This window comes from Dendrobates tinctorius, unplaced genomic scaffold (assembly GCF_039654945.1).
Source record: "Dendrobates tinctorius isolate UK_male_01 unplaced genomic scaffold, ASM3965494v1 ptg000065l, whole genome shotgun sequence".
Lineage (NCBI taxonomy): Eukaryota > Metazoa > Chordata > Amphibia > Anura > Dendrobatidae > Dendrobates > Dendrobates tinctorius.
This window is the reverse complement of record NW_027361733.1, coordinates 27,829,289-27,973,467: the sequence shown is the minus strand read 5'-3', so window position 1 is coordinate 27,973,467 and position 144,179 is coordinate 27,829,289. Positions and strand designations below refer to the sequence as shown.

The window sequence follows — 144,179 nt, the reverse complement described above, 5'->3', positions numbered from 1 at the left end:
AAGGCATCAACATAGAGTTTACAGGAGAAAACAAGAGGCATTCAAAGGAAAGAACACGGTCCCTACAGTCAAACATGGCGGAGGTTCCCTGATGTTTTGGGGTTCCTTTGCTGCCTCTGGCACTGGACTGCTTGACCGTGTGCATGGCATAATGAAGTCTGAAGGCTACCAACAAATTTTGCAGCATAATGTAGGGCCCAGTGTGTGAAAGCTGGGTCTCCCTCAGAGGTCATGGGTCTTCCAGCAGGACAATGACCCAAAATACATTTCAAAAAGCACTAGAAAATGGTTTGAGAGAAAGCACTGGAGACTCCTAAGGTGGCCAGCAATGAGTCCAGACCTGAATCTCATAGAACACCTGTGGAGAGATCTAAAAATGGCAGTTTGGAGAAGGCATCCTTCAAATATCAGGGACCTGGAGCAGTTTGCCAAAGAAGAATGGTCTAAAATTCCAGCAGAGCATTGTAAGAAACTCATTGATGGTTACCGGAAGCGGTTGGTCGCAGTTATTTTGGTTAAAGGTTGTGCAACCAAGTATTAGGCTGAGGGTGCCAATACTTTTGTCTGGCCCATTTTTGGAGTTTTGTGTGAAATGATCAATGTTTTGCTTTTTGCTTCATTCTCTTTTGTGTTTTTTCATTTAAGACAAATTAAATGAAGATAATAATACCAAAGAATTTGTGATTACAATCATTTTCAGGAAGAAACTGAGTATTATCTGACAGAATTGCAGGGGTGTCAATACTTTTGGCCACAACTGTATTAGACAGAGCAATGGATTTGGGGGTCATCAATAAGCAGGAGAAACAATATTTTTGGGTAGAAAACATATTTTCATATTACATCATGCCCAAAAACAATAAGCCATTGATCACCCGGCTCAAATTGCACTATCCCCAAGTATAAAATCAACAAAATTGACAAATATGTAAGAACTTAGCTCATGGCCAATGAAAAATCGCCTCGACGCGTTTCCCTCCCGTAAAAGGAGTTTATCAGGAGGCCCATGATGTATTTTGAATGCTCCCTCCGATCATCAGATGTCATGCCTGCAACCAGGCATGACATCTGATGATCGGAGGGAGCATTCATAATACATTGGCCATGAGCTAAGTTCTTACATATTTGTCAATTTTGTTGATTTAATACTTGGGGATAGTGCAATTTGAGCCGGGTGATCAATGGCTCATTGTTTTTGGGCATGAAGCAATATGAAAATATGCTGTTATGGGGGATTAGAGGTAATAGCAGCGGTTGGTGATTTGAGAAATGTTTATTATTGCTGTTTAAGAATACTCAGATGGTTGTATATCTGTTTTGATTGATACCTTACCCCCTTTATTTGAAACTGCCTTTGTCAAAGTACTATCACCCCGCCTACTATATATATTGAGGTGATTTTTCAGTGGCCATGAGCTAAGTTCTTACATATTTGTTAATTTGCTGTTTTTTTTTTTTTCCATTTTTTTTTTTGGGGACAGTGCAATTTTGAGCCTGAGCGATCAATGGCTCATTGTTTTGGGCATGATGCAATATGAAAAATGTGTTGTTGGGGATTAGAGGTAATAGCAGCGTTCTGTGATGTGAGAAATGTACATTAATGCTTCTTAAGAACATTTAAATGAGTCTGTATGTGCTCTGATTGATATCTTACCCCCTTTACTTGCAACTGCCTTTGCTAATGCACTATTATCCCATACACTGTATACATCGGTTTGCAGATACATTTTTCTATTATTATTAAAACATTTTTTGTCTTTGGGGGGGAATTTTTCAGGGATAATTCTAAGTTATTACCCCTGTCTCCCTTGGCCATATGTTCTGACACCCTCTTTCCTCTTTCTGGGTGAGAAGTGTAGGGGTCAGTAAGGGTCAGCCCACGTGGAGCGGGGGCACCAGAGTAACGTAGGGTGTAAAAGCTCCGCTGTCAGGCAGGGAGACACCTAAATAGGGTTATTTAGACCCCTTTTCCTCCCAAAGCAAATGTTTACAAATCTGCCAAAAATTAGAGTTTTTTCCAGTTACTATTCCTTTTTTCTTGGTGGTTTGTGGTATGGGGTTATTATCTATTATATTTTTGTCCCCGGCCATCTGTTGTACTCCAAGCTGATATTATTTACATAGGAGTCAACAGGGTGATTAGGGAGAGCCGCCGAGGAGCGGGGGCGCCATTTGCGTATTAAGAGGGTGCCAACCTCCGCTGTCAGGTAGGAGAGAGATATAGGGCTCTATAGGGACAAATAGGTTTGTGACCCTCTACCTGACATTGGAACGACTCTCTAGTGTTTGTGGCTGGATCTTGAAAATCAGCAATAAGCCTATTTTTGTTTGCCTGTTTTTTGAAGTTTTGAAAACTTTTTAATGATTGGTCAATAAAGTATCTTTTAAGGATTGATTTTTTTGTATATGATATGTTCTTGTAATTTTATATTTAAGTGATTCTATCCGATAGTTGGATTCAGGATCAGTAGTTTGATATATGTGACTTCTATACCACCGCCCTTCGGTGCGGTCAGCTTATTTTCAATATATAGATTCACACGGGTGATCTCTATATGGTTTTCATGTTGTTTAACCCCTTCACCCCCAAGGGTGGTTTGCACGTTCATGACCGGGCCAATTTTTACAATTCTGACCACTGTACCTTTATGAGGTCATAACTCTCGAACGCTTCCATGGATCCCGGTGATTCTGACATTGTTTTCTCGTGACATATTGTACTTCATGTTAGTGGTAAAATTTCATTCAAATAACTTGCGTTTATTTGTGAGAAAAACGGAAATTTGGCGAAAATTTTGAAAATTTCGCAATTTTCCAACTTTGAATTTTTATGCCCTTAAATCACAGAGATAAGGCACACAAAAAACTTGATAACTAACATTTCCCACATGTTTACTTTACATCAGCACAATTTTGGAACCAAAATTTTTTTTTGTTAGGAAGTTATAAGGGTTAAAAGTTGACCAGCGATTTCTCATTTTTACAACACCATTTTATTTTTAGGACCACATCACATTTGAAGCCACTTTGAGGGGTCTATATGATAGAAAATACACAAAAGTGACACCATTCTAAAAACTGCACCCCTTAAGGTGCTCAAAACCACATTCAAGAAGTTTATTAACCCTTTAGGTGCGTCACAGGAATTTTTTTGAATATTTAAAAAAAAATGAACATCTAACTTTTTTTCATAAAAAAAATACTTCAGGTTCAATTTTTTTTATTTTACCAAGGGTAACAGGAGAAATTGAACTGCAAAAGTTATTGTGCAATTTGTCCTGAGTACGCAGATACCTGATATGTGGGGGGGAACGACTGTTTCGGCGCATGGCAGAGCTCAGAATGGAAGGAGCGCCGTTTGACTTTTTCAATGCAAAATTGGCTGGAATTCAGATTGGATGCCATGTCACGTTTGGAGAGTCCCTGATGTACCTAAACAGTGGAAACCCCCTACAAGTGACCCCATTTTGGAAACTAGACCCCCCAAGGAACTTATCTAGATATGTGGTGAGAACTTTGAACCCACAAGGGCTTTACAGAAGTTTATAACGTACAGCGGTACAATTAAAAAATCATATTTTTTCCACAAAAATGATCTTTTCACCCCAATTTTTATTTTCCCAAGGGTAACAGGACCCTAAAAGTTATTGTGCAATTTGTCCTGAGTACGCTGATACCCCACATGTGGGGGTAAACCACTATTTGGGCGCATGGCAGAGCTCGGAAGGGAAGCAGCGCCATTTGACGTTTTTGGCTGGAATTGAGATCGGACACCATGTCGCGTTTGGAAAACCCCTGATGTACCAAAACAGTGGAAACCCCCCACAAATGACACCATTTTGGAAACTAGACCCCCTAAGGAACTTATCTAGATGTGTGGTGAGAACTTTGAACCCCCATGGGCTTCACAGAAGTTTATAACATAAAGCCATACAATTAAAAAATCATATTTTTTAAACAAAAATGATCTTTTCACCCTCAATTCTTATTTTTCCAAGGGTAACAGGACCCTAAAAGTTATTGTGCAATTTGTCCTGAGTACGCTGATACCCCACATGTGGGGGTAAACCACTATTTGGGCGCATGGCAGAGCTCGGAAGGGAAGCAGCGCCATTTGACGTTTTTGGCTGGAATTGAGATCGGACACCATGTCGCGTTTGGAAAACCCCTGATGTACCAAAACAGTGGAAACCCCCCACAAATGACACCATTTTGGAAACTAGACACCCTAAGGAACTTATCTAGATGTGTGGTGAGAACTTTGAACCCCCATGGGCTTCACAGAAGTTTATAACATAAAGCCATACAATTAAAAAATCATATTTTTTCCACAAAAATGATCTTTTCACCCTCAATTCTTATTTTTCCAAGGGTAACAGGACCCTAAAAGTTATTGTGCAATTTGTCCTGAGTACGCTGATACCCCACATGTGGGGGTAAACCACTATTTGGGGGCATGGCAGAGCTCGGAAGGGAAGCAGTGCCATTTGACGTTTTTGGCTGGAATTGAGATCGGACACCATGTCGCGTTTGGAAAACTCCTGATGTACCAAAACAGTGGAACCCCCCACAAATGACACCATTTTGGAAACTAGACCCCCCAAGGAACTTATCTAGATGTGTGGTGAGCACTTTGACCCCCCCAGTGCTTCACAGAAGTTTACAACGCCCGGGCGTGAAAATAAAAAATTCGTATTTTTTCCACAAACATGATCTTTTAGTCACCATTTTTTTATTTTCCCAAGGGTACCAGGAGAAATTGGACCCCAAAAGTTGTTGTCCAATTTGTCCTGAGTATGCTGATACCCCATATGTGGGAGAAAACTACTGTATGGGCACACGTCGGGGCTCGGAAGGGAAGTAGTGACGTTTTGGAATGCAGACTTTGATGGAATGGTCTGCGGGTGTGATATTGCCTTTGGAGAGCCCCTAATGTACCTAAACAGTGGAAACCCCCCACAAATGACACCATTTTGTAAACTAGACCCCCCAAGGAACTTATCTAGATGTGTGGTGAGCACTTTGACCCCCCCAGTGCTTCACAGAAGTTTACAACGCCCGGGCGTGAAAATAAAAAATTCGTATTTTTTCCACAAACATGATCTTTTAGTCACCATTTTTTTATTTTCCCAAGGGTACCAGGAGAAATTGGACCCCAAAAGTTGTTTTCCAATTTGTCCTGAGTACGCTGCTACCCCATATGTGGGAGAAAACTACTGTATGGGCACACGTCAGGGCTCGGAAGGGAAGTAGTGACGTTTTGGAATGCAGACTTTGATGGAATGGTCTGCGGGTGTCATGTTGCCTTTGGAGAGCCCCTAATGTACCTAAACAGTGGAAACCCCCCACAAATGACACCATTTTGTAAACTAGACCCACCAAGGAACTTATCTAGATGTGTGGTGAGCACTTTGACCCCCCCAGTGCTTCACAGAAGTTTACAACGCCCGGGCGTGAAAATAAAAAATTCGTATTTTTTCCACAAACATGATCTTTTAGTCACCATTTTTTTATTTTCCCAAGGGTACCAGGAGAAATTGGACCCCAAAAGTTGTTTTCCAATTTGTCCTGAGTACGCTGCTACCCCATATGTGGGAGAAAACTACTGTATGGGCACACGTCAGGGCTCGGAAGGGAAGTAGTGACGTTTTGGAATGCAGACTTTGATGGAATGGTCTGCGGGTGTCATGTTGCCTTTGGAGAGCCCCTAATGTACCTAAACAGTGGAAACCCCCCACAAATGACACCATTTTGTAAACTAGACCCCCCAAGGAACTTATCTAGATGTGTGGTGAGCACTTTGACCCCCCCAGTGCTTCACAGAAGTTTACAACGCCCGGGCGTGAAAATAAAAAATTCGTATTTTTTCCACAAACATGATCTTTTAGTCACCATTTTTTTTATTTTCCCAAGGGTACCAGGAGAAATTGGACCCCAAAAGTTGTTGTCCAATTTGTCCTGAGTACGCTGACACCCCATATGTGGGAGAAAACTACTGTATGGACACACGTCGGGGCTCGGAAGGGAAGCAGTGACGTTTTGGAACGCAGACTTTGATGGAATGGTCTGCGGTTGTCATGTGCGTTTGGAGAGCCCCTGATGTACCTAAACTATTGAAACTCCCCACAAGTGACCCCATTTTGGACACTAGACCCCCCACGGAACTTATCTAGATGTGTGGTGAGCACTTTGAACCCCCAAGTGCTTCACAGAAGTTTATAACACTCGGACGTGAAAATAAAAAAATCATTTTTTTTCCACAAAAATGATATTTTTGCCCCCAATTTTTTATTTTCCTAAGGGTAACAGGAGAAATTGGACCCCAAAAATTGTTTTGCAATTTGTCCTGAGTAGGCTGATACCCTACATGAGGGGGTAAAACACTGTTTGGGCGCATAGCAGAGCTTGGAAGGGAAGGAGCACCATTTGACTTTTTCAACTCAGAATTGGCTGGAATTGAGATCAGACGCCATGTTGCATTTGGAGAGCCCCTGATGTGCCCAAACAGTGGAAACCCCCAATTCTAACTCCAACCCGAACCCCAACACGCCCCTAACCCTAGCCCTAACCCTAGCCCTAACCCTAGCCCTAACCCTAGCCCTAACCCTAGCCCTAGCCCTAGCCCTAACCCTAACCCTAGCCCTAACCCTAGCCCTAACCCTACCCTAACCCTACCCCAACACACCCCTAGCCCTAACCCTAGCCCTAACCCTAATGGAAAAATGGAAATAAATACATTTTTTTTATTTTATTATTTTTCCCTAACTAAAGGGGTGATAACGGGGGGTTTGATTTACTATTTATGGCGGTTTTTATGTTTGGCGGCTGTCGCACGCTAAAAGACGCTTTTTATTGTAAAAATAGTTTTTGCATCACCACATATTGAGAGCTATAATTTTTCCGTATTTTGACCCATCGAGTCATGTGAGGTCTTATTTTTTGCGGGACGAGTTGACGTTTTTATTGGTACCATTTTCGGGCACGTGAAATTTTTTGATCGCTTTTTATTCCGATTTTTGGGACGCAGAATGAACAAAAACCAGCGTTTCATGAATTTCTTTTGGGGGGGGTTCGTTTACACCGTTCCGCATGCGGTAAAATTGATAAAGCGCTTTTATTCTTCGGGTCAGTACGGTTACAGCGATACCTCATTTAGGTCGTTTTTTTATGTTTTTGTCGGTTTTATGCAATGAAAACTATTTTATATAAAAAATAATTATTTTTGCATCGCTTTATTCTGCGAGTTATAACTTTTTTATTTTTTTGCTGATGATGCTGTGTGGCGGCTTGTTTTTTGCGGGACAAGATGACGTTTTCAGCGGTACCATGGATATTTATATGCGTCTTTTTGATCTCGCGTTATTGCACTTTTTGTTTGGCGGTATGATAATAAATCATTATTTTTTGCTTCGTTTTTTATTTTTATTTTTTAAGGGGTTCGCTAAAGGGGTTAACTAATGGGACAGTTTTATAGGGCAGGTCGTTACGGACGCGGCGATACCTAATATGTGTACATTTATTGTTTTTTTTTTTATTATTTTAAAAAAATGAATTTATTGGGGAATATTTTTTTTTTTTTTTACTAATTTATTTGGCGATTTTTTTTAATTTATTTTTACACTTTTTTTTAAATTTTTTTTTACTTTATTACATAGTCCCAGGTGGGACATCACTGTCCTGTGACAGATCGCTGATCTGTCACATCACAGATCACTGTGACAGATCAGCAATCTGTCACAGGCAGTGCACAAGGCTTCCTCATGCCTGCGCTTTGCAGGCACTGAGGAAGCCAGCTTCCCCAGGCCCCCGTCGCCATCTTGGATTCGGGGGCCTGGAGGATAGGAGTCCCCCGCAGCAGCGCTGCACATTGTGCTGCCGTGGGGGGCTCAGGGAAGCACGGAGGGAGCCCCCTCCCTGCCGATGCTTCCCTTTAACTCCCGGTACACCGCGATCGCGTTTGATCGCGGTGTGCAAGGGGTTAATGTGTCGGGGGCGGTCCGTGACCGCCCCTGACACATTGTGCCGGGTGTCAGCTGTGATAATCAGCTGACACCCGGCCGCGATCAGCGGCGCTCACCACGTGGGCGCCGCTGATCGCGGTAGACGTACTATCCCGTCCCCGGTCATACGGGCCCGGGTACCGTGGACGGGATAGTACGTCTCATGTCAGGAAGGGGTTAATCCATTTGGTCTGCTGCTTTTCCATATGGTCATGTTCTCATGTGGTGCCATTTTCAGGCCCTTGGTTCAAGCTGGGTTATCCTGGATTGGAGCCTAGGGTAGATAGGCTTCTGTTATCTATGTGAGCTTTAATCAAGCTCCTTTAGCTCAACTGTTTTAAATCTTGTTGGATTTTTCTTATTACATGAACCAATTACTTTAAAAAGTCTTTTTCTTATAACTGCTGGGCTGCATCAGGTTTTTTGTGGTTTGTATTTGGATCTACACACGTTATTCCACGTTTTTACCTTTCCCCCCTCCCCCTTTTCTTTCTCTATTTTATCATTCCATTTGGGTGGTATTGATGAGGTTTATACTTTACTTCATCGATACATACCCTTTTCCAACCACTACATCTCAGGGGTATATTTGCAATGTATTTTCAAAAAAATTAAATATATGATCATTTTTTCATGATCTTATTCCCAAATACCACCTTTTTCATCTCTTGATACATCTAATGCTATCGGGTGTGAACTGGTCCCTGTTCACATTAGGATTAAATGCGAACATTTGAACTGGGGTGAACTGTTCCCTGTTCACATTAGGATAAAATGCTGATAATTTTTAAATTGTATTCATTATAATAAAAATAATATATTTTATAACTATTATAATAATAAATGAATTCCTTATATTAAATGATTCATGATTGCATCTCGTACTTTTTTTTTCTTTTGTTGCTAATTGGCTGGGGTGTGTTTGTTCCCTCATGTTCCTTAAGTATACAAGTGTGATATGTGCCAGTGTTTGTGCTTATTTTCATACTGTGTTTCATGTATACACCGTGTCCCACTGTTTTTTGTTTTGTGTTTTTTTTACATATGTGGATGACAGGTATCCTTTTATTGTGTCTTCCCTTGTTCTGTTATATGTGTTTGCATAACTTCTTGTCTCTGGTGCAGCCCTCTGCATGATACAGGCTTTTTTCACTGTGCCAATGGCAACATACTTCCATGAGGGATCCCTCTTCTACTTTTTTGCGTTCCAGAGCACGCTACATGCATCCCACTGGACGCATGCACCCTGTATATGGTGATGCAGAGACGTCTGCTCACCGCATCTTGGGCTTCATGCCTACTTCCGCCTCCCCCCGCTGACTTCTTGTTCTAGCCCCGCCCACATCTCAGCCGCTGCCTTCTCACACCTGTGCCTCCTGTAGCTGATTTTTTTAAGGTATTTATCAGCGGTTTGGTCCCACCACCAATACTTCCCCTGACGAAGCCGTACCTGCTACGGCGATACGCGTAGGGCCACCGTTCGGGTCCCCAGGATGGGTCCTGCCGTTCCTTGTGCATGTATCATTTTGGTCTGGTAATCCTTTTGCCTTTAATGCTCTCACCATGAATCATTTATTGTGGCTACTGCTCCCAGGTCTATTGTGACCGCTGCTCTGTGGCTATACTTAGCCCACATGCTATGGTCTGGAATGCATTCATCTCTATATGCTCATTTGTGGGATTGATCATATCTACACTATTATTGTGAACCTTTTTATATAGCTGTCTTTATTATTATATATATGACTTGCAATCTTCTGGATCCTACTCCTGAAGCAGCCTGGCAGTTCAGCAGCTAGTACCATTATATATTATGTTACTCTGATGGATTTTTCGCATTAGCCTTAAACTAAGCAAGCATTGTTTTTTTGTATTGCATATTTGCTCATTGGGTCTCCAGCATGATTTTTTGTATTGTATTATATTATGCGACATGTCTGCATATTGGCAGGTACCCGGTTCTGGGTCCTTGTTTTTAATTGTGTTTTATTATGCACTTTTCCATTGTGTGTACCAATAAAGCCTTGTTTTCACTACTTTGTTTATTAATTGGTGTAGTGTGCATGTTATGGTAGTGTTTTCTTTTCGTTTTTTTAGCATATATTTTTACTACCAATTTGCACCTCCCTCCATTTGCTACATCAATAGTGTGCCCTTTTTCTTATATATATATATATATACACATTGTAAAATACTTTTCCTCTGATTGTTCCACTCCTGGTTTTGACTTAGAAATATTGATGTAAAATACTGAACGTGGACAAAGGATAAATTGGTGAGGGTCCGACTGCTGGGACCTGCACTGATCCGCAGAATGTGAACTCTTATCCCCATTAATATGGAGCGGCATGTACGACTCGACTACTGATCTATTCGTTTTCTAAGGGGGTGCACTTTGCTTTTTCTGGAAGCCCCCAAAGAGGATGAATGGAGCTGCCGTCAGACATCCCATCTGCTGCTCCATTTTAAAATGGGGATAAAAGTGTCCTGTCATGGATAAAAGTTCCCCATTCTTCAATTGCTACAGTTTACAAAGGTCGGATTCCACCGATCAATAAGTTATCACCTACCTAACCTGTGGATCGGTGAGAACTTGTTTTCAAAGCACCCTTTTAATGCAAACTACCGTAATTGTACATTCCAGTTATGGTGGCGCACAGTATATGTGCAGCAGCCGCCTGTGTTTTAGGGTTGCGGATTGCTGTGTGGATTTTTCTGCACAAAAACCGCAGCTTTTGGCAGAAAACGCAGGTGCGTTTTTGCCGTGGATTTGATGTGGTTTTTCAGTGCAGTTTTGCCTGCGTTTTTGTAAGCTAAATAAAGATACGTTATTTAATTTAAAAAAAGATTTGTGATGTCATTTCTGTCCAACCTCCTCTTTTACATTTATCCAAACCACACTCCATTACACTCACAGATAGATAGTTAGATAGCGATAGATTGATTGATATGGGATAGATAGATGATGGATAGTTAGATAGACAGTGTGGTGTAGTAGCCACTGTGTCCACTAGGGGGCACCTGTGTGGATATCCCAAGAGAGAGGATGAGTGGCAGAATCCTGAAGGACGGTTGTGTATCTCAAGGTGGGTGGCCTTGAGATCGAGACTTAGGTATGTGTGTTGATCAGCAGTGACACTGCTGAGGTGCTGCTTACCACAGGGTAAAAGTGTTCCATACGCAGGCTCTTCAGCCTCACAGTTATCTCACCCATCAGGGTTCACTCATAGCTCATTCTCCATGCTGCAGACGTCCATTCCCTCCAGGGAATTACCAGGCACATGCAGTCATTCAACACAGCGTTCCTTGCTGTCAGAAGGCAGCCCCATCTCTCTCAGACGGGACCTTCCAATAACGGACCAACCAGGTCCCTGCATTCACTACATGTGACTCACCCTGGCCACATTATATGGTTCATAGCCACGCCCACCGGGTCACATGACTGACCTCATCACAGGTCCTTCAAGCATTTACACACTCTTTACATCAGTGTTCTTTAAACACACCCCCTGGGTGGGTTTGTAGGTAAGTAGGTCCTCCCATCTCCCTAGTTACCTGGAGACTTCTCCCTGACATATTAAAGCAGCACTCAGCAGTATCACTGCTGATCAACACACATACCTAAGTCTCCATCTCAAGGCCACCCACCTTGAGATACACAACCGTCCTTCAGGATTCTGCCACTCTTCCTCTCTCTTGGGACATCCACACAGCGCCCCCTAGAGGACACAGTGGTTACTACACCACAACAGATAGATATATCTATCCATCTATCTATCTATAGACATATCCATAGATATATAGCTATATATGTTTAAGGAAAAAAATGACGTGGGCTCCCATGCAAATTTCTGCACCAGAGGGGGAAAGCCGACGGCCAGAGGCCAGTACTTGTAGCCTGGGAAGGGGGTAATACCCATGGCCCCTTCCCAGGCTATGAACATCAGCCTGCAGCTGTCTGCATAGCCTTTACTGGCTATTAAAATAGGGGGACCCCCCCAAAAAAATGACGTGGGATCCCCCTTTATTTTATAGCCTGAAAGGCTACGCAGACAGCTGCTGGCTGATATCCATAGCCTAGGCCATATATAGTGCCCCCCCTCCTTGGCTACAAATACCAGCCCGTAGCCGCCCCAGAAATGGCGCATCTATAAGATGCTCCAATTCTGGCACTTAGCCACTCTCTTCCCCTCCTCCTTGCTATTGGAAGGTGACATTAAGCCCAGTTAATAATGGAGAGGCGTCAATAAGACGACTATCCGTTGTTAATCTTATATTAATAAAGGGTTAAAAAAACCACACACATAAGAATACATATTTTAATAAAATAAAACACAACACGGTTTTCATATTTTTATTGAACTCTCGGATCCAAGCGATGCCCTCGGTCTTCTAGAAAAAAATAAGTAAACCAACCGTATGTGACGACCGTCTGCGAATCTGGGCTGCAGTAGGACAACGCCCTGAGTAACCCCGAGACCCTTAACCCCTATACAGGGATCTGGAATTGTAGCAAGGCCCAGGGGGTAGCTGTCTAGGGGTGCAGTGGACCAGAGCAGAACGGTCATCAAGGGGTTAAAACTAAAACCCGTAATCGTGGTCCGGAGTCAGAGGCCGGCGGACAGCAGAGGTACAAAATCAGCAGGCAGAAGAAGGGTCTGAAGTCCGGGCCAAGGTCAGTAAAAAACCAGGAGGGCAGCAAAGGTACAAAATCAGCAGGCAGATGAAAGGTCAGGAATCCAAGCCAAGGTCAGCGTCAAAAATCGGGAGAGAGGCAGAGGTACAAAAACGGCAGGCTATAGAATAATGGTCAGAAATCCAGGTTGAGGTCAGAGTTAACTATAGGAAATCACACAGTAGCACGCAGGGGAACCAAGAATATATCCGGCGGCTTGCAAGACCAGTCCCAAGGTAATTGAGGGATCAGGTCATCCCTCACAGGTTCCCGGACTGATGATGTCATTAGGACCGCCCCCAGGACTAGGCCAGATGGTGATGCAGTAACCTCCTGATGACTGACAGAGGGGCGGAGCCTGCACCCATCAAATGCCTGCACAGGAGCCACTTCTCTGTCACCACCATCACCCACGGGTGAACCACGGTGCCTCCCAGTGGCCGAGGCAGGAACAGCCGTCCCTGAGTCTGATGGCGAAGTGACTGTCCGGGTCCTCCTAGTGGCTGCGACCGGAACAGCAGGCCCCGAGTCTGACAGCTCCTGCAGTCCATCACTGAGGTTACCTGAGTTCAAAGTCTCACTTTACAGCAATGCTGTGTGAGAATTAGGGTTAGGGGACCTGTTTCAGTGGAATGTCACGTGCCCCGTCCTGTGTGACACGGCCAGATGGCCAGTAACTGATACAACAGGACACGGCACGTGTAATTGTCCAGTGTGACGCGGCCCGCAGGCCGGTAACTAATACAAGACAAAGGGGGTAGGGAAAACCTGGGTAACAATGGTGGTCCTGTGTTAGGGAACGGGGACGTGGAGACCTCCTGCACTCCCCTGAGTCAGTGTCTCTACACTCCTAACGTTCCCTAGGCCGGTTCCGCACCGGGCGACGATCAGGAACCTAAAAACCCTGACTCGCCCTGCACCTAAACCCTCACTAGGGAAATGGTCGGTGCGGAAACTAATCCCACCACTGCACTAAACACACATAAGGAAAAGTGACAAAACAGGGGAAACACCACTTAGCTTTGCTCTGCTGCTTTCGCTCCCAGCAACAGAGCCCACCACCTGCGTGCATCTTTTCCTCCCTTCGGATCCAACACCATAGTAAAGCCTTGGAGCAAACAGAGTCCACCACCTGCGTGCAGCTGTCCAGAAACAGTCCAGCAAATGAGTCCAGCTTTTCTGCCAAAGAGTCCAACATTTTGAGTCCAGCTTTCCAGCAACCGAGTCCAGCTCTACACCATAGCTGCCACTCCACCAAGCAATGCCAGCCCTCCTTGCAGACACCATAGCTGACACTCCACCAAGCCATGCCAGCACTCCTTGCAGACACCATAGCTGCTACTCCAGGACTCTCACTGAGCTGCCCGTAACTCTCCTTCAGCTCCATTCTTCACCCAGGCTCGCTTGCGAATGAGGAACTATCACCAACAGTGATTGACACACCTGACCCTCTTTTATAGAGCAATCACACCTGTTACATAATCACGTGAACAAACTAAGGTAACCAGAGTGCAATGACCCTAATGGCCACCGGGGGAAAACTACAACTGAAATCACCACAGTGCAATGACCCTAATGGCCACCGGGGGCAAAACCACCTTTGGCACACAGCCAAAGGTAAAAAAAAGGTTACTTTGTGCATTTAATCTGTCAGATTCAACCTGGATCATGACACGGAGGGATACACAGCGGAGGTACCGCCGCCTGTCATTTCATTGCTGGAGCCCCTGGAGAGCGGTCGCATCAGCTGATGTGGCAGCTCTCCACAGGAGATCATCGTGGAACACTCGTTATTAATTAGACTACGGCGGAAAGGTGAGTATAGGTTGGTTTATTATTTTATTTTTATTACAGTTGATCAAGGGCTTCAGGGAATTAGGTGATTTGTGAATATGTACTCTATGTTATGTGTTGTATGTTATATGTTTATTGTTCTGTATGTTATATGTTCCGTATGTTTTTTTTTACATGCAACACATTAGCCGGATGATGGGACTACTACTGTCCCATCATTGGCTAATGTGTCACTCACTGTCAGTGTAGAAAGCATAGCCCGATGGGACTTGTAGTCCCATCGGATGATGCCTGCATACACACACACCACCGCAGACCCCCCACACACACACAGGCCTGCAGAGCCCAATGACCCCCGCACAGGCCCAGAGACCACCCCCCGCACACCCGCGTACAGTCCCGGCAACCCCCGCAGACCTCCGTACAGTCCCGGCAACCCCTGCACAGGCCCGCAGACACCCCGCACAGCCCCGGCAGAGCCCCTGCACAGGCCCGCAAACCCCACACACAGGCCTATACACGCGCACAGTCACCGAACACACACCATACACGCACAGTCACCACCCACACTCTGTCCACAATCTTCCCCCCTCTCGATCTGCAGCTTTTAATCCGCAGCAAAACCGCAAATCTTTCTTAAGACCTGTGGTTTTGCTGCGGATCAATGCAAGTCAATGGGTGCAAAAACACTGTACATCTGCACAAAAGAAGTGACATGCTGCAGTTTTGAATCTGCAGCAAATCTGCGTGGAAAAATATGCAGCATGTGCACTGCGTTTTTTGTTTTACATAGCTTTAAATGGTACTATACATCACTTGCAGTTCTGCTGCAGATCCGCAGGGCCAAATTCACTGCAGATCCACAGCAGAATTCGCACTGTGTGCATATAGCCTTAGGCTACTTTCACACATCAGGTTTTTTCCGTCAGGCAGGATCTGGCTATTTTTTCAAAAACCGGATCCGGCATCGTTGCCGCCATCGTCGCTCAAAGAACTGGAGGGTGTTTTAGCTGAACAATGGGCTACAATTCCTTTGGAAACAATTCATACCTTGCATGAATCCATACCTTGGATAGTTGAGGCTGTAATCGCCGCAAAAGGTGGACCTACACCATATTAAACTAACTTTTGTTGATGTTTCCAGGTGTTTCCGGTTGTGATGGTGTGATATGTTATGTGGATGTCATTTTTTGTATATTCCTATTTTTAACAATTCCAGTTATTTTCATAGTGTTTTTCTTATTACATTGTAAGTCTACAGCCTCACTGTATCTGTCTCTTGATGACCCCCTGTAGTGCATTAATCCCTAAGGGTACCGTTACACCTAGCGACTCACCAGCGATCCCGACCAGCGATATGACGCGGTCAGGATCACTGGTGCATCGCTAGGTGGTCGCTAGTGATCTGTCACACAGGCAGATCTCACCAGCGACATCGCTGGGGACGGGGGTCGCTACTTACCTATCAGACGCGGCGATCCTGCGTCCTCCCGCCCGGCTCCACGCGTCACTCGTCGTCACAGCAGGAAGCGCCGCAGGAAGTGAACGACGAGGAATGGTCCTGCAGCTTCTCGCGCGATCAGCGATAACAGCGGGGGAGCCGGTTGGAGGTAAGTATCACATGCAGCGATATCGCTAGTAATATCGCTGTAACGTCACAAAATCGGTGACTTTACAGCGATATTGCTAGCGATATCGCAATGTGTAATGGGGGCTTAAGGCCTTTTGTTCTCCTCTGGGAGGTAACTTGTTTGACTACCCCTGGACAAGGAAGGGGGTGGGGGGGAAGAACGGCAGCTGGACAAGTCAGTTCCGGTAGAGACAAGATGGTGAAAAGGCTGCATTTCAGAGAGAGAAGGATCCATTTTTTATCCTCTGGTGCTAGAGTGTTTTGGAATCTCGTTTCCCTGGACATTTTATCCTGATACTGGACTGCATTCTTAGTCTGGACTATCTTATCCTTTGTGTGGTGGACTGAATATGGACCTTTTCGTATTTTTGCCTGAATAAAGGTCTTGGAATTGTTCACTCTTCGCTCGCTCTGTTGATTGTGTGATACCAGAGAAGGACCCCGTGACAACTGGTGGCAGCAGTGGGATCAACAAAGCGTTACCCAATGGAGAACCACCCACAGAGTGAGTACAGAAATTGGACTGTATGCAGTTTACAGGAGAGAGCCAGAGACCTGGGCCTGAACTACCAGGGACTGACTAAAGAGGCCTTAATCGATCTACTGGTGGGCGCTAGCCCGGCCACCTCCTCCCAGATGTCTGATGGACGAGCACTGGAGACAGGGATCCCCATCCAGAAAAGCCAGTGGTTGGTGTGGTATGAAGAAGAGATGGCGGTTTTGGGCCCCGGCGTCTCTCAGGAGTACAAGGAGGAGGCTGCCCGCCAGGCACAGCGGAGACAGGAAGCAATGGAGCTTGAAAAAGGGAGTAACGCAATGTGGAGAGTAACCTCAACAATCCGGGAGCCTGTACAGATCACCCGGACAGAGTTTAAGCCGTTTGATGAGGCTTCTGGAGATGTGGAGGGGTTCTTCAAAGACTTTGAGCAGCAGTGTGCTGTAATGGAGGTGCCCCACTCTAGCTGGATGCATTTGTTAGTGGGGCTCCTGAACGGAAGCATGGCGGAGGCTTACCGAACCATTGATGCACTGCGGAATCGGGATTATAACATTGTAAAGCGGACTATCCTGGATTACCATGCTATCACACCAGACTCACATAGGGCCAAGTTCCGAGACCTCCCATGCACCACGGGGGGATCGTTTAGGATGTATGCACATAAGATGTCCGAGGCATGTCGGAGATGGCTGGAAGCAGAAAACGCCTTTACTGTGGAAGATGTTATACAGGCGATCCTTATAGAACAATTTCTTGCCAAGTGCCCTGCAGAGGTTCGGGAATGGGTCCGGGAGCGCACGCCGTGTACCGTGGATAGAGCTGCAGCCCTGGCCGATGAAGCCCTTACTATCCGGCCGCAATGGAGGAGGCTTCTGGACAATGAACCACGGCCTGCTCCCACGCCCCGTCCCCCTCCAATTATATCTGCCCTTCCACCTAGTCGCAAGCCGATGACAATCACACCTCACAATCCTAGGCCCCAACAGTTCCGACCACGACCTGGGGGTATCACAGAGAGGAGGTGTTATGGGTGTGGGCAACCTGGACATTTGCAGTCTGGCTGTCCCTCCAGGATTCGGAGGGAGCCCCAGGCAGCCCCACCTCGTCCAGTGCATCTTGTACATTCCACCACACCTGAGGAAGAGCTACCACCACCCCCACCAGAGTGGACCACCGACCACGGCACCATAGATACCCCTCCTGGAGTGTACGGACCCCGGGCTCTGTCCTTTAGCTACTCAGAGCAACGGCAACGCCACCTGCAGGATGTCTTTATTGATGGGTACAAAGTGTCAGGATTTAGAGACACGGGGGCATTCTTGACTATCGCTGACCCCCGTGTGGTTCGACCCGAGGCAATTTACCAGGGTCCGGGAATTCCAATTGTCCTGGCGGGCGGTGCCTGCAAATATATACAGCGAGCTTCTGTGCGTTTGGATTATGGTTGTGGAGAAAAACTGTGTTGGATTGGAGTTATGGGAGGACTTCCTGCAGATATCCTCCTTGGGAACGACATTGGGGAGTTACAGTGCTAATTTGTGGGAGCAGTCACCCGACTACAGGCCCTTCAAGCACTACGTCATCCGGACCCCACCGGGGAGCAACCACCACGAACCGCATCAGAGTCGGTAAGCAATACTTTCGCTGCTACTACATTGGGAGAGTCTTGGGACAGAGAGGAGTTTAGGAGAGAAATAGAGGGTGACACTACCTTAGCAGCCCTCAGGCGAAAGGCAGAAACTGGGCACATGGGAGATAATGGGGATGGCTTCATTCGAGAAAACGGACTGTATTATCGTGTAACAAAGGGCAGTGACCAGGGCAACCCTGACGCAACGACCAGGCAACTCATTGTCCCTCAGAAGTACAGGGCACAGCTACTTCAACTGGCCCATGAAATCCCCTTGGCTGGGCATCAAGGGAGAAAAACGACTGAAAAGAGACTCACCCAAAGTTTTCACTGGCCGGGCGTCTCGCAGTCGGTAGCCCATTATTGCCGCACCTGCAATGTGTGCCAGCGAATGCGGCATCCAGGAGCTCGACATAAGATACCCCTGCAATCCCTGCCCATAATTGAGGAACCATTTCAACGTGTAACCGTCGACATCATAGGTCCTCTGGCCCACCCCAGCAGGTCAGGGAAAAAATATATCCTGACCATGGTGGATTATGCCACTAGGTATCCTGAAGCTGTGGCCCTGTCCAGTATTACAGCAAAGGTAGCCGAGGCCCTTGTTACCATCTTTACCCGGGTAGGGTTTCCTAGTGAAATATTGTCGGATCAAGGCACTCAGTTCATGTCAGATCTGGTCCAGTCCCTATGGCATACCTGTGGTGTTCGAGCCATTCGCACCACCCCATACCACCCGCAGACCAACGGACTATGTGAACGCTTTAATGGAACCCTAAAAAATATGCTGAGGGCTTTTGTTGACGTTGAAAAAGACTGGGAAAAGTACCTGCCACATCTCCTCTTCGCCTATCGGGAGGTTCCCCAAGAGTCCACAGGGTTCTCTCCCTTCGAACTACTGTTTAGCCGGAAGGTCCGTGGGCCTCTCACGCTTCTGAAAGAACATTTGGAGGGAGACATCTCAGATACCGGAATGCCCATCGTTCCCTATGTTCTAGAGCTCAGAGACCGTCTCGCCCAGCTAGCTAACTTCGCTAAAGAACATCAGCGAATGGCCCAGTCCAGACAAAAAACCTGGTATGACCGTAATGCCAGGAATCGGGAATTTATGGAAGGACAGCAAGTGCTCATGATTACTGCTTCCCCTGCCAACAAGCTCCAAGCAGTGTGGGAAGGCCCTTATCAGGTTGTCAAGAAAATTAATGACACTATGTTATTGACCTGGACACTAGCGGTCGACGACAGAAAACCATCCACATTAACATGCTGAAAGACTACCACGACTGATCTCTGCCTGTTCTAGCTGTCTGACACCCCCCTAGTGATACCGCCGACGACGAGTATCTCCCAGATCTCCTCCAGGTTGCCCAAGCGGGAGGATCACTGGAACAAGTGCCCCTGGGCTCCCATTTATCAGATATACAAAAGGACGATATTGTCGCCGTACTAAGGCCGAGGGCTGCTGCTTTCTCCTCAAAGCCGGGGAAGACTACTCTCACCAGTCACCATGTGGAAACCCCCAGACAACGCCCCATCCAGCAGGCTGCCTACCGGGTTCCAGAGGCTGTTCAAGGCATGATAAAGAATGAACTGGAGGAGATGAAACAACTGGGAGTTATTCAGCCATCTCACAGTTCTTGGGCCTCTCCTGTCGTCCTAGTCCCCAAGAAGGATGGTACAACACGCGTTGATTACAGACGACTAAATGATGCCACCAAGAGTGATGCTTATCCCATGCCCAGGATTGATGATCTATTGGATCATCTGGCCAGTGCCCAATTTGTGACTACGTTAGACTTGAGCAAGGGGTACTGGCAGATACCCCTAACGGAGGACGCTCGGGAGCGCTCAGCCTTCATTACTCCATTTGGGCTTTATGAGTTCCTGGGAATGCCCTTTGGGATGAAAACTGCCCCCGCTACTTTCCAGAGACTGGTGGATCGACTGTTACAACAATGTCAGGACTTTGCCTGTGCTTACTTAGACGACATCGCCATTTTTAGCACAACCTGGGAGGAACATCTTAAACACTTGGGCATAGTGCTGGACTGTATCCTTACTGCAGGACTGACCATTCGCCCTGATAAGTGCCAAATAGGGATGGCTGAGGTGCAGTACCTCGGGCATAGAGTAGGGGGTGGGACACTAGGGCCTGAGCCTGCCAAGGTGGAAGCCATTAGCAACTGGTGTAGACCCCAGACTAAAAAGCAGGTACTTGCGTTTTTAGGAACTGCTGGTTACTATCGCAAATTTGTTTCTAACTTCAGCACCTTGGCCAAGCACCTAACCGACCTGACCCGCAAGAACATGCCTAGGAATGTGACATGGACGCCTGCATGCGAGGATGCCTTTTCAGCATTAAAGACTGCACTCGTCACTGCTCCTGTCTTGGCTGCCCCGGATTATAAACGCAGGTTCCTCGTGCAGACAGATGCATCCACCTTTGGGATTGGGGCAGTACTTAGCCAAGTGAACGCCGCCGGAGAACAACATCCTGTTGCTTTTGCCAGTTGGAAACTACTGGATCGGGAAGTTGCCTATGCCACTATTGAAAAGGAGTGCCTTGCCATCGTATGGGCGCTAAAAAAATTGCAGCCCTACTTGTATGGCAGAGACTTTACGATTGTTACAGACCACAACCCCCTCACATGGCTGAATTGCGTATCAGGGGACAATGGAAGATTGCTGTGGAGGAGCTTGTCCTTACAACCCTACAGCTTCTCCATCCAATACAAGTGGGGAAACCAACACCAGAACGCCGATGGACTGTCTCGACAAGAAGAACCATAGGCTCCCCAGGCCGACCTACCCCTGCCACTGTACAAGGAACTATAAATAACTGAGCAATATGGACTAAAGTGAGCAGGCCAGAGGTCTGTGTAGACCTCATGGCGTGCTCACTTATTATGGGGGGGGAGAGGTTGTGATGGTGTGATATGTTATGTGGATGTCATTTTTTGTATATTCCTATTTTTAACAATTCCAGTTATTTTCATAGTGTTTTTCTTATTACATTGTAAGTCTACAGCCTCACTGTATCTGTCTCTTGATGACCCCCTGTAGTGCATTAATCCCTAAGGCCTTTTGTTCTCCTCTGGGAGGTAACTTGTTTGACTACCCCTGGACAAGGAAGGGGGTGGGGGGGAAGAACGGCAGCTGGACAAGTCAGTTCCGGTAGAGACAAGATGGTGAAAAGGCTGCATTTCAGAGAGAGAAGGATCCATTTTTTATCCTCTGGTGCTAGAGTGTTTTGGAATCTCGTTTCCCTGGACATTTTATCCTGATACTGGACTGCATTCTTAGTCTGGACTATCTTATCCTTTGTGTGGTGGACTGAATATGGACCTTTTCGTATTTTTGCCTGAATAAAGGTCTTGGAATTGTTCACTCTTCGCTCGCTCTGTTGATTGTGTGATACCAGAGAAGGACCCCGTGACACCATTATTTTGTCTAACCCCTGTATGTCTCATCAGGACGGAGTTCTGTGCACATTCAAGTGTTGATGAGCTGTCTTTTCCTTTTTTTTTCATTATTTATGTTGTCTCCATTGGCTGTGTTCCAACTACTTGTGTTCAGTTCATCTCAGCCCTTATCTACATGCATGTCACTTGACAAACCGTAAGGTTTTTGATATTAGAGTTAGGACTGTCCCATGTCATGGGGTTACTGCAACAGAGAGGAGCCAGAAGACCGCAGCGTCTGATTGCTCCTACTCCTGCAATGAAAAGAAGCATTTTTCAAATGGTGTTTATTGCTTTTGGCAGAACGGGTTAATCGGCCATGTTGGATACTCTGGGAGTTAGAGCTCTCAGCTGAGCTCAGTGAGCCACTCTCATCCCCTTTATAATCTGGGTCCTGATTCAAACCCATGTCAGAACTAGCTTTTGCTGCATGACTTGAAGGAGAGGTGTTTATATGAGAAGGCATTTTGGAAGTTATCTGTGACTGTTGTGTGGTTTGTAAGTGTGATATTTCCCTTTCCTCCTCTTACTTTGGGTATTCCCCCATCCTCCACTCCCCGGTGCATTTCTCTGTTTTTTGTGAGTGAATATTTGTATGTTTGGTGTTTTCAGTTTACCCTTGTTTGTGTTGCCTTGTTCGTCGGGTTGGTGTAGTGCGGTGCACAGTAGCATCCCTCTTCCCTAGGTGGGGGAAGAGAACAGACGGAGGGCTGATTCAGGTGATAAGGCAAGGGTGGTGGCCCCGACATCTTCACCTTTAGAAGTATGCCGGGGAATAGGATGAGCTAGGGCGTCCACTAGTGGTAAGGATAAGGAAGGAGCCCCTGGTCTCGGGTCATCTGACAGCTGGGTCATGATATCTCAATTACGGTTGCCTTAAGGAGGCTTGATGGCTTTTGAATTTTTTTATCAAAAAACATGTTAACTAAATACTGTATTTTTTTCATTATGATTAAATACTGCAGGGTATTTAATTTGTGTTGCAAATCTGTAGTGTTGAATATATGATGTGAAATGTTTTTATGTGCAATATAATCATTATAATTTTTTATAGCTAACCACTCCGGGCTCTTCAGCTAGTATACTTATAGTCGGGCCGCACGGTGTCTCAGTGGATAGCACTGCAGCCTTGCAGCGCTGGGGTCCTGAGTTCAAGGACAACATCTGCAAGGAGATTGTATGTTCCCCGTGTTTGCGTTGGTTTCCTCCTGGTTCTCTGGTTATCTCCCACACTCCAAAAAACATACTGATAAGAAATCTAGATTGAGAGCCCCATCGGGGACCGTGATGATAATGTGTGTAAACTGTAAAGCGCTGCGGACTACATAAAAATATATATAATAATATATGTCGCTATATAAAAATAAATATTATTATTAGTCAATCAAATTGCACAATTTAAACTTTTCTTTTCTTGGAAGAGAGGGATTATTGTGGAGGAGCGTGCAAGGTGAAGTGGAGTAGTTTCCTCCATTCTGTCCATTCTGGCAGCGGCATTTAACTCACGCTTCTGGTAAGCGCATCGGAAATCCCGCCCATCAGTGACCCCATCACGTGATCGCAGGTCACCGATAGGTTGGCATGACAACCAGAGGTCTCCAGCAACCCTTTTGAAAAATAATTATTTTATGTTTCGTATAAATTTTATTTACAGATTCAAGGTTGTGCAATGGGGGCCAAATTTAGCCCCTCCCTGGCTATTATTTTTATGAATTGGTTTGAACAACAGTATATATATATAGTGATTTAAATCCTTTTTTGGAGAGCATCTATATTTATACATGTTATATTGATGATGTCCTGGTGACCTGGAGGGGTGACAAAATTGAAATTAGTGCATTTATTGCATATCTCAATAACAATCCCTGCAATATGACTTTCAGCTTTGAACAGAATCCACACACTATTTCCTTTTTGGATCTTCAACTCACGGGTAATTCCCCATGAGAAAAATATCAGCTGTGGTCTATATAGGAAACCAGTGTGTGGAAATTCCCTCTTACATGCAGCAAGTAATCATCCGAAGCATATCATTAATAATATCCCTACTGGAGAATATATTAGAGCTAAACGCTGCTGCACAACAGAGGCTTTATATTCTGCTGAATGCCAAATTATTGCTAAACGTTTTCTATGCAGAGGATATAAAAAAAACAATAATGGAGAATGCCAAGAGAAAAACTAATATGAGGAGTAGGGAGGATTATTTAAGGGATAGTGTACACACATCCACATGCAGCCTGTGAAGAAATTAGGCACTGCAGTCACCGTCCACCACAGCACACGGAAACCTCTCCCTGCCCCATGGGGAACAGGAAAGACACTGGCAAATGGGAGGTGGGAGGGCCTTTTAGCCTCTCTGTTACCTGTCCCCCATCAGGGCTAAGAGGCAACCTCCATATGCTGTTGTGGAAGGTGACTAGAGAAAAAACACCTTCTTCTTATCTGGTTGGGGTCCAGCATTTCGTCGACTCGCCGACGAATGACAATGATGTCATACGCCGGCGAGATGCGCACTGACATCAGCTGCCAGCCTCCGATTGGCGGCTTTTATCTATTGCCGTGTGGGTCCGCACGGCAATAGAGAGTTTAACTGAAACTGCGTTTCGGACGCAGGTTCAGTTTCTGCACCGGAAGAAGCCTGCCACTATGGCCCGGAGAGCAGATGAGATGGGGCCCGATGCGGGCCCCCCTCTCAAGCATTCAATGGCAACTTACGTTACATTCACAAGCCAAAAACTGAGTTAATAATGGTTACAGACTGTTCTTTGAAGGCAGGCACAAAAATGAGTGAATTTATATTGTACATTAAACTATTCTCAAAAGATTTGAACACAGTTTGATTTTTCAACAATACAAATTAAATACAAAATACAGTGTTATTACTTGGTAACTTACGTTACACAAAAAGGAAAGGCAATTGTCCATATCATGAGACTGCCAAATTTTCTGTTCTGGTAAACAGGGGAGAAGCACTATTTTTATTGTATTAAAACACCATAGTTCAAACAACTTTAAACAAACTTATTTTAATCTCTCAAGTTAAATGCAACAGTTTTTCTTACAAGAAATGTAGGTAACTTACGTTACAACACAATATAGTAACTTACGTTACAAAACAAAGAATGTGTTCAACTTTGTCAGTGTTCATATTTGAGAAGACAAACGGATTTTATTTAGACAAAACACAGGCTGCATGTGAATTCATTGGTGTGAACTATATATGTAGACTAAAATTTAGTATAAAAATGTAATCAATCAATATTCATACTTGCAGTTGTCAACATTTTTTGCAGAGTGGAAATTTTGATTACAAAATATGACAGTTGATCAATTAAATAATGTAGACTAAATTTTAATCTAGGCCTACATATGTAGTCCAGTCCAATGAATTCAGACATAGCTAATAAAGAACTTCAACAAGGATGTAAATTTGTGCTCACTGCTCATTTAACTTCCTGGCTAATCAAAAAATTCCCAAATGACCTTGGAACCCATTTTCAGGGGAGAATCAACCTTTCTTAAAATTTGACAGACATCTTAATAAATTTCATCATCTTTAGATGGGCATTCCCAGGTATTATTATTCTTGCCATAGTGTTCAACAAAAACGGTTTCCAACAGGGATAGGTACAGATGCAGAGTCTGCACTTTTTTCTTGGAACCATCAGAGGAGCGCACTGTCGCAACATCTTTTACACCTGAGGAAGCTCTACTTAAATCATCTCTTTCGTAAAATAAAGTGATTGAAGCCCAGTACTGCAGATACAATGTTGTTGGTCCTACTCTCTTGGATGAAGAACTTGTACTTTCAATAGGTCCACAAAATGATTCAAATAGTATTTTTACTACACCTTTCTTTCTTGGTGTGCTGGTAGGAAGTAACCTCCTCACTTTCGCAGTTGCTTTGATGAGCTGATTTGTGTGGCACTGGTGACTTATCACTTTGAATATGTTTCACACTTTTCTTTAGTTCTCTGCATTTCCTAACTCTTGCACGAACCTTCATCCTTTCTTCTTTAATTTCTTCCTGCTTTTTTTTTCGACATAGCACTAAGGCTAGTTTCACACTTGCTTTTTTTTGCAGCGCGTTTTTCCCGCAAAAAAACGCATTAAAAAAACGCATACAAATGCATACAAACGCTGCGTTTTTTTCAAGCATTTTTATGCGCATGCAGGAAAAAAACGCAGCGTTTTTGCGCGTTTGTATGCGTTTTTTGTGCGTTTGCGTTTTTTTACAGATTTTGGAAAAACCCCACAAAAATGAAAAAACAACCATTCAACAACACACAAGACCAATGGGACTTCATTGTGGGTGTGGTATGTTAATATATAGACCCTGTCTACAGTATTCTTCACATTTGCTTGATTCTTCTCGTGACCATGGATCTGCGCTGGAAGAGTTTTCACTTCAACTTGGATTTGGACATCGCGATGGCTCAGGCGTATGCAGTTGCTTGCCATGAACAAAGGAAGAGAGAGAGGCAGCGAAGACGGCGGCGTATGTGGATACATCCGATTGTTGAACTCCGGGAGAGCCGTGGGGCATACCACACCCTCTACAGCGAGCTACAGGCAAACCCGGAGAAATTTACAGATTATATCAGGATGTCCCACGAAAGTTTCATGGATTTGCTTGCTCGTGTCCAACAATCCATCCGGAGACAGGACACACAGCTCCGTCGTGCGATTCCTCCTGAGGAACGGCTACTGGTGACATTACGGTATGTTTTAAAAACCAAGGGGTGCGGTCTGATGGGTTTTTTTTAAATTTAGTATTCAAAACCGTGGGTAATTAGTTTTCGTGAATGTACTAATATTTTATTTTATAGTTTTTTAAAATAATATACATAAATATTAATTTTACTTCTTTGTCTGTTCACAGATTCCTGGCGACTGGAGAAACCCTATCTTCACTACACTTCCAGTACCGTATTGGAATCTCTACCTTGTCTGGAATTGTTGCTGACACCTGCCGGGCTCTCTGGAATGTTCTTTGCCCAGAATTTATGCCCCTGCCCACCGCTGAAAAGTGGATGGAAATTGCTGACAAATTCTGGACAGTATGCAATTTTCCCAACTGTTTGGGAGCTGTTGATGGTAAACACATACGGATCATCAAACCCCAAAGAACGGGATCTGAGTACTATAATTACAAAAAGTACTTTTCAATAGTACTCATTGCGATTGCGGATGCCGGATGTATGTTTGTAGCAGTGGACATTGGAGCATTTGGCCGTGGTAATGACTCACAGGCTTTTAAAAACTCAGACATGGGCCGGAGGTTGTATGGCAACCAATTTAATTTCCCTATGCCACGGCCTCTTCCTCACACCGAAGCTCCGCCACTGCCCTTTGTAATGGTTGGCGATGAGGCTTTTCAAATGTGCGGAAACTTACTGAAACCCTACTCCAGCCGGGACTTGGACCACACCAAAAAAATATTTAATTACAGGCTGACCAGGGCCAGAAGAACTGTCGAGTGTGCTTTTGGGATTCTTGTTTCCAGATGGCGAATTCTGGGCACGGCCATTAATCTTAAACTTGAAACAGTCGATGAGGTGGTGAAGGCCTGTGTGGTTCTACATAACTTTGTGATGGCTAAAGAGCACCCGACCTTTGAACTGGACGATGATGCTCCTAACCCATTGCCTGAATTCACTCAGCACACTCTCAGGTCATCCGTTGAAGTTGGCCAAATGAGGGACCAATTTGCGGCCTACTTTATTTCTGATGTAGGACTGGTGCACTGGCAAGATGAAATGGTGTAATGTTTTTGTTTGTTTATGGTAATAAAAAACCTTATTTGATACCATTACTGAGTGCACTATATTTTTGAAACTCCAATTTAATAAAAAACTTCCCATGTATAACTGAATTTTTTGATGTTCACACACCTGGGCAGGTAAATACACATATGAGTTAAAATGCAGCATTGCTAGTCTGCGTGAAATATATTGGAACGAGCAAAGCTGCAGGCCATGAATCAGGAAACCATTTTTTTTCAAGAGAAAATTGTGCAACTAGTTGAAAACAAAGTATGTGATTTTCTCAAAACACAACCCTCAAAACCCAACCCCAATGAAAGTCCATGGGGAATACAAGTCAGCATTGAGTGGATGAATGTAATCTGCTCCATTCCAACTTACAAGTTATTACACTTGGCCTTTGAATGACTATACTAGGCCGTGGTATTTCAAATATGAGTATAGTAGGCCTTGGGCCTACTAGTATAGTCATATGTGAAATACCACGGCCTAGTATAGTCATACCAAGGCCTACTGTAATAACTCGATTTTTAACAACTAGCATCTTGTTTCACAAAAAACAAACTGGTGAAACTAGAAAGAAACCTATTTTTAAGACAAGTTTCAACAGTTTGTTTTTCATGAAACCAGATCCAAGTTGGTAAAACTCGAGTTATTACACTAGGCCTTGGTATGACTATACTAGTCCGTGTTATTTCACATATGACTATACTAGGCCTTGGGTTGGTTTTTAACATGTATTTACCCATCAGTGTGTGTGAGCGGCGCAAACAACATTAATGAAACTTAGTAATGGTGAACCACAAATGTAAATTTATTTTTTATCACAAAAATAAACCAAAAAATTATTTTTTCCGGCGTTTGGGGGCAGATGGTTTCAATTTGGGGGTGTGCAGGGAATATGCAACACTTGCTGTTGAAGACGGTGTTTGAGGGGAAGGGGCAACAAAACTTGTGGGGGAAGGTAGTCCAGTTAAGGGAATCAAACTAGGAACACTTGGAGGAGAGGAAATCTGTTCAGGTACATTAGTTGTAATGGCATGTCGCCGTAGGCTTGTGTGCCTGGACCGACTTTGGCCCAATGCCCGCCTTGATGGATTTCGCCTTGAAGTAGGGGCAAATATTGAGTGTAGGTCCCCCGTCTGCAGGTGTGGCTGCTGCTGCTGCTGAGGTGGCGGCTGCTGCTGAGGTGGCGGCTGCTGCTGAGGTGGCGGCTGCTGCTGCTGAGGTGGTTGCAGCTGCTGCTGAGGTGGTTGCAGCTGCTGCTGAGGTGGTTGCAGCTGCTGCTGAGGTGGCTGCTGCTGCTGCTGAGGTGGCTGCTGATGAGGTGGCTGGAGCTGCTGCTGAGGTGGCTGCTGCTGCTGCTCTTCGTTGTCAGTGCTCGTCCTTGCAGGAGGACTGGTGGCGGCAGTGATGGTCCAGGTTTGCAGAGTGGTGGTGGCAGGGCTACTACACGTTGTTGTAGCGGCAGGGCTGTTCCATGTTTGCCTAGTGGTGGCTGAGCTCCACGCATGCATGGGAGTGGCGGTGGTGCTCCAGACAGGAGCAGCGCTTGCCATGGTGGTGTCGGTGAAGTGACCAGCTGCACTCAGACTTGTGGTGGTGTAACGGTGGGTGTCCTGGCTTTGAATAGAGGTGTCCGTGCAGTGGTATGCAGCACAAGTCGGTAGTGAGGTGAAGCGAGTCAATGGTGGCACAGGTGGAAAGGACACCACTGACTGCTGACCGTACCGATTATGCTGCATAGCCTGCAAGAAAGCATTGTTGCAGGCCTGCAGCACATTCAGCTGTTGATCAGGACTAAGGTGTTCCGCCATGCCCTTTTCAATCTTACTAAAAAAATGGTGTGCTGGTCTGTTGAGGTCGGCCTCCAGACGGTCAAGGCGCTGTTCTACAGAATTGAAGCGGTGTTCAAAGTGGTTAAAACCACGTTCCATGAGTGCAAAACCGCTTTCAACTCTGTCGGACAGTGACTTGAGGCTGGAATTAAATGTCTCGCTCAAATGCATAAACTCGGGCAAGACATTCCTGTCCAAGGCCCTCTGCCGCTGGCGGGTAGTGCACGCATAACCAGTGGCAGAGACCTGGGACAGGGGAACACCTGATGGCCCAGCTTCCTGGTCACCAGCTGTGTGTGTGGTTGACCTGCAAGGTGCTTCCTGGCTGTCGGATGGCTGGGACGGGTCAGAGGACGTCCGAGGAAGGACCGCTCCAGGGCCAGGTTGCAGGGTGCTGCTCCAGGTGCTGTTGAAGAAAGGAAAATCATTACTACCATGCCTTTACAAGAAGCATCAGCTGTGGATTAGAAAAACACAGATTAATAAAAATAAAAACCCAAAATTTATAATACTTACGATCTCGTGGCAAGGACCGGTCTTAGGAACTGCAACGCGTTATAGTGACGGTATCTAGTTCTGGTCCTTGACGCAGATCCACTGCGAACCTGGCCCTCAGCACGAACATCACTGTTGAAGCGGTCCTTGATCGAACGCCAACGTGTTCGGACTTTGTCCACTGTTGATAAAAAAAAAACAGTGCCGTCAAGGACAACAGTCACTGCGGCACAATGTAGCAATACAATACTCAAAGCAGTCACTGTAGACCCCGATGACACTGTTGGGTTTCCTGCTAGAATACACCTAGCACGAAACCCAACAGTGCCGTCAAGGACAACAGTCACTGCGGCACAATGTAGCAATACAATACTCAAAGCAGTCACTGTAGACCCCGATGACACTGTTGGGTTTCCTGCTAGAATACACCTAGCACGAAACCCAACAGTGCCGTCAAGGACAACAGTCACTGCGGCACAATGTAGCAATACAATACTCAAAGCAGTCACTGTAGACCCCGATGACACTGTTGGGTTTCCTGCTAGAATACACCTAGCACGAAACCCAACAGTGCCGTCAAGGACAACAGTCACTGCGGCACAATGTAGCAATACAATACTCAAAGCAGTCACTGTAGACCCCGATGACACTGTTGGGTTTCCTGCTAGAATACACCTAGCACGAAACCCAACAGTGCCGTCAAGGACAACAGTCACTGCGGCACAATGTAGCAATACAATACTCAAAGCAGTCACTGTAGACCACGATGACACTGTTGGGTTTCCTGCTAGAATACACCTAGCACGAAACCCAACAGTGCCGTCAAGGACAACAGTCACTGCGGCACAATGTAGCAATACAATACTCAAAGCAGTCACTGTAGACCCCGATGACACTGTTGGGTTTCCTGCTAGAATACACCTAGCACGAAACCCAACAGTGCCGTCAAGGACAACAGTCACTGCGGCACAATGTAGCAATACAATACTCAAAGCAGTCACTGTAGACCCCGATGACACTGTTGGGTTTCCTGCTAGAATACACCTAGCACGAAACCCAACAGTGCCGTCAAGGACAACAGTCACTGCGGCACAATGTAGCAATACAATACTCAAAGCAGTCACTGTAGACCCCGATGACACTGTTGGGTTTCCTGCTAGAATACACCTAGCACGAAACCCAACAGTGCCGTCAAGGACAACAGTCACTGCGGCACAATACAGAGCAGGGAAATACTCACTAAACGCCTTTTTGGAGGATGCTGTGGCGCTGTCCCAGCCATCCATCAACGCTGCGGCCACCTCATTCCATAGCCGCCGGGTCACCACAATGTCCTTGTGCAGCCGGTCACGGCTGTCCCACAACGGCGAACGCTCCTGGACCAGGCTGATGAGCTGCTCATTATCCAGGTACACGTCTTCATCTCGTTGTGGAACCTAGACAAAACACATTCATTAGAATAATCCAATTTAAATTGAATAAAAAGTTACAAAAAAAGAAACATAAAAAAGAGTAAAAATAGAAGATAAAAAATAAAGAACATTACAAATCATTTGATACTTACATTCCGTATCACCACCGGGACTTGGCTTCGCTGCTCCTGCTCTTCGCCCTCACTAGTCCCGTCCACAGAAGAGGATGATGACGATGTCTTAAAAAAGTTGAAAAAAACGTAAGAGATTTGGAGAAGCAGCAGATATACTTACCAGATGCACAAAAATAATCACCTCACGGTCTGCTTGCGCCAATTCCTGCCGCGATGGGGAATACTCTGATTCTGAAGACATACTGCATGTAAAAATAATAAAAATCATTAGTACATACATAATTTAAAAGGACAGGCATATAATGTAATATACTCACATTCTTCGCTGATATAATGGGTTCTTGGTTGACTGTCTGCTCTTCAATCTGTCAGTGTAGTAGTGGCAGAGTTTTGGCAGGCACCTCCTTTATATAGACTTTTTTTTTTTTGACTTTAGAAGATTATAACTAGGACAACAAGTGGACACCACCAAAAAAACGCAGCGCTAAAAAAAGCATACCTGCGCATGCCAGTGCGCACGTATGCGCATCCATAGGCTATAATGGCCATTTTTAGCGCAAAACGTGCGCATACGTGCGCATGCGCTTTTTTCAAGGGCCAAAAAATGCAACATGCTGCGTCTGGAAAATACCAACGCACACCCCAAAAAAACGCAGCGCATGAAAATCGCATACATGCGCTTACCAGCGCGCAGGTATGCGCACCCATGTTAAATATAGGGGAAAAAACGCATGCGCAGGTATGAGTTTTTTTCCAGCGCTAAAAAACGCAAATGTGAAACCAGCCTTACATCAATCTTTTTCTGCTCTCTGGATTTTTTAACTGCTTGTCTGACTATTATCTTGTACTGTTCATATCCTCCTGTTTCATTCAACTTCTCACGTCATCTCTTCATTTTTTCAGCTGGCGTTAATGGCATTGTGACTCTAAAAATACAAAGAATGACCTTATAATATAAAGTAAAATGAACATCAAAATTCTGATAGCATTTAGTTATTTCAAAAAGCTGACTGTAAGTGTTGTCCAAAAATTGAAAGGCAGGTAACTTACAGTGAAAAGCTGAAGTAACTTGCGTTACAAAGCTGATGGTAACTTACGTTACAATAAGTTTACTTCATAAAGAAACTGTGAAACTTTTAGCAGCAACATGAAACTTAGTGAATAGTTAATACATTATGCAGTATAAGAACTCTGCAAGTTACAACTTAATTTAGTTCTCAATCCTACAAAAACTTTTATCTTTTTGGTAGCTTACGTTACTGAGAAAATGTCAATGAATATGTGCAAAATTTCTGGTAAACAATAATCTTACAGAACCAAAGATATTATAGTATTTCGGTTTCCTAACAGTACTATTATATTTACTGAACTTAAGTTATGCATGTTGCTAGTTAATAGTAATCCACTTACCAATATAGCCTGTTACTGTATGATTCCAGTAAGAACAGTAGGTGTTCACATGCAACCCTCTGCCATCTTGGAAATATATGGAATTTGAAAGACACAGTGTTGCCACCTTATGCCATGTGTGATGAAGTACCAACTTACAAAAAATTAACTACCATAGACACTAGTGTATAAGCCGACCCGAGTATAAGCCGAGGCACCTAATTTTGCCACACAAAGCTGGGTAAGCTTATTGACTCGAGTACAAGCCGGGTATGCATTGTCCCCTCATCCCTGTCCTGATATCACAGTCATCACATAATATCATGTAATAATGGTATAATCACCGGTGACACTGAGAAAGCTCCAAGTGTCAGAGCGCCCCCATAAACAGTCAGGGAGTACACATAACAATACCAGAGCGCCTCCATAAACAGTCAGGGAGTACACATATCATAGCTCCCCCATAAGCAGTCAGGGAGTACACATATCATAGCTCCCCCACAAACAGTCAGGGAGTACACATATCATAGCTCCCCCACAAACAGTCAGGGAGTACACATATCATAGCTCCCCCATAAGCAGTCAGGGAGTACACATATCATAGCTCCCCCACAAACAGTCAGGGAGTACACATATCATAGCTCCCCCACAAACAGTCAGGGAGTACACATATCATAGCGCCCCCATAAGCAGTCAGGGAGTAACATATCATAGCTCCCCCACAAACAGTCAGGGAGTACATATAACAATACCAGAGTGCCCCATAAGCAGTCAGGGAGTACACATATCATAGCTCCCTCACAAACAGTCAGGGAGTACACATATCATAGCTCCCCCACAAACAGTCAGGGAGTACACATATCATAGCTCCCCCATAAGCAGTCAGGGAGTACACATATCATAGCTCCCCCACAAACAGTCAGGGAGTACACATATCATAGCTCCCCCACAAACAGTCAGGGAGTACACATATCATAGCGCCCCCATAAGCAGTCAGGGAGTAACATATCATAGCTCCCCCACAAACAGTCAGGGAGTACATATAACAATACCAGAGTGCCCCATAAGCAGTCAGGGAGTACACATATCATAGCTCCCCCACAAACAGTCAGGGAGTACATATAACAATACCAGAGTGCCCCATAAGCAGTCAGGGAGTACACATATCATAGCTCCCCCACAAACAGTCAGGGAGTACATATAACAATACCAGAGTGCCCCATAAGCAGTCAGGGAGTACACATATCATAGCTCCCCCATAAGCAGTCAGGGAGTACATATAACAATACCAGAGTGCCCCATAAGCAGTCAGGGAGTACACATATCATAGCTCCCCCACAAACAGTCAGGGAGTACATATAACAATACCAGAGTGCCCCATAAGCAGTCAGGGAGTACACATATCATAGCTCCCCCATAAGCAGTCAGGGAGTACACATATCATAGCTCCCCCACAAACAGTCAGGGAGTACATATAACAATACCAGAGTGCCCCATAAGCAGTCAGGGAGTACACATATCATAGCTCCCCCACAAACAGTCAGGGAGTACATATAACAATACCAGAGTGCCCCATAAGCAGTCAGGGAGTAACATATCATAGCTCCCCCACAAACAGTCAGGGAGTACATATAACAATACCAGAGTGCCCCATAAGCAGTCAGGGAGTAACATATCATAGCTCCCCCACAAACAGTCAGGGAGTACATATAACAATACCAGAGTGCCCCATAAGCAGTCAGGGAGTACACATATCATAGCTCCCCCATAAGCAGTCAGGGAGTACACATATCATAGCTCCCCCACAAACAGTCAGGGAGTACACATATCATAGCTCCCCCACAAACAGTCAGGGAGTACATATAACAATACCAGAGTGCCCCATAAGCAGTCAGGGAGTACACATATCATAGCTCCCCCACAAACAGTCAGGGAGTACATATAACAATACCAGAGTGCCCCATAAGCAGTCAGGGAGTACACATATCATAGCTCCCCCACAAACAGTCAGGGAGTACATATAACAATACCAGAGTGCCCCATAAGCAGTCAGGGAGTACACATATCATAGCTCCCCCATAAGCAGTCAGGGAGTACATATAACAATACCAGAGTGCCCCATAAGCAGTCAGGGAGTACACATATCATAGCTCCCCCACAAACAGTCAGGGAGTACATATAACAATACCAGAGTGCCCCATAAGCAGTCAGGGAGTACACATATCATAGCTCCCCCATAAGCAGTCAGGGAGTACACATATCATAGCTCCCCCACAAACAGTCAGGGAGTACATATAACAATACCAGAGTGCCCCATAAGCAGTCAGGGAGTAACATATCATAGCTCCCCCACAAACAGTCAGGGAGTACATATAACAATACCAGAGTGCCCCATAAGCAGTCAGGGAGTACACATATCATAGCTCCCCCATAAGCAGTCAGGGAGTACACATATCATAGCTCCCCCACAAACAGTCAGGGAGTACACATATCATAGCTCCCCCACAAACAGTCAGGGAGTACATATAACAATACCAGAGTGCCCCATAAGCAGTCAGGGAGTACACATATCATAGCTCCCCCACAAACAGTCAGGGAGTACATATAACAATACCAGAGTGCCCCATAAGCAGTCAGGGAGTACACATATCATAGCTCCCCCACAAACAGTCAGGGAGTACATATAACAATACCAGAGTGCCCCATAAGCAGTCAGGGAGTACACATATCATAGCTCCCCCATAAGCAGTCAGGGAGTACATATAACAATACCAGAGTGCCCCATAAGCAGTCAGGGAGTACACATATCATAGCTCCCCCACAAACAGTCAGGGAGTACATATAACAATACCAGAGTGCCCCATAAGCAGTCAGGGAGTACACATATCATAGCTCCCCCATAAGCAGTCAGGGAGTACACATATCATAGCTCCCCCACAAACAGTCAGGGAGTACATATAACAATACCAGAGTGCCCCATAAGCAGTCAGGGAGTAACATATCATAGCTCCCCCACAAACAGTCAGGGAGTACATATAACAATACCAGAGTGCCCCATAAGCAGTCAGGGAGTAACATATCATAGCTCCCCCACAAACAGTCAGGGAGTACATATAACAATACCAGAGTGCCCCATAAGCAGTCAGGGAGTACACATATCATAGCTCCCCCATAAGCAGTCAGGGAGTACACATATCATAGCTCCCCCACAAACAGTCAGGGAGTACACATATCATAGCTCCCCCACAAACAGTCAGGGAGTACATATAACAATACCAGAGTGCCCCATAAGCAGTCAGGGAGTACACATATCATAGCTCCCCCACAAACAGTCAGGGAGTACATATAACAATACCAGAGTGCCCCATAAGCAGTCAGGGAGTACACATATCATAGCTCCCCCACAAACAGTCAGGGAGTACATATAACAATACCAGAGTGCCCCATAAGCAGTCAGGGAGTACACATATCATAGCTCCCCCATAAGCAGTCAGGGAGTACATATAACAATACCAGAGTGCCCCATAAGCAGTCAGGGAGTACACATATCATAGCTCCCCCACAAACAGTCAGGGAGTACATATAACAATACCAGAGTGCCCCATAAGCAGTCAGGGAGTACACATATCATAGCTCCCCCATAAGCAGTCAGGGAGTACACATATCATAGCTCCCCCACAAACAGTCAGGGAGTACATATAACAATACCAGAGTGCCCCATAAGCAGTCAGGGAGTAACATATCATAGCTCCCCCACAAACAGTCAGGGAGTACATATAACAATACCAGAGTGCCCCATAAGCAGTCAGGGAGTAACATATCATAGCTCCCCCACAAACAGTCAGGGAGTACATATAACAATACCAGAGTGCCCCATAAGCAGTCAGGGAGTACACATATCATAGCTCCCCCACAAACAGTCAGGGAGTACACATATCATAGCTCCCCCACAAACAGTCAGGGAGTACATATAACAATACCAGAGTGCCCCATAAGCAGTCAGGGAGTACACACAATGCCAAAGAGTATATAGTAGTACCAGAGTGCCCCCATAAACAGTGTCATATTGTCCCCATAGACAATGTCACACAGTACACAAACTGTACCAGAGTGCCTCATAAGCAGTGCCAGACAGTACACATAAGCAGTGCCAGACAGTACACATAAGCAGTGCCAGACAGTACACATAAGCAGTGCCAGACAGTACACATAAGCAGTGCCAGACAGTACACATAAGCAGTGCCAGACAGTACACATAAGCAGTGCCAGAATAGTTGTCCCCATAAACAAAGCCAGAGAGCACACAGTGCCCCATAAGCAGTGCCAGACAGTACACATAAGCAGTCCCAGAATTCCCTCATAAACAATACCAGAGAGCACACAAACAATGCTAGAGTACCCCCATAAACAGTGGCAGACAGTACACATAAACCCCCCCCCCCCACTCACCCTCCTGGCTTTCCGGGATCTCCATCCTCCCTGCATCACTGTTATCCAGGGGCTGGCAGTTCTTCCTGTTCCTTTGCAGAGCGGTCATGTGATAATGAATGGGAGTGGAGATGCGTCCATATTCATTACCTTAATGAGCGGGGTCACATGACCGCTCTGCAAAGGAACAGGAAGAACTGCCAGCCCCTGGATAACAGAGATGCAGGGAGGATGGAAATCCAGCGACAGAGGGTAAGTATTGATGTATGACTCGCGTATAAGCCGAGGGGGGAGTTTTCAGCACAAAAAAAGTGCTGAAAATCTCAGCATATACAAGAGTATATATGGTATTTCCAAAATATTTGAAAATTTTTAAAAATATTCCTTCTCAGCATGGACCATCGGGGCCCATATGCTAGTCAGGGCAGTAATGCCCTGATAGGGGCCCTGTACATGCCAGGTCATCTACGAAATTGAATGCATTGCATGCAACAAAGCTTAGGTTGGATGCAAGTCCAGAAAATTAAAAACTCGCATTGCTGAACATTTAAATGACATAACTAATGTTACAAGCACTAATACCACTCGCAATAGTTCTTCAGTGGCTAAGCATTTCATACTTCAACACTCACGTAGAATTGTCTTTCTTTCAGGTATATGGGTTAGAACGGGTTAATAAACCTTTGTGGGGTGGTGATATTAGACACCGCTTAATTACTCGTGAAGCCTATTGGATCTACAATTTGTGCACCAGGTCTCCAAATGGTTTAAACAGATGCAATGAAATTATGTTTCATTATTAATAGCAGTTTATAATATCTTGTTTTTTATTTTTAAATTATATATTTCTGCAATATGTTAATTGTTTTTTCATATGATGTTTGTTTCAGGTCTGTTTTTTTGTGAACAACCCTATCAGGACCTTACATACCATGTGATATGTTTCAGATGATTGATTGATTCTGGTTTCCTTAAAGCATGTATGGGTCTTGGGTGTAGCAGCTTTGATAAAGATCACGACTGTGATCGAAAAATAGAAATACACTTACCGGTAGTTGGGTTTCTAAGACCCTCCACGACAGCACACAGGAGGTTGCCTCCCCATCCTAATTAGGGACAGGAAACAAGATGTTAAATAGCCCTCCCCTTCCTCTAATCCCCAGTGTTTTCCAAGGACCACAGAGTGAATGCTTGAAATATTATTTATTCATATAAGTCAAATGAACAAAATTTGTTAGGGCGGGAAATTACCCATGCTGTCATGGAGGGTCTTAGAAACCCAACTACCAGTAAGTGTAGTTCTATTTTCTCTAATCCCCTCCACGACAGCACACAGGAGGTATACCAAAGAATAATGGTTTAGGGAGGGACCAAAGGCTAGATCTCGTACTGACATAAGATCTAATCTATAGTGCCTAGTGAAGGTATGGGCTGAAGACCAGGACACAGCCTTGCAGATCTGCTTGATGGATGCATCAGCCTTTTCTGCCCAGGAGACGGAGACAGCTCTAGTAGAGTTGGCTTTCAAGGATACCGGAGGAGGTAGATCCTGATTTTTATAAGCAGCTGTGCTTGCTTTCTTGATCCAGTTAGCTAGGGAGCTTTTGGACGCTTTTTTCCCTTTGTTCGGTCCGCCATACTGAACAAAAAGATTCTGATCTTTCCTCCAGAGCTTTGTTTCTTCCAAATAGACCAGGATTGCTCGACAGACGTCAAGAGAATGGAATCCCACTTCCCTCTCATCCTTCGGGTTATCACAGAAGAAGGGCAGTGGAAATCTGAAAGACACTTTTGGTACAAAGGAAGGTGTCACGGGATCCTTCTCCGATACCACACAATCAACAGAGCAAGGGAAGTGTGAACAATCCAAAGACCTTTATTACAGGCAAAATTAGAAGGTCCATAAACAATCCACCACACTTAGGATACAATAGTCCAGAACAAGAATGTAGTCCAGTAACAGGATAAAATGTCCAGGGATATGAGATTCCAAAACTCTAGCATCCAGAGGATAAAATGGGTCCAAACGCTTCCTTCTCTCTGTGTTAGTCTTTACACGATGCTCTCCACACAGGAACTGACTTGTCCAGCTCCTGTCCTCCCCACCCCCTTCCTTGTGTCCAGAGGTAGTCAAACAGGTTGGGGCAGTTTGCAGGCCTCCCAGAGGAGAACAAAGGAGCCTTGGGGATTGAGGAACTACAGGGGGTCATCAAGAGACAGATACAGTCAGGCTGTAGACTTACAAGGCAACAAGAAAAACACTATGAAAATAAGTGAAATAGAAATATACACGAAATGATATCCACATAGCATATCCCACCATCACAGAAGGGTCTAGCCGGAAAATTTGTCTATCGTCCAGAATTCTTAGATAAGGCTCTCTGATGGACAGAGCCCGAATTTCGCCCACCCTTCTAGCCGTTGTAAGTGCTACGAGTAGTGCCGTTTTCCAGGATAGTTTATCTATCTGGTCTGGTCGATAGGTTCAAATGGAGGGCTCGTTAGACCCTTTAGTACTATATTGAAGTCCCAAGCTGGGACCATGCTGGACTTATTTGGATGGATTCTGGAAGCTGCTGACAAATCTCCTGATCCATCGATGCTTTGCTAGGTTTTGGTCAAAAGAACTTAGGGCTGATACTTGGACCCTCAAGGTACTTTGTTTTAGTCCCTTGGATAATCCATCTTGTAGGAAATCTAGGATCTTTGCTAAGTCTGGGTGGAAGGGATCCATGGGAGTGGATCCATACCATGCTGAGAAAGTCTTGCATATTTTGGAGTATATGGCATTTGTGATTGGTTTCCTACTCTTTTGCAAGGTGGATATCACCGCATCTGAGAGGCCTCTGGCTTTAAGGATTGTGGTTTCAGAAGCCAGGCTGTCAAGCTTAAGCTGTGGGGAGCCAGGTGAAGGATGGGACCTTGATGCAGAAGGTCACGGTCCAAAGGCAGGATCAGAGGACCCTCTGAGTTCATTAGTTTTAGGGCTCCGAACCCGCTCCTTTTTGGCCAGAGAGGGGCGATCAGGATAGTTTTGACCCCGTCTGTCCTGACCTTTTGCAGAGTTCTTGGTATTAGGGGAATTGGTGGAAAGGCGTATGCCAGTTCGAAGTTCCACGGGTGAGCGAAGGCATCCACCCTTGAATGTTTTTCGTTTGGACCTATGGAGAAGTACTGCTTTGTTCTGACATTCTCCCAGTTCGCGAATAGCTCTACCACTGGGAGACCCCATTTTTTGGTTATGGTATGGAATACTCTTTTATTGAGGGTCCATCCTCCCGGATCTATGTCTGTCCTGCTTAGGAAGTCTGCCTCGATGTTGTCAGATCCTTTCAGGTGGAGAGCTGATAGGGACTGGAGATGGCGTTCTGCCCAGCCAAATATCCGTGCTGAAACGTTTTGCAGGCTTTCGCATTTTGTGCTGCCCTGATGACGTAGATTGTTATGAATGAGTCACTGTAGGAGGCAAAAACAGAAATGCTAGCTAAGTCCAGAAAACCAGAGAAGTTGGCAGCTATCGGATTGCAGACCCCTGAACCTATCAACAAGAAATAGCAGTAGCCGTGGGGAGTTCCTACGATGCCCTAGACCCCTGGATCACAGCCGGAGAACTGCCTAGCCTAAAGACAGAAAGGGAAATCTAAACTGCCCCAGAGCAGACCCCAAAGCAATAGGCAGCCCCCAACATATAATGACGGTGAAGCAAGAAGAAAAAACACTAACACAGATAGAAAGATAGACTGAGCAAATGATGGGGCCCAAGCTAACTAGAAGGACAGGATAGGAAAGCTGCTGTCTGCAATCCGCGAAAAACCCTATGAAAATAAGAGCCAACAGACTGACAGGGAAAAAAGGCCCTGAAGACGCTACGCTTCAAAAAGACTATGTCAGTACCCAGGTATTTTCTGAAGACAGAGCAACCGACAAAAATGGAATTCAGCTCACCCCAGCAGGGAATGGCAGAATCCAGAAAAGCAAGGCAAACTAAAACCAAAACACAAATGCAAAAAGGCAAAGCAGAAAACTTAGCTTTTGAGGAGCAGGAATCAGACTGGTCTCCTAGAATTCCACAGAGAAATCACCAGCGAGGAGGAAGGGCGTCGGCTGCCTTATATCCAGTCAGAGATCCCCGTCGCCCAGTCATCCTCTCCCAGCTCAGGTGCTTGGTAATCAGCCTCACTACCTTCCTTCACCAGAAGAGGGAGTTCATCAGACCTCAATGGTGAAGGGGAAAAAGAACTCATAACAGTAGATGGGCCACGGCGGTCATTTTGTCGGAGTAAAGCCGGACATGGGTTCCCTGGATTGATGTTTCTGCTGCCTTTAGGGCTTCTTCTACCGTTCTCAGTTCTCTGTAATTGGAAGATTGTTTTTCCATGTCTTTGGGCCAGAGTCCCTGGAAGACTCCCTGAGGCGATATTGCTCCCCAACCGCAATTGCTGACGTCTGTTGTGATTGACGTCATGGGGTATTGTATCCAGGGTGTACCTTTTGCTAGGTTTCTCTGGTTGAGCCACCAGTTGAGACAGCTTTACGTGTTGGGGAAGGGAGATTCTCGTATTGAGGGTCTCCTGGTCTTTGATCCAGCGGGATAGGATATATCTCTGGGTTATAGGAAGTTTCACCCCCAGCAGTTCGCCCCAGGGACTGTTGACTGACTACAGGGTTAATCACACCAACCATCTCTGCAGAACTGAGATATTGGCTTTGCTGAACTAAAGTGGTGGTTAACCAGATTCTACAGAACCTCTTTATCAAATGTGCGGGGGTGAAATGTACCCGGGGGTGAACTGGTGGGGGCAAACTGCTGGGGGCAAACTGGAGGGGGCAAACTGTGGGGCCAAACATCCAAATCCCATATCTCTGAAGTATCCTTGAGTGGGCCTGGGCCCAGGGGACCGCTTGGATGCAAGAAGTCATTGACCCTAATGTTGACATGGAAAACCTTATAGTCACTGTTTTTTTACTTTTTAGAGTCCGAGCCTTTGATCTTACATCTACCTGCTTGGTGGACGGAAGAAAGGATATTTGGTTCTGGGAATCTAGGAGGATCCCTAAAAAGACATTCCTGGTTGAGGGATTCAGGTCTGATTTTTCCCAACTTACCATCCAGCCTAGGGACGCCAGGGTCTGCCGAACTGATTGCAGGTGTTGTCTTAGAGTGGTGTTGGAGAGAGCCATGGCCAGGAGGTCGTCCAGGTGAGGGACGACACATATGTCAATTCCTCTGAAGAAGGCTACCTGTTATGAATGGGTCACCGAGGAGGATATCAGGCCCAGGCTAAGCCACAGAAAAACCAGATAGGTTGGAAACTAAGCAGATTGCAGACCCCTGATCATGTCCACACAAATAGCAGTAGCCGTGGAACATACCTACGATGATCCTAGACACCTCGGCACAGCCAGAGAACTAACTAAGCATAAAGCAAGAAAGGGGAAATCTAAACTGCCCCGGAGCAGACCCCAAAGGAATAGATAGCCCCCAAACATATATTGTCGGTGAGACAAGATGAAAACACAAACGCAGGCAAAGAGATAGACTGAGCAAACGATGGGGCCCACACTGACTAGACAGGACAGGAAAGGAAAGACACTGTCTGCAATCACGCAAAAACCCTGCAAAAAGTCCAACACGTCTGATGCACAAAAACACTGAAGTCGCACAACTTCGCCCCCCACTATATCAGCACTCTGGTATATTCTGAAAGCAAAGCAAAAAGAGACCAATATAAAAGGGGACAAAACAAACTGGCACAAGCAGTAACATATGGGCAGTGATTCAGCACAGTCCCAGCCGGAGCTGGCTGACCCACACAAAGCCGAGATAGACAAAACCAAATCAAATGCAAACAGAATAGCAAATTAACCACTTCGCTGAACATGCAGGGAAAGAGCAGGAGACATCAGATCTCAGAAGGCACAGGAAGAAAATCACCAGCAGGGAGAGAGGGAGTCAGCTGTCTTAAATCCCAATCAGAAACCCCAGATCTCCAATCGTCTTCCTCATTATCAGGTTGCAAGCCTCTGTCAAGCAGATCATCTCCACTACCTCCAGTAACCACCAGAGGGAGCCCAGAAAGAGAACTCGCAACCCCTCTGTCAATCTCACCAGCTCCACTACCTTCAGTAATCACCAGAGGGAAGCCAGAGAGAGAATTCACAACAGTACCCGCCCTTGAGGAGGGGTCACCGAACCCTCATCCTTGCCACCAGGCCGGTCAGGATGGGCCCGGTGAAAAGCACGAACCAATATTTCGGCATGAATGTCAGAAGCAGAGACCCAAGAATTATCCTCATGGCCATAACCCTTCCATTTGACCAAATACTGGAGTCTCCGTCTAGCCAAACGAGAATCCAATATTTTCTCTACCTCATACTCCAAATTACCTTTAACCAATACAGGGTCAGGAGGCGCCGCCATGGGAACTACTGGCTCTACAAACCTCTTTAACAAGGATTTATGGAACACATTATGAATCTTAAACGTAACTGGAAGAGCCAAAAGGAAAGAAACAGGATTAAGGATTTCCAAAATCTTATAAGGTCCAATGAATGTTGGCTTGAATTTTGGAGATGCAACCTTCATAGGAATATTCTTTGATGACAACCAAAGCATATCACCCACTTTAAACCGGGGACCAATGGTCCTATGCCGGTTGGAAAACCGTTGGGCTTTTTCCTGAGAGTGGGACAACTTATCCACCACTTAGTCCCAAATCTGCTCCATTCTCTCTACCACAGAATTCACACTTGGGCAGGCCGAAGATTACACCTGCCCTGAAGAAAATCGAGGATGAAACCCAAAGTTACAGAAAAAAGGGCGACATCAAAGTGGCAGAACTAGCCCTATTGTTTAGCGCAATTTTGGCCAAGGGCAAAAATGAGACCCAGTCATCCTGATCAGCAGATATAAAACATCTCAAATAGGACTACAAAGTCTGGTTTGCTCTCTCAGTCTGCCCATTGGTCTGAGGATGAAATGCAGAGGAGAAAGATAACTGAATTCCCAGTTTGGAACAAAAACCTCTCCAAAATCGGGAAACAAACTGGACTCCTCTGTCCGACACAATGTTCTCAGGAATCCCGTGCAACCAAACCACCTGTTGTAAAAACAAGGGCACCAACTCAGAAGAAGATGGCAACTTTGGGAGTGGTACAAGATGGACCATCTTAGAAAATTTATCACAGATCACTCAGATAACAGTCATTCTCGGAGAGACAGGAAGATCAGAAATAAAATCCATTGAGATAAGAGTCCATGGCCTCCTGGGCACCGGCAGGGGCATCAACAACCCACTAGAAAGAGAACAGGGCTTGGACCGAGAACAAGTCCCACAGGACTGCACAAAATTCCTGACATCACGAGATAAGGCAGGCCACCAAAAAAGACCGACTCACCAAATCTCTGGTACCAAAAATACCTGGATGACCAGCCAAAGCGGAGCAATGAATTTCAGACATTACTCTTTTCCTCCACTGGCCAGGGACATACAATTTTCCCATAGGGCAACGTTCAGGTTTGTCCTCGTGAAATTCCACCAGGACACGTCTCAAATCGGGTGAGATGCCGGAAAGAACTACACCCTCATTTAGAATGGTAGTAGGCTCGGTCACATCAAGAGAATCCGCAAAGAAACTCCTAGAAAGGGCATCCACCTTAACATTCTTAGTGCCTGGAAGAAAAGAGACCACAAAATTAAAACGCGTGAAAAACATGGCCCACCTAGCCTGTCTAGGATTCAAGCGTTTGGCTGATTCAAGATAAATCAAATTCTTGTGCTCGGTGAGGACCACAACTTGATGTCTAGCTCCCTCCAACCAATGTCTCCACTCTTCAAATGCCATTTCATAGCCAACAATTCCCGATAGTCATAGTTACGTTCACAGATGGGGAGAATTTTCGAGAAAAGAAGGCACATGGATTCATCTTAGAAGTCACCGGATCTCTTTGGGACAAAACGGCTCCTGCACCAATCTCAGAAGCATCTACCTCCACCTGAAATGGGAGTGAGGCATCAGGTTGCCGCAGAACCGGAGCAGAAGTGAATCTCCGCTTAAGCTCCTGAAATGCCGAAACTGCCTCTGGAGACCAATTCCCCACATCAGCGCCCTTTTTGGTCAAATCAGTCAATCGTTTAACAATACTAGAAAAATTACTTATAAATTTATGGTAGAAATTAGCAAAACCCAAAAACTTCTGGAGAGCATTCAAAGAAGTGGGCTGAACCCAATCATAAATGGCCTGTATCTTGGCCGGGTCTATTTCAATAGCAGACAGGGACAAAATGAATCCCAAAAATGAAATCCTCTGTACACCAAAGAGGCACTTCGATCCCTTAACATACTGAGAATTTTCCCTCAAAATCCAGAACACAGTCTGGACATGTTCCACATGAGAATCCCAATCACTGGAAAAGATCAAAATATCATCCAGATAAATGATCATAAACTTATCCACAAAGTCCCGGAAAATATCGTTCATAAAAGACTGGAAGACAGAAGGGGCATTAGTGAGCCCAAAAGGCATCACTAGGTACTCAAAATGTCCCTCCGGAGTATTAAACGCCATCTTCCATTCATCCCCATGCTTGATGTGAATAAGATTATACGCCCTCCTGAGGTCAAGCTTGGTAAAGCAACAGGCACTTTTAACTCTGGAAAATAAATCAGAGGTAACGGGTAATGATATTTAATAGTGATTTTGTTAAGGGAACAATAGTCAATACAAGGCCTTAATGAACCATCTTTCTTGGCCACAAAAAAAACAGCACCTAAAGGTGAAGAGGATGGTCTAATATGACCCTTCTCCACCGACTCCTTGATATAAGATCACATAGCATCATGTTCGGGTACCGATAAGTTGAAAAGCCGACCCTTGGGAAATTTACACCCGGGCATTAACTCAATTGCACAGTCATAACTCCTATGAGGAGGCAAAGATGCAGACTTACTCTCACTGAATACATCAGAAAAATCAGCCAAATAGTCAGGAATATCATGAGACTGGGGAGAGGTGGAGAAAACAGGAGTGTCACTAAGAACACATTGACAACCCCAACTCACCACAGACACAGATTTCCAATCTAAAACAGGATTATGAGTTTGCAACCAAGGGAAACCCAGAACAATAGTATCATGTAAATTGTGCAACACCAAAAATTTACAATTTTCTTGGTGGTCCGGGGCGACCCGCATTATCACCTGAGTCAAAAAATGGGGTTTATTCTCCGCCAAAGGAGTAGCATCAATACCCCTCAAAGGGATAGGATTCCGCAGGGGTATCATGGGAAAACCATAACGTTTAGCGAAGTCCAAACCCATCAGATTCAAAACTGCTCCTAAATCAACAAAAGCCTTAGCGGAAAATGTAGACAAGGGGCAAATCAGGGTAATCACCAAAAGGAACTTAGGCTGTACACTGCCCACCGCAAATGTGTGAGCAAAACGCTTTTCTTGCTTAGGGCAGACAGCAATAGTATGAGAGGCGTCCCCACAGAAAAAACACAACTTATTACGCCTTCTAAACTCCTGACGTTACGACCTAGACAAAACCCTATTGCATTGCATGGGGTCAGAAGTTCGTTCGAAAGGTGGCAACGCCTCTCGTGTAGTTTTATGTTCCCGTAAACGCCGATCAATTTGAATGGCCAATGACAGAGTGGTCAAGACCAGAGGGAACAGGAAATCCCACCATAACATCTTTTACGGTCTCTGTCAAACCCTTCCGAAAGAGAGCTGCTAGGGCATCATCATCCCATTTAGTAAGGACCGCACACTTTCGGAATTTTTGACAAAATTACTCTGCAGAATCCTGACCCTGGTTCAATGCCAATAAGGTTTTCTCAGCTTGATCAATAGCATTAGGTTCATCATACAACAACCCCAAGGCTTGAAAAAACACATCCACTTTAGCCAGAATAGGATCTCTGCATGTCAAAGAAAAGGCCCAATCCTGGGGATAGCCGCGTAGCAGGCAGATGACAATTTTAACCTGCTGCAGAGCTCCCCAATAAGTTAGCTTTCAAAGCAAAAAATAGTTTACAATTATTCTTAAAATTCAAAAATTTAGACCGATCCCCAGAAAACACATCAGGAGTAGGAATTTTTGGTTCAACAGCAGATGATTGAGCGAGATAGGCAGAAATTCCCCGCACTTCAGCAGCGAGCTGCTCAACACGATCAGACAATTGCTTAGTCTCCATTTAGACAAAAAAAAAATATATCCTCCTACAGCCCCAGAGAAAAAAAACAAAAAGAGGAAAAAATATATACTGTATTTTTCAGACCATAAGACGCACTTTTTTCCCAAAAAATTTTGGGGGAAATTGGGGGGTGCGTCTTATGGTCGCAATATACTCACACTGGTGCGGGTGCGGCGTGGCTCTGTGGTGTGGTGGTGGCGGCGGCAGGCTGTGCTCCGGTGCAGGGGCAGCAGTTATCTGTGGGGCGGAGGCTCCGCCAGCTTTTTCTCACAGCCCGGAGGCCCCCGCACCCCGCACATCCGTAGCTGCCATGTTGCGGTGGCCTCTGGGAACATGGACGCCAGGAAGATGGCCGCCGGTCCGGGTACTGCGCATGCTCAGGTACAGATCTCGTCCCGAGATCTCGGGAGATGAGATTCAAATCTCGGCATCTTTCCTCTTGCTTGGGAAAAGGTAGCCAGGGACGACTGGATCTCCTGTCGCACCATCCCTCTTCCTCTATCAGGGACGGTTGTTCCTCCCAGACGATTTTCCCCGTGCATTGCTGGCACAAGGTCTTTTTATAATCGGAGGGGAGTTTTTTCCTACAGATGCGGCATTTGCAGCTTGTAGGCTTTTCTTCCATTTTTGGTGCAGGATCCTTGTCTCCCTGAAAGAGAGAAAAGGAGGGGGGCCCCCAAGAATGGGTCCTGAACCAAAAAGGGGTATACCCTTTTCCAAGTGTACTCACTGGGCCTGGTTTTGTGATGGGCTCTGCAGAAGCAGCTTTCAAGGAAGACATCCATCATGCAGACGTTAGTCCTACATTATGGAGTCTTCCATCAGGGTCATTAAATAGAAACCGAGATCCAGAGTTTCCTTACCTCATCCAAACGGATGAGATCACTCCCACTCAATTCCTGGCGCCACCTGCTCCTCTTTTTTTATTTCAAATTTCCAGCCAAGATGGCGGTGCGTTCCACTGTGGAACGCAAGGCGGAAGTGATGTCGCACCTTCAGACCCAGCGGGGAACGTCACTTCCGGTGCATGCCGCTCGGCTAGAAGCGAGCATGCGGCGCGCAGGGGGAGCGGATCCTGGGCTGGGGAGCTACGGGAGGCCCCCAGCCCGGTTACAACCATCCAGCATTGCCATGGACCGGAGGATGGTGCGGGTCCCGCCAGCGGCAGGAGCAGCGTCCGGGGAGGAAGGTCCAGGACGATCGACCCCGGCTGCCCGGCTTCCAGGTAAAACTCCGGGATCTGCTGGTCCCATCCACGGAGCACACAGAACCTCTTCATCCCGATTAGGGACAGGAAAACACTGGGGATTAGAGGGGAGGGCTATTTAACCTTGTTTCCTGTCCCCAATTAGGATGGGGAGGCAACCTCCTGCGTGCTGTCGTGGAGGGGATTAGAGAAAACATTGCTTTCTGTCCTAGTGTGCACTATAGTGCGGTCTAGGAGCATTTAATCTTTTAATTACCTTAATAAATTGAATAAATTTATTCCGAGGAGCTGGAACATTACGTTTTTTCTTTACATATAAATGATGCAACCAGACAGAAAAAAGCTGCTACTAAGCAGGTACATATAAAAAATGCCCAGTTCAAGAGAAAGGCAGGCCACATCCTTATATGCACATGATGCAACCAAACAGAAAAAAGCTGCTACTGAGCAGGTGCCGGCAGCATCATCTTAGTGGAGGAAATATTTTTTTTCTCTAGCAAGATTACGCCAACGGCGCCTGTGCAATTGCAGCTATCAGCAATTTGCTCTCACCGATAGCTGCTACTGCGCAGGTGCCATTTTCAAGTGTTTTTTTTTTATGAATTTCATGATAACCTCAAACAAATGAATTATATACACATTACACATGCGATTAGACAGCAGCGCAGGCGCCACTGCCCTGCCTGCAGAAAGGGATTTTTTTTCTCCAAGATATACTGTATATAATATTCATTTTGTAAACTAGGGGGCAGGTCACTGAGGGATCAGTGACCTGTCAGAAGACATACCGGTGAATACTTAATCAGAGCACCACATGGAGACCCTCCAACAGGCCACCCCAGATCATGAACATATCATTAACTCATAACTGAAAATACAGATTAAACCAAAAATGGATTTCATCAACCCAGGTATCATTTTAATCAGTATAACGGCTCCAACCTGACACTGTAGGTGCATAATCCTGCTGACAGGTTCCCTTTAATCATTATGTTTCTGCTCTTGGATTTTTTTTTTTTTAATATGGGGACCTGGATGGGGACATAACTACACTGCGCGCAGAATTATTAGGCAAGTTGTATTTGAGAGGATTCTTTTTATTATTGAACAACAACTACGTTCTCAATCAACCCAAAAGACTCATAAATATCAAAGCTTAATATTTTTGGAAGTTGGAGTGTTTTTTTTTTTTTTAGATTTGGCTATCTTAGGAGGAGATCTGTTTGTGCAGGTAACTATTACTGTGCAGATTTATTAGGCAACTTAATAAAACCAAATATATACCCATCTCACTTGTTTATTTTCACCAGGTAAACCGATATAACACAAAATTTAGAAATAAACATTTCTGACATTCAAAAACAAAACAAAAAAAATCAGTGACTAATATAGCCACCTTTCTTTACGATGACACTCAAAAGCCTTCCATCCATAGATTCTGTCAGTTGCTTGATCTGTTTACGATCAATATTGCATGCAGCAGCCACCACAGCCTCCCAGACACTGTTCCGAGAGGTGTACTGTTTTCCCTCCCTGTAGATCTCACATTTTATGAGGGACCACAGGTTCCCTATGGGGTTCAGATCAGGTGAACAAGGGGGCCATGTCATTATTTTTTCTTCTTTTAGACCTTTACTGGCCAGCCAGGCTGGGGAGTATTTGGATGCATGTGATGGAGCATTGTCCTGCATGAAAATCATGTTTTTCTTGAACGATACCAACATCTTCCTGTACGACTGCTTGAAGGTGTCTTCCAGAAACTGGCAGTAGGTCTGGGAGTTGAGCTTCACTCCATCCTCAACCCGAAAAGGTCCCACAAGTTCATCTTTGATGATACCAGCCCATAACAGTACCCCACCTCCACCTTGCTGGCATCTGAGTCGGAGTGGAGCTCTCTGTCCTTTACTGATCCAGCCTCGGGCCCATCCATCTGGCCCATCAAGAGTCACTCTCATTTCATCAGTCCATAAAACCTTAGAAAAATCAGTCTTAAGATATTTCTTGGCCCAGTCTTGACGTTTTATCTTATGCTTCTTGTTCAAAGGTGGTCGTTTTCCAGCCTTCCTTACCTTGGCCATGTCCCTGAGTATGGCACACCTTGTGCTTTTTGATACTCCAGTAACGTTGCAGCTCTGAAATATGGCAAAACTGGTGCAAATGGCATCTTGGCAGCTTCACGCTTGATTTTCCTCAATTCATGGGCAGTTATTTTGCGCCTTTTTTTTATCAACACGCTTCTTTCGACCCTGTTGGATATTTGCCATGAAACGCTTGATTGTTCGGTGATCACGTTTCAAAAGTTTGGCAATTTCAAGACTGCTGCATCCCTCTGCAAGACATCTCACAATTTTTGACTTTTCAGAGTCCGTCAAATATCTCTCCTGACCCATTTTGCCAAAGGAAAGGAAGTTGCCTAATAATTAAGCACACCTTATATAGGGTGTTGATGTCATTAGACCACACCTCTCCTCATTAGAGATGCAAATCATCTGATTTACATAATTGGCAGTTGGCTTTCAAGCCTATACAGCTTGGAGTAGGCCATGTATGAAAAGGATGATGTGATCAAAATACTCATTTGCCTAATAATTCTGCACACAGTGTATAATATGGGAACATGACTACAATATGGGGACCTGGATGGGGACATATCTAAAATATGGGGACCTGTATGGGGCTATAACTAAAATATGGTGATATATCTACAATATGGGGACCTGGATGAGGGCATATCTACAATTTGGGGACATTACTTCATTATGGGGACATAGCTACAATATGAGGACCTGGAAATGGAGACATAACTACATTATGGGGGCATAACTACAATATGAGGACATGGATATGGGGACATGACTACAACATGAGAACTTGGATTGGGACATAACTACAATATGGGGACATGACTACAATATGAGAAACTGGATGGGGACATGTCTACAATATGGCGACAAAACTACAATATGAGTGCACATTAGATATCACCACATCCATAATGACCCAAGCTCTAAAAAAATAAATAAAAACGGCAAAAATGTTCAAAAGCTGTATAGAAAAAAATGGTATCGCTAAAAATATAACTTTGTCCTTCAAAGAATGCGTCCCCCCAATTCAATTTTTTTCTATGTGCGGCCCATATACCCTCAAGCAAAAAAGGAAGCACACTGTAGCGCCATAACATGCAAATATGAAAAATGAATTGCATTACTGCATTAGAAATATGAAAAATTGAGAAAGTTTAGCGCATAAAATTGCCACATTATGTGTACCTGGAAGCCACGTTAAGGCATTTCTCGTTTTCCAGGTCCCTGTCTATGCCAATCCTCACTAAGACTGAAGTCTCCATCTGAATGGGAACCTATGAAAAATCCTCTGTTTAGACTGAAGTTTATATCTCTGTGGAGGGGAAGTGGCCCTGCTTTGAATAAAAACACCTGCGGCTAACAGGTGGAGTGCTCAGTCAGAAAGTAAATGAATACAAATTTCAAAAACTGACCGTCACATCCAAGCATAAACACTGTGTGAACAGGTGCTTAACCTAGAGTCACCAACTCATATACATTCAAGCAAAAAAGGAAACAAGAAATGCCTTAACGTGGCTTCCAGGTGCACATAACTTGGCCATTTTATGCGCTAAACTTTCTCAATTTTTCATATTTCTAATGCAGTTATGCAATTCCTTTTTCATATTTGCATGTTATGGCGCTACAGTGTGCTTCCTTTTTTGCTTGAATGTATATGATTTGGTGACTCTAGGTTAAGCACCTGTTCACACAATGTTTATGCTTGGAAGTGACGGTCAGTTTTTGAAATTCGGCCCATATACCCAGCCGAGTTTGAGATCCCTGTTCTAGAGGATTCAGTGTTAATGTTCAACTGAACCTCTCTTCTCCACCTCCCCCCTTATTCGGATTTGACATTGACTGATTATGAAGGATTAGATCCCATCTTGCAGAATGATTTAACAGAAAGGCCCATGCCATCAAAGCAACATGGAGCCTTCTCTCATTCATTAATAGATAATATCTCACCTTGGAAAAGCACATTATTAGTTTCCAAGAGAAGGCTACACCAATGTGTCCTTTGCTTTGCAGAACAGCTCTATTAAAATGCCTGGCGCCTGTCATATGAACAATATCCTCATATCAGGAATATTGTCCCATATCTCCTGCTATTCAGCTGGATGTAATAGAAGAGCCAGAACTTTAATTGGATGGCTGTGAATCGCATCCACTAATAGTGCATATGAATAGATGGTAATTCAGATTTATTAAATTATGTATCAGTAGAAATGTAATTAATTTAATGGAACAATGGCTACACAAAATAAGGACAAAATATCAGAAATCTTTTTAATTAAACTTATAGACCAATATTCTGTTTTTCTTTTAAGTGTTACATTTCAATTTTTAACACACTCTTTTATAGACAGAATATCATTCGATTATGAAAAACACCCTGAAAACATCAGTTTGAATAGAGTAAAGAGGCCATATATTAAGACTCCTCTCCTAAGCAGACATAAAAGTATACAGTGAAAAAAAAAAGAAATGTTTTGCCTCACAAAAAAGAATCAGCTGTGATCTTTTGCTGTGATGTCAGTATATTCTTTTGTTTCCCCTCCTGCCCAGGAGCTGTGGTGTGATCAAACCATGTCCAGGTACAGTCAGACACAGTCATTAAACTCATAGTAAAGAAGACAGCAGGATGGCACTCACCGTTCTCTTGAAATGATTCACTTTATTTCATATTGACAAAGCATAGGCACCGGCATGGGAGGAATGTAAAAAGACGGACAACAGCCGTTTCGTGCACAATGCACTTCAACAGTCATTAACTGTATACAGCAGGGACACATTTATAAGATTATCTCAGCACAGGAACAATTTATTTAAACACATCCAATTGTGGAACTTATTATTCCAAAATCTATTGATTAAAATGAACTTTTGTTTGTAAGAACACCCCTTTAAGGGTGAAATCACACATGGAGTTTTGTAGCTTTTTTTCGTGGCCTTTTCAATAGCGGATGTTACTTTCAAGTCTATAGTAAAATATGAAAGCATTACATGTAAAGTTTTTTGTCAGCAGCATTTTTTATCAAAACCAACATGCTCTGGGTGTCTTCTGGCATTTTTTCAAATTGACTTCCTAGTAGAACTTGAAAAATAAATACAATTTTTGTTTAACCCCTTTCCGCACCTGTGTTCTACGCCTTAGTATAAAAATCTGTTAAAGGAATAGTAAAGTTGCTAAATTACAACATGAAGTATTTTGTTTGTGTAACAATTTTTACTTAAAGTTTTACTTAATTTATTTGTAATTGTTCTAATTAGACAAGACTTCTCCCATTCTTCCCCCATACTCTGGAACTCTCTACCCCAACACAGACTCTCGCCTACCATGGAAACCTTCAAAAAGAACCTGAAGACCCACCTCTTCCGACAAGCCTACAACCTGCAGTGATCATCAGTCTACTGAACCGCCGCACGACCAGCTCTACCTTCTCCTAGTGTATCCTCACGCATCCCCTGTAGACTGTGAGCCCTTGCGGGCAGGGTCCTCTATCCTTCTGTACTTGTGTGTGTCTTGTATTGTTCATGTTCATTCTACTTGTCTATGTTTACGCCTTTTCACATGTAAAGCGCCATGGAATAAATGGTGCTATAAAAATGTATAATAATAATAATTACATGAGTACCACATATGGTGTTGTATATTAAATTTTGAGACCAGTGTATGAACTAAAATATATTGACCAAAGCACCAATGTAAAAGTAACCTTTCCGAAGCATTATTTGCATTACTCCATAGCAAAATGTACACACATAAGGGTATAATTAGTCCTTTTTTTATATTGGAACTTGACATAAATACATGCCATTTTATCAGTGTAACCAATATTAGGGTACATATAACTTATTAACTTTGTGTGATAGCAAAGACAAAAAAAAGCAAATCTAGCAGGTTTTTTACATTTCAAATTTAAATTTGCTTATGTGTGGGCATATTCTGAAAACCATACATGGTACATTTTTTCCCCCATCAATGGAGTTATGCGAGACCTTATTTTTTCAAGGCAAGATTTAGTATTCATTTGGACCATTGTGTGCCATGTATGACTTAATTATTAATACATTTTTTTGGTACCAAAATTGAAAAAAACACATCAATTTTGTAATCTACATTATATAACCCCATCAGTTTGGAAAATACATATATCTACAATGAATAAAAATATGCAGTGGTATGTAAAAGTTTGGGAACCCCCTGGGTCAAAACTATTGTTATTGGGGCCAACTGGAAATTTAAGCAAGTTGAAGATGAAATGATATCTAAAAGGGAAAAGTTAAAGATGACACATTTACTTTTTATTTGTAGGAAAATGGGCCGATGCAAATGTTTGGATGGCGTCACAGATGTGTCAGATGCTACAGATAGTCACTCTGCATCTGGCTGGAGAAGGTCTCTGCGTTTGGCATTGCAGACACATTCTTAATCCTTCTGACTTTGGACCCAATGGCAACCTCCCGGCTCTAATTGACACACCAGAACCTGGGTGTTTTGATTGATCCACCCCCATGCTTAATGGTTGGCGAGATGTTCTTTGCTGAACTTCTGTGCCCTTTTTTCTCCACACGTACCTTTAATCTTTGGGGCCAAAGAGTTCTATTTCAACCTCATTGGTGCACAGAACTTGTTTCCAAACTGCATTAGGCTTGTTTAGAAGTTCTTTTGCATACTTCTGATGTTGAATTTTATAGTGCGGATGCAGGATAGGTTTTCTTTTGATCTGATAACTCTAACATGAAGACCATATTTGTGCAGGTGTCTCTGAACAAAACAATGTACCACAACTTCAGAGCCTTGCTAAAGCTTTCTGAAGGTCTTTTGCATTCAATCGGGGGTTCACTGAAAGTTTGCTTGGTCTTCTAGACTTTATATTGTCCTCCACTATTCCTGTTACCTGCTATTTCATAACTACATTTCGGATTCAAACTGGACAGATTTGTGGTGAAAAACCCACGGTGCTATGCAAATCACGATCCAAAAGTAAAGATGAAAGTGATGGTTTATTTTCTCTACGCGTTTCAAAGTCACAAGGTGCAATCTGATTTTATATCTTGCCTTCACCACCGGATAACACCTTATTTGCGCTTTTATCTCTCTAGCATCATATAATAATTACATTTCGAATGGAGGAAGAAGCAACTTGAAAATGCTTCGCTACCTCCTTATAGCCTTCTCCTGCTTTATGGGACTCCACCATTTTCAGAGTGCTAGGCTGCTATTTAGAAAAACCCATGGCTGATAAATTTGGCACAAGGTTAGGAGGAGTATAAGTTTTTATAAAGCTGTGAAATTTGTATCACCTGGCCTTTCCTTATGAAGACCGTGAAGAAATAACCTGTGAGGTAGCGCTGTCATTTAAGTAGGGGATCACTCGCTTGGCAGCCACAAAATCAGATCCGGCACAGGTTTTCCATAAACTCAGAACCATGACCAGCAATATATAAACGGCATAGCGTCCATGACAGAGCTTCACTCTGGTAGCAATGTCCAATACGCAGGCTTTTCAGCCTCACAGTTATATCTCACCCCGTCAGGGTTCTCTCACGGCTGCTTCTCCATACTGCAGACATTCATTCCCTCCAGGGAACTCTCAGGCACTTGCATCCATTAAACACAGCGTCCACACGTGCTGTCAGGCACGAAGCCCCATCTCAGCGGGACCTTCCACACTGGACCAACCAGGTCCCAGCATTCACCCCTATGTGACCTACCCTGGCCACATTATATGGTCCACAGCCATGCCCATCTGGTCACATGACTCTGACCTCATCACAGGTCCTTCAAGCCTTTACACACTCTTTACAATAGTGCTTTAAACACACACCCTGGGTGGTTTTGTAGGTAACCAGGCCCACCCATCTCTCTAGTTACCTGGAGACTTCTCCCTTACACATTGAAACACCACCTCAGCAGTATCACTGCTGATCAACACATAAGTCTCCATCCCAAAGCCACCCACTTTGAGATACATAACGGCCATTCAGTATTCTGCCATTCATCCTTTCTCCTGGGAAATCCACACAGTGCCCCCTAGCGGACTCAGTGGTTACTACACCACAAACCCTACCAACTTAATTAAGGTCTGAGCACACAAATCTCCAAGGTTGACCACATTTTAGCTCATTTTCCTTTTTGCAGTTCATAAAATGAAAAAAAGGATTTTCTTTTACCTAAAATACAAAGCAAATATGTCATATTTAATAGTGATGAGCGAGTTCACTCATTGCTCGGGTTTTCCCGAGCATGCTCAGGTGTCCTCCGAGTATTTTGGCATGCTCGGAGATTTCGTTTTTGTTGCCTCAGCTGTATGATTTGCGGCTGCTGGACAGCCTGAATACATGTGGGAATTCCCTAACAAACAAGGATTCCTCACATGTATTCAGCCTATCTAGCAGCCACAAATCATACAGAAACTAAATCTCCGAGCATGCCAAAATACTCGGAGGTCACCAGAAGCATGCTCGGAAAAACTTGAGCAATGAGTACGGTATTTTTCGGACCATAAGACGCACTTTTTTTCCTCCAAATTTGGGAGGAAAGTGTGGGTGCATCTTATGGTCGGAATGTAGCATGTGGGTAGGGGGCAGCGGCGGAGTGGGATTGCACTGGGATTGCAGGAGGCAGGAAAATGTTGCCTGCTGCATGAATCCAGCACTGGGGAAACCACATGGTCCCGATAAAGTGAAGTGAATATTCATTAGCTGCTTCCCCACCCACCTGTCAGCTGAGCTGGGAGCAGCAAATGACAGACCCACATGGGTTTCCCCAGCGCCGGATTCCTGCAGCAGCTGGGGAGATTTGTGTCCGGTGGAGGAGGGGGCAGGAGCAGAGTGCAGCAGGAAGGATCACTTACCTGACAGGCAGCACAGCCCGGGCAGTGCTGATGCGATGCTGAATGCTCTGTGGAGGACCTATGGTGAGGTCATGAAGAGGGCGGGGCTGGAGCATCACATGACCGCACAAAGCCCTGCCTCTTCATGAGGTCCTCCAGACGCCTCACTACAAAGTGAAGCTTCCTCTTACATGACCTGTGGTGAGGTCATAAGAGGGAGGGCACTGTGCGGCCATGTGATGCTGCATTACATCACCACAGCGTGGCTTGCTGGCTGCAGGGCCTGCACTGAGCAGCAGCCTGTACAAGAATTAATTAAAAGGTTACGAATTACAGCACATAAAAATCACTCTGCCATCCTGTGGTGAACTTTAACTCCCAGCATGCCATATGATCTGCAGGACAAAGATATTTTGGGGTTGTTTTGCTGCCTCTGGCCATCGGTGCCTTGAAATGTGAAGATTTCCAAAGAATTTTGGATTGCAATGTAGTGCCTGGGATCAGAAAGCTCGGTTTGCATTGTAGTAGATCATGGGTCTTCTAGCAGGACAATGACTCCAAATATACTTCAAGAACCACTCAGTAATAGATGGAAACAAAGCACTGGAGAGTTCACAAGTGGCAATTCCAGCTCCAGTAGCATAAAGTCTCCCGCCACTAACTCTTACATACAGATACTACAGAGTAACTGAATGGACAATTACATAATTTAATTTTGCCTGCTTTGACGAATTTCAGAGTACTGATTACCATATAAAACATGAATCAGTTAAGAGTCCATGGAAAAAAAAATAAACAGCAAGGCTTAGAATTTAAAAGGCAATGACCCCTGACTAGATGCCTGGCATACTCTATAACTACTGCAACACCTCACCATACCCAAATTGCAGATAAGAGGTATTATTGTAGAATTTTGAAAGGATTTGACCCGGCCCCGAAAAGATTCTTTTTTGTACGTGACAGCCACAAAGTCTGGAGGTACGCAAGTAACACTGGCAGTTTGGATGAACTTCAGAGTATAGATTACCGTAAAAAACAAGAATCGTTCAATGAGTCCATGGAGAGAAGCACCACCAGGAAGGTTTAGGAACACTTAAATCTTGGCTTGGCAATTTCACCCGTGTTGGTGCTCTGGGGAACAGTTGACTCCCTTGTCTCTCTGGCCACCCCACTGCCTCTTCCTGCTCGTTGTGGTGCTGCGGATCCCTCCCCACTTGCGCTGCTGTCCTTGATCTGCATGTCACCTTCCCAGGTTGGGTCAGTGACGTCATCGTCCACCACCTTGTCATCCACTTCTACACCCTGGTCCTCTTCCTGAATTGTTGTTATAACACCACCACTTTCTGGTAATTGTGTCATGATCCTGATCTTTCGACAGTAATTGCATTTTTCAACTTCACCTTCTTATGAGCGTGGCTGCTCAAATATTTGAGCATCACTACCTGCAATCTCCTCATGTCCCGCTTGAAATGAGCAGGGGGAGAATCCAGAATCTATAAATTAAAACTCTTCAGAGTGTCCAAGTGTGGGATCACATGTCTTCGGGCACGCAGCATGGTAGGAGGAAGGAGGATCGGGTGAGGATTATGGGGTCCAGAATCATGACTGATGAGACTGGACAGTGTGGTAGACAGGGTGGTGTTGACAAAGTGGCTGGAAGCATTATCTGCTATCTATCCAACAACCTTTTCACACTGGTCTGGCTTCAAGACTGATGTTTCACGCCCCTCTACAAAGTGGGACAGGAAGCTGTTAAGATTGGGTCACCGAGGAGAGCAAGCCCAAGATAAGCCACAGAAAACCAGAGAGGCTGGTAACTAAGCGGATTGCAGACCCCTGATCCTATCCACACAACTAGTAGTAGCCGTGGAGCGTGCCTACGATGATCCTAGAGGCCTCGGCACAGCCGGAGAGCTAACTAAGCCTAAAGCATGAAAGGGGAAATCTAAACTGCCCCAGAGCAGATCCCAAAGGAATAGATAGCCCCCCAAACATATATTGTCAGTGAGACAAGATAAAAACACAAACGCATGTAGGAAAATAGACTGAGCAAACGATGGGGCCCACACTGACTAGACAGGAAAGGAAAGACACTGTCTGCAATCACGCAAAAAACCCTGCAAAAAGGTCCAACACATCTGATGCAAAAATACTGAAGTCACATGACTTTGCCCACAATATCAGCACTCTGGTGAATATTCTGAAAGCAGAGCAAAAAGGCCAATCTAATAAGGGACAAAAACAAACTGGCACAAGCAGTAACATATGGATGGTCATTCAGCACAGCCCTAGCCGGAGCTGGCTGACCCACACAAAAGTGAAATAGACAAAACCAGATCAAATGTGAACAGAATAGCAAAAGAACACTTAGCTGAGCATGCAGGGACTGAGCTAGAAACTAAGACCTCAGGAGGCATGAAAAAAATCACTAGCAGGGATAGAGGGAGTCGGCTGTCTTAAATCCAGTCTGAAACCCCGATCTCCAATCGTCGTCCTCATTATCAGGTGGCAAGCCTCTGTTAATCAGATCAGCTCCATTACCTCCAGTAACCACCAGAGGGAGTCCAGAAAGAGAACTCGCAACCCCTCCGTCAACCTGACCAGCTCCACCACCTTCAGCAGTAACCAGAGAGGTAGGCCATAAGGCGAATTCACAACAGGAAGCTAGATTGACATGATGTGTTTATTGTGCTCCTGCGGCAGGCACAATTTCACTGCGCTCACCAACATCATATCCACTTCCCAGTCCTTTACCACTTGCCTTGCTCATTTTAATTACATGATATATCCCTCTTGACAAAACATTGTACAATGCCAGCAAGCTTTGACAACTTCAGATGGACGCATAAGACTGCAGTACCAATACAGCAATACTATTTGTAATCAATTTTGTTTTTGGGGGGGGGGCAACTGCAGCATGATAAATGTACAAAATTTCTCTGCATAAAAAATTGCCGTATTAGAATGCCAACAAAATGTGCCCAATTGAGATGAATGTATAAGACTGCAGTATAAATTTAGAACTGCGATTTATTTAACAAACATTTTTTTCCTGGTGGGGGGGCAGTGAGCAAACTTGTTAGGAAAAGTTTGCCAATTTTAAATTCGCCATACCAAAGAAAGGTGTTCACAAGGCCAAAAATATTAAAAAAATTCACGATTTTATTGTCATAGAAAATACATAAAACCCAATTGACAGGATAATTAGGGGAAAGGAATCGAAAAAACACTCTCTGGTGCGGTGGTACACAAGCACATACAAAAAGGGACATACTCATCCAGGTAAATGTGTATACCAATAATATATCAGAACATAATAGTTCAATATGATATGGGCACCATTATATAATCATAAATATGCAGACAGCTGGGATATACACCACAATCCATCCCCACTGATATATACGCAATAATCCAGCCCTACTGATTGCTCACAGCCTCCTGTCCTCTCCACATATGCGGTAATCAGGACATTATCAAATCAGTCAGCAGATAATTACCATAGATATAAGCAGCAGCAGGGGAGCGTGCAACACACTGGGATGAGCGCGTCCGCCCCGACGCGTGTTTCGGACCTTCCTTCTTCGCCACAAACACAGCACATTAGGATTGGTGTTCAATTCCACAAGCATTTTTATTCAAAGTCGTCAAACTTCGGTCACAGTTCAGTAAATCGATTTTCCACTGTTTTTGTTATTACTTTGGTTAGGATAATGGTTCTGTATGATGAGCGGGGCGAGGACAGGGTGACGTGTTTCATGAGGGGAGGGGGTGTGGAGAGGTTAAAGGAGCGCCAGGCTCCATTTTCATTTTTTTTCCACCATTAAATTTTGTGTTGATTCCAGTGTCCCTGGCCATATACAAAGCGGCCATCTTGTTTTGCTGGTGCCTTTTTCTCAGTGTCACAGTGCAGAAAAGCAGCTCCGCTAAGTGCTGCAAATGAATTTCTCAGCTAGATAGGATCTTGTTCTGTATGAAATCCATCTTCCAACATATAACTAGACTGTGCAAAATCTGTGCGGCAGTCTCTGGAGGCACCATTTGGTACTCCGAATCGTTTGTGATCAAACTGTGTTTCAGAGACAAATTAGAAGGCCAGATTTCCACTTCAAAATCGTTAGTGTGCCTGAACAACACCGTTATACCTAAGAAAACAAATAGTGATTGTTCATTTAGTGACAGGAGACTGAGAGCTGTGGGCCTAAGGTTGTGAACGAGCAGGTTACAAGAGGGGGAAGGCTACTTACAACATGAGGAAAAAGGGAAGTCATGGCGGAAGGGGGAATAGGCTTGGTGTCTGCTATGCACATGGGTTAGGTGTTAATGTGAATGAAAGCTCAACTGAACACCATCTCGTCTTATCCAAAGACCAATCACGACATCTGTTACTGGACGGGCTACTTGCCTCCCTTTCTTTGGCAGCCGCACAGTGGTATGCCATGTAGATAAGGCTCAGAAAGAGCATGTGCTGCAGTGGATGGCAAGCGCTGCATCAAGTGGCCTCTCCTCCTCTTCCTCCACTTTATCACAGTGCAATCCTCAGAGGTGGCACCCCAACCAAATTTGTTTACCCTGCATCACAAATTTCCAAATGACCAACTGACTGTGGGGAACCTCAGATGGGCCATTCTGCAGAAATGTTTACACATTCTATTCCATGAGAATCAGAGGTCTGCTCCAAAGATTTACAGAATCCAGAGGAAAGCATCTGCACCAATGCCCAAAATATTTTCATGTTGGATCTGGGGCCGGACGAAGTAGGGTTCGAGAAGAATCCAGACCTTCATCACGAGACATTAACCACCGGAGGTGGAGGTGATCCTGACCAGACTCCTATACCAGATGTGCACGAGGACTGTGCTGTGGTGGCAAGGCAGGAAGAGGAGGAGGCGGAGCGTGAGAACAGAGAGCATAACAATGAGGTTGTAGCTCCCACTTGGTGTGAACCCAGAGGTACGCAGCTGAGTAGCTCAGCAGAGGAGGAAGATGAGGTTACGAAGCAGCTTCCCACACAGACACAAAGTGATGCAACCATGACAAGCACTGCATCCTTAGCCCCAACTCAGGTTGTGGCCATAACCGGTCACAAGTGTATGGTTTGCAGGGGTGGGAATGGCTGCCTAGTCTGGGCATTTTTTTGAGACTGCAAAGGATGACTCAACATACATTATCTGCCAAATTTGCAAAAAAAAGGCAAAAATTGCAATAATTTGAAAACTACATGCATGAATCGGCACACATGTGATCAGCATGCTTTAGTGTAGGAATCTCTCCGTGCTAAAATGTATGTTTGTTGCGGTGGGCATTTGGCCGGGGGAATGACTCACATGCTTTTAAGAACTGTGACATGGGCCGGAGGTTGTATGGTAACCATTTTAATTTCCCCACACTGAAGGTCCGTCACAGCCATTTGTAATGTTTGGGGATGAGGCCTTTCAAATGTGCCAAAACCTGCTGAAACCCTACTCCAGTCGGGACTTGGACCACACCAAAAAAATCTTTAATTACAGACTGACCAGGGCCCGATGAACTGTAGCGAGTGCTTTTGGGATTCTTGTCTCCAGTTGGCGCATTCTCGGCACAGCCATTAATATAAAACTGGAAACATTGGATGAGGTGGTGAAGGCGTGTGTGGATCTTCATAATTTTGTTATGGCTAAAGAGCACCCGAACTTCGAACTTGATGAACCACCTGCAAACCCATTGCCTGAATTCACTCAGCACCCTCTCAGGTCATCAGTTGAAGTTGGCCAAATGAGGGACCAATTTGCAGCCTACTTTCTGTCTGATATGGATTGCATGGGATGCTTATTTTTCACGGCAAAATCGCACGTTTAAAACTGCCGCGAAAACACGCGAAGTGTGAACGCAGCCTTAAACTCCAGCATTGCTCCAGTCTGCGTGCAGTAGATAATGTGTATTCACCTGACCAGGTGTGATAAATAGTTATATGAGGCCAGGGTATTGTACATATGACGTGTATTTTCTCCATCATCTCTTCAGTTTATTCACCACACACTAATAGAGGACGTGATTAACTACAAGGTATATCTAGAATCCCCTGTCCTTGTGTCACAAAGAATGAAATTATGATGGTAAAAATCACACCATCCTCAAATCACTCTTTATGATACCTGGCAAGGTAACAATAGATATGCCTTGCACTCAACACCATCCTCTATTCAGTCTGTGTAATATTAGCATACTGAAGAAACTGGTGGTGAAAATACAAGTCATATAGTGGTGTTTTTGACTACACATATCTCCAGGACTGACACAAGAAACGTGTCAGTAATGGAGCTATGTGGTGGCAAAAACACAAAGTGTACGGCGCAGTGTGTGTAGGCGGCGAAAGACACATTAATCAAAACAGTATTATAGTAAACCAGAATTTAACATTTATTTAGAAAAAATAAAAAATAAAAGTTTTATTGGGACCGACGTTTGGGGGAAGATGGAGGCAAGTTGGGGGTGTGGAGAGACGAGGATTGGCTTAAAGGGGAGGAAGGGGTTCTAGGGGAAGGGGCAACGAAATTAGTGGGGGAAGGGAGCTCAGGGATGGAAACGGAGGCAGGTTGAGACACAGTGTGAGGTGAGGGGGAGGGAGGGTCAGAGTCTCTTTTTGTGTCTCCTGTGGGCTGGTGGGTCCTGCCTGGAGCGCCTGCTACTTGTGGACCTCCTTGTCCTGGGTGACCGCCTGGAGCTGGTGGACCTTGGCCTGGTTTCGGCAAAGATGGAATGCGGGTCAACCCTCTGTTGCTGATGCTCCGGTGGTGGCGGTGCTCCTAGCAGGAGCGGTGGCGGTGCTCCTAGCAGGAGGAGCGGTGGCAGCGGTGCGCCTAGCTGGAGGAGTTGTGGCGGCGGCGGTGCTCCAAGCCGGTGTGGTGGTGGCGGTCCAGACAGGAGCAGGGCTTGCCATGGTGGTGGCGGTGGAGTGTCAAGCAGCACTCGGCCTTGGGCTGGTGTAGTGGTGTCCGGCTTGGCTTCAAATGCAGGTGGCCGTGCAGTGGTATGCAGCAGGAGTCGGTAGTGAGGTGAAGCAAATCAGTGGTGGCACAGGTGGAAATGCCACCAGTGACTGCTGCACGTACTCTGACTCTGCTGCATAGCCTGCAAGAAAGCATTGTTGCAGGCCTGCATCACAGTCAGCTGGAGATCTGGACTAAGTTGTTCCGCCATGGCCCGTTCAATTTTGCTGAAAAAAATGGCGCGCTGGTCTGTTGAGGTTGGCTTCCAGACGGTCAAGGTGACTGTCGACAGACTGGAAGCGGTGGTCCATGTGGTTAAAAATGCTTTCTACTCTGTCTCCCAGCGCCTTGAGGCCATTCTGAAAGGCCGAGCTCAAGTGAAAGAACTCGGGCATGACATTCCTGTCTAAGCCCTCTGCCGCTGGCGGGAAGTGCCCGCAAAACCAGTGGCAGAGACCTGGGACAGGGGAAGACCTGACATACCAGCTTCCTGGTCTCCAGTTGTCTGTGTTGCCGACATGCAAGCTGCTTCCTGGCTGTCTGATGGCTGGGACGAGTCTGAGGTCGTTCGATGAAGGACCGCTCCAGGGACAGGTTGCTGCTCCAGGTGCTGTGAAAAGAAAAGAAAAACATTAGTATCATGCATTTACAAGTGCCAACTGCTGTGGAATAGAAAAGCACAGATTAAAAAACAATACAATACACCAAAATACTTACGCTCTGGTGGCAAGGACCGGTCTTAGGAATGCCAATGCCCGCTGGTATCTGTATTTTGTTCTGGTCCTTGCCGCAGCCCCACTGCGACCCTGGCCCTCCTGACGAACATCCCCGTTGAAGCGGTCCTTCATCGAGCGCCAACGGATTCTGACTTTGTTCTGTGTGGGAAAAAAATTAAAAAAAAAGTTGGACAATGCACTGATATGGGCATCACGACCAAAGTGACTGCGGCATCACACAACAATACAATAGACAATGCACTGTTGGCCATGATAACACAAATGTGAATGATGCTAGAATATCTCTAGCATCACACACACCTGTGTTGTCACGTCCAAGAGTCACTGCCACATCACAAAGCATTGAAATACTTATGAAAATCCCTGCGGACCCTTTGAGAGGCATTGTCCCAGCCATCCATCAGCGCTGCGGCCACCTCATTCCAGAGCCCGCCGGATCACCATCTGGTCCGCGTGCTGCGCATCACGGCTGTCCCACAACTGGACTTGCTCCTGGACCAAGTTGGTCAGGGCGTCGTTGTCCAGGACGATTTCTTCGTCCCATTGTGGAGACTAGAAAAAAGAAAAACAATCTTGGAAAGATTTGGAAAAGAAAAAGATAGAAAAAGATACAGAAAAGAAGAAAGATTGAAGATAAAAAGAGGACAGAAAAAAAAGGCAGGGGGGAAAAAAAAGGGACATTCAAAGTCAGTCTATACTTACAGGCCTTCTCCCCGCCGGCACTTGGACTGGCTGCTCCTGCTGTTCGTCATCACTTGCCGTGGCCGATGAGGTCTGAAAAAGAACAAAAATTAATTTGCCACATGTGTACATGCAGCAGCGAATACTTACCCAATATGTAGGGCAGGAAGTTGCTCACTTCACGCTCTGCTTGGGCCAGTTCACCCCGGGCCAGTGTGTACTCCTCTCCAGAAGACATGCTGCAAAAAAAAATAAATAATAATAATACATTAGTACATAATAAATTTAATAAGGACAGGCAGACATTAGGTAGAATACTCACATTCTTGAAGTTCCTGCTTGTCTCAAAATGACTGGATCCTCTTGTGTCGCTTGTAGGCTGTCTGTAGAGTAGTGGTCAGCCAGTGCAAACACTTTCTTTCATCTACACTACCCCCCAAACAATGTTTCTTTGTGTAGAGGGTGGTTTAAACCAGTGTCTAGACATTGATTACTTAAAAATCGCATGCGATCAAAAGCACAGGCGGGCGCATGTACATGCGCACGCCTGCAACCCCATAGACTGTAATGTGTTTTTTGGCGCATTCCATGCATACACGATCGCATGCATTTTGACGAGGTTGGGCGGAACAAAAAATGCAACATGTAGCGTCTAGTCGCACACCTGCAAAAAGCACATGCGCACGAAATCGCACATGAATGCGTGCAAGCGCTAGACCATGCACTCGACATGTTAAACATAGGGGCGCATGGCGCATGCGCCCGATAGCGCACGATGCGCTGCGCGCAAAAACGCTAATGTGAAACCAGTCTAAGGGTTACAAATAGTGCTGACTACTAGGTTGCCACTCTGTTAAACCCACGGTACAAGAGTAAATTTAGTCAGATGCTGTGAGGTGGATGGATTATGTCAAAGGAGAAGCAAAGGAGAAGTGCTCACTAGCACAAATTTAGAAAAATTTGTGAATATTTGAGGGGAAAAAGGTCTTTGTGTACATTGAAAAAATGTTAGATCTTTGGGCTTTGTTCATGAAAAATAGGAGCAAAAACAAAAAGTGTTGCGTTTATATTTTTGGTCAATGTGTATATATATTATACACACACACACACACACACACACACACACACACACACACACAACACACTTTTTAAATTGGTGGAGGATAAAAAATGTACATACCAAAACACTTTTTTTAAGCACCATTCAGGATCATTGACATGTACAGTAGTGTTCAAAACAGCAGCATGTTCAAAAACATGAGTTAATCACAAAATCTTTATACTATATTTTATTTACATGCATTGGAAACACTGCACAATGTTTTCTAATGCAAAACATAAAGAGAAATGTATACAATTTTAGACTACTTTACAGAAAAACAAAAAATGAACATTGGGCTGTTCTAAAAAAAAGTGTCTGCATTTGTATTTACAAACTTACAATATGTACTTTGAGGATTTAGCATTCCTGTGAATCACTAACCTAATATTTAGTTGTATACCCAAAGTGTTTTTAGAACAGCTTCACATCAATGTTGTATAGTCAAACAACTTCTAGCACATGTCCTGTTATTCCAGCCCAGGATGCCTTTACTACATCCCACAATTTTTGGCATTTGTTAGCTTTGCCTCAGAAACTGCATTTTTGTTTGTCACCCCACAAGTGTTCTGTTGGATTAAGGTCTGGGGATTGGGCTGACTACTCCTTAATAATCAATTTTGCTTGTTTACTGGTGTGTTTAGGGTCGTTATCTTGTTGAAACACCCATTTCAAGGGCATATCCTGTTCAGTGTCAAGGGCCTGTCACACTAAGCGATATCGCTAGCAATATCGCTATAACATCACTGGTTTTTGTGACGTTATAGCGATACTGCTAGCGATATCGCTATGTCTGATACTTACCTCCGACCGCTCCCCCACTGGTTATCGCTGATCGCGCGAGAACGTCCAGGACCGTTTCTCGTCGTCAGCTTCCTGCTGTGACGACGTCAGGATCGCCTCGTCTGACAGGTAAGTAGCGACCCCCGACCCCTGCGATGTCGCTGGTGAGATCTGCCTGTGTGGCAGCTCACTAGCGACCACTTAGCGATGTACCAGCGATCCTGACCGCGTCATATCGCTGGTACATCACTAAGTGTGACAGTACTTTAAGGCTTTGTTCACACGATCCGTTTTTTTCAGGTTTCCGCGGCGGTATTTACCGCGAAATCATGAAAAATAAGCATCCCATGCAATCCTATGGGATTCCGCTCTGCTGTGCTAATGCTGCGTTTTTTTCCGCGGTGGAATCGCAACGCGGAAAAAACCGCAGCATGCTCATTAATTTTGCGGATCCGCGGCGATTCCGGCCCCATAGGGTTTTATGGGATCGCATACAATCAGCATTTTTTAATAAAATCAGCATCTCTCTCGCGGTAAATACCGCATGCGGCCAGGAAATGACATCTAGCCCATCCCATCATGCCATGCAAGGACCATCCCATACAGGAAGAAGGAAATCCCATAATCCTTTCCTTCTTCCTGTATCATGACTGGCGCTGCAGGCATGGAGTGGTACGACAGGATGGAGCTGGATATCCCCTTCATGATAAGCGTGGCGAGTGTGTGTGCGTGGTGTCTGTGTGTGGTGTATATGGCGTGGATGTGGTGTATGGGGCGTCTGTGTCTGCTGCTGTTGCTATCTGTCATACGCCGATAGGACTACTAGTCCCATCGGCAAATGTCTGTTCCCATACAGTAATGCCAGCAGGCTCAGCGCGATGGGAGCAGTATTTCCCATCGAGCTGTTCCTGCTGTGAATAAAAAATTTTTTCCCCCAGTCCCTCGCCAATATATGAGTTTAGGGCCACCACTAATGCGCCTTAATTCCCTTTTCCCCCTCCCCCACATATATATCATTTTTTTCCCCCAACAGCCTTTCCATTAATTTAATTTTTGTTTTTGGAAGTGTCCAATAATTTTCTTTCATTGGTGGCCAGTGGTTACCTGTGGAATAAAATTATAATTACCTGTCCCCGACGTCGCCACCTAAAAAAAAATTAAAATAAAAAACCCGTACTCACCTCTTCTGCTAATTCCCCGAAGACCATGCTCAACCTAAATAAAAATATAAAAAAACAAACCACAAAAATACCTACCCTCCGCAGCATCCCATAAAAACGATTGTCCCTCGAAGATCTAAAGTTTAGAGCAGCCACATAACATATGGCCGCTCTAAACTACCGACACCGCTACAATGAAAGGGCTCGTAAAGCGCACCGGTTCATTGTTTACCGACTTCACCCGAAGTCAGCTCGGGTGAACTCGGGCGGTCCGGTCTGCGCATGCGCGGACTACCATGCTGTCCTGAGATGAACTCAGGAGCGTGGGAAAATTTCTCACACTCCTATGCTGATCTCAGGTCAGCAATGGAGGCTGTGGGTGATTTTTTTTTGTTTTTTTTAACCCTTCAAAGGTTGGATTGGGTGTTCAATAAAACATTGTCAAAAACAAGTTGTCTTTATTTAAATAAAAAATTTTCAAAATAATGTCTGTTAATTTTTTTAACCCTTCAAAAATATATGGTTAACAATGGATCAGCGTCTGATTGACGCCTATCTGTTATTAACCCGGCTTAATGTCACATTCCAATTGCAATGTGACATTAACCCCTTATTACCGCATATGCCACTGCATGATGGCTGTGGGAGGAGAAGGTTAAGTGCCATAAAAGGCGCATCTTACAGATGTGCCTTTTATGGGGTGTCTGGGGGCAGATTTTTTTTAGCCGGGGGGGGGGGGGGGGGGGGGGGGGGGGCAAAAAAAAAGGTCCCTTCTTAGGCAATTTAAATCTGCCGTCACTCACCTGCTGTCCCTCTCTGGTGGCAAAAATAGCGCGGGAGCCCACGTAATTTTTTTTCATGATTATCTACTGAAATTGACACCCAAAACTAGAAAAAATAAAAATGAACCCCAATAATCCATGACATGACATGGATGACTTTATGTAAACCGTAATTTTTATCTTGTGGATATATTTTTTTAAATAAAAGTAAGGGTCAGGCCTATGATTCGGCATGAAAAAAATATGTTTTTAGGGTTGAATTTCGTGCGCGTCCATGCGTCCTGCATCCCTATGTTTAAATTTGGTGCGTATGGAGTTGCGGACGTACGCTATTTGTATGTGTTTTTTGTGAAGCTTCTTTTTGTTTTTGTACAGTACGCCATGGCACACCATACGCAACCTGTATTATTTTTCCTCCGTCTGACCTGTGATAAAAAAAAATAAAATAATGCGCCTTTATGCGCCAAGAACACGCAGTAGCGTGGATGGCCATGCGCACTTCAGCTTTTGAAATAGCATGCATGAACATGGCTATAGAATTGTATAAACTCATGCGTCTATAACCCAAAATCGAAAAACTTATGCAGCATTATTGCATTTATTCTATTGCGCATGAACCCCAGCGATACAAGGCGCTAGTGTGAAAATAGCCGCATGTGCATACGATTATGTCTAGGCCTAGGTTCATGTCGAGGGTTAGGCTTTGGCCTCGGGGTATGCTTGGGCCTATGGTTGGGTATAATGTGAGGAAAAGGGATAGGCCAAGGGTTATGCATCACGTATACGGACATCAGTGGAAATTTGAAACGTGCTTCCTGCTCTGAATCAGTGTTCAAATGGTTACACGCAGTTCAAGTGGTGACGGAGATTATGTTGAAAAAGCCGTGTAGGGTTGCTTTTGGTTTTTGTGTGAAGGTCTAGCAGGATTCCAACATATCGACATTGGTTTGGTGGGTGTGTTTCAGTGTGGATATATATCTCTACATGTGTTGACCAAATTAGAGACAAAACAGACTTTTTGAAATTATTTTTAAATAACAGGTATTAACATGGATTTTTCATTTTTTAGATAGAGAAACATCCTGAAGTGTGGGACCGCGCCAGCGAGGCATACAAGGGATCCTACAATAAAAGGGATGCTTGCCCAGCAATTGTGACCGAAATATATCTACAGTGGCCTGACCTGCCAAGAGCGGGCAAAAAACAGATTAGTAAGTTTGTATTATGAGTACAAATTTGAAAAGTTGGCCTGTAATTTTTGAAAATACATGAATGTTTTTATTTGATTTTATTGCAGTGGATGATGTGAAAAATCGATGGCGCTCCATAACGGACAGGCTGGTCAAGTCAATGAAGACACCGAGTGGAAGTTCACCTCCTAGAAAGAAGGTTCCATATGCAGATCTCCTGCAGTTTATATTAACCAGCAGGAATTTGCGGAGGTAAATTGCGCTTTGGTTACTCCTGTTGTGTCTGGCTAATGTCACAATACTGGATATTTGTGGTAGTGGTCTGGTGGCTCTAGATGACGATTGGACATTGGGATAGTATGCCGTTATGTTTGTCAGATGTGACGATGTTGAATAATTTTTGTAGTAGGGCGGTGTGTCTCTTTGACAAGATAAAGGGGGAATATTGAGCTTGGGTATGCGGAAGTCGAGACTCAGCTTATAGATATAAATAGAATAATGAAACCTTTCAAAAAAAAAAAAAAAAAAAAAAACCCATGAACAATCAATTTGCTCGTGCATCGCAGGCATCCTTATCCATTATAACATACCGTATATACTCGGCCCCCCATAATTGAGACCAAAAAAGATTGCATATCAATATTAATAATAATAATAATAATAATAATCTTTATTTATATAGCGCCAACATATTCCGCAGCGCTTTACAGTTTAACAGTTTCAAAACACAAGTCATAAGTAACAACGCTAACAATACAATAATTAAAGCAAAATAAGACGAAATAAGACGACCCTGCTCGTGAGAGCGTACAATCTACAATGAGGTGAGGGAGATACAGAGTACAGGTGTGTATTTACAATGGTGTATTTACAATGAAGGTCCAGCCATCTTGCAGGAGTGAAGGATGGATGGAGATAGTGAATGGGCTACGCACGCACACTTACACAGAGAATGACTTTGATTAGTGAATTTGATAGGCCTCTCTGAACAGGTGTTTTGAGGGAGCGCCTAAAATTATGCAAATTGTGGATAGTCCTGATTTCTTGGGGTAGAGCATTCCAGAGGATAGGAGCAGCACGGGAGAAGTCTTGGAGTCGGGAGTGGGAGGTACGGATTAGTGCAGAGGTTAGTCGAAAATCGTTTGCAGAGCGCAGCAATCGGCTAGGCCGATAGACAGAAATGAGAGAAGAGATGTAAGGGGGTGCCGCACTGTGGAGAGCTTTGTGGGTGAGAACAAGTACTTTGAATTGGATCCTATAATGAATGGGCAGCCAATGTAAGGACTGGCGAAGAGCGGACGCGTCCGAGTACCGATTACCCAGATGGACGATCCTGGCTGCTGCATTGAGTATGGACTGGAGAGGGGATAGTCGAGTGACGGGGAGGCCAATTAATAGAGCGTTGCAGTAATCCAGGCGAGAGTGGATCAATGCAACAGTGAGGGTTTTTGTTGTTTCCATAGTGAGAAAAGGGCGGATTCTAGAGATGTTCTTTAGGTGTAAGCGGCAAGAGCGGGCAAGGGATTGTATATGGGATGTAAAGGAGAGATTGGTGTCAAACATAACACCCAGACAGCGCACCTGCTGCCGGGGTGTTATTGTGGTACCACCCACGGAGAAGGAAATGTCAGATTTAGGGAGGTTAGTAGACGGCGGGAGCAGAAGAAGTTCAGTTTTGGAGAGGTTGAGTTTCAGATAGAGAGCGGACATGATATTGGAGACTGCGGACAGACAGTCACTGGCGTTCTGTAGTACAGCGGGGGTAAGGTCGGGGGAAGACGTGTATAGTTGTGTGTCATCAGCATAAAGATGGTACTGAAAGCCAAATCTGCTGATGGTCTGTCCAATTGGGGCCGTGTAGAGAGAGAAAAGAAGGGGGCCAAGGACTGAGCCCTGAGGTACCCCGACAGCAAGAGGAAGAGGAGATGACGTGGAGCCAGAGAACAAAACACTGAAGGAGCGGTCAGAGAGATAGGAAGAGAACCAGGAGAGTGCAGTGTCCTTAATGCCTAGTGACTGGAGCCTAGAGTAGGAGATGGTGGTCAACAGTATCGAAAGCTGCAGATAGGTCAAGAAGAATGAGCAGAGAGTGGTCACCGTTACGTTTTGCTGTCAGGTGGTCATTGGTCACTTTGATGAGTGCAGTTTCAGTCGAATGTAGGGGGCGGAAGCCGGACTGTGAAGGGTCTAGAAGGGAGTGAATGGAGAGGTAACGGGTAAGGCGGGAGTAAACTAGGCGTTCCAAAAGTTTAGAGATGAAGGGGAGATTGGAGACTGGTCTGTAGTTGTTTGTGCAGGATGGGTCGAGAGCAGGTTTCTTTAGTAGTGGAGTAACGATGGCGTGTTTGAAGGAGGATGGGAAAATATTGATTCAGGATTCACATATAAGGCCATATAATTCAGCACAAAGTTTAAAAATGGCCCCATAAGATGGTAAAGATAATAATGTGACCCATACAATGATCCATGTTATGGCTCCATAACAAGCTCCATAGATTATTCCCCAATATGCTAGGCCATAGACTATGGCCCCATATGCTGCAACCTATCTTAGATCACTTGTTTATAACCCAAGAGGTGGACTTTAAGCTCAAAAAAATGTCCCTAAAATCTCATGTCATACCCGAGTTTATCCGATATATATATATATATTTTTTTTTTTTTTTTTCTTAGTTGTAAACTTTTTTTTTTTGGTATAATAATTTAGTTGTTCTTCCTTCTACAGAACGGATGGAAATATAAGTTCCGGCACGTCAACGGCCCCTGGAGAGAACAGCCCGGAACATGGTCTGACCGAGGAGGTTCAGGACTTTGACATGTCTTCCTCTCCAGCTGCTCCGGATGACAGGCCCTCTTTAGCGATGTCCTCCATAGCATCCGAAGCTGCTTGTTCTGATTCATTTCTGGACACCAGCGTGTCCTCTGACGTGGCATTGGCATCTGCCTCCACTTCTGCTACTCCTGCATCTGTCACTACCAGTAGCTCAGCTGGTGGTGTGTCAAGGCGCACTTGGAAGCAGGCAGGTTCTGGCCGTTCCGTGGCATCGACAAGGGCGGCACCAAAAAAAGGGACAACAACTGAGACTTCCACTAGTGCAGTTGAACAACTCACTAGCCGAACCCTCAGTCTTATTGATAATGTAAGACATCAGGATGACCTCGACACTTTTGGGATAAACATAGCCAGCCGCCTAAGGTCCATGCCACGGGACCGTCGGAATCTAATTATGTCTGCTGTAAATGTACTTATAATGTCTGTTGACACCATCAAATCTACCACCGTCCAATGACATAATCAGTGGGATTATGAACCTTTTTAATGCCCGCAGTGTGCCTCCACCACCACCAGCAGCAGCTGCATCGCAGCGGTTTAGGCAGGCGCCATCCTTACGTCCTGACCATCCTGATTCATTTGTTTATGGCCGGCCAAATTCATCCCAAAGTAGTGGTCAACATGGAAACTCTCCAATGAGTCCGGCGTTGTCTCAAAACCTATATCCATCGTATAGTTATGATCCAGACTAACATGAATTTTGTGGTTTGGTTAATCAGCAACCAACTTGTCTGGTCAAAAAACCGATGTAGCCACCAGACACCTTGCCTGTCCAGTTGACAGTAAAATTTATCCTGACAATGTTTGTCGTGCAGTTGAAGTATGTTTCATACAGTGTTTTTATATGTGTTTTCTACAATTTTGATACTGTTTATATAAAAAAAATTGTTTCAAGACTCAGTGTGTGTGTGAATATTTTTTTGTGCCAAAGACTAACTCACTGTAATCAATCAAAAAAAAGCATGCATTGAAATGAGTCCTCTCCTCTACTAGACCTCCCAACTTTACATACCTTGTTTCTTCATTATCCCATAAACACAAACAGAGGTTCACTATTTGTTACCCATTCATACACCCACTACGGACAACGCAAACTTCCATAATCTCAGCTGTGGACAGATACTCTGCTGACTACACGCTGCCTCCTCACCACTATTGGAGTTACCAGCTCAACCAACCGAAGTGCTGCTGTGACACCCCAAACAACTGCCTCCTTTGTGTACTGTAGTGATATTTGGTATGTTACCCCTTGTAAAGTACCACACCATGGGCTATATGTTGAAATTTTTAAAAATAATAGTATATATGTTGTGAAAATGGAGTCTAGTGGGTAATGGTGGTGTGTAAAGAATCGATGTTCGCATAGACCAGATTTACTGTTGACCAACCAAAAATTTTATTAATTTTTAACATTTTGTCAAAAAGTTTTTATCAACACGGAACTTGGTTGCTGGGGATTACTCATCATTTCTTCTCTGCTGTCCAGGCTGATCAACACCGGCACAGGAGTATTGCCAGTGCACGGCATCTTCAGGACTCATGAAGTAGTCAGTGATTGTTTCTCGCACACGCACACCCGAGTTTGAAAGCCTTCCCTGACCCGAGGTTGCAACTGCAACTAATTCAGACAGCTGTGACTCCTCATCTACCTCTGTTCTGTATTCTCGAAGGTAGTTGTGGAGTACACAGCACGCCTTAATTACAGTGTCAACAGTGTCAGTCTCTAACTGGATGGCTGTGTGAAAGATCCGCCACTGACTACACAGGATCCCAAAGGTGCATTCCACATATCTTCGTGCACGGCTCAGCCGATAATTAAAAATCCTCCGCCGGTCATCCAGTGTCCTTCGTGGGTATGGGCGCAGCAGGTTGGTCTTTAAGGGAAACGCCTCATCCGATACCATCACAAAGGGCAATGGAACAGTGGAACCCGGCAAAGGTCTTGGGGCTGGAAGCGATCCGCCATCTTGAAGAATTTGCAGTCCGATCTAAGATGATCGCAACACCCGAGAATCCCCAGTACTACCATCACCAACGTCGCTGGCAACAAATTTGTAATGTGCATCAGCCACCGCCATCAGTACCACTTATAATTAAAGAAGCGTGATCCTGATCGTGGTGGCTTCTGCACTCTCACATGTTTACCGTCAACTGCACCTATGCAGTATGGGAAATTGGCCACAGACTGAAAGCCTGCTGCGACCTGCAGCCAAGTGTCCTTGGTCGGCGATGGCATGACGATGGGCTGCAACTTCTGCCAGATGACGGCACATGTACACCTCACAATTTGAGAGATGGTGGATTTACCAACCCTAAATTGGAGGTGCAGTGATGTGTAGCTCTCTCCTGTGGCCAAAAACCTGAAAAAAAACAAAAAAAATAAATGTAAGTAAAGCAAAAAAAAATAAATAAAGGATAATATGCATGCAGGACATTATTGGAATGGCCTTTTCGCTATGTATCCCTTCTACGTGTCCTGTACCCGTGGAAGCGAGTTTAATCGAGTAAGCGAGAAACACCCGTAGTCCCGCACCTCCCTCCCCTAGCATTCCTCTAACGTCCAGCATGTCTACATATGTATTGATGAAATACATGTTAAATAAAGACACTATATATTTCCCCTGTAGTGTGTAGTGCTGCATTTTTTTTTTTTCACTTTGAAAGATTCCTTGGTTTTGATGCAAGCACGTCTATGTTTTTACCGAAAAATATACCACAATACTTCAGATACATAGCCATGTCTCTAAGGTTTTTTTTTTTGCTTTTTTTTTGGAAAATCTTTCACATTCATCTGTTTTATGTTTCATGGGATCTTTAGAGGGCTAAAATGTGTAACCCAAAGAAAAAAAAATTACCTCAAGGTGATGAGCAGCCTTTCCTCAGCAGAGATGGGTCTTCGCATGACTGTTTTTTGATAATTTAACTCGGGTGAAAGAAGGTCGAGTAGGTGATCAAATGCTGGTATTGTCAGCCGGCAGAAGTGGACAAATTTCTCTGGATACCTGAAACAAGAAAAAAAAAAAAATAATAATTAACACTGGTAAGTAGTGTTGAGCATTCCGATACCGCAAGTATCGGGTATCGGCCGATACTTGCTGTATCGGAATTCCGATACCGACTTCCGATATTTTTTCAATATCGGAAGTCGGCATCGGAATCGGAAGTTCAGTTGATTGACAGCCTGACGTCATCATGATGCGCGGTGTGTGCGCATCATGATGCGCCGTCATTTCAGGCCTTCCGGGGGTCTCTGCCGGCCTGCCGGGGGGCTGTGTGGACTGCCCGGGGTCTGTACCGGCCTGCCGGGGGGCTGTGCCGGCCTGCCGGTGGTCTGTACCGGCCTGCCGGGGGGCTGTGCTGATGTCCGGGGGTCTGTGCAAGCATCATCCGATAGGACTACAAGTCCCATCTGGCGATGCCTGCTACCATGACAGTGATTGACACATTAGCCAATGATGGGACAGTAGTAGTCCCATCATCCGGCTAATGTGTTAAATGTTAAAAAAAAAAAAAAAAAAAAAAAAAATGCTACATACATACTACATGCATGCTACATACATACTACATGCTACATACATACTACATACATACCACATACATACTACATACATAACACATATATACTACATGCATGCTACATACATACTACATATATACTACATGCATACTACATACATACTACATGCTACATACATACTACATATATACTACATACATACTACATGCTACATATATACTACATACATACTACATGCTACATACATACCACATATATACTACATGCATGCTACATACATACTACATGCTACATACATACTACATGCTACATACATACTACATATATACTACATGCATGCTACATACATACTACATGCTACATACATACTACATACATACTACATATATACTACATGCATGCTACATGCTACATACATACCACATACATACTACATACATACCACATGCATGCTACATGCATGCTACATACTACATACATGCTACATACATACTACATATATACTACATGCATGCTACATACATACTGCATGCTACATACATACTACATACATACTACATATATACTACATGCATGCTACATACATACTACATATATACTACATGCATGCTACATACATACTACATGCTACATACATACCACATACATACTACATGCTACATACATACTACATATATACTACATGCATGCTACATACATACTACATGCTACATACATACTACATATATACTACATGCATGCTACATACATACTACATGCTACATACATACCACATACATACTACATACATACTACATGCTACATACATACTACATATATACTACATGCATGCTACATACATACTGCATGCTACATACATACTACATACATACTACATGCATGCTACATACATACTACATGCTACATACATACCACATACATACTACATGCTACATAGATACTACATATATACTACATGCATGCTACATACATACTACATATATACTACATGCATGCTACATACATACTACATGCTACATACATACCACATACATACTACATACATACTACATACATACTGCATGCTACATGCATACTACATGCTACATACATACCACATATATACTACATACATACTACATACAATACATTCATACAATACATACTGTGGTGTAATGACCACTGTGTCCACGAGGGGGCGCTGTGTGGATGTCCCAAGAGTGTGAGTGGTTGAAGAGCCATTATGTATCTCAAGGTGGGTGACCTTGAGATAGAGACATATGTATGTTTATGAATGCTATTGTAAAGTATATATGTCTGTGTGAAGGACCTGTGGTGAGGTCATAGTCATGTGACCCGGTGGGCGTGGCTATGGACCATATAATGTGGCCAGGTTAGGTCACATGGAGTGAATGCTGGGACCTGATCGGTCCAGTTTTTGGAAGGTCCCGTGAGGAGAAGGATCTCCTCACTAACAGCAGCCTGTGGAGCGGCTGTGTGTGTAATGGCGGCCAGTATCTGAGAGTCCCTGAGGAGTGAGTGGACTTCTGCGGCCTGGAGAAACAGCCATATGGGAACCCTGACGTGGGTGAGATAACCCTGGGGCTAAATAGCCTGTATAATGGACGCTCTCCTGTAATGCTGTGTATATTGCTGCTGGAGGTTTATGAAGGATGAATAAACCTCATAGACTATGATTTGTTGGAAAATCCTGTGCCGGATGTGTTTTTCGATCGCTGCAAGCGAGAACCCCTTACTTACATGACAGCGCTACCTCACATATGGTGGAGAAAGCAAAGGGCAATATTGTAGCCTTGTTGCTAGGGGCAACGGAAAAGGACTGCAGATTTGGTTGCTGGGGGCAACGCTGAGCCAGGAAGGCTGACGGTCTTAAAGCCATGTGATGTGCTGACAGGAGTCAGTGGCAAAGACTTATAGGATACCTCTGCGGTAGAGAGGTCCGAGAACCTGCGCGGCCAGCAGGTGCCGGTCGGGAAAGAAGGAGAAAAAAAAAAAAAAAAAAAAAAAAAGTGTTTTACTGACCTGGGTCAGTGGTAAAGACTGTGTTCCTGGAGGGTTCAGTGAGCAAGGTCCTGGAGGGTCAGTGTTGGGAAGAGCCCTGGAGCACATGGTAGGACCTTGGACCTGGTGAGGCTTAAGTGTTGGGCAGTCTCAGGCTGAGACGGATGTCCTGAATAGCACCCGCTGAGCCCCTGGACCTGGTGAGGCCGGTGTGTGGGGAGACCCTGGGAGGAGGGTCGCTCCCTGAATCTCACCCGGTGCGCCCTGTGTGTTGGACGGTCTCAGATGGAGACAGGAGCGTCCTGAATAGCGCACAGTCAGGACACGTGAGTTTTTTTTGTGGTGTGTTTTTTTTCTTTTTTCTCGACTCAGCCTGCGGTGGCTCAGTGGGAGTCAAGAAGGTGACAAGCGGCTTGATGTGGCTCAGTGGGGTCACGAAGGTGACAAGCGGCTTCCGGTGGATCGGCGGGTCCATGAAGATGGCGCAGCAGGAGCTGCAGTGACTCCAGCCGCTGTGTGTGTGAACAGCAGCCGGTGGTGCCAGTGATCGGTGACAGCAGGAGCTGTGGTGGTGCCAACAAGGACTTGTCTGGTATCGTGAGAGACATAAACTGTGTGGTGTGAACTGTGGCCTAAGAGGTTCTGCAGGACGGACATGGGGAAATCCCAAAAGGGGGCGGTGACCCAAAAGGGGGCGGTGACCCAAATTGGAGTGGTAACCCAAAAAGGGGTGGTGACCAAAATTGGGGTGGCAACCCAAAGCGGGGTGGTGGTCCAGAAAGGGGCCAAGTGTGAAGAAGTGACAGCACTGGGTGACTCAGTAGGTATGTCTGGAGTACCGCAGTGTATGTGCAGGTCTTTTTCAGAATGTGGAATATCCTTTCCAGGTAGTAATGATGGGCCACAGATGTGTACAGTGATGCTGCACCGGGAAGGAGCCTTTGGTCGGCTGGACTCAGAGAGTCAGGTGACTCTGACAGGAACGCCTCTCGTTTTCTCTCTGACCGAGAAAAACGTCAGGGTTCGCTGTAAACACGGGGTCACGGTGAACTACGCAGTAGACACAGTAGTGTTTGAGGGGACCAAAGGTGGTGAGTGCCAAGGTAGAGGAATACCACGGGACTTAGTCTATGCCTGGGAGAGGGGCCGGGACTTTCTTTTGTTTGATGACGTTTGGTCTGACGATGGAGATGCTTCGACTGTGGGACAAGCAGACACTGAGACAGTGACGGCTCCTGACATGGACAGGTCAGAGGTAGAACTGACCAGAGGAAGAAGTACATCTGCCCAACTGACGGACCTGACGTCTCGTGATAAGACAGATGGTGGGCTGGGAGATGAGACGACTGGACTAGACACATTGGTGCTGGACGGTAACTGGAGGGTTCACTCGACTGGGGTGACTGACCCAGTGGTACCCTTTAACGATATAATTAAAGAGGTAGTAGTGAGACACGTGATGGACAAAAGAGAGCAGGATCGTGAGATACAGCTGATAAAGGAGACTGTAACAGAACATGTCGAACGGGAAAGAGTCCTAAGGCAAGCAGCTGAGCACAGAGTGGATGAGCTGGAGAAGGAAGTCTCTGAGCTCAGAGGTCACCTGTCAGCGTGTAAAACCATGAACAAGACCCTGTTGGAAGATATGGAGGTGCTCAGAGAGGCCCAAGAGAAGCATCAACAGGAGATTCTCAGGAGAGAGGATGAGCGTCGCTACCTGGCAGAGGAGAAAGATAAAGTTCTGCAAGAACTCAGTGGAGTAGTAAAAGGTCTTCTGTGGGAGAAGTGGATGGGCGAAGACGTACAGCGGCCGTCCCCGACTGATAGCAAGGCAGAACTGACAAAGCCCATCTTGGAAAAGGGTCCTGAAGACTGTAAATTTCAGGAAGATGGTGAGCCAAGAGCTGCACAAGACAGTCATCCGGTCATGACAGATATCTTGAGGGAAGTGTCCGTGGGGAACCCAGAGCCATCTGTCCAGGATGAGAGCAAGTCCACGACCTTCAAGGTTGTAATTGATGTACCAGAAGACATGCAAGAAGCCTGTGCTGAGGAAGGTGTGCATGAGGCTTTCAAAGAGGCGGTCAAAGCGTGTAAGGTGCACTGGGCACCTGAGACTCGGCAGTTGGTGATAGTATCAGCTAGGGAAAACACATCAAATCGAGTAGCTGTCCTGAAAGAGATGCATTTGCAGTGTCTACGTGTCAAACAATTGGTTAGGCGGAGTAATATGAAGGCTCCTCGACGCCTAGAGATAGCAAGAGAGGCTATGGATCGGTTGGGTTTGAGGAAAGATGTGGTTCCGGTACCCAAAGCTCTGATTGGGAGAATCATTGGAAGGTCCGGGAAGGTGATGCAGGACCTTGTGAATGTCTCCGGTGTGGTGAGGGTGAGGATCCCTCCTGATGACGAAGACCAGGTGTCTGGTGAAGTGGGAAGGATTCCCATGATGGTGGTTGGCTCCATGGAAAGCCTGAGGAACTTTCAATTGCTCTTGGAGTATAGAGTGGGGTACCTGCAAGAGATTGAACAGTTGAAGCTGGACCGCCAGCGGATTAATAAAGAAGTGCGGAATACCAGGTGGCGGCCGCCTTCATACCAAGATGTAAGGACCCCAGGGGTACCGCCAAGAAGTGACATGGCAGATGGCCGAAGAATGTCAGCGAGTGGCAATTCGACAGACCGTACGAGGTTGAAGGGCTGTAGTTCCTGTGAGACGTTGACTGAGTCAGACTCGTGCCAGACAGCAGGATCGACTAAGACTTATGACCGCACCAACCGAGAGAGACGGTCAATGAGAGAAAGATCAGGTGACAAGGGGCACTGTAACAGTGTGGTGACTAAACAGTGTCTGATGATGCAGACAGACCGTGACTGGAGGGTCAAAGACAATGACCGGTATTATGACCGCTGGGGGCGGGGGTGGCCTAATGTAGAGATGAGGCCGTATGACAAATGGAGACAGTTCTCTCGACCTGTGGGGCAAGGTGCAATACGTGCCCGGTCGCGAGACCCTGGTGTGATGTTGTGTGTTCAACCCCACAAGTTTGAACATAGGGGGGAGGTATGTGGTGTAATGACCACTGTGTCCACGAGGGGGCGCTGTGTGGATGTCCCAAGAGTGTGAGTGGTTGAAGAGCCATTATGTATCTCAAGGTGGGTGACCTTGAGATAGAGACATATGTATGTTTATGAATGCTATTGTAAAGTATATATGTCTGTGTGAAGGACCTGTGGTGAGGTCATAGTCATGTGACCCGGTGGGCGTGGCTATGGACCATATAATGTGGCCAGGTTAGGTCACATGGAGTGAATGCTGGGACCTGATCGGTCCAGTTTTTGGAAGGTCCCGTGAGGAGAAGGATCTCCTCACTAACAGCAGCCTGTGGAGCGGCTGTGTGTGTAATGGCGGCCAGTATCTGAGAGTCCCTGAGGAGTGAGTGGACTTCTGCGGCCTGGAGAAACAGCCATATGGGAACCCTGACGTGGGTGAGATAACCCTGGGGCTAAATAGCCTGTATAATGGACGCTCTCCTGTAATGCTGTGTATATTGCTGCTGGAGGTTTATGAAGGATGAATAAACCTCATAGACTATGATTTGTTGGAAAATCCTGTGCCGGATGTGTTTTTCGATCGCTGCAAGCGAGAACCCCTTACTTACATGACAGCGCTACCTCACAATACATAGACATACAGTACATATAACATAGAGTAACATACTTACCAATACTTGTCACATTGTTCCCCGAAGCCATTGTCTTTTACGGAATAAATATTAACATAACAAACCACAAAAATACTCACCCACGATCCGAAGCAGTCCACGAGTGTGTCCCACGACGATCTTGGGTAGAGAACTGCAGCATCAGCTGTTGCTGCCGTTCTCTACGGGCTGCAGGAATCCAATGACGGAAGGTAGGTATCCTTCCGCACTGTATTCCTCCGCCACTTAAAAAAAAAAAAAAAGTCCCTAGTCTCACTTTATGCCATTGCTGTGTGGGAAATTCCCACGCAGCAATGGCATAAAGTGAGACTAGGGACTTTTTTTTTTTTTTTTTAAGTGGCGGAGGAATACAGTGCGGAAGGATACCTACCTTCCGTCATTGGATTCCTGCAGCCCGTAGAGAACGGCAGCAACAGCTGATGCTGCAGTTCTCTACCCAAGATCGTCGTGGGACACACTCGTGGACTGCTTCGGATCGTGGGTGAGTATTTTTGTGGTTTGTTATGTTAATATTTATTCCGTAAAAGACAATGGCTTCGGGGAACAATGTGACAAGTATTGGTAAGTATGTTACTCTATGTTATATGTACTGTATGTCTATGTATGTATTGTATGAATGTATTGTATGTAGTATGTATGTAGTATATATGTGGTATGTATGTAGTATGTATGTAGCATGCATGTAGCATGCAGTATGTATGTAGCATGCAGTATGTATGTAGCATGCATGTAGTATATATGTAGTATGTATGTAGCATGTAGTATGTATGTAGTATGTATGTGGTATGTATGTAGCATGTATGTAGCATGCATGTAGTATGTATGTAGTATGTATGTAGCATGTATGTAGCATGCATGTAGTATATATGTAGTATGTATGTAGCATGTAGTATGTATGTAGCATGTAGTATGTATGTAGCATGCATGTAGTATATATGTAGTATGTATGTAGTATGTATGTAGTATATATGTAGTATATATGTAGCATGTAGTATATATGTAGTATGCATGTTGCATGTAGTATATATGTAGTATGCATGTTGCATGCATGTAGTATATATGTAGTATGTATGTAGTATATATGTTGCATGTAGTATATATGTAGTATGCATGCATGTAGTATATATGTAGTATGTATGTTGCATGTAGTATATATGTAGTATGTATGTTGCATGTAGTATATATGTAGTATGCATGTTGCATGTAGTATATATGTAGTATGCATGTAGTATATATGTAGCATGCAGTATGTATGTAGTATATATGTAGTATGTATGTTGCATGTAGTATATATGTAGTATGCATGCATGTAGTATATATGTAGTATGTATGTTGCATGTAGTATATATGTAGTATGTATGTTGCATGTAGTATATATGTAGTATGTATGTTGCATGTAGTATATATGTAGTATGTATGTTGCATGTAGTATATATGTAGTATGTATGTAGCATGTATGTAGCATGTAATTTTTTTTTTTTTTTTTTTACATTCAACACATTAGCCGGATGATGGGACTACTACTGTCCCATCATTGGCTAATGTGTCAATCACTGTCATGGTAGCAGGCATCGCCCGATGGGACTTGTAGTCCCATCGGACGATGCCTGCACAGCCCCCCCGGCAGGCCGGCACAGCCCCCCCGGCAGGCCGGCACAGCCCCCCCGGCAGGCCGGCACAGACCCCATGGCAGGCCGGCACAGCCCCCCTAAAGGCCCGTACAGACCCCAGAGAGGCTGTACAAGGGAAAAACAGGATTTTTCTTATTCCGATACCGGAAGTCCCATAGACTTGAATGGGACTTCCGGTATCGGAATCGGCGATACCGATACTTTTAAGATCGGCCGATCCATTCCGATCCGATACTTTGAAGTATCGGACGGTATCGCTCAACTCTACTGGTAAGTATTGCACATGATTAGAACAAACAAAACAAATTTAAATAAAATTTGTTGCTCACTGTGTTCCAAAAAACATAAGTTGCCCTACTATATCTTACTTCCTTAAATCCTGGTAAAGACGACTGAAGTGGCCCTTGTCCACACGCTCTTGAACAATTGGGTGTACCCACATTCTTTTTGAAGCTGTCCTCCTCTTACTCCTCCTTGTACGACATCGCTCCTATGGGAGAATTTAATATGAGTCACAAATACATCAAAAGAACCGTAAAGAAATATACGGACATTAAGATTACGGTACTTTAACATTAGCATTATTTTTGAAGGCGCAATGTGTGACAAAAAAACCAATGTAATATAAAAGTAGTTGCACGCGCTTGAATTTTTTTATGCGCCCTAGCAACCTAGTAAAATACAGTATCTACAAATCTGTACGCAAAAATTGCATGCGCACTATAACGCAAACAAACACATGTACATGCGAATGCTGCATTTCCATAGACCATTGTGCTTTAATTTGTTACATTCCATAAAAAACCTTGGGGCTTTTTTTTAAAGACTTTCATCAGACACAAAAATGAAACTTTGAGCAATGCAGGCCTAAGGCTCAGTTTACATGGCGTTACAGCAAACATTTTGTATGCAGTAAAGCAGATGTCATTATTGACATCATTATTGACGTAGCGATTGCGTAAACATATGGTACCGCCCAGGTAACATGCGCTACCTAGCATTTGCACATACAGTTTTATAGGCACAGCAAACAAGTGCGTTCACCAATGCAACCAAAAAATGCCAAGCAGCGTTCAAGGGTGCATCATTAACGCCTAGTTGATAACACATTGCGATTTGGACATGCCTTATGATGCATTATTTTCATTGCGGGCAATGGCGGACTTAAGGCATCCATTACATATTGCCACTATGTAACGTATCCGTCCTAAAATTGTCCCGTAACGCAATGTGAACCCTGTCAATGCACACGAAAGACACCTGTGCATAAATGCACATTAAACACAGGAAAAGCCTAGACCATGTGCACGCCATGCATGCGCATAGACGCGCACAATGAGATGATACAAGAAACGATAGATTCAGAACACATGACACATGCACAAAAACTGAACGGGTCATAAGACCCTGTTCACACCACCCAAGAACTAAGACACAAAAACAGAACACAGTATGACAAACGTGCATAAATACTCTGCTGTAAAACATATGTAACTGTAAGTAGCAAGTGCTAGTAAAAGATGTTAACAAAACCAGGGTATTTTGTTGATACGTTTTTTTGCAAAAAAATGTACGCTAAGCCACTCCGCCGCGTCAAGGCATACCCTTCTCGGAGCAGTCCTATCTAATATATTTAAAAACCTGAACATGTGAATAATACCTTCATGAGCAGGGTTCAGAAAGGTGCTGCCTGGTATGGGCTCGCTGGGCAAAATGGCTTTTTATGCATGCCCCAAAGGAGAGAGGCGGGGATCTCCCAAAGCTTGCATAAGCAAGAAATCACTGGATTCAGAACACATGACACATGCACAAAAACTGAACGGGTCATAAGACCCTGTTCACACCACCCAAGAACTAAGACACGAAAACAGAACACAGTATGACAAACGTGCATAAATACTCTGCTGTAAAACATATGTAACTGTAAGTAGCAAGTGCTAGTAAAAGATGTTAACAAAACCAGGGTATTTTGTTGATACGTTTTTTTGCAAAAAAATGTACGCTAAGCCACTCCGGTTTTTAAATATATTAGATAGGACTGCTCCGAGAAGGGTATGCCTTGACGCGGCGGAGTGGCTTAGCGTACATTTTTTTGCAAAAAAAGTATCAACAAAATACCCTGGTTTTAACATCTTTTACTAGCACTTGTTCTTGTGTTCTGAATCCAGTGATTTCTTGCTTATGCAAGCTTTGGGAGATCCCCGCCTCTCTCCTTTGGGGCATGCATAAAAAGCCATTTTGCCCAGCGAGCCCATACCGGGCAGCACCTTTCTGAACCCTGCTCATGAAGGTATTATTCACATGTTCAGGTTTTTAAATATATTAGATAGGACTGCTCCGAGAACGGTATGCCTTGACGCGGCGGAGTGGCTTAGCGTACATTTTTTGGCAAAAAAAGTATCAACAAAATACCCTGGTTTTGTTAACATCTTTTACTAGCACTTGCTACTTACAGTTACATATGTTTTACAGCAGAGTATTTATGCACGTTTGTCATACTGTGTTCTGTTTTTGTGTCTTAGTTCTTGGGTGGTGTGAACAGGGTCTTATGACCCGTTCAGTTTTTGTGAATGTGTCATGTGTTCTGAATCCAGTGATTTCTTGCTTATGCAAGCTTTGGGAGATCCCCGCCTCTCTCCTTTGGGGCATGCATAAAAAGCCATTTTGCCCAGCGAGCCCATACCGGGCAGCACCTTTCTGAACCCTGCTCATGAAGGTATTATTCACATGTTCAGGTTTTTAAATATATTAGATAGGACTGCTCCGAGAAGGGTATGCCTTGACGCGGCGGAGTGGCTTAGCGTACATTTTTTTGCAAAAAAACGTATCAACAAAATACCCTGGTTTTGTTAACATCTTTTACTAGCACTTGCTACTTACAGTTACATATGTTTTACAGCAGAGTATTTATGCACGTTTGTCATACTGTGTTCTGTTTTTGTGTCTTAGTTCTTGGGTGGTGTGAACAGGGTCTTATGACCCGTTCAGTTTTTGTGCATGTGTCATGTGTTCTGAATCCAGTGATTTCTTGCTTATGCAAGCTTTGGGAGATCCCCGCCTCTCTCCTTTGGGGCATGCATAAAAAGCCATTGAGCCCATACCGGGCAGCACCTTTCTGAACCCTGCTCATGAAGGTATTATTCACATGTTCAGGTTTTTAAATATATTAGATAGGACTGCTCCGAGAAGGGTATGCCTTGACGCGGCGGAGTGGCTTAGCGTACATTTTTTTGCAAAAAAAGTATCAACAAAATACCCTGGTTTTGTTAACATCTTTTACTAGCACTTGCTACTTACAGTTACATATGTTTTACAGCAGAGTATTTATGCACGTTTGTCATACTGTGTTGTTTTTGTGTCTAAGAAACGATAGATGCGGTACGTGAAAAAAAGCTACTGTGAATCCAGCATTACCTGCTCGTTATGGTGGTGCAGCAAAATAAGCATAATTTCTGGGCTCAAACACAGGCTCTGCAATGGAGGCATCTTCACTGTCTTGCAATTAGCAAAAAAACATGGAGAATAGGGGTTGTAACAGGAAATTACTTCATAAACCTTTTTTTTTTTTTTCTGTCATTCAACTTTGTCTGTAGTTCCAAACCCTTACAAACCGCAAAAAAAACGCATGCGGTATCTGGGAGCTGGAAATGCGGTTTTTATTAGGAAAATTCTGCTTGTAATATGCAACGTGTGCACTTAGCCTAAGGCATCATGACCTCTTCAAGTGTTTTAAATATTCAAACTGCTCCATGATCCCTGGTATGCGGTAAATAGGTCCGGCACCATAGTAAGAGAAATATGTCCGGCACCATAGTAAGAGAAATATGTCCATATGATGATGCTTGCACCACCATGTTTCATGTCTTCAGAGGGTACTGTGGCTTGAATGCAGAGTTTGGGGGGTTGTCTGATGAACTTTCTGCAGCCCTTGGACCCAAAAAAAACAATTTTACAATGTTTCTCCATTTCTCTTTATGTCAGTTGATTTATTCCTTGGCAAAATGTATTCGCTTCAGTACATGTCTTACTTTTAACAGTGGGACTTTGCAGGGACATCTTGCTAAGAGATTAGCTTCACACAGGTGTCTTCAGTGACAGTACTCAAAGATAACTTGAGACTGTCTTTGATCATCCTGAGCCATTTATTCAAACGGTAGTCTTCAGTTTTCTTCCACGTCTCTCTGGTTTGAATTTCCATTTTAACCCTTTTACCCCCACCAAGGGTGGTTTGCATGTTAATGACGGGCCAATTTTTACAAATCTGACCACTGTCCCTTTATGAATAACTCTGGAACGCTTCCATTGATCCTGGCGTTTGGCAGTGTTTTCTCGTGACATATTGTACTTCATATTAGTGGTAAAATTTCTTTGATATAACTTGCGTTTGTGGAAAAAAACAGAAATTTGGCGAAAATTTTGCAATTTTCCAACTTTGAATTTTCATGCCTTTAAATCACAGAGATATGGCACACAAAATAATTAATAAGTAACATTTCCCAGACGTCTACTTTACATCAGCACAATTTTGGAACCAAAATTTTTTTTGTTAGGAAGTTATAAGGGTAAAAATTGACCGGCGATTTCTCATTTTTACAACGCCATTTTATTTTTTAAGGGACCACATCTCATTGGAAGTCACTTTGAGGGGTCTATACGATAGAAAAATACCCAAAAGTGACACCATTCTAAAAACTGCACCCCTTAACCCCTTCACGACCCAGCCTATTTTGACCTTAATGGCCTGGCCATTTTTTTGCATTTCTGACCAGTGTCCCTTTATGAGGTAATAACTCAGGAACGCTTCAACGCATCCTAGCGATTCTGATTGTTTTTTCATTACATATTGGGCTTCATGTTAGTGGTAAATTTAGGTCGAAAATTTTTGCGTTTATTTGTGAAAAAAATGGAAATTTGGCGAAAATTTTTAAAATTTCGCAATTTTCACATTTTGAATTTTTATTCTGTTAAACCGGAGAGTTATGTGACACAAACTAGTTAATAAATATCATTTCCCACATGTCTACTTTACATCAGCATAATTTTGGAAACAAATTTTTTTTGTCACGAAGTTATAAGGGTTAAAAGTTGACCAGGGATTTCTCATTTTTACAACAAAATTTACAAAACCATTTTTTTAGGGACCACCTCACATTTGAAGTCACTTTGAGGGGTCTATATGGCAGAAAATACCCAAAAGTGACACCATTCTAAAAACTGCACCCCTCATGCTACTCAAAACTACACTCAAGAAGATTATTAACCCTTCAGGTGCTTCACAGGAACTAAAGCAACGTGGAAGGAAAAAATGGACATTTTAATTTTTCCAACAAAATTTTTATTTTAGCATCAATTTTTTCATTTTTACATGGGCAACAGGATAAAATGAATCCTAAAATTTGTTGGGCAATTTCTCCTGAGTACACCGATACCTCATATGTGGTCATAAACCACTGTTTGGGCGCACGGCAGGGCCCTGAAGGGAAGGAGCGACATTTGACTTTTGGAATGGAAAATTAGCTCCAATAGTTAGCGGACACCATGCCGTGTTTGGAGAGCCCCTGTCCTAAACATTGGAGCTCCTCCACAAATGACCCCATTTTGGAAACTAGACACCCCAAGGAACTTATCTAGGTGCATAGTCAGCACTTTGAACCCCCAGGTAATTCACTAATTGATCTGTAAAAATGAAAAAGTACTTTTTTTTTCACAAAAAATTTATTTTTGCCTACATTTTTTCATTTTTACATGGACAACAGGATAAAATGGATCCTAAAATTTGTTGGGCAATTTCTCCTGAGTACACCGATACCTCATATGTGGTCATAAACCACTGTTTGGGCGCACGGCAGGGCCCTGAAAGGAAGAAGAGCTGTTTGACTTTTTGAATGGAAAGTTAGCTCCAATCATTAGTGGACACCAGGTCGCTTATGGAAAGTATGTAGTGTACGTCAGGTTGGTGTATGTGGTATAGTATGCACCACACCCACACCAACCTGACGTACACTACGCCACACACACCAACCTGCCACACTACATTAGGTTGGTGTGTGTGGCGTAGTGTATGTCAGGTTGGTGTGTGGAGTAGTGTAGTGTACGTCAGGTTGGTGTGTGTGGTATAGTATACACCACACACACCAACCTGACATACACTACGCCACACACACACACCAACCTGATGTACACTACGCCACACATACCAACCTGACACTACATCAGGTTGGTGTGTGTGGCGTAGTGTATGTCAGGTTGGTGTGTGGTGTGGTGTAGTTTAAGATAGGTTGGTGTGTGTGGTATAGTATACACCACACACACCAACCTGACACTACATCAGGTTGTGTGTGGCGTAGTGTATGTCAGGTTGGTGTGTGGTGTGGTGTAGTTTAAGTTAGGTTGGTGTGTGTGGTATAGTATACCACACACACACACACACACACCAACCTGACGTACACTACGCCACACACACCAACCTGACACTACATCAGGTGGGTGTGTGTGGCGTAGTGTACGTCAGGTTGGTGTGTGGTGTAGTGTACGTCAAGTTGGTGTGTGTGGTATTGTATACACCACACACACACACACCAACCTGACGTACACTACGCCACACATGCCAACCTGACACTACATCAGGTTGGTGTGTGTGGTGTAGTGTACGTCAAGTTGGTGTGTGTGGTATTGTATACACCACACACACACCAACCTGACGTACACTACGCCACACATACCAACCTGACACTACATCAGGTTGGTGTGTGTGGCGTAGTGTACGTCAGGTTGGTGTGTGTGGTGTTGTGTATGTCAGGCTGGTGTGGGTGAGTTCTGTAGTGGAGTGGCAGGATTTGTTTAGTCCATGGACGTGTGATGAATTCTGAAGCATTCATTCAAACACAGTCCAGGTTTGTCGGGACACGTTACACATTGGAAACGAGTTTCCCTTCTTGTCCCCCTTTTATAGCATACCCGGCACCTTTTTTTTTTTTTCTCCTCACGGGGAAAATGTTGCCCTGGTACCATACGCGAAACTTGAGTTCCAGGGGTGCTGGGGCGCGCTCCGTCCTCCTCTCCAAAAATCATGGCCTTTATCACCGCCTCCTGGAACTCAAGGAAGGAGTGGTCCTGGCCTGCACATCGTGATAGCACGCATGCATTATACAGTGCCATTTGTACAAGGTGCGCAGCCAGTTTTTTGTACCACACCTTCGCCTTCCGCATGGCACTATAGGGCTGGAGAACTTGATCAGAAAGATCAACTCCCCTCCATGTGATGGTTGTACGCCAGGACACAGTCCGGTTTGTGGACCAGTGCTGGGGTACCTCGAACGGTGGTGGCCGTGGTGCTGGGACCATGGATTGTGGTCAAGACAAAGACGTCTCTTTTGTCTTTGAACTTGACCACAAGCATGTTGCCGCTGAGAGTGTACCCTGAGGTACTTTCACACAGCTTGTAGAGTTTCATCCCGTACCTTGCCCTTTTGCTGGGCAGGTACTGACGGAACTGAAGCCTCCCTTTGAAGCGGATGAGGGATTCATCCACACGAATTTCCCTTTCGGGAATGTACACTTCAGCAAACTTGTTGCTGAAGTGTTCGACGACTGGCCGAATTTTGAACAGTCTATCAAAATTCGGGTCATCGCGGGGAAGGCTTTCAGTGTTGTCCCTGAAATGAAGAAATTTATGGATAGCCTCAAAACGTTTCCGAGTCATAACCATGCCAAATACTGGAGTTTGATATAAAATATCAGTACTCCAGTATTGGCGAATTTCTGGTTTCTTCACAATCCCCATGTGAAGGACCAGTCCCCAATATTTAATCATTTCTACAGAGTCAACGGGACTCCAAGTAGAGAATGAAGAAATTGGGTGTTCGGCCAAAAATTGTTGGGCGTACAAGTTTGTTTCCTCCACCATGAGACTGATGATTGACTCTGAGAAAAAGACTTTGAAAAAGTCTATTTCCCTGAAGTTGGCAGTCTCAAACTGGATTCCTGATTGGGGAACGAAATCAGGAATCCGTGGAGCAAAATTTTCAGGGCCGGGGGTCCAGGAGGGAGACATTGGGCGTGACTAGCACTAGGTTGGGGGAAACTCACATTTGGCTGTGGGACTTCCTCCAAGGTCTCCAACTCTTCCTCTAAGGCCTCCGACTCTTCCTCCCTGGGCTCTGGACGATTTCTCGTCCTGCGACATCTCGGTGGTGGCAAGTCTGTGTCGCTGGAAGAGGAAGAGTGGGAGGAATAGAGAAAGGTGGGGTCCTCTCTCTCACTATCAGTGGCAATAATTTCATATACCTCCTCAACTGAGTAGACCCTTTGGGACTGGGATGACTGGGATGAGCGGGACATTGTGCGTGTGGTGTGTGTGTGCGTGTGCAAAAAAACCTTTATTATAGTGTGCGTGTGTATGTGCGAATGTTTGGTGACTTTTTACTGGAGTAATGGGCTGGCAGGAGGGGACTGTCAGGCGCGCGGGGGGCAGGAGGGGACTGTCAGGCGCGCGGGGGGCAGGAGGGGACTGTCAGGCGCGCGGGGGGCAGGAGGGGACTGAGGAGATGGAACCAGCGGCAGCAGCAGGGGAAGTGATCAGGGGGTGATCAGGGGGGCAGGGGGTGATCAGGGGTGATCACTGGGGCTGGGGGATGGTCACCGGGGGCAGAAAGGGGCTGTCAGGCGCAGGAGGGCGCTGAGGAGAATTAGGTGGAGATGGAACCAGCGGCGGCAACAGTGGGGGTGATCAGGGGTGCAGGGGGATGATCAGGGGTGCAGGGGGATGATCAGGGGTGCAGGGGGATGATCACCAGGGGCAGAAGGAGGCTGAGGAGATGGAGGTGGATATAAAAAAAACAGCAGCAGGGGGTAATAAGGGGGCAGGGGTTGATGGGGGTGATCACTAGGGCTGATCACGGGGGGCAGGAGGGGGCTGTTAGGCACTGGAGGCGGCTGAGAAGCATGCAGCAGCAGGGGGAATGATCAGGGGTGCTGGGGGATCACTAGGGGCAGAGGGGGGCTGTCAGGCACGGGAAGCAGGAGGTGGCTGAGGAGATAAGGAAATAAAAACCTGCAACAGCAGGGGTTAATCAGGGGGACAGGGGTTAATCAGGGTGATCACTGGGGCTGAGTGGTGATCACGGGGGCAAAGGAGACAGTAGGCGGCTGAGGAGCTGGCAACAGCAGGTGGATGATCGGGGGTGCTGGGGGAGGATCAGGGGAGCAGGAGATGATCAGGGGGCAGGGGAGAGTGAGCGGAGGTGGGAGGGGCTGGAATGAGGTGGCGGGGCAGAGAAGTATATTACCGGAGGGCAGTGGTGGCAGCGGCGGTGAAAGCGTCCGCAGTCAGGCACCTCGTTCCTCAGCTTCCACGGACGGGATGAAGTTGAGGAACGAGGCAGCCATGATTTTACTCCGCCCCTCCACATCCGATTGGAGGGCTAGCGTCACATGGACGCTAGCTCCCATCAGATGCGAAGGGGGAGACAAAAAGGTCACTGGGAGTGATCGTATCACTGGGGGGGCGAAGCTGGGGTCAAGTCTAGGTCCCCCTGTAACAGCGGGTAGGGTGAACTTTCATTGAACCCGCTCACCCGACCCGCAGGAGGGAGATCTTTTCATGACGCCGCATAGCCGTCATGGGTCGTTTTGGCTCGACTTTTCATGACGCCTATGTGGCGTCAAAGGTCGTGAAGGGGTTAAGGTGCTCAAAACCACATTCAAGAAGTTTATCAACGTGCTTCACAGGAATTTTTGGAATGTTTAAAAAAAAAAAAAAAAATGAACATTTAACTTTTTTCACAAAAAAAACTTTCAGATCCAATTTGTTTTATTTTACCAACGGTAACAGGAGAAATTGGACCCTAAAAGTTGTTGTAAAATTTGTACCGAGTACGCTGATACCCCATATATACAGGTAAACCACTGTTTGGGCACATGGCAGAGCTCGGAATGGAAGGAGCGCCATTTGACTTTTCAATGCAAAATTGGCTGGAATTGAGATTGGACGCCATGTCGCATTTGGTGAGCCCCTGATGTGCCTAAGCAGTGGAAACCCCCCCAAAATTGACACCTTTTAGGAAAGTGGACCCCCTAAGAAACTTATCTTGATGTGTGGTGAGCACTTTGAAACCCCAAATGCTTCACAAAAGTTTATAATGTAGAGCCGTAAAAATAAAAAAATCATTTTTCACGAAAATAATCTTTTCGCCCACAATTTTTTTTATTTTCCCAAGGGTAACAGGAGAAATTGGACCCTAAAAGTTGTTCTGCAATTTGTCCTGAGTAGGCTGATACCCTAAATGTGGGGGTAACCCACTGTTTGGGTGCATGGCAGATCTCGGAAAGGAAGGAGCACCGTTTGACTTTTTCAATGCAGAATTGGCTGAAATTGAGATCAGACGCCATGTCGCATTTGGAGAGCCCCTGATGTGCCTGAACAGTGGAAACCCCCCAATTTTAACTCCAACCCTAACCCCAACACACCCCTAACCGGAAAATGGAAATAAACACTTTTTATTTTATTATTTTTCCCCTAACTAAGGGGATAAGGGGGAGGGGGGTTAATTTACTATTTATAGCGGGTTTTTATGTTTGGCAGCTGTCACACACTAAAAGATGCTTTTTATTGCAAAAGAAAAAAAAAAGTTTTTTGCATCACCACATTTTCAGAGCTATAATTTTGGCATGTGAGGTCTTGTTTTATGCGGGACGAGTTGACTTTTTATTGCTACCATTTTCGGGCACATGACATTTTTTGATCGCTTTTTATTCCAATTTTTGGGGGGCAGAATAAACAAAAACCAGCAATTCATGAATTTCTTTTGGGGGGGGGGTGGTTACACCATTCCGCGTGTGGTAAAATTGATAAAGCAGTTTATTATTCAGGTCAGTACCATTACAGCGATACCTCATTTATATTTTTTTGGGAATTGGCGCTTTTATACAATAAAAACTATTTTAACCCCTTCATGACCAAGCCTATTTTGACCTTAATGACCAGGCCATTTTTTGCAATTCTGACCAGTGTCCCTTTATGAGGTAATAACTCAGGAACGCTTCAACGGATCCTAGCGATTCTGAGACTGTTTTTTCGTGACATATTGGGCTTCATGGTAGTGGTAAATTTAGGCTGATAATTTTTGCGTTTATTTGTCAAAAAATCAGAAATTTGGCGAAAATTTTGCAATTTTCAAATTTTGAATTTTTATTCTGTTAAACCAGAGTTATGTGACACAAAATAGTTACTAAATAACATTTCCCACATGTCTACTTTACATCAGCACAATTTTGGAAACAAAATATATTTTTTTTAGGAAGTTATAAGGGTTAAAAGTTGACCAGCGATTTCTCATTTTTACAATAAAATTTACAAAACCATTTTTTTAGGGACCACCTCACATTTGAAGTCACTTTGAGGGGTCTATATGGCAGAAAATACCCAAAAGTTACACCATTCTAAAAACTGCACCCCTCAAGCTACTCAAAACTACATTCAAGAAGATTATTAACCCTTCAGGTGTTTCACAGGAACTAAAGCAATGTGGAAAGAAAAAATGGACATTTTAATTTTTCCAACAAAAATTTTCTTTTAGCATCAATTTTTTCATTTTCACATGGGAAACAGGATAAAATGGATCCTAAAATTTGTTGAGCAATTTCTCCTGAGTGCACAGATACCTCATATGTGGTCATAAACCACTGTTTGGGTGCACGGCAGGGCCCGGAAGGCAAGGAGCACCATTTGACTTTTTGAATGGAAAATTAGCTCCAATCGTTATCGGACACCAAGTCGCATTTGGAGAGCCCCTGTGCACCTAAACATTGGAGCTCCCCCACAAGTGACCCCATTTTGGAAACTAGACCCCCTAAGGAACTTATCTAGACGTGTAGGGAGCACTTTGAACCCCCAAGTGCTTCACAAAAGTTTATAACACAGAGCAGTGAAAATAAAAAATAATTTTTTTTCCTCAAAAATGATTTTTAGCGCACTATTTTTAATTTTCACAAGACTAACAGGAGAAATTGGACCACAAATCTTGTTGTCCAGTTTGTCCTGAGTACGCTGGTACCCCATATGTGGAGGGGAACCACTGTTTGGGCACATGGCAGGGCTCAGAAGGGAAGGAGCGCCATTTGACTTTTTGAAATGCAAATTACTTCCAATCGTTAGCGGACACCATGTCGTGTTTGGAGAGCCCCTGTGTGCCTAAACATTGGAGCTCCCCACAAATGACCCCATTTTGGAAACTAGACCCCCTAAGGAACTTATCTAGATGTGTGGTGAGCACCTTGAACCCTCAAGTGCTTCACAAAAGTTTATGACGCAGAGCCGTGAAAATAAAATTTTTTCCCTCAAAAAATTATTTTTTAGTGCGCAATTTTTTATTTTCACAAGGGTACCAGGATAAATTAGACCCCAAAATTTGTTGTCCAGTTTGTCCTGAGTACGCTGATACCCCATATGTGGGGGATGACCACTTTTTGGGTACACGTCGGGGCTCGGAAGGGAAGTAGTGACATTATGAAATGCTGACTTTGATGGAATGGTCTGCGGGCATCATGTTACATTTGCAGAACCCCTGATGTACCTAAACTGTGGAACCCCCCCACAAGTGACCCCATTTTGGAAACTAGACCCCCCAAGGAACTTATCTAGATGTGTGGTGAGCACCTTGAACCCCCAAGTGCTTCACAGAAGTTTATCACGCAGAGACGTGAAAATAAAAAATATTTTTGTTTCCCTCAAAAAAATGATTTTTAGCCAGAAATTTTTTTTTCACAAGGGTAGCAGGATAAATTGGACCCCAAAAGTTGTTGTACAGTTTGTCCTGAGTACGCTGGTGCCCCATATATGGGGGGAACTATTGTTTGGGCACACGTAAGGGCTCGGAATGGAAGTAGTGGCGTTTTGAAATGCAGACTTTGATGGAATGGTCTGCGGTCGTCATTACGTTTGCAGAGCCCCTGATGTGCCTAAACAATAGAAACCCCCACAAGTGACCCCATTTTGGAAACTAGACCTCCCAAGTAACTTATCTAGATGCCTGGTGAGCACTTTTTCCACAAAAATATTTCTTTAGCCCCCAATTTTTTATTTTCCCAAGGGTACCAGGAGAAATTAGACCCCCAAAGTTGTTGTGCAATTTTTCCTGAGTACGCTGATACCCCATATGTTGGGGTAAACCACTGTTTGGGCACACGTCGGGGCTTCGAAGGGAGGAAGCACCGTTTAACTTTTTGAACGCAAAATTGGCTGGAATCAATGGTTGCACCATGTCGCGTTTGGAGACCCCCTGATGTGCCTAAACAGTGGAAACCCCTCAATTCTAACTCCAGCCCTAACCCCAACACACCCCAACACATCCCTAATCCTAATTCCAACCCTAACCCTAATTCCAACCCTAACCCTAACGGAAAAATAAAAATATTTTCTTTATTTTATTAGTTCTGCCTACCTATGGGGGTGATAATCGGGGGGTTTATTTACTTTTTCTTTCATTTTGATCACTGTGAGAGTGATCAAAATGAAAGAATGGAATCTGCAGCCGGCAGATTCGGGCGGGCGCACTGCGCATGCGCCCGCCATTTTCCAAGATGGCAGCGCCCATCATCCAGACCCGACGGACACCGGGAGGGACGGGGGGACTCAGGAGGTACCGGGGGGGTGAGGGGGGGATCGGAGGCTGGCGGGGAGCAGAGGGAATGGGAGGGGGGCAGATGATGACAGCGGCGGCAGATCGCCGCTGTCATTCAGTTGCAGGGGGGCGGTCGCCGGTGGGGGGGTGGAATCGGTGTCTCCAGCCATGTCCGAAGCTACAGCAGCGTCGGATATGGCTGGATTGTAATATTTCATCAATTTTCATTGATGAAATATTACTATCGCTGATTGGCTGTTTCACTTTTAACAGCCAATCAGAGCGATAGTAGCCACGTGGGGGCGCAGCCACGCCCCCTGTGGTGAATTACAAAGCCCCCTGTATCTGCGGGTCAGGTGACCTTTCAGTGACCCCGGTCACCCGACCTGCAGGGGGCTTTAAAGTCATGACGCCACATAGGCGTCACTGGTCAGATTTGAACCAGGTTTCATGACGCCTATGTGGCGTCATTGGTCGTGAAGGGGTTAAATAAAAAATCTTTTTGCATCGCTTTATTCTGAGAGCTAGAACTTTATTTTTTTTCAGTGATGCAGGACAAAATGACGTTTTCAGCGGTACCATGTTTATTTCTATCCGTGGTTTTTATGGCGTGATATTCCACTTTTTGTTGGCGGTATGATAAAGCATTTTTTTTTTGTTTTTTTATGGTTTTCACTAAAGGGGTTAACTAGTGTTATGGTTTTATAGGTTGGGTCGTTACGGACGAGGGGATACCAAATATGTGTACTTTTATTGTTTAGTTTTTTTTTATTCAAAATATTTATTGCCGGAATAAATATTTTTTTATTTTAAAATATTTTTACAATTTAAAAAAAAAAAAGTCTTATTTAATTCTTACTTTTACACTTTGTCCCACTATGGGACACTCATTCTGTGCAGACTGATCGCTTCTATATCCTGCAGATCTGCATGCTATAGAAGCTGTCAGGGCTGCAGCTTCAATTCACTGACCTGAGAGACTTCCTGCTCATCACTGCGCATGACAGGAAGTCTCTCAGGCCAGGAAACCCAGATGTCGTCATGACGACATCGGGTCTCCATGGCAGCGATTGGGACCCCGCGTCATGCTGTGGGGTCTCTGATCCAAAGGCAGAGGGGCTGTCAGCCCCTCTGCTGGCTCCGAAATGCTGCGATCATGTTTGATCGCAGTGTTCCGGGGGTTAAAGTGCCAGGAGCGGTCCATGACCACTCCTGGCACTTAGTGCCAGCTGTCAGCTGTGATAATCACCTGGTCGCAATCAGCCGCGCTCCCCCCATGAGCGCACCTGAACGCCTATGATGTACTATTCCGTCCATGGAGTTAAGTCCCAGAGCACATGGACGGAATAGTACGTCTAATGGCAGAAAGTGGTTAAAATAATGTAAATCGTATGTGAGTTTTTTGTTTGTTTTTTTTAATTATTTTATAGTTTACAGTGAATACAGCTACATATCAAAATTACGGGTTCTAGACATGTATCACTTACAATCATAATTATATATTGTAGTTTTAGATTTGTCCTTAAAAAAAATTGTCTGTACCTAATTTTTTGACAAGCTGTCCAAAAAAAAAAAAAAAAGTTGCAAATCCTGGCAGTAGTTATTTAACCCCTTTCCGACATCAGGCGTACATTTAAGCCAATGTCGAACTCCCTCCCTTTGAATGTGGGCTCCGGTGGTGAGCCCATATCTTTCCTGGGACATGTGAGCTGTTTTGAACAGCTGACTTTTGCCTGCAATAGCTGTGAGTGGAATCGTGATTCACCCGCAGCTATTAATCCGTTAATTACGCTGACAGCGGCATTTATCAAGCACTTTCGGCAATTGCGCCGGATATCCGCCCACCAGTGACCCGTGCCGTGTGATCAAGGGTCGCCGGTATGTTGGCATGACAATGGTTGTTAGTGCCGACTTGCTGTGAGCGCCACCCAGTGGTCATAGCAAGTGAGTGCCTCCATGTAGCAGAGCCAATCGGGTTATGGCAGCTTCTAGTCTCCCATGGGAACTATTTAAGCACGCCAAGTGTAAAAAAAAAAAAAAGAATTAACCTGATCGCTAAACGGCGTAGCAAGAAAAAAGTCAAACCGCCAGATTTAATTTTTTTTGGTCACCGCAATATTGCATTAAAATGCAATAAACGGGCGACCAAAAGATCATACCTGCACCAAAATGGTATCACTAAAAAAGTCAGTTCTGCGCGCAAAAAATAAGCCCTCACCGAACCAGAGATAACAAAAAATGGAGACGCTACAGGTATCGGAATATGGTGTGTTTTTTTTTTTGTTTTTTTTTTTTAAACGAAGTTTGGATTTTTTTTTCCACCACTTGGATAAAAAAGAACCTATACATGTTTGGGGTCTATGAACTCGTAATGACCTGGAGAATTGTAATGGCAGGTCAGTTTTAGTGAATCTAGTAAAAAAAAAAGCCAAACAAACTACAAGTGTGGGATTGCACATTTTTTGCAATTTCACCGCACTTGTAATTTTTTCACCGCTTTCTAGTACACGACATGGTAAAATCAATGTTGTCATTCAAAAGTACAACTTGCCCCACAAAAACACAAGCCCTCCCATGGCCATATTGACAGAAAAATAAAAAAAAAAAGTTATGGCTCTGGGAAGAAGGGGAGCGAAGAACAAAAATGCAACACCGGAAAAAGCTCCAAGGGTTAAAAAAAAAATAAATAAACACATTATAATACATAAAGTTAAAAAAACTATAGCTATGAATAAAAAAAATAATGTAATAAGAAAGAACAAAATAATAAGTGATGTGTAGAGTGTATCTAGCTTCAGCCATGGGTAAATATATATCAGTGTCATTTCTTTTTCCTGAAAAGTACAGCTATTTGATGGATCCTTACTTGAAATTTTTAGGCCTCCTTCACGTCTTTCCAGTACGTGTTGGGTTAGGCTGGTTTCACATCAGCGTTTTTGTGCAATCGGTCGCATGCGCCCCTATGTTTAACATGGGGGGCGCATGGTCTAGCGCTTGCACGCGTTCATTAGCGGTTTTGTGCACATGCACTTTTTCCAGGTGTGCGCCTAGATGCTACATGTTGCATTTTTTGTTCCGGCCAAACCAAATTAAAAAAGCGCATGCGATCGCGTGCACACGGAATGCGCGAAAATAACACATTACAGTCTATGGGGGTCGCAGGCGTGCACTTGGACATGCGCACTCCAGCGCATGCGATGTTTGATTAACAATGTCTAGACACTGGTTTAAACCACCTCCTACACAAAAAAAACATTGTTTGTGGGGTAGTGTAGATAAAAGAAGGTGTTTGCGCTGGCAGACCACTATTCTACAGACTGCATGCAAGCGACACAACAGGATCCAAGCATTTTGAGACAAGCAGGAACTTCAAGAATGTGAGTATTCTACGTAATGTCTGCCTGTCCTTTTTAAATTTATTATGTACTAATGTATTTTTTTTTGTTTATTGCAGCATGTCTTCTGGAGAAGAGTACACACCGGCCAGGGGTGAACTGGCCCAAGCAGAGCGTGAAGTGAGTATCTTCCTGCCCTACATTTTGGGTAATTATTCGCAGCTGCATGTACACATGTGGCAAAATAATTTTTTTTTCTTTTTTCAGACCACATCGGCCACGGTTTCGGAGGAAGAACAGGAGGAGCAGCAGCAGGCAAGCCAAGTGCGGGCGGTGAGACGGCATGTAAGTATAGACTGACTGTGAATGTCCTTTTTTTATTTTTTTTTCCCTGTCCTGTTTTCCATCTTCTATCTTGCTTCTTTTCTGTATCTTTTTAATTTCCCAATCTTTCCTAGATTATGTTTTTCTTTTTTTCTAGGATCCACAACGGGACAAAGAAATCACCCTGGACAACGACACCCTGATCAACTTGGTCCAGGAGCGAGTCCCGTTGTGGGACAGCCGTGATCCGCAGCACTCGGACAAGGTGGTGACCCGGCGGCTCTGAAATGAGGTGGCCGCAGCGCTGATGGATGGCTGGGACAACGCCTCTCAAAGGGTCCGCAAGGATTTTCATAAGTATTTCAATGCTTTGTGATGCCACAGTGAATCTTGGCTGTGAACACAGAGGTGTGTGTGTGATGCTAGAGATCTTCTAGCATCATACACATCTGTGTTTTCATGGCCAACAGTGAATTGTCTATTGTATTGCTGTGTGATGCCATGCCGCAGTGACTCTTTGCTGTGAACACATGCCAGAGATTTGCCCATCAGTGCAATGTATAATTTTTTTTATTTTTTTTTCCCCACAGTGAACAAAGTTAGAACTCGTTGGCGCTCGATGAAGGACCGCTTCAACAGGGATGTTCGTAATGAAGGCCAGGGGTTCAGTAGCAAGGACCAGAACAAAATACCGATATCATCGGGAGTTTGCATTCCTAAGACCGGTCCTTGCCACCAGAGCGTATTTTGGTGTATTGTATTGTTTTTTAATCTGTGCTTTTCTATTCCACAGCAGTTGTCACTTATAAATGCATGATACTAATGTTTTTCTTTTCGCAGCACCCTGCAACCTGTCCCTGGAGTGGTCCTTCATCGAACGACCTCGGACTCATCCCAGCCATCCGACAGCCAGGAAGCAGCTTGCAGGTCAGAAACACAGACAACTGGAGACCAGGAAGCCGGTATGTCAGGTCTTCCCTGTCCCAGGTCTCTGCCACTGGTTTTGCGGGTACTTCCCGCAAACGGCAGAGGGCCTCGGACAGGAATGTCATGCCCTAGTTCCTTCACTTGAGCTCGGCCTTTCAGAATGGCCTCAAGGCGCTGGCAGACAGAGTGGAAAGCTGTTTTAACCAAGTGGACAGCGGTTTTAACCACATGGACCACCGCTTCCAGTCTGTCGACAGTCGCCTTGACCGTCTGGAAGCCGACCTCAACAGACCAGCGTACCATTTTTTCAGCAAAATTGAACAGGCCATGGCGGAACAATTTAGTCCAGATCTCCAGCTGACTGTGATGCAGGCCTGCAACAATGCTTTCTTGCAGGCTATGCAGAGTCAGTGGTGGTATTTCCACCTGTGCCACAACTGACTAGCTTCACCTCACTACCGACTTCTGGTGCATACCACTGCACGGCCACCTGCATTCCAAGCCGGACACCACTACACCACCCAAGGCCGAGTGCTGCTGGACACTCCACTACCACCACCATGCCAAGCGCTGCTCCTGTCTGGACCTCCACGCCGGCTTGGCACACCCCCGCCGAAAAGACTCCTCCTGCTAGGAGCACCGCCACCACCGCTCCTCCTGCCTGGACCAGCACTGCCACCACTACCACCGAGCATCAGCAGCAGAGGGGTGACCCCCCATTCCATATTTGCCGAAACCAGGCCCAGGTCCACCAGCTCCAGGCGGTCACCAAACACAAGGAGGTCCACAAGTAGCAGGCGCTCCAGCCAGGACCCACAAGGCAACAGGAGACACAAAAAGAGGACTCTTACCCTCCCTCATCACCTCACACTGTGTCTCAACCTGCCTCCAGTTCCATCCTTGAGCTCCCTTCCCCCACTACTTTCGTTGCCCCTTCCCCTAGAATCCCTTCCCCCCCCCCTCTAAGCCATTCCTCATCTCTCCACACCCCAAAACGTCAGTCCCAATAAAATGTTTTATTTTTATTTTTAAAAATAAATGCTAAATTATGGTTTATGATGTGTCTTTCGCCGGCTACACACACTGCGCCGTACACTTTGTGTTTTTGCCACTACATAGCTCAATTACCTGACACGTGTTTCTTGTGTCAGTCCTGGAAATATGTGTAGTCAAAAACACCACTATATGGCTTGTATTTTCACCACCAGTCTCTTCAGTCTGCTAATATTGCACAGACTGAATAGAGGATGGTGTTGTGCTATGAATGGATCACCGAGGAGGATAGCAGGACCAGGCTAAGCCACCAGAAAACCAGAGAGGTTGGTAACTAGCGGATTGCAGACCCCTAATCCTATCCACACAACTTGCAGTAGCCGTGGAGCGTACCTATGATGCCCTAGACGCCTTGGCACAGCCGGAGAGCTAACAGCCTAAAGAAAGAAAGGTGAAATCTAAACTGCCCCGGAGCAGACCCCAAAGGAATAGATAGCCCCCAAACATATATTGTCGGTGAGACAAGATGAAAACACAAACGCAGGCAGAAAAATAGACTGAGCAAATGATGGGGCTCAAACTGACTAGACAGGAAAGGAAAGACACTATCTGCAATCACGCAAAAAAAAACCTGAAAAATCCAACACGTCTGATGCACAAAAAACACTGAAGTCACACGACTTCGCCCCCACTATATCAGCACTCTGGGATATACTGAAAGCAAAGCAAAAAGTGACCAATATAACAGGGGACAGAGCAAACTGACACAAGCAGTAACATATGGGCGGTGATCCAGCACAACCCCAGCAGGAGCAAGCTGACCCGCACAAAGCAGAGAGACAAAACCAGATCAAATGCAAAAAGATTAGCAAATGAACCACTTAGCTGAACCATGCAGGAGCAGAGCAGAAGACATCAGACCTCAGAAGGCGCAGGAAGAAAATCACCAGCAGGGATTGAAGGAAGTCAGCTGTCTTGAATACACCAGTCAGAAACCCCAGATCTCCAATCGTCATCATTATCAGGTGGCAAGCCTCTGTCAATCTGACCAGCTCCACTACATCCAGGCATATTGCTACCTTGCAAGGTATCAAGAAGAGTGAATTTAGGATGGTGTGTTTTTAACATCATCATTTCACTCTTTGTGACACCGGGACGGAAGATATTAGATATACCTTGTAATTAACCACATCCTCTATTCAGTGTGTGAATAAACTGAAGAGATGGAGAAAATACACGTCATAAGTACAATAACCTGGCCTCGTATCAACTATTTTTCACACCTGGGCAGGTGAATACACATATGAGTTAACCTTCAGCGTCGCTTCAGTCTGCATTATCTATTGCCCGCAGACTGTAGCGATGCTGTAGTTTAACTTATATGTGCATTCACCTGCCCAGGTGTGATAACGCCACCATGACACCTGGCCTGGGGATTGTAGAAGTTGTATAAACTTTATCATCTCTCCAGTCTGCGTTCATACTGTAGCCACAGTGGAGATCCGTCAAGTAATATTTATAAAGTCAAGGATAAAATTGCATCCCAAAATCACTATTTGTAAAATCAGGCCATGTGATCCAAATATTGGTTGTATTATCTCCACCGTCGCTGCACATTGAACACAACTGTAGAGACGATAAAGGTCATACAACTTGTGTGTATGTAATCACCTGGCCAGATGTCCTAATAAATTCATGATGCACAAAACACAGCATCATGAATTCACTGGTACACCTGGGCAGGTGATTACTGTATTGGAGTGTATAAAAATAGAGTGCACTCGGTACAGGTACCAAAATAGGTTTTTTATTAACATACACACAAGAAAACAATTCCACACCATTTGATCTTGCCATTCCACACGTCCTACATCAGAGAAAAGGAGGCCGCAAATTGGTCCCTCATTTGGCCAACTTCAACTGATGACCTGAGAGGGTGCTGAGTGAATTCAGGCAATGGGTTTGCAGGTGGTTCATCGAGTTTGAGGTTCGGCTGCTCTTTAGCCATCACAAAATTATGAAGAACCACACACGCCTTCACCACCTCACCCACTGTTTCCATTTTAAGATTAATGGCTTGCAGAGAATGCGCCATCTGGATACAAGAATACCAAAACACACTCAACAGTTCTTGCCCTGGTCAGTCTGTAATTAAGTATTTTTTTTGGTGTGGTTCAAGTCCCGGCTGGAGTAGGGTTTCATCAGGTTTTGGCACAATTGAAATGTCTCATGCCCAACCATTACAAATGGCTGTGGCGGACCCTCGGTGTGGGGAAGAGGCCGTGGCATGGGAAAATTGAAATGGTTGCCATACAACCTTCGTCCCATGTCAGAGTTCTTAAAAGCCTGGGTGTCATTCCCATGGCAACACACAGTCTGCATCCGCAATGGCCAAAAGTACTGTAGAAAAGTACTTTTTGTAATTATAGTACTCGGATCCACTTCTTGCGGGTTTTATTATCCGGATGTGTTTCCCATCCACCGCTCCCAAACAGTTGGTGAAATTGCAGACTGTCCAGAATTTTTCAGCGATTTCCATCCACTTTTCCGCTGTGTGCAGAGGCATAAATTCTGGACAGAGAACGTCCCACAAAGCCCGGCAGGTGTCGGCAACTATTCCCGACAAGGTGGAGATTCCAAGCCGGTACTGGAAGTGGAGTGAAGATAGGGTCTCTCCAGTAGCCAGGAATCTGCCAAACAGAGAAAGAATAAAAATTAATATTTATGTCTAGAGTTTTGTAAAACACCGAAATGAAAAAATATTAGTACATGGCAGACCAATAATTCTGCAGGTTTTGGAATAGTACATAGCAGACCAAAAAAAATTATGCAGGCATTGATTTTTAAATATTACGTACCGTAATGTGACCAGGAGCCGTTCCTCAGGAGGAATCGCACAACGGAGCTGTGTGTCATGTCTCCGGATGGCTCCTTGAACACGAGCAAGCAAATCCATGAAGCTTTCTTGGGACATCTGGGTATAGTCACTAAATTTCTCCGGGTTTCCAGGGAGCTCGCTGTAGAGGGTGAGGTACGCTCCACGGCTCTCCCGGAGTTCAATAATCGGATGTATCCACAAAGGCCCCCCGCTGCCATCTTCGCTGTCTCTCCCACTCCCTTTACTACTGGCAAGCAAATGCAAAAGCCTGAGCCAGCGCGATGTCCAAATCCAAGTTAAAGTGAAAAGTTTTCCAATGAAGATCCATGTTCACAAAGGAAAAAGCAACCAAATCTGAAGAATTCAGCTGTAACAGGGTCTATATAAAGAATTCCCATGACACACGCCCACTGGTGTCCCATTGGTGGAGTCTGTTTCAAGAATTTTTCTCCTGTGAAATGGGACACCTAGAGAACGCATGCGCCTAAAAACCGCAAACGCATGCAAAAATGCATGAAAACACATACAAACGATGTGTTTTTTTGTCGTCATGAGCACGCTAATGCGTAAAAAAAAAAAAAATCGCTTCTTTTACATGCACTCGCAAGCGTTTAATGCGTTTCAAGTGCGCACGAAACGCAGCGCAAATGTGAAACTAGCCTTAGGTTTTTTTTTCATGGACACCACATGTACCTTTTATAACCTATATCACTATGCACACGTCCGCAAAATAAACATGTCCGTTTTATTCCGGCAACACAGATGATAAGGACAAATACAAGTCCATGAGAAACACATACAGAACACAAATGGCATCCATGTGTGCCATCCGTGTTTAACATTGCAAAGAATAGAAGCTTTATAATTTACCGTATATACTCGAGTATAAGCTGAGGCACCTAATTTTGCCAAAAACTGGGTAAGCTTATTGACTCGAGTATAAGTCAGGTATGCATGCCTCCCCCATCCCGTCCTGGTATGCATGGCTCCTTATCCCCTATCCTACTCACATCAGCGTGCCCTGCAGCGTCTCAGTGGTCCCGGCTTCTTTGCAGCATCTCCATGATTCCGGGTTCCTGCATGAATATGCGCTCCACACCTATGGGAGTGGAGACACGTGTATATTCATTACCTTAATGCCAAAAATTACGAGCAGGGTCCTCCCTACACCTTTGAAAGCACCAACTGTAGTGTCTCATTCAAATATTGTGAACAAAGTATAGTTGTGGTACTCCTGCACTCATAAAGGCTCTGCACACAGTGCAAAGCTAAGAAACAATTATAAGCAGGCTCATTCATAGACTCATGAAGGCAACAACTAGTGGGTCTCATTAAAATATTACGGGAAGATGATGTGCTCCTATGCTCATAAGAGTTCCGAACAATGTTCTAAGCCATGAAAAAATGATAAGGAGGGCAATCATCCATAGAACCTTGAAGGCAACAACCTGATTAAAATATTGAAGATTAAAAACTCTGTGCTGGTGGTGTAAAAAAGTTAGGGAAAATCCAAGATTTGTTCATTCCTATCAGAGTGAGGCCGGTTTCACATTTGTGCTTTATGGCGCAGCGACGGCCTGCGCACGGCCGCCGCTAAGCCCCGCCCCCTGCCGACTCCCTGCCCGCCCCTTCCGGTCATCGCCGCCTACTAGCGCACATGGACGCTTGCGATCTGCGCACCCTATCTTTAGCATAGGGTGCGCAGATCGTGCGCTAGCAAGATTTTGCCTTGCGCTGCGCAATTTTGAAGGTGCGCCCGTGTGCGCCGAACGCAGCATGTTGCATTTCGGCGCACCTTCAAAAGAGCACAGCAAAATCCTGTTAGCGCACGGCCAGCGCACGATCTGCGCACCCTATGCTAAAGATAGGGTGCGCAGATCGCAAGCGTCCATGTGCGCTAGTAGGCAGCGATGACCGGAAGGGGTGGGCAGGGAGCCGGCAGGGGCCGGGGCTTAGCGGCGGCCGTGCGCAGGCCGTCGCTGCGCCATAAAGCGCAAATGTGAAACCGGCCTGAGCATGTCAGCACTTCCTGCTGACAGGCTAAAGCACCTTTCTGTTTTGACCACCTCTGGAAGCAATAAAAACCTGCTCAGACAAGACGCTAGCACCATGAAACACATCTACAAGGCATAGAAGGACAGCTCATGCCAGGTGTCCATCTTTGAGACCCAATAGCTGAAGGTCACAGGCCAGGTATTGCTTGACCATCTTTAACCCCTTCACCCCCAAGGGTGGTTTGCACGTTCATGACCGGGCCAATTTTTACAATTCTGACCACTGTACCTTTATTAGGTCATAACTCTGGAACGCTTCCATGGATCCCGGTGATTCTGACATTGTTTTCTCGTGACATATTGTACTTCATGTTAGTGGTAAAATTTCATTCAAATAACTTGCGTTTATTTGTGAGAAAAACGGAAATTTGGCGAAAATTTTGAAAATTTCGCAATTTTCCAACTTTGAATTTTTTTGCCCTTAAATCACAGAGATACGGCACACAAAAAACTTGATAACTAACATTTCCCACATGTTTACTTTACATCAGCACAATTTTGGAACCAAAATTTTTTTTTGTTAGGAAGTTATAAGGGTTAAAAGTTGACCAGCGATTTCTCATTTTTACAACACCATTTTATTTTTAGGACCACATCACATTTGAAGCCACTTTGAGGGGTCTATATGATAGAAAATACCCAAAAGTGACACCATTCTAAAAACTGCACCCCTTAAGGTGCTCAAAACCACATTCAAGAAGTTTATTAACCCTTTAGGTGCGTCACAGGAATTTTTTTGAATATTTAAAAAAAAAAATGAACATCTAACTTTTTTTCATAAAAAAAATACTTCAGGTTCAATTTTTTTTATTTTACCAAGGGTAACAGGAGAAATTGAACTGCAAAAGTTATTGTGCAATTTGTCCTGAGTACGCAGATACCTGATATGTGGGGGGGAACGACTGTTTCGGCGCATGGCAGAGCTCAGAATGGAAGGAGCGCCGTTTGACTTTTTCAATGCAAAATTGGCTGGAATTCAGATTGGACGCCATGTCACGTTTGGAGAGTCCCTGATGTACCTAAACAGTGGAAACCCCCTACAAGTGACCCCATTTTGGAAACTAGACCCCCCAAGGAACTTATCTAGATATGTGGTGAGAACTTTGAACCCACAAGGGCTTTACAGAAGTTTATAACGTACAGCGGTAAAATTAAAATATCATATTTTTTCCACAAAAATGATCTTTTCACCCTCAATTCTTATATTTCCAAGGGTAACAGGACCCTAAAAGTTATTGTGCAATTTGTCCTGAGTACGCTGATACCCCACATGTGGGGGTAAACCACTATTTGGGTGCATGGCAGAGCTCGGAAGGGAAGCAGCGCCATTTGACGTTTTTGGCTGGAATTGAGATCGGACACCATGTCGCATTTGGAAAACTCCTGATGTACCAAAACAGTGGAAACCCCCCACAAATGACACCATTTTGGAAACTAGACCCCCTAAGGAACTTATCTAGATGTGTGGTGAGCACTTTGACCCCCCCAGTGCTTCACAGAAGTTTACAACGCCCGGGCGTGAAAATAAAAAATTCGTATTTTTTCCACAAACATGATCTTTTAGTCACCATTTTTTTATTTTCCCAAGGGTACCAGGAGAAATTGGACCCCAAAAGTTGTTGTCCAATTTGTCCTGAGTATGCTGATACCCCATACGTGGGAGAAAACTACTGTATGGGCACACGTCGGGGCTCGGAAGGGAAGTAGTGACGTTTTGGAATGCAGACTTTGATGGAATGGTCTGCGGGTGTCATGTTGCCTTTGGAGAGCCCCTAATGTACCTAAACAGTGGAAACCCCCCACAAATGACACCATTTTGTAAACTAGACCCCCCAAGGAACTTATCTAGATGTGCGGTGAGCACTTTGAACCCCCAAGGGCTTCACAGAAGTTTATAATGCCAGGGCATGAAAATAAAAAAATCGTATTTTTTCCACAAACATGATCAATTAGTCCCCAATTTTTTCATTTTCCCAAGGGTAACAGGAGAAATTGGACCCCCAAAAGTTGTTGTCCAATTTGTCCTGAGTACGCTGACACCCCATATGTGGGAGAAAACTACTGTATGGACACACGTCGGGGCTCGGAAGGGAAGCAGTGACGTTTTGGAATGCAGACTTTGATGGAATGGTCTGCGGGTGTCATGTGCGTTTGGAGAGCCCCTGATGTACCTAAACTATTGAAACTCCCCACAAGTGACCCCATTTTGGACAATAGACCCCCCACGGAACTTATCTAGATGTGTGGTGAGCACTTTGAACCCCCAAGTGCTTCACAGAAGTTTATAACACTCGGACGTGAAAATAAAAAAATCATTTTTTTCCACAAAAATGATATTTTTGCCCCCAATTTTTTATTTTCCTAAGGGTAACAGGAGAAATTGGACCCCAAAAATTGTTTTGCAATTTGTCCTGAGTAGGCTGATACCCTACATGTGGGGGTAAAACACTGTTTGGGCGCATAGCAGAGCTTGGAAGGGAAGGAGCACCATTTGACTTTTTCAACTCAGAATTGGCTGGAATTGAGATCAGACACCATGTTGCATTTGGAGAGCCCCTGATGTGCCCAAACAGTGGAAACCCCCAATTCTAACTCCAACCCGAACCCCAACACGCCCCTAGCCCTAACCCTAGCCCTAACCCTACCCCAACACACCCCTAGCCCTAACCCTAACGGAAAAATGGAAATAAATACATTTTTTTTATTTTATTATTTTTCCCTAACTAAGGGGGTGATAACGGGGGGTTTGATTTACTATTTATGGCGGTTTTTATGTTTGGCAGCTGTCACACGCTAAAAGACGCTTTTTATTGTAAAAATAGTTTTTGCATCACCACATATTGAGAGGTATAATTTTTCCGTATTTTGACCCACCGAGTCACGTGAGGTCTTATTTTTTGCGGGACGAGTTGACGTTTTTATTGGTACCATTTTCGGGCACGTGGAATTTTTTGATCGCTTTTTATTCCGATTTTTGGGACGCAGAATGAACAAAAACCAGCGTTTCATGAATTTCTTTTGGGGGGGTGCGTTTACACCGTTCCGCGTGCGGTAAAATTGATAAAGCGGTTTTATTCTTCGGGTCAGTACGGTTACAGCGATACCTCATTTAAGTCTTTTTTTATGTTTTTGTCGGTTTTATGCAATGAAAACTATTTTATATAAAAAATAATTATTTTTGCATCGCTTTATTCAGCGAGCTATAACTTTTTTATTTTTTCGCTGATGATGCTGTATGGCGGCTCGTTTTTTGTGGGACAAGATGACGTTTTCAGTGGTACCATGGATATTTATATGCGTCTTTTTGATCGCGCGTTATTACACTTTTTATTTGGCGGTATGATAATAAATCATTATTTTTTGCTTCGTTTTTTATTTTTATTTTTTAAGGGGTTCGCTAAAGGGGTTAACTAATGTGACAGTTTTATAGGGCGGGTCGTTACGGACGCGGCGATACCTAATATGTGTACTTTTATTGTTTGTTTTTTTTTATTATTTCCAAAAAATTGATTTATTGGGGGAATATTTTTTTTTTTTTTCTAATATATTTGGCGATTTTTTTTTAATTATTTTTACACTTTTTTATTTTTTTTTTTACTTTATTAAATAGTCCCAGGTGGGACATCACTGTCCTGTGACAGATCGCTGATCAGCGATCTGACACAGGCACTGCAGAAGGCTTCCTCATGCCTGCGCTTTGCAGGCACTGAGGAAGCCAGCTTCCTGCATGCCCCCGAAGGCCCCCGTCGCCATCTTGGATTCGGGGGCCTGGAGGAAAGGAGCCCCCCGCAGCAGCCCTGCACATTGCGCTGCCGTGGGGGGCTCAGGGAAGCACGGAGGGAGCCCCCTCCCTGCCGATGCTTCCCTTTAACCCCCGGTACACCGCGATCGTGTTTGATCGCGGTGTGCAAGGGGTTAACGTGTCGGGGGCGGTCCGTGACCGCCCCTGACACATTGTGCCGGGTGTCAGCGGCGCTCACCACGTGGGCGCCGCTGATCGCGGTAGACGTACTATCCCGTCCACGGTCATACGGGCCCGGGTACTGTGGACGGGATAGTACGTCGGATGTCAGGAAGGGGTTAAAAACGTTTCCCCTGTCAAAAATACCCGCTTATCAAGGCCTGGAAGCTGGGATGATGTCATGAAATTGTCCCAGGCCTTGGACAGTGTACTAGAGTTGAGCCAATATCTTCGGTTCCCCGCTTTTTCAGCAAGCTATAGCGCTTGCCGAATAAGCTGCAGAGGGAACCCGGCTTCCTGGATCGCTCCAGCTGAACGCCACCGCAGCTGCATGTGTTGCGGCTGATGTCATTGTCACAGCACGTGCATGGACAGCCAGTGTTTTGGGCTCTCCATGCATGTGTAGTGACAGTGACACAGCCACGACACATGCAGCTGCGATCAGCTGCTTAGCTGGCGCGATCCAGGAAGCCAGGTTCCAAGCAGTAGCTTATTCAGCAAATGCTATAGCTTGCTGAATAAGCGGAGAACCGAAGATATTCATTCAACTCTACAGTTTACCCCTGCCTCTGCTGTCTCCCCCTCGTCTCTCCTCCTTGGTTTGGGAAGAACGCTTGCCCCCTGCCGCTAGCAATGTCTGATGTGGAAAATATGTTTGAAAAATCCACATTGCCCTACTGCTATAGCACCATTTAGTAAACTTCTCCACCTCAGGGAGGAGGGATGCAAAGTTCTTCTTGTAGCATGAGTCTAACAGAACGAAAAAACAGTACTCTTTTTTGGCCAAGATGAATGTAGCTAGATCATGTTCCTCCTTTTCTTCCATAGCCTCCACCTCCTCACTGTTACCCAATAAATAAAATAATCTGTGCTGAGCAGGTGAGATGAGGCTGTGCTGTGTAGTATGATCCTGTCTCATGTCTCCTCCATCTCCACCTGGTCCGTATGCAAAGCTTCCCGTTTGTCATCAACGACGGTCTAAGTAGGCACCGAAGCGGGATCGTTGCTCACTAGCATGTGCAGTGTGGAGTTCCAGAGCATGGTAATGTCACAAGTTGGTGAGCTGGCACTTGCATGCGCTGCTGTAGCATGGCCAGAGTGGTGGCAGTTATAACTGACTTTAGAAAATGGCCGCTTACGCAGCATACCTTGACCAGAATCTCTGGCACACTCGACCATGCCTGGTTGTACATTCAGCAGCAAGAGCCATAAATCTGGCTGGTCTGTTATTCCTTTCAATAACTGTGTCATGGTGTGCGGTTTGTCTCCTAGACAAATTAGCTTCAGCAGAGTCTTTTGTCACTTCGCTAACGCAGTGCTGCAGAGCTTCCAGCTGATGTGTGCTCTGAGATTGCACATTGGAGATGGAGGATGAGGAGCAGGAAGGGGTGCAGGAATTGGTGTAGGAAACCCAGATAGAAGGCCATCAATCGTTGGTAGCATACATACCATGCCATGGTGGGACTCGGCCCTGGCCTCCACCATGTTCACCTAGTGTGCTGTCAGTGAAACATAGCGTCCCTGGCCACAAGCGCTAGTCCACGTGTCAGCCGTTAAGTGGACAATACCAGTAACCGTGTTGGTAAGGACACGAGTGATGTTGCTGGACAAGTACTGGTACAAGGCGGGGATGCCACATTGGGAGAAATAGTGGTGCCTGGGGACCGAGTACCAAGGGACCAAATTTGCAGTGTTATACACCACCAAAATATCAGAGAGCACCTAAAACTCTATGGAGGATTAATTGAATCCAGACAAACTTTTCAACTCTTGTGGAGTGTTATATACCACAAAACACAATACTGTATGGATAAGTAATTGAAATTTTTGAATGTAAATGTTTTGAAAGTTTAGTTGATGTAAGGAGAGTCATCTATATACCCCTGAAAGGCAACAACTGGCAGCCATCTTTCAAATATTTTTGAAGTGTAGTTGCTGTACTCCAACACTCAAAGTCTTTGCAGAAAGTGCAAAACCTGGAAAAAAATTTTAAGGAGGTTAACACAGTAATCCTCAAGTGTCCGAGTTTTTTCCTTCCTCAAGCGGCTGGGGGGGGACTGCCTCTTCCTGGAGCACGATTCCCAGGTGCCTGAGCTGTAAGTGACCCAGCTTTGAATCCCCCGACATGTAGAAATGGGCGACATTGGATCTGGATCTGCTGCAACATTGCCTGCTCTTCCTCTTCTATGGAGGTGGGGAACCCCAAGGATAGTCCGATCAGGATAGTAGCCACATCTCGAGGAGTCTCTCCCAGGCTCATTCATTCCTCAAGAAAGGTTCATAAAGGCTAGTTTCACACTAGCAATTTTCTGTGCTGCGTTTGGTGCGCACATCAAACACGTGACAAAAACGCATACAAACGCTTGTAAACGCTGCTTTTTTTGTAGCGTTATCGTGCGCGGTAAGGCAAAAAAAATGCAGCATTTGTATGCGTTTTCAAGCGTTTTCCATGCGCATGGTGTCACAATCACAGGAGGAAAATTCTAGAAAAATTCTTGCATCAGACACCACCAATAGGACAGCAGTGGGCTTGTGTTATGGAAATTCTTTATATAGACCCAGTTTACAGCTGAATTCTTCACATTTCCTTGGATTTTCTCTTGACAACATGGATCTGCGCTGGAAGACTTTTTACTTCATCTTGGATATGGACATCAGGACGGCTCAGGCTTATGCAGTTGCTTGCCATCAACAAAGGGAGAGAGCCAGCGAAGACGGCAGCGGCGGCGTTTGTGGATACATCCAATTGTTGAACTCCGGGAGAGCCGTGGAGCCTACCACACCCTCTACAGCGAGCTCCAGGCAAACCCGGATAAATTTACTGATTACACACGGATGTCCCAACAAAGCTTCGTGTATTTGCTAGGTCGTGTCCAAGATGCCATCCGGAGACAGGACACACATCTACGTCGTGCGATTCCGCCTGAGGAACGGCTCCTGGTCACCTTACGGTACATAGTATTTAAAAAACAATGCCTGCCTAATTTTATTTGTTCTCTCAGATGTACTATGAATTATTGTTCTTCCATGTATTTAACCAAAGGCTGCAGCATTATTTTTATGCCATGTAGTAAAGAAAAGGCTGCATATCTATGTTTATGCCTTTTGTTTGTAATTTTATTTTTTGCTGTAAAAATTCCAGATACACAAATTTAATTTTTGTTGTTTCTCTGTTTCCCAGATTCCTGACTACTGGAGAGACCCTCTCTTCACTGCACTTTCAGTACCGGCTTGGAATCTCCACCTTGTCGGGAATCGTTGCGGACACCTGCCGGGCTTTGTGGTACGTTCTCTGTCCCGAATTTCTGCCCCTCCCCACCGTGGAAAAGTCAATTGAAAATGCAGAAAGATTTTGGACAGTCTGTAATTTCCCCAACTGTTTGGGTGCGGTGGATGGGAAATACATCCGGATTATAAAACCAAAAAGAACTGGATCGGAGTACTATAATTACTTCTCTACAGTACTCATGGCCATTTCTGATGCAGACTGTAAGTTTGTTGCAGTGGACATTGGTACATTTGGGCGTGGGAATGACTCCCAGGCTTTTAAGAACTCGGACATGGGACGGAGGTTGTATGGGAACCAGTTCAATTTCCCCATGCCACGTCCACTTCCGAACGTCGAATTTCCACCACAGCCCTTTGTAATGGGTTGGGGATGAGGCATTCCAGATGTGCCAAAACCTCCTCAAACACTACTCCAGCCGGGACTTGGACCACAACAAAAGAATTTTTAATTACAGGCTGACCAGGGCAAGAAGAACTGTAGAGTGTGCCTTTGGTATACTTGTCTCTAGATGGCGCATTTTAACCACAGCCATTAATCTGAAATTGGAAACAGTGGATGAGGTGGTGAAGGCCTGTGTGGTTCTACACAATTCTGTTATGGTTAGAGAGCACCCGAACTTTGAACTTGATGATGCCGCTCCTAACCCCTTGCCAGAATTTAATCAGCACCCTCTCAGGTCATCCGTTGAAGTTGGCCAAATGAGGTACCAGTTTGCGGCCTACTTCAACTCAGATCTAGGACGGGTGGCCTGGCAAGACCAAATGGAGTAACGAAGTTTACTTTTGTGTTTATGTTAATAACAAAAAAAATTGTTGATACCAGTACCGAGTGCACTCTTTTTACAGTTCAATATAATAATCAACTGGCCAGGTGTACGATTGAAATCATGATGCTGTGTTTTGTGCATCCTTCAATTAATAGTACTCAAGACCAGGTGACTATAAATACACACAACTTGTATGATCTTTACACTTTGAGTTCGGTGTGATGCGACCGTGGAGATAATACAACTAATATTTGTGTCACCTGTCATGATGTTACAAGTATTCATTTTGGAATGCAGGAGCATCCCTAACTATTTATGACACCTAAAAACACTGACTATCCATATTAGTTGTATTAGCATCACTGTGGCCAGTTTAGAACTCAAGACTGTATACATAATAAAGTTGATACAACTTCTACAATACCCAGGCCTGGTGTCATGCTGAAGTGAGGACGGCAAAACTAACGCATCCACACGTCAGCCGCTTATCACACATTGTCAGGAGAATACACATAAGAGGTTAACTGCAGCAGCGCTACAGTCTGAGTTATATATATGCAGACTGAAGCGACGCTGCTGGTTACAACTCATATGTATTCACCTGCCCAGGTGTGATCGTTATGATACAAGGCCAGGGTATTGTACATATGGCGGGTATTTTACACATCATCTACCCAGTTTATCCACACACACACACTGAATAGAGGATGAGGTTAATTACAAGGTCTATCTATAATAACCTTGGATTGTATCAAAAAATAAATAAATTATGTTAAAACACACCATAGTGAAGTTACTGTTTTGGATACTAACCAAGGTAACAACAGATAGGCCTTGCACTCAACACCATCCTCTATTCAGTCTGTGTTTTATTACATGACTGAAGAGAGTGACTGATGTGGAAAATACAAGTCATCTAGATTTCTGGTTTTGACAACACATCTCCAAGATTGACACGCGTAAACGTGTCATTAATGGAGGTATGTGTTGACAAAAAAGAAAAATGTGCGGCGCAGTGTGTGTTGGCGGCGAGAGACATTACACCAAACTTTTTTGAACAATAAAAATTGCACATTTATTTTTTAAAACTAAAAAAAAAAAAAAAAAAAAAAAAAAAAAAAGTTATTTTTATTTTGAAGGACGTTTGGGGGGGGGGGGGGGGGTAAGAGTGGGATACTTTGGGGGTGTGGAGAGATGACGAATGGCTGGAAATTGAGGAAGGTGTTCTAGGTGAAGGGGCTACTAAAGTAATGGGGGAAGGGAGATCAGGCATGGAACTGGAGGCTGGTTGAGAAACGTTGGAAGGAGAGGGGGGGACTGACTAACAAAGTCTTGTTTCTTCTTCTTTGGGGCAGGAGTCTCCTGCCTGTACCGACTACCACCTTGTGACCGCCTTACAGTTGTTGACCACCTCGAGATGTTGGACCGTGTCTGTGAAGAGTAAAATATGGAATGTGGGTTTCCCCTGGGCTGCTCGGTGGAGGCGCTGGCGGTGCTCCTTGCAGGAGAACTTGTGGTGTCGGTGCTAATTGAAGGTGAAGTGTGCGCGGTGCTTCTGGTGGGACAATAGGTGGCGGTGCTCCTATCAGGCGAAGCGGTGGCGGTGCTCCTGTGATGAGGAGTGGTGGCGGTGCTCCGTGTAGGTGAAGCGGTGGCGGTGCTCCGAGTAGGTGAAGCGGTGGCGGTGTTCCTCTGATGATGAGTGGTGGAGGTGCTCCTGCAATGATGAGGAGTTGTGGCTGTGCTCCCATGCTGATGATGCGAAGTGGCGGTGCTCCGTTCCGGAGATGTCGTCTCTGTGGTCCGAACAGGAGAAGAGGTGGCGGTGGCCCAAGCAGATTTTGCGCTGGAGGTGCGCCAAGATGTGGAAACGGTGGCAGTACTGGTGCTCCAGACAGGAGCAGCGCTTGACATGGTGGTGGCGAGGGTGGAGTGTTCAGCAGGACTCGGCACAGGTGTGGTGTAGTGGTGTCCGGCTTGGCTATGAATGCAGGTGGCCGTGCTGTGGTATGCAGCAGAAGTCGGTACTGTGGTTAAGCGAGTCAGTGGTGGCACAGGTGGGAATGACACCACTGACTGCTGCACGTACTGATTCTGCTGCATAGCCTGCAAGAAAGCAGTGTTGCAGGCGTGTAACACATTCAGCTGTTGCTCAGGACTAAGGTGATCCGCCATGCCCCGTTCAATTTTACTAAAGAAATGGTGCGCTGGTCTATTGAGGTCGGCCTCCAGCCGTTCAAAGCGCTGGTCGGAAGAGTGGATGAGGTGTTCAATGTGGTTAAAGCCACGTTCCATTAGTGAAAAACCACTTTCCACTCTTTCGGCCAGCGCCTTGAGACTGGCATGAAAGGCTTTGCTCAAGTGCATGAACTCGGGCATGACATTCCTGTCCGAGGCCCTCTGCCGCTGGCGGGTAGTGCCTGCATAACCAGTGGCAGAGACCTGGGACAGGGGCACACCTGATTGACCAGCTTCCTGGTCACCAGCTGTCTGTGTTGCTGACCTGCAACTTGCTTACTGGCTGTCGGATGGCTGGGACGGGTCTGAGGTCGATCGATGAAGAACCACTCCAGGGAAAGGTTGGAGGGTGCTGCTCCAGGTGGCTATGGAAACAGAAATTAAGAATTAGTATCATGCATTTACAAGAAGGATCATCTGTGGAAGATAAAATCACAGACTATGTTCAATGAAAACCCAAAAAAAAAAAAAAAAAAAAAGGAAATTATACTTACGCTCTGGTGGCATGGACCGGTCGTAGGAATTCCACAGCACGATGATATCGGTACTTGGTTCTGCTACTTGCCGATAAGCCACTGCGAACCTGTCCCTCAGCACGAACATCAGTGTTGAAGCGGTCCTTCATCGAGCGCCAACGCGTGCTGACTTTATTCACTGTTGAATAAATAAAACAAACATTATACAATGCACAGCTGGCAACATCTTGTATAATCACGCACACCTGATTTACCTTGTCAGTCAATGCGGCATCAAAAAAAAGAATCAATACACAATGCATTGACTGTTGAACCTGAGGACACTTGTGTGTTCACTGCAAGAATAAATCTTGCAGTAAACACACAAGTATCATCAGGTGCAAGAGATACAGCATGAACAATACAACATTACAATTCACAATGCATTCAATATTGATCCTGAGGACACTGTTATGGTCCCTGATAGATAGAATCTATCAGGAAACAAAACAGTATCCTCAGGACAAAGACTAAATGCGGCATCACACAACAGGGAAATACTTACTAAAAGCCTTCTTTAAAGTTGTCCCAGCCCTCCATCAACGCAGCGGCCACCTCATTCCAGAGCTGCCGGGTCACCACAATGTCCTTGTACTGCTGGTCACGGCTGTCCCACAACGGGAAACGCTCCTGGACAAGGATGATCAGTTGCTCATTGTGGAACCTAGAAAAGAAATACATTAGAATCATGGAAATTGTGGAGAATGGTATAGAGAAAAAGGTAACTTTAAATAATGGATACTACATTGCGTCTCCTCCCCGCCGGGACTTGTGTACGCTGCTCCGGCTGTTCCGGCTCACTTGGCTGGTCCGATGCTGAGGTCTGTAAAAGAACAGAAATAATTACCTGTTTGTAGAGGCAGGTATACTTACACAAAGGCAGCAAAATACTCACCTCACGCTCTGCTTCTTCCAATTCTTCCCTGGAAGGACTGTATTGGGATCCAGAAGACATGCTGGAAAAATAAAAAAAAATAAAAACAGTAGTACATAATATATTTTAAAGGACAGGCTCACATAAATTGATTTTAGAATACTCACATTATACCTGCTGTGTTCTCCAAAGTTGTGGATTGTCTCTGGCTGGGTGGGTGTTGTCTTATCTTCTTTGTCTTGAAGTCTGTCTGGAGAATAATGATCTGGCACTACAGACCCCTTGTTTTATCTACCCTCCTCCAAAACAATGTTGCTTGTTTAGGGGGTGTATTAAACAAGTGTCTAGACATTGTTTACTCTGAAATCGCGCGCGCTCACAGAGCGCTGACATGCGCACGTCAGCGACACCATAGACTATAATACTATTTTTTTGCGCATTGCGTGCGCATGCGATTTTTTAACAACGTTGGGCGGAACAAAAAATGCAACATGTAGCGTCCGGCGCGTCTGGTCGCACACCTGGAAAATGCGCAGCGCACGCAAACGATGAGGCCCACGTGCAATCGCTGGACACTTCGCCTGCCATTTTAAAGATAGGGGACAATTGTGCGTGCGACCGATAGTGCAGAATGCGCAGCGCGATAAAACCAGCCAAAGCTCCCTTCCTTCTTGGATCATACCCACCGCTTACCATCAATGTTGCGCCTCCATTTTGAGGAATGTGACCCTGGTTCCAACCGACAGCTCTTGCAGCCTTCAAGGCAAATGTTCTCTCTCTACTGCCCGCTGGCTGAACGAGATGCGATGACGGGTCCCAAATTCTTCGTTGGACCCTTATCTCCGCTGCCTGTAGTATGCAACGACCTTCCCTCAGCATGCTGTATGCTGTCGGTACCTTGCGACTAGAGGGCCCGCCAGCATTTCTCCAGGCCTGGTCCTGGCTCACCTCCTTGTCTCTCCCGAACAGCCTTGGCCCCGCTGTCGGCTCACCAGTTCCTGGATCCTAACTCTACTGTCTGTAGTCCACGAGAACTACAGCCGTGAAGGCTGAGGCCTGAGATTAGGCCTTGGTGGTCCCAGGAAAGCAGTCAGTTCCAGACCACAGGCTCCTGTCACCTCCTTGGTTTGGCTCCAATTCCTCTGGTCACTCCTTCTACAGTCTTGCATTTGTGCCATCTTTGTCGCCCACTAAGCATGTCACACTGCACAGATGACTAATTGCATTCAGAAAAATCTTACAACGCTCTTATGGAGTGTTATATACCACCGAAATGTCAGAGGATGCAATACTGTACAGATGAGTAATTGATTATAACACTTATGTGGAGTGTTACATGCCACAAATGTTTCACAAACTACGTATTACTCTAGAAATAAAAATATAGTCAATGTTTTCAACACTCCGACCCCCCCTCCCCCCCCCCCAAAAAAAAAAAAAAAAAGTGGTCATGTGCAGCAGATACCGTATATATTTAGTAACAGGTTGTAAACCCTGTCTAGAGGCTGTATTCTGCCACTCTTCCAGCTCCTGCAACTGTCCCTCCCTACGTTAAATGCAGAATCTATCTGATCCAAACTACAAAGCACAGATTTAGCCCTTAGAAGAGATGGTAGTATGATGGTTCAGAATCAGAACCAGTATCAACGCTAGAGGACTCCGATTCATTCAACTGTGCACACAGCCGTGGACAAGCATTCTCTTCTTCCAATAACAACTGTCCCTGAGCTGCGCAATGGCGTCAGTGTGCCACACGTCCGATGATGTCAAACCACCAAGCAATCACAGAAATGCCACTACCAAGATGGCTACAATGACTCACAGGCAATCCCCCACATGCTTATTGGCTATGAAACAAGTGCCAAAAATGCTGGGCAGGGATTCATGTTTCAAATTCGAACACCTGGATACTCGAGTGATATCGGATTATCAATAAGCAGGTTCAGGCTGGTTTTAGGGTATGTGCAAACGTTGCAGATTTGGCTCTGCGGATCCACAGCAGTTTTCCATGCGGTGTACAGTATCATGTAACCCTATAGAAAACCAAATCTGCTGTGCACATGCTGTGGAAAATTCCATGCAAATTTTGCTGCAGTTCATTTTCTGCATCATGTCAATTCTTTGTGCTGAATCCGCAGCGTTTTTACACCTCTTCCATTATAGGAATCCGCAGGTGTAAAAACGCAGGGGAAATCCGCACAAAATCTATACTAAATCGGCAGGTAAAACGCAAGTTACTTTACCTGCGGATTTAGCAAAATCTGGGTGGAGAAATCCGCAGTCAAATCCGCAACATGTGCACATACCTTTACACTTGCCGTGTTTTTTGCAGTCTCTTTTGCCGTGATTTTTGCGGTCTCCCGCAAAAAACCTTCTCGGATTGCCCTTTTTCCCTGTTATAACAAATAGGAGAGAAAAAAAAAAAGCGATCCACAAATACGGTGTACCGCAAAAACAAGCTAACGTTTTTGCGGTACCATTGAAATGCATTGCGGCCGTAAGCCATGAAAAATATCGAGCAAGCTCAATAATTTTTCACGGCCGCAAATACGGCCATAGGGCGCACGGCCCTCCTACTAGTTTTTGCAGCCCCATAGAAATGCACCGGGCCCGCAAAAATGGCCAGCATAAACACAGCTAGTGTAAAACCAGTCTCATCCCTTTTCAGAATTTGATCCACAGTCGGGTCAGCAGTAGCACTCATCTGGGCTTGCTGGAAACACTGATCATCTACCGTGTGGACATAAAAACCCTTCACCCTCCCACAAAAACATGTTCCATGTAGCATTTTTTTTGGCAGTGTAAAATACACACCATTGGTGCTTTTTTATTTTCTTTTAATGCAAAGCAATTTTGATCCCAATTGAGAAATAAACACAAAAAAAAAAAAAGAAGGAAAGAGACAGATTGTATGAATGAGATTTTGGAAACTTTGTGAATTTTGCAGCTAAAGTAAAAGGCTTGCCTCTTTTATCACACAAAAGAAAAGGCGTAGCCTGTGCCTCAAAACAACAGTGTGTGAACAAGCTCTTAGTTGTGGCTGCCTAGCACCTACATCAATCTCCATATTCCTATCAGGTGCCGAGTAGTGTGTGCCTCATAACAGAGGATGGGGGAGCGTCTACTGTAACAGAAAGACAGTATCGTCGAGGTGTTGTAAGACAGAAGTGCTGCTAGTGCGGCAATTTATCCTGGCGTCATTTACCTGAACTCACTTTTCTCTCAGAAACGCCTGTCACATTTCTCTCAGTCTCTGGGATCGCGTTTGCCGCGCCACTGGCTGCAGCGAACCACGTGATAATCCAGCGGGAAAGGCTACATTCTCCGTTCCGCATTGCCTTTTTGGCCGCAGTGGCTCAGTGGCCAAAAAGGCGGGAAAGAATATGTTCGCCAGACACACGTTTCTATTGGATGCCGCAGATCACGTGATCGAACAGGGACGTAAAAAAAAAAAATCTCTCCATGGTAACGTTTTGACAACAGAAAACGCGTCACTGTGGACTGACGGGAGAGATCGCGCTGTCTGAGTGTGAGACGCTGGTAGACATGATGTCCTGAGGTAGAGAAAGCCGGGAGAGGTAAAGTGATGGGGGAGCTGGGTTACGCTGCACAGGAACCGCAGCTGTTCTGTGATGCGATATAGAACTGGGAGAGGTCCCGTGCTGGGATATAGAACTGGGAGAGGTCCTGTGCTGCGATATAGAACTGGGAGAGGTCCTGTGCTGCGATATAGAACTGGGAGAGGTCCCGTGCTGGGATATAGAACTGGGAGAGGTCCTGTGCTGCGATATAGAACTGGGAGAGGTCCTGTGCTGCGATATAGAACTGGGAGAGGTCCTGTGCTGCGATATAGAACTGGGAGAGGTCCCATGCTGGGATAAAGAACTGGGAGAGGTCCCGTGCTGGGATATAGAACTGGGAGAGGTCCTGTGCTGCGATATAGAACTGGGAGAGGTCCTGTGCTGAGATATAGAACTGGGAGAGGTCCCGTGCTGGGATATAGAACTGGGAGAGGTCCCATGCTGGGATATAGAACTGGGAGAGGTCCCATGCTGGGATATAGAACTGGGAGAGGTCCCGTGCTGGGATATAGAACTGGGAGAGGTCCCGTGCTGAGATATAGAACTGGGAGAGGTCCCGTGCTGGGATATAGAACTGGGAGAGGTCCCATGCTGCGATATAGAACTGGGAGAGGTCCCGTGCTGGGATATAGAACTGGGAGAGGTCCCGTGCTGGGATATAGAACTGGGAGAGGTCCCGTGCTGAGATATAGAACTGGGAGAGGTCCCATGCTGGGATATAGAACTGGGAGAGATCCCGTGCTGGGATAAAGAACTAGGAGAGGTCCTGTGCTGCGATATAGAACTGGGAGAGGTCCTGTGCTGCGATATAGAACTGGGAGAGGTCCCGTGCTGGGATAAAGAACTGGGAGAGGTCCCGTGCTGGGATATAGAACTGAGAGAGGTCCTGTGCTGCGATATAGAACTGGGAGAGGTCCCGTGCTGGGATAAAGAACTGGGAGAGGTCCCGTGCTGGGATATAGAACTGGGAGAGGTCCCGTGCTGAGATATAGAACTGGGAGAGGTCCCGTGCTGGGATATAGAACTGGCAGAGGTCCCATGCTGGGATATAGAACTGGCAGAGGTCCCTTGCTGCGATATAGAACTGGGAGAGGTCCCGTGCTGGGATAAAGAACTGGGAGAGGCCCCGTATAGAACTGGGAGAGGTCCCGTGCTGGGATAAAGAACTGGGAGAGGTCCCGTGCTGAGATATAGAACTGGGAGAGGTCCTGTGCTGCGATATAGAACTGGGAGAGGTCCTGTGCTGGGATAAAGAACTAGGAGAGGTCCTGTGCTGGGATAAAGAACTGGGAGAGGTCCTGTGCTGGGATATAGAACTGGGAGAGGTCCCGTGCTGGGATAAAGAACTGAGAGAGGTCCTGTGCTGGGATATAGAACTGGGAGAGGTCCCATGCTGAGATATAGAACTGGCAGAGGTCCCATGCTGGGATATAGAACTGGGAGAGGTCCCGTGCTGGGATAAAGAACTGAGAGAGGTCCTGTGCTGCGATATAGAACTGGGAGAGGTCCCGTGCTGGGATATAGAACTGGGAGAGGTCCTGTGCTGCGATATAGAACTGGGAGAGGTCCCGTGCTGGGATATAGAACTGGGAGAGGTCCCGTGCTGCGATATAGAACTGGGAGAGGTCCCGTGCTGAGATATAGAACTGGCAGAGGTCCCATGCTGGGATATAGAACTGGGAGAGGTCCCGTGCTGGGATTAAGAACTGGGAGAGGTCCCGTGCTGGGATAAAGAACTAGGAAAGGTCCCGTGCTGCGATATAGAACTGGGAGAGGTCCCATGCTGGGATATAGAACTGGGAGAGGTCCCGTGCTGGGATATAGAACTGGGAGAGGTCCCGTGCTGGGATATAGAACTGGCAGAGGTCCCGTGCTGGGATATAGAACTGGGAGAGGTCCCGTGCTGGGATAAAGAACTGGGAGAGGTCCCGTGCTGCGATATAGAACTGGGAGAGGTCCCGTGCTGAGATATAGAACTGGCAGAGGTCCCAGGCTGGGATATAGAACTGGGAGAGGTCCCGTGCTGAGATAAAGAACTGAGAGAGGTTCTGTGCTGGGATATAGAACTGGGAGAGGTTCTGTGCTGGGATATAGAACTGGGAGAGGTCCCGTGCTGGGATAAAGAACTGGGAGAGGTCCCGTGCTGGGATAAAGAACTAGGAGAGGTCCTGTGCTGCGATATAGAACTGGGAGAGGTCCTATGCTGAGATATAGAACTGGCAGAGGTCCCATGCTGGGATATAGAACTGGGAGAGGTCCCGTGCTGGGATAAAGAACTGAGAGAGGTCCTGTGCTGGGATATAGAACTGGGAGAGGTCCTGTGCTGGGATATAGAACTGGGAGAGGTCCCGTGCTGGGATAAAGAACTGGGAGAGGTCCCGTGCTGGGATAAAGAACTAGGAGAGGTCCCGTGCTGGGATATAGAACTGGGAGAGGTCCCGTGCTGGGAGAGGTCCTGTGCTGCGATATAGAACTGGGAGAGGTCCTATGCTGAGATATAGAACTGGCAGAGGTCCCGTGCTGGGATAAAGAACTGGGAGAGGTCCTGTGCTGGGATATACAGTAGAACTGGGAGAGGTCCCGTGCTGGGATAAAGAACTGAGAGAGGTCCTGTGCTGGGATATAGAACTGGGAGAGGTCCCGTGCTGGGATAAAGAACTGGGAGAGGTTTTGTGTTGGGATAAAGACCTGGGAGAGGAGGTCCTGTGCTGGAATAAAGAACTGGTAGATTTCCTGGCATGGGACTTGAAGCTGGGAGAGGTCCCATCCCCTCTCGGAGAACTAGAGAACTGGCATGGGACTTGAAGCTGGGAGAGGTCCAGGCATGGGTTAGAGTGAGAAAAGGTCCTGTGCTGGGATAAAGAACTGGGAGACATCGTGGCATAGGACTTTAAGCTGAGAGAGGTCCCATCCCCTTATGGAGAACTAGAGGAAATTCTACTTTCAAATTTAGAAAGCAATGAGATCCAGACACAAGAGAAGGATGTGGGTCAGAATTAAGAATTTGATAATATTCCCCCCTTGTGATTATTAATGGGAGAGATGTTGTACTTGGACTGAGAAATAAGAAATATTCTGTTCATGTGCCTAGAAATGGGAGATATCCTGTTTTTGGACATAGAAGTAGGAGAGAACCAATTTTTGGACATATAAGTAGGAGAAATATCGAAATATCGTCCTTAAAAATAGAAATGGAAGGAATCCCATTCCTAGAGTTAGAAGTGGGAGATCTCATGTCCTTGGGTGTTGAAATGGGAACAATCTCGTTCCTTGACTTAGACATAGGAGAGAACTCATAACTGGATGAAGAAATTAATTGGATTTTGATCTCATATTAGGGATTAGAAATAATAATAAACTTCTATTCCTGACATTTGGTACTTTGGGGATTCTGTCCCAGGGTATAGAAATTGCAAAGATCTGATACTGGAGCTTAGAAACAGGAGAGATTCTGTTTTGTAATTTAGAAATTGGGGCGTCTCAGTGGTTAGCACAGATGCTTTGCAGTGCTGGGGCCCTGGGCTCAAATTCCACCAAGGACATCTGCAAAGAGTTTGTATGTTCTCCCTGCTTTTGCCTGTGTTTCTTCCGGGTACTCCGATTTCCTCCTGCACTCAAAGGACATTCTAAAAGGGAATGTAGATTGTGATTTATCTGTGAAGTGCTGTGGAATATGATGGCACTATGTATGTAAGCATAATAAATAACTTTGTTTTGGAATTTTGAAATGGGAAATATTAATGAGATTGTGACCCAAAATGAGAAAACAGATAAAGAGTTGGGTTCCTGTCTTATCATCAGATAGATGGGCAGAGAGAGACAAAGAAGATCAAGAATAGATAACAATGCTGAGTGGGATAGTATACAAAATTTCACCCTAAAGTGAAAAAAGCACCAGTAATAAACTGTGTAGATGATTTCAATGTCCAACCTGAGTTAGTGGTGTTTAGAAGCTTTTTGAGTGACTCAGTCCCTTAGTTAAGGAAGTCATTGGGACTCTCAGCAAATCTTGTACTTCCCCCGTTAAGAAAACACAATGCTGAAGATCCCATTCATACAGCCACATCTCAATTAAACCCAGTGTACAGATCCTGAAGCCTGAAAATTATATTTAGGCTTGGTTCAGATGACTGCATTTCACAGTCCGTATATAGATCAACTGCAGACATACTGTATGTGTGGCTCTCATTTCATTATCTTCCATTTTGTTTATGCTTGAAAAAGGCTGCTTGGTGGCTGAAATGTTGCTTTTATGATACATTTTGCATCATAAAAGGAATTAAATTATCTCTTTCGTGCCTTGGAAACAATTTGTTTCAGGCTGTAATTTCAGGTCAGGAGACATGGTGTCAGTCTCTATATGGACTGTATAATACAGCCAATTGAAGTTGAAGTAAGGTCTCATTCAGATGTACAGTATGTATTCTTTTGTTGATTTTCATGGATTAAAATTTATTTGTCTTTTCACATGTCCATGTTTTTGTTTTGTTTTGTTGCCAATCGTGTGTATGCAAAAATCATGAAGATGTCCATTGTTGATCGGAGTCATGGATCAAAATTATGCAAGTCTATGGGGTCCATGATCAATGTATAATCCATGAGCTGTCCGTTTTTAACATTGCAGTGAATAGGATAAGATTTATTTTTATTTTTTTAATACGATGAAACTCTGGTGAAAACTGACACACGGATGAAACACGGATCCAAATGATTAAATCCTGACCATTTTTTACATGCTTGACATCTAAATGAGTTTTTAGGTGGAGTAGAGTTGTATAAGCAAACTGGCCTTTAAAAAATTGTCATGGTGACGTTTTCATCAGTGGAGCTCTGTGTGCTGATATCCCCGTGATCACTGAAACAAAGGATCGGAAGCCCCCAGCAGATTACTGCTCTTTAGGAAGACGGGTTAGATGACGACAACCTCTATACAAAGTCTGCAAGCCTGTCTTCCCGAGCTTTGACCTTCTGCTGTTTCATTTTAGCAATTGGCAAGGATTTTGCAAATCATGTCAAGCATTTTTTTTTTTTTTTTTTTTAAATATCCACTTAATAGTATGGATATAAAACATATTTAAAGGGTTATTTCCACCTTGTAAAGTTAGGGTATGCTATCATTTTGTTATCATTGGTAGTCTCAGAGGTCTCCCTTATTGTGCAGGGAAAAATTGTTAGAAAGGAACACTGTGCTAAATTAGCTCTGCAGCCTCTTTGTCCTCACTTTTGCTGGGGGTTGGACCCCAATCATAAATTGATTGAACATTCTAGAGATAGGCCATCACTTTGAGATGGAAATGGACTATCTAAGCATATTGCCTCATAACAGTAAAAACGGTGAGCTGCATTGCTATCACCTTTTGCTGTTATGTACTGAGGATAGCATTTAACCCTGATCTATAGCACTAGTTTTGCTTTTCCAGTTTGATCTTAGCTTGTTGCCTCCCAGGCTACACTCAGACCTAGGCACTTTGTTCTCTTAATGAGCCGATGTGTGTTCACTGTAAGATCCCTTCCTCCCTTGCCTCGCACATGAAATGGTTTGGCTGCAGCATACAGAGTGGTTTTGAGCTCAGTGGCGGTTCTCAAGGGGCACACGGAGAGAGATATTGAGCATGTTACACTTTACTTGCAAAAAGTAAAATCGTATAAGAAAGTCCTGGTAAATCTGTTGTTCCAGTAACAAATATTCCTTCCAGTATTTTTCAGATCAGGACTATGAGGCAATCTGAACATGTCCCAGTGGAGTTCTTTATATTGTTCTTTAGGTAAATGATTTTTTCTTATCCAGATCTATTTTGTCTTTGAAAAGAATTCCAATGCAATCCAAATCCATAAACTTTTCCTGTATCCACAAGAAGAAAGTTTCTCCTGTATCTTTAAGAAAGATTGATCCCATAAAATGAGAAATGTGACTCTGCTTTCCTTATGGTAGTTCCTCTCTTCAGCATCTGTGCCAATCAAGAAAAATAAATGATCTGTGGATTTTCTTGATGCCTGATGTGAAAAAGTCAAGCTTCCTAAAGATGCTCATACACCTTCAACGGCTGTCTGCTAAATTCTCATTTGGCCGATAGCTATTCCTCCTGAGTTTCCCAAATGCTTGCAAGCAAGAATATGTGGTCGTTGAAGAGAGTGGACCATGCTACTTCCACTAAGTAGCTTATTTTCTGGGTAAATAAAAGAGAGAAATACGTAATTCTTGACGCTCCCATACATATTAGATGGTTGTTCAGTTCCGCCAATATTATTTAGTTTAGCCAACATTAATGTGTATGGGACATTAAGTCAGTCCCGCAAGGTGTCAAGCGTAGGCTGATATGTACTAACTTGGATTTAAAAAAAAATCCAATTAAGGTGACTTTAGATACCCTGTTTCCCTGTAAATAGGGCGCCCCCCGAAAGTAAGGCATGCTAGGGGGAGCACTGTGCCTGCTAATATAAGGCCTCCCTCCCGAAAATAAGGCATACCTTGTTCTTGCATGGGGCATGCAGTTGTGTCTCGCTCCCGCTGTCCGGTGCCCGCCACTGCAGTCGCGCTGTTCGTAGGAGTTAATCACAGCCTCACAGCCTCGGAGCTGTGTGCCGATCTCCGCCCATGAGCCCTGCGCCAATCACAGCGCAGGAACCATGGGCCAGCTGATGTCATCCATAGTCTCTGATTGTTCCTGGGCTGTGATTAGCCCAGGGCTCCTGCGCTCTGATTGGCCCAGGGCTCCTGCACCACCAAAGCACTGAAAGCAGCACCGCGGAGGAAACCAGTAAGAAAGTGAAAGTGTGTGTCTGTGTATGGGTGTGTGTGTCTATGTAAGGGTGTGTGTGTGTGTGTCTGTGTGTGTGTGCGGTACACACATGGGAGGCTGCCGTGGGATACTGTGATAATGGGAGGCTGCAGTGGGATATCGGGATGATGGGAGGCTGCAGTGGGATGATGTGAAATGATAAGAGGCTGCAATACTGTACTGTAGAATGATGGGGGCTGTAATGGAATGATGGGGGTGCTGTATTGGGGACTGTAAAGGGATGATGAGGGCTGCAATGGGATGATGGGAATATTTGGGGCTGCAAAATGATGATGGGGCTGCTACGGTAAAGGAACTGTTGTGGGTGATTGTTACGGTAGCGGTACAGTGTCCAGAAAGTGTGTGGGAGCCATTTTAGAGCCCTTATGTTTTGTGGTCCTGTGTGAGAGTCAGGCAATTACAGTACCGTACCGTAGTGTGTTACTTTGATTTGTTGCCTGCTTTTCTGCTGAACGGTCTATATGTCTGACTACTGGTTTTACTCTACAGAACGTTCTTCGTAGTTGTCAGACAATCGACTGTTCTTCCCAACTCTCTCATATAATGACACATGCATTCTTTGCTTAGGCATGTGTTTTTCAGTGGGTAGTGAGTAATAAGTTACTGTCAGACACCTAGCAGTGGCTTACCTCTTTGTCGGCCAGTCTGACCTAAATTAACACATTAATTCACCCAATACCCATATTAAATCATAACCTGGGCAAACTCATCCTAATATTGTACCAACAAATAGGGAAAAAACACCCAAAGAGTATATTAGCCATAAAAACAAATCTTTATTACATATTTAGATTAAATATACAAAAAATCACAATGTAAAACAGTGTCTGTCTGGCAATGGTTCAGAGCCTCATAGAGGAACTGATTACTATGTGTAGTAGAACTACTATGTTTTGATCCCTGAACCATTGCCAGACAGCCACTGTTTTCCATTGTGATTTTTTTTTGTATATTTAATCTAAATATGTAATAAAGATATTTTTTATGGCTAATATACTCGTTGGGTGTTTTTACCCTATTTGTTGGTACAAAATCAACACGTATGCAAATTCCATCTGAAACATATGGGCACCTTATAATAGTGACGTAACAATTTTGTAGGCCTTTCAAAATGTTCAACTAGTCAGTGTACCTGTAAAATTGCTTATTTTTTATGTATATAAATGGTCTTACTGCTTGGATACTAAAAACATATTTTGGCTACTGGAAGAGGTGTCTAACTTGCTTTAAGAGTGTGCAGTAGTTTGAGTTTATCCTTTTCCTTCTTTTCATCTTATGGTTCCTTACTATATAGAGGAACTCAAAATGTATTATAGCTCCAGTTCTGACCTCATTGTGTTCATTTTCAGATCTTTTTTTTGAGTTCTGAATTAAAGAAGTCACAATTCATCTTAATGTCTTCGGGAAATAGCAAAGCAGGCCTTCAGGTCAAGAAGGCTAGTGGACATGGAGATATCAAGAAGATGGATCCAATGCAGAAAGCAAGATACATGGCTTATGAACAACCAAGCAAAGCGATAGCTGCTTCTTTGCTCATGACTCAAAACCGACTGAAGGAACATGCTCTGAAGACTGTGCCAGGGCAAAAACAGAGGGTCTTAGACCCAGAACAAGAAAGGCAAAAGAAGGTGGTGGGGCAGCTAAAAGCCGCAGAAGCTCGCAACCGTATACGCCTCTTGAGAATTCGCTTTCAGTGCAGTCGAGTAAGATCCACTTACACAAATGTCCCATGAGATTTCCAGAGGTTTCCTATGTTGTCTGCTTCTCTACTATTCTATGATGGATATAAACTTGCACAGGGGATTGGGAAAATCAAAATTGCCCTCCAGTTCATACTATCACACTGTCCATTCTTAGATGTCCAAAGGTTTCATATGTTATCTGCTTTCCTACTGTCTTATAAAAAACTTGGTCTTACATACAGAACCATAAAAATTGTCGTCCCACCACCGATCCATGGCAGACCTTAATGTGTCTTTACAGTTTAAAAAAAAGTTGTTTAAATGTATATAAAGTGCAAAAAGTTGAAATTTACTAATGCACTTGAATTAAGAAAGTTGCCCCAATCCGGAGATGTCGGCACTAGTCTTGGCAGCTCCACTACCAGCTTTCATTCAACACATGAGATAGCTTGTTACTTTAGACTGTGACAAGAAATGTGTATTAAGGGGACTGGCTGCAGGACTTATTTAATTAGCTAAGTCATATCCTTTCTCTGTCATAGCTGATTTATAGCCAGAGAATGGGGTTGGCCTAGCTGTTGAAATAAGCAGTGTGCAAGTCCCCTTTATACACAGCCCTGCCCTCCTGTGTCAAAGCAAAGCCAGAAATGGAGCTTCAGAGATTGACACTGATCTGTCAAGATCTGGAAAGCTTTCTATATTCATACACACATACTTTCAGAAATATTGGAACAGTGGTGCAAGTTTTGTCATTTTAGCTGTTTACCAAAACATATTCAAGATACTGTTATTTAATCAATATGGACTTAAAGTTGCAGACTCCGCTTTAATTTGAGTGTTGTAACATCCTAATTTTAGTAAAGGATAAGGAGTTACAGCTTTTTAGCTGCCTCTTTTTAAAGATACCAAAAGTAATTGGATATTTTTCTCAAAAGCTCTTTATTAAACTATTACCTTGTTAATAAACTATTACCTTGTTAATCCATTATCAGTTAAGCAGCAGGTAAAAGGTCTGGAGCTGATTCCAGGTGTGGCATTTGCATTTGGAAGCTGTTTCTGTGAATTCACAACATGCGGACAAAGGAGCTCTCAATGGAAGAGAGACAGATCATCATTAGGCTGAAAAAAAAGAAATCCATCAGAGATAGCAAAAATGATAGGAGTAGCTGTTAGGGATGGCGGAACGCACCAAATATAAATAATAGGAGGTGCGTTCACCGCCCGGGGTCCACCGTGCGGTAGATGTAAAGACCACTGCTGGATAATGACAGACTCGCTAGGAGGCGGAGTACTGCACTCGGGTTGACGTCACCCGAGGTGCTAGGACAGACTCTGTTTTAGGCACAGAGACACCCTAGAGTAAAATAAGGCGTAGACGCCAGGGTACAGCCGCTTAACGACAGTGCCGGGGAACCGGACACTGTCGGACGCTAATGTTAGGTGCGGTAAGCACAGTGGCGCATAGCTTGCCACTACCTGGCACTAGCTAAAACACTCTATCCACATTCGTAATATCAGAGGGTAGGGGTTTCCAATGAGCCAATCACCAGACACATGCATCCGTCACCATACACACATAGCAAATAAGGTCTACACTAGCGCATGGCCGAGCCGCCATGCAGGCTTTTTATAGCCAAGCAATTCCAGGACCTTCCAGTCTTCTGAGAAGAACCAATCAGATCCGAAACAGGACCTGAGCATGTGACCCCTGCTCTCCAGTGAGAGGTCGTCTTGCGGGCATGCCCAGTAGCACGGCGAGAGGACTTAGCCTCTGGAGCGGATCCCTGCAAAGCAGGTTGCGCTACCATTGCTGGATCAGAGGTGGCAGCAACATCCAGACTCAGAGAGCAGGTCTGAGCAGAACGCCTGGATCTCCGAGATTGCTGAGCAGGTCCCTGAGCGGTCGGAGGAGAATGGGAGACTTCTGGATGTACGGCTCTGGATTCCTGTTGTGCAGTCTCAGAAATCCGATGCCTAATAGTAGCCAAATCAACAGTTTGGTACATTCTGCAAAAAAAGAGCGCACTGGTGAGCTCGGAAACTCCAAAAGGCTTGGACATCCACGGAAGCCAATGGTGGTGGATGATCACATAATCTTTTCAGTGGTTAAGAAAAACTCCTTCACAACATCCACCCAAGTGAAGAACACTCTGTTCACCAAAAGGGGCAAATAATTAATCAGCCTTAAAAATAGAAAGGCAAGATTAGACTTTGCATCAAAAAAAACTAAAAAAGCCAGCCCAGTCCAGGAAAAGCATTCTCTGGTCATATAAAATTAGGATCAACCTGTACCTGAATGATGGGAGGAAGAAAGTACGGAGAAGGCTTGGAACGGCTCATGATCCAAAACATACCAGATCATCTGTGAAACATGATGGAGTCAGTGTGATAGCATGGGCTTGCGTGACTTCCAATGGCACTGGGTCACTAGTGTTTATTGGTGATGTGACTGAAGACAGAAGCAGTCAGATGATTTGTGAAGTGTACAGGGCAATATTTTCTGCTCATATTGAACCAAATGCAGCAAAGTCAGTGGACGGTGCTTCACAGTATAGAGTGACAATGACCCAAAACATATTGCGATAGCAAGCCAGGAGTTTTTTAAGGCAAATAAGTGGAATATTCCGCAATGGCCGAGTCAATCACCAGATCTCAACCCCATTGATCATGCATTTCACATTTTTAAGACAAATCTGAAGGCAGAAAGACCCACAAATATGCCAACAACTGAAGTCAGATGCAGTAAAGGCCTAGCAAAGCATCACAAAGGGGGAAACCCATTGTTTGGTGACATCCATGGCTTCAGGTATTTATTGCCTGCAAAGGATTCTCTACAAAGTATTTAAAATGAACATTTTATTTATGATAAAGCTAATTTGTCCAATTACTTTTGAGCTCCTGAAGTGAGGAGGTTTTTTAGAAAGATTCTTGAAATTCCTAAATGTTTCCCAGGATATTTTTGTTGAACCCCTTTAATTAAACCTGAAGGTCTACACTTCAATTGCATCTCAGTTGTTTCGTTTTAAATTAAAAAAATAGTTTAATGCAGAGCCCAAATCACGACAGTTAGATCACTGTCCGAATATTTCTGGACCTAACTGTTTATTAACAAGTTTCACCTCTTTTTCATATATTATATATTTTTTTCCAAGCTGGGCAACCCCTTTAATGTGATTTTCATATAAGACCGTTTTCTGAATTTGGTAGGAAGTTGGGTGATGTCAACGGTTCCCGAATTTTGCATCTAGATGTGGCCTTCAGATTCATGCCAACCATGAGGAACGGAAGATGGAGGCATCTGGGCTGGGGTCCTCATCTTTATGGGCTCCATATTAATTAGTCTAGACATCTAATGCTCCTGTAAGAAGATGTGTCCATAGCGTAGAGACTTTGTCAGTAATGGTGGAGACAGGACAGGTCATGTAAGGTGTTAGGTTCCTGCCACTGCACAGCAGGAATCCAGAGCCTTGCACCCAGCGGTCTCGCATTCTTCCTCGGCCGCAGTGGAGCCTGCTCAGCAGATTCATCAGTCCCGGCGCTCTGCCCAGGCCAACTCCGTGGGTTTGCTTGCAGCTGCCACCTCTGGCACAGCTATGAAAGTGCAGGCTGCTCAGCAGCGAGATTCTCTAGGGACTAAGTCCTCATGTCGGGCCACTGAGCATGCCCGTGGAGTGATCACCCATTGGAGATCGAGGGTCACGTGCTCAGGTCCTGCTCGTGTTCGGATTGGCCCATCCGAGAAGCCAGGAAGGTCCCAGACACCCGTTGCTATAAAAGGTTCGCATGGCCGCTCGCCCATGCGCTAGGATAGACTGTATTTACAGACTATAAGGTGTGAGAGACGTATGCACGTATGAATGTATCTGGTGACTGACTCATTATGAAACCCCTACCCTTGGTACGCATGTGTGGTGTAGCCTAGCCTGCTAGCACCCAGGCTTAGGTGTAGGTAGCTCAGGGTTTGAGTCAGACATTGGTCCTCACCAGTGATACAGCACACCTCAGTGCATGTGCTCCACACTCCACTGCCAGCGTCTTTAGCGGCGCTCGTGGCAGCGACGCCGCGCGCTCAGTGGGCCTAGAGGGACTCTAACCCCGTGTCCTTGGGGTAGCGTTCTGTGGCCGTACACTGTGCGCTCTTTTAGCCGAGCTCTCTGAGCACAAACAGGCTTCCCGTTTATGTTCAGCGGTAGTGCGGCTCTGTGAACCAACATAGTCCGCCCCCGTACACACCGGGTGACGATAACCCGTGTGTGTTTTTATAGTATACCGCCATATAGCATCCGCCATTACTGAGCAGCAGGTTACCACCCTTGCACGGTGGACCCCGGGCTGCGAACGCACCTTATTACCATCTTTATTATTTGGTGCGTTCCTCCAGCAGTAACATAAGGGCTGTTCCTCCTCCATTTACACAACACAGAGCAAAAAGCCGGCTGCAGAGAATGTAGTTTTTCATCTTTTTCCCCCGCAGTTTATATTGAATACAGCTCTTGTGCTTTCCAGAGAAGTCTCAGTGCTTTTAGTTAAATGCACAGCAATTATATTTCGACTGGGCAGATCTATAAATGTAGTTGGTGGAAGTGACTTTCTCATCCCTGACCAAAAGTCTGTGCAGTGTATACAATCCTATGTAGGGCAAATATTTTTCTGCACAGCAACCTCAGTCTGTACGCTCCTGTGAATCTGGGAAACTGGGTGCCCTGTGCGTGTGGTGGCAAATCGGGCACCAATGGGCCACACTTTCAATTGAGACTTCCCCCCCCAAAAAAATTATTGTTGTATCCCACAGTTAGTTATGGGGTTCAAGTAAAGGTTGCACTGCTTATGTATGTATTTTTTTCTGTGCTACTTTCTCAGAGTTGCAGAAAAATACCATGAATTTGCAAAAGTAGGTTAATACACCCCTTATACAAAATTTCTATTAGACGTTTCTTGTGTTACTGAGCATGACAAAGTTGATTCAGGTTTCCGGAATGCCTCAGATTCATGCTTGGTGCCCCTATAATGCAGTTGGGATGGGCCGTAGTTGTGTTTTCAGTGCCCCTCCCACATCAACATCATATTCACATGATTTATTTTTTTTAACTACTTCATATCCTGACAAATTAAGGGTTGAACATTTTTTTTAGTGACTTGCATAAAACTGAGCTCTAATGAGATATATCAGATTTTTTACAGGAAGATAGAGATCTTTTACGAGTTTGTGTAACAGAATAGGGCAAGTTACTGACCTGGTAATCTGATGAGATTTTATAATGGATGGTATTTGAGAGTCATCAGTAATTTGTAGATCATTATATATTTTTTTTTTTTTTTTTAAATAGTGATAGACATGAGTTTCCATACAAAGAGGTTCTGCAGCAATTGATTATGGTCTTCCCTTCGTGTCTGTCCTTATATAAAGTAGAACAGTAGTTTATTCGAAGAAGTAGAGAAAAGCATGTCCTTATTAAAAACTTTCTTCCTAAAGTTTGCTTCCAGCTAACGGTTATCGCCTGCGGCATGGTATAGCACAGGGTGACATTGTTTGAGCCGTATCTCCTAAAACATCTGGAATGTCTTTTACATTTCCTCCCGAGATCCCCACTGAGCTATTTTTAGATATCCAAAATAAGAAGGCCTGCCTCCCTGCTTTTATCCTCCTCCATCTCATGTCACAAGAGCCAGAAATACCTCTCACTGAGACGGGGTCAGGAATGTGTAGTCCAGTCCCAGATCTGGAACAGTGCCTACAGGGCCAGAGGCGTTGAGGAAGGGGGATTCCTAATTATAGAAGTAGGATTTGCCATTGACTCACCAAAGCGGATCAATAAAGGGGACGAAGACTTTCTATATATATATATATATATATATATATATATGTGAGCCCAATTTTATAATATCTATGTTACCCATGTAACAAATTATTATTATTATTATACCGTCCCTCCGTTATTTTTTTGGTTTTTTTATGCATGTACTTGTGTTTCTTCAGAAACGTTGTTATACCATGAATAGACCTATTAGAAGTCTCAAAAGGTTCCTCTGTAACATCATTTATTTTATGTTAGCCATTAAGGCTGTGTGCACACGCTGCGGATTCCGCTGCGTTTCCGCAGCGGTTTTGGCCGCTGCGGACACGCAGCAGTTTTAGCTGCGGTGTACAGTACCATTCATTTGAATGGGAAAAAAAAACCGCTGTGCCGACGCTGCGGAAAAAACCGCGCGGATTTGCTGCGGTTTTGAATCCGCAGAAAGAATTGCATGTCAATACTTTCTGCGGAAACCGCTGCGGGTTCCTATCTCCACCATTGTGGAGATAGTGAATCCGCAGGACCAAACCGCAGGCAAAACCGCAGATAATCCGCAGGTCTTTGGACCTGCGGATTATCTGCGGTTTTTGCAAAATCCGTGCGGATTAATCCGCAGCGGATTCCGCAGCGTGTGCACGTACCCTAGGGTATGTGCACACGATCAGTAAATACTATACTGCGAGTTGGAGGCTGCGTACTTGCGCAGTGTCCAGATGTTACAGCAAGAAATCCCATGCCCACTATGCGTGCACAGACGTCTGCGGCTTACCCTCGAAGTCGGCCATGCGATGCATCTCTCCAGACCGCAGCATGTCTATTTATCTTGCAGAGACGCGAGCAAGATAAATATCACCCGTCCAATGTAATGGACACAGTGATTCTGCACGGTTCAGTGATCACAGGCGGATTCACCTGCGTTCAAAAGCCGGCAGCGGACATGTGCTGCATCCAAAGCGCTGCCGATTCCTGAACGTGTGCACCTAGCCTAAAAGGTATCATAACTACAAAATTTTCTTGTTTTTCCCTCTGACAGCAATCTTTTTTCAACTGACTAAGGCTGCTTTCACATTTGGGGTTTTTAGCGCTGCGCTTCGTGCGCAATTGAAACGCATGCAAAAAACGCATCATGCGTTTTGCATGCGTTTGCGTTTTTTTTAGGCCATGCGTTTTAACCAGTTTCTAGCCATGTTAACTCTTAAAACGCATGCGATTTCATAGACTGTAATGTGTTATTTTGGCGCATTCCATGCGCAAGCGTGCCATGCGGTTTTTTTTACGCCGTTGGACGGACCCAAAAATGCAACAGGTTGCGTCTGGCATGCCTAGGCGCGCACTACAAAAAACCGCATGCGCACGAAAACACATACGAACGCGTGCAAACGCTAGACCATGCGCCTGCCATGTTAAACATAGGGACGCATGCACACGATGCGCTGCCCTAAAAAACGCTAATGTGAAACCAGCCTAACACGGTACTAAGCCCTTTTTTCTTTGTAAAAAATGTAACACTGTTTTATAGGCTCAGGAGTTAAATAATCTGATTTCCTGCCAACCAACTGCTCGTGAAGCCATCAGACTGGAAGTGTTCCTGCCACCCTGGCCACATGCAGACAAAACCTGTGATCCCTTACGCCGACTTGAGGTGAGACTGTTCATATAAGGGTCCATTTGCACATTCAAACCAGCAGCACTAAATGTACACCGAACGGTAAATTGTTTATCGATCGGCTGTCGTTTAAGTAGCCTGTTCACACAGGTCAACAGCGGTAAATGTTGCGCAGTAAGCGATCTGTAGATCGATCAGAGTTCATAGGCTGCCACGGTCTTGGCAGCACAGGTCTTCCGTGAGTACGTGAGTTTAATGTGCAGATTTTTCCCAGAGACTTGCATTAGATGCGGAAAATCCTCCATTACAGAATGCAATTGAGTTTTCGTGTTTTCGCATCAAAAACACATGTAATCCGCACATAGCCATATCAATAAAGTTGTTTTTTTTTAAAGGCAAATACCAGAAAGTATAAAAAACAAAGCATTATTTAAAACATGACAGCGACAGACAAACATAGCGTCAAAAACACAATGAAAAAGCACAACCTAAGGCCTCATTCACACGTCAGTATTTGGTCAGTATTTTTCATCAGTGTTTGAATGCCAAAACCAGGAGTGGACATTACAGAGAAAAACTATAATTGAAAGACTGACATCTGTTCTGTGTTTTGGAGACACTCCTGGTTTCGGCTTACAAATACTGATAAAACACTGATCAAAAATACTGATGTGTGAATGAGGCCTAATATTCTTAATAGGTGCGGAAATGATGCAGAAAATCTACAACGTCAAAAACTCACCAAACTGGGTACGTAGCCTTAGGCCGGGATCACACACAGTGAGATACGGCCGAGTCTCGCAGGTGAAAACCAAGCTCTGGCGCCGGCACTCCGGAGTGGAGCGTGCAGCCGCACAGCAATACATGGAGCTGCACGCGCCGCTCCGGAGTGCCGGTGCCAGAGCTTGGTTTTCACCTGCGAGACTCGGCCGTATCTCGCTGTAGTGCGACTCCGACCTCAGTCTCGCACGTCAATACCCATTGCCGCTGGCACTCGGATCAGAGCGTTAAGCTGCATAGAAATACATGTAGCTGAACGCTCCGATCCGAGGGCCGGGTATTGACGTGCGAGACTCGTCCGAGTTTCTCGCATGTGAGTATGAGCCCTAAGGCTGTGTTTCCACATTGCATTTTATAGAGTGTTTTGTCCCAGCAAAGTGAATGAGATTTCTGAAATCGCATGCACATGCTGCTTATTTTCTTCTTGCAGATTGGAACCAGTTTCTACTGTCAATTCAATTTCAGTTCTTTTTTTTCTCGCATTCTAATAAATGGAAAAAAGACCCATAAGAAAAGCCTCAAAGAAGTGTATTCTGGAAGCTTCTTTTTTAACTGCCAAGAGACATGTTTTCGATACAGAAATGTCTGCATCAGATACTAAACCTGTGCCTGTATCCTTAGGCTTTACATGTGTAATAGGGATTGTGTGAAGAGAGTCATTTAATGCCTAATGTAATCTATATCACCTGCTGAGATATGCTGCCTGTACAGATAGATGTACATGGACCTTTTTCCCAGCAGTGACAGCTGGAGATCTAATGCTGGCTCACACGTTATATATTTTTAGTGGATCATGACTATTTTATCAAGCAGTCTGACATGTGTGGGGACTCTGCTCCATTAGATAATCAGCAGTCGCTAATCACCGGCCTTCCACCTTTTGAAAACTAATGGGATAGACATCTGTGAGGATCAGGGGCGATAGATGCAGGTTTGGGCTTCTGCCCATCTCGCTTCTTTCCTTATCCGCCACTGTAAATATGCCACATGATCTGCATTATCCGCTATGAGCTGATGCTATCAGTGAGATTCTCTCACTTGTGTGGCTGATAACATCGGGAAATGATGTAATTACAGTATGCTGCAACTTCAGAGCTTCACATTAAATGGGCTTTGTGAGGTCTGCTTACCGTAGCTGCTATCCTCTGCAAAACAGGAGAATGCAGGGAGAAACGGAACACAAGAACAAGGGGTCACGGTCTGAAATTTGTTGAGGAAAGTTTACAAGCAATGTCAGAAAATTAATATAAAACCTAGATCTAGGCTTAGATAGCATTAATTCTTACTTATGTTGTGTGCATGTGTAGAGCGGTCTCATGAGCTGAGCCCGTACTGGACAAGGTATTATGCTTCTTGACAGCAGCAATCACTGGTGTTTAACCACTTACAGGGAACCGGTCATGTCCTTTATAGCTTGTAAACTGTCCCCAGTGTGTTGTTAGTGATGCAATGTGCATCACTAACACATTTTTTACATTAAAGCCGGTGGTCTAATAATGTGGAAAAAAACACTTTATATAGTTATATCGTACCTACTCATTTAGGCCGGTTTCACATTTGCGTATGGAAGAGCTGCGTACTTCCTCCGTGAAGCTCCGCCCACGGCCGCACCTCCTTCGGTCAGCTCTGCCTCCGTCGGCATGTGGCCTGCGTACCCTATCTTTAGCATTAGGTACGCAGGGCTTGCCGATGTATGCGGATGCCTCCGCATGCTTCGTTTTGACGGTGCGGCGACCGCACCAAAATGCAACACGTTAGTCATAGGAGTGTGCTTCACTTCATGCAGTCACGGTTGGCGCCGCCTACGCAATTTGAATGATGTTCCCGGGGTTGCACCGACGTCACTCAAATCCACTTTGAAAAATCCCGCACTTGCGCAGTGTATCCTGGAGCAGCCCTTGCGCACTGTTGATCGGTTTCCTGCGCTTGCGCCGTGATGAGCGGCTCTGGCCAGTCAGTGAAGCTGGTTACTACACACAGCTTTAGTGAACACGCGCAGTGAGCCGATTGTTATGACACACTCGTGGCTGTTTGATACACTGCGCAAACGCAGGATTTTTCAAAGCGGATTTGAGTGTTTTGGTTTTTTTTAGGGGGGGTTTATATCTAGCTTCTTTTAAATAGTATGTATTTTCTCACGAGTTGGGATTTTTTTGGCTGCATTGTCCCAGCATCCCAGTGCTCCCAGAGAAGCCATGACATCCTTCCAGCACATTACCCAGGTCCTATTGTGTTGTCCCCAGATATTGCGATCATAGTAGGTTAATGTGAGTATTGTACTGTGCTCTTTTCCAGAGAGAGCGAGTTGAAAGTCTCCTGGAAGATGATGAAGGACTGATGACGAGCCGCATTCCCTGAGTGACCCGGCTGGAGCTGGGGTGCAGTGTTATCCAGACATGTCCCATTATATTGTGTAGCCCTACATATACATCCTGTAGGTGCTGCCTGGAGCCGCTCCAAATAAAAGCCTGCATGTACCACCCATCTCCGGGATCATTTTGTGAGTTCTTCTTACCATGGCTGATAAGGCATTGTGCACATTGCATTCTATATTCCCAACGGACGTGTAAGTTAAAAAGATTTTGAGACTTTTGACCCTGTGTGTAGAAACGCAGAGTTTTTTAGACAGTTGAAGAAAACGGTTTAACGTAGGTCACAAGGACTCTCTTGTGGTCTCTGTTGCGTATAAGCTGGAAGCTTTTACTGGCATATGGATAAAATACATGTTTCATATGCATAGTGCACAACCTAAGGATCCCCATTAATAGGAACAAGGTGTTTCTACATAGTTAAACCATTACCTATATCCATCTTGTAACTCTGGGCTTGAGCGCCACCTACTGCTTCACTTTCTAATGACAGCCCATTGTAAGCTCCCTCCTTCACTGTATAGACTTCATTTCCTCCAGAGGGAAATATTCTCCACAAAGTGGTCTGCAATACAACAATGAAGCCACATAATCAGAGACAGCAATAAGGTGGCAATCGTCTAATCATTCCTATAGGTAGAGTATAGATTGACGTAGACATAAAATATGAACCAGCCCTTATATGGAGGATATATCCGTTATCTTACATTTGACTACAGATGACCAACAATTGAGAAAACTAGTGGAAATCTTACATTTCAGCTGCCTCTGCCAGCTATTGCAATATAAGCCCTGTACCAAATATTTTAGCGCAATCCACCCCCTATGTGATATACAGTTGAAACTAGAAGTTTCCATACACTATATAAAAAGACACATGCATGTTTTTCTCAATATCTGACATGAAATCAGAATAACCCTTTCCCGTTTTAGGTCAATTAGGATTGCCATAATTATTAGTATTTGCCAAATGCCACAATAATGAGAAAGAAAGAATGTTTTAAGGCATTTTTAAATATGTCAGATACTGAGAAAAGCATGCATATGTGTCTTTTTAAATAGTGTATGTAAACTCTTTTCAACTAGGGCGGTGGAGTCGGTGTCATGGAAATTGAGGAGTCGGAGGTTTGGCTTACCGACTCCTCAGCCCTGGTATGACGGAGTTGTGGAGTTGGAGCCATGGAAATTGAGGAGTTGCAGTCGGAGGTTTGGCTTACCG

General features: G+C 44.9%; 2 protein-coding genes and 1 long non-coding RNA gene across 8 annotated transcripts; 1 reads left to right on the top strand and 2 right to left on the bottom strand.

The window, feature by feature from the left end:
• Nucleotides 1-31,374: 31,374 nt before the first annotated feature.
• LOC141094943 (uncharacterized) lies at nt 31,375-37,264 on the bottom strand. Its single transcript, XR_012233214.1, has 4 exons — nt 37,175-37,264; nt 31,654-32,262; nt 31,518-31,578; nt 31,375-31,441 (listed from the first exon to the last, which is right to left on the bottom strand). It is a non-coding gene; the product is annotated as an uncharacterized lncRNA (long non-coding RNA).
• Nucleotides 37,265-75,072: 37,808 nt separating this feature from the next.
• Nucleotides 75,073-123,725, bottom strand: LOC141094857 (uncharacterized). Of its 4 annotated transcripts, none has more exons than XR_012233180.1 (4): nt 123,553-123,699; nt 107,661-107,749; nt 76,556-76,702; nt 75,073-76,060 (listed from the first exon to the last, which is right to left on the bottom strand). XR_012233180.1 is itself a non-coding variant. In XM_073580859.1 (4 exons), exons 1-4 carry the CDS (start codon nt 123,680-123,682, stop codon nt 75,778-75,780), a joined length of 639 nt encoding a protein of 212 aa, XP_073436960.1. In that variant the 5' UTR covers nt 123,683-123,725; the 3' UTR covers nt 75,073-75,777. The 4 variants fall into 4 exon arrangements, 3 of the variants coding, with proteins under 3 accessions (XP_073436960.1, XP_073436959.1, XP_073436961.1); XM_073580859.1 differs by having other exon boundaries at nt 123,563-123,725; XM_073580858.1 differs by lacking the exon at nt 107,661-107,749 and adding an exon at nt 84,943-85,064 and having other exon boundaries at nt 123,563-123,717.
• Nucleotides 123,726-123,788: 63 nt separating this feature from the next.
• On the top strand, nt 123,789-143,075 carry LKAAEAR1 (LKAAEAR motif containing 1). Of its 3 annotated transcripts, none has more exons than XM_073580861.1 (5): nt 123,789-123,925; nt 129,625-129,693; nt 132,078-132,431; nt 139,725-139,847; nt 142,887-143,075. In XM_073580861.1, the coding sequence occupies exons 3-5, from the start codon at nt 132,123-132,125 to the stop codon at nt 142,947-142,949; spliced, it is 495 nt and encodes a 164-aa protein (XP_073436962.1). In that variant the 5' UTR covers nt 123,789-123,925; nt 129,625-129,693; nt 132,078-132,122; the 3' UTR covers nt 142,950-143,075. The 3 variants fall into 3 exon arrangements, with proteins under 3 accessions (XP_073436962.1, XP_073436964.1, XP_073436963.1); XM_073580862.1 differs by having other exon boundaries at nt 123,818-123,906; XM_073580863.1 differs by lacking the exon at nt 129,625-129,693 and having other exon boundaries at nt 123,815-123,925.
• Nucleotides 143,076-144,179: the final 1,104 nt, after the last annotated feature.

Bases quoted from the DNA above. Each gene is read 5' to 3' on its own strand.
- LKAAEAR1 (XM_073580861.1), top strand. From the start codon at position 132,123: ATGTCTTCGGGAAATAGCAAAGCAGGCCTTCAGGTCAAGAAGGCTAGT. The intron at 132,432-139,724 runs GTAAGATCCACT...ACTGTTTTATAG, and splicing joins TTCGCTTTCAGTGCAGTCGA to GCTCAGGAGTTAAATAATCT. The intron at 139,848-142,886 runs GTGAGACTGTTC...GCTCTTTTCCAG, and splicing joins ATCCCTTACGCCGACTTGAG to AGAGAGCGAGTTGAAAGTCT.
- LOC141094857 (XM_073580858.1), bottom strand. From the start codon at position 123,682: ATGCGGAACGGAGAATGTAGCCTTTCCCGCTGGATTATCACGTGGTTC. The intron at 85,065-123,562 runs GTGAGTTCAGGT...ATTCTCCCATAG, and splicing joins CAGGCGTTTCTGAGAGAAAA to GAGCGATGTCGTACAAGGAG. The intron at 76,703-84,942 runs GTAAGATATAGT...TTCTTGTTTCAG, and splicing joins CTTTACCAGGATTTAAGGAA to GTATCCAGAGAAATTTGTCC.